At 49.2% G+C, this 125,582-nt stretch overlaps 1 protein-coding gene across 2 annotated transcripts; it reads right to left on the bottom strand.

The window, feature by feature from the left end:
* Nucleotides 1-33,643: 33,643 nt before the first annotated feature.
* Nucleotides 33,644-115,145, bottom strand: LOC134425606 (gamma-aminobutyric acid receptor subunit alpha-3-like). Of its 2 annotated transcripts, none has more exons than XM_063170352.1 (10): nucleotides 115,075-115,145; nucleotides 100,966-101,093; nucleotides 96,669-96,790; nucleotides 67,864-67,931; nucleotides 63,734-63,954; nucleotides 51,730-51,812; nucleotides 47,676-47,819; nucleotides 45,562-45,714; nucleotides 42,323-42,534; nucleotides 33,644-35,751 (listed from the first exon to the last, which is right to left on the bottom strand). In XM_063170352.1, the coding sequence occupies exons 2-10, from the start codon at nucleotides 101,052-101,054 to the stop codon at nucleotides 35,422-35,424; spliced, it is 1,422 nt and encodes a 473-aa protein (XP_063026422.1). In that variant the 5' UTR covers nucleotides 101,055-101,093; nucleotides 115,075-115,145; the 3' UTR covers nucleotides 33,644-35,421. The 2 variants fall into 2 exon arrangements, with proteins under 2 accessions (XP_063026422.1, XP_063026421.1); XM_063170351.1 differs by lacking the exon at nucleotides 115,075-115,145 and adding an exon at nucleotides 110,229-110,542.
* Between the last annotated feature and the right edge of the window lie 10,437 nt (nucleotides 115,146-125,582).

The raw sequence follows: 125,582 nt of genomic DNA, 5'->3' as shown, positions 1-125,582 counted from the left end.
CACTTCATGCCCACAGGAGTTCATGGGGGAATGCCAGCTCTGCACTGCTGGCACTGCCATTTGCACCCTTTCTCCCCATCCCTGGTGCTCCTCACTTCATGCCCACAGGAGTTCATGGGGAAATGCCAGCTCTGTGCACTGCTGGCACTGCCATTTGCACCCTTCCTCCCCATCCCTGGTGCTCCTCACTTCATGCCCACAGGAGTTCATGGGGAAATGCCAGCTCTGCTGTGCTCCTGAGCTCCAGGATCCCCTGTGAAACACTGACCCAGATCAGCCCTGTGCCGCACAGGGCTGTGCTGTGTGCCTGCTGGGCACAGCCAGCCTCACCCTGCTCCACGATTCTCCTTCCCAACCAAAAGCATGCAAACCCACACCCCGTCCACCAGCAGGCCGTGCTGCCGTGTCCAGTGTTATAAACAAAAAATCTGCCAATTTTTTTGTGGGAAAAATAGTTACAGAACCAGTCACACCTGTGTTGCTGCCACAGTGCCACCAGTTTGTTATGATAATCACAAGTGGTTGAAGTTAATAGTTCTTTTTGTATCAGTAAAGGCTAGGGCTAAGTTAATGGCTCTCCTCCCCAGACAGTGAGGGGAAAGGACCAGACGTGGGAAGGGGGGCATCAGAAGATGCAAAATAACTTCGAGACCAGCATGCCATGAGAAGTGTCAAATTTACCAAAAAAACCCCAAAAACAACGAGCCAATGCAGAATTAAGAAATTAGAGTGATGCCTAGACGTGAAGAACAGAATGCTGAGCCTGCAGAGATGCTGAAAACCTTTGTTGCCCCTCGCCCTGAGCAGAGAAATCATCTTAAACCAAGACCCAGAGATGGAAAAGAGTAGAAAGCAGAGATCAGGGTCATGCCTATAGCTTCCCTGAGGATGGGACCCCCAGCTGTACCCCTAGGGGACAAAGCTGAGCATTCCTCCTCCTCCAAGTTATCCTGAGAGAGATGATGGAGACTGCAGACCTGTCAGGCTTCCCAATCTTGAGCTGATCGCTTTTAATAAAGGCATAAAGAAAAGTCTCCTGCCCTGTTTATTTCATCCAGCACCACCTTCCCTCTCCCCTCTGCTCCCAGCTCCATGCCAGCCCCTGTGCTGGCAGCTGAAGCACAGAGGAGCTGACACCATGCACTGCCCTGCAGCCCCTGTGCTCCCAGAGCCAGCGGAGCAGAAATGCCTGCACATCCAGGAGAGGGATGCTGGCACCAGGATCTGCCCATTGCCAGCACGTCAGGGAAGGAGAGATCGTCTCCTAATGCTCTCTAAGCTCCAATCTTAATCTTGTTCATTGCTGCTAAGTCTCAGAGAAATCGGGCCGATGCCTTGAAAGGAGGCAAAATAAAAAAGATTCAAGAGGAGGCTGAAGGCTCTTCAGAAAACTGAAGAGAAATAATCTTCAAAGGTTCCCACGAGCCCGTGCTCCCCAGCCTGGAAAAGCAGAGCAGATATAAACACTGAGCCTTGCTGGAGTTGTTTTTCAGTCTGGTATTTTCTAGGAGGAGGCAGAAATGTAAAGGCTGGAATATCAGAGAGCACTTGTGGGATCTCAGCACTCAGGGTTTGACTCCTTCCCTGGCAGGCTCAGGTGCCCAAGGCAGAGCCTGGTTCCCATTTCCCCATGGGGGTGAGGGCCAGACAGAGCACAGGAGGGGCTCCAGGTGGGTCTGCAGCCCCTTTGCACTGCAAGGGGGATCCAATCAAGTGGGAACATCTGCATAGAAACTGCCTGTCCTGGGGAAATGAAAGGGGTTACCTGGGGCTGATGGGCTCTGCCAGGGTCCCACCACCAGGGCAAGGACCAGGACACAGCAGCCCCTTGTTCTGCCTCCCCCCTCTGCATCCCTCTGCTTTCAGCATCCCTGAGCCCCATGCCAGCACCCTCTCATCCCCAAACAAGGGACATCCATGGAGGGGCCTCTCCTGCCCTCATATCCTCCCCTAAGGCCTGGGAGGCTCCTCCATGGGAGCTGCTTTCACTCTCTGCACTTGTCACTGCGGGCTGAGCTGCTGCTGCTGCTGCTGCTGATCCCCTCCTCCAAACTCACTTTTAGCCTCCCTGGCAGCCCAAGGCAACACGTGCTGCCATTTAAAAGGGCCTTGCTGTGAAAGGTGCTGCCTCTTCACCTTGCAAAAACTGCTTGTGTTGGGAGGGGAGCAAGGATCATCCAGGCCATGCTCCAAATGCACCCCAGTGCAGAAAATGGGGTTTGTCCCTCTGTCCCACACACTGCAGAGGGACATGCCCAGCCTTGGGGGTTTGCCCTGCAGGGATGGGATGAGCTGAGCCAGAGCTGGCTATGCAAGCAGGGTGGGGTCCAAAGAAGGTGCTGCAGGCTGGGGGACAGTCTGTCTGTCTGTCTGTCTGTCTGTCTTCAGGCTCCTGGCCAGAGCCTGCTCTGACTCCCCAGGCAGCTCTGCCAGCTCCAGCCTTTGCAGCAAATTTTGCCTTTGTCATTGCCCATGTGCTTGGTGGACAGGGGACTCCTGTCTTCCAGGAGGATGTTAGAAAATGCCTTTCAACTGCAGTAAAATTCACCCTTCTCTCTCCACCTCCCCAAAAAAAAATAAAGAGTAAGCCATAATTACACCCACGCAGCTCTCCTCACTGCTTCACCCTCCTCTCAGAAAGGCACCGGCATCTACAGAGTGGATATGTTGATTAAAAGTCCCCCAAAATGAATAGATCAAGAAAAAATCTTCCATGCCCCTGCAGCAAGGGTGAAGTGCTTTTTAATTAAGGACAAAGACATGCAAATGTCCTGAATCATCACAAGCAAATAGCAAAATAGCACCTGTCAGAATATTAAAAAACAAGCACTCAGCATTCCCTTGTGATCAGCTTGAAGGAGGCCTTGAGTTAAAAAAAAAAAAAAAAAATCCCCTGAGAGTTGAAAAACGTAATAGACTGGGAGGGAGCAAAGAATATGGCACAAAAAATGCAAGTGGGGATGACTTGGTGGTGGTTTGGGCTGGAGAATGTGTTAGGGTGACCCACAGGGGGGTCTGCTCCATCCCTAGCCCCAGTCCAGTCTTGGGGGGCACAGGGCACTGCCCATCATCAGCCAAGCCCCTCTTCTCCCAGGTGCCACCACCCTGCCAAATCTGTAATTATGAGCACTGAAATAACCCCAGTCAGCTGGGCAAAACCACAACCTAATGCATTCTGAAGGGTTTGCTGGAGGAGCAGCCTCAGGGGCCGCTCCTGTGCCATCCCCTGCTCGCCCCTGTCAGACCTGCCCGTGCTGAAGGAGGGGAGTTCAGCCTCTGTGAGTAATGGAGGTGACAGGCTGCTGCCTCCCCGAGCCCTGGGGCACCACCCCACGCTCTCCCCGTGCGCATTTGTTTGTGTGGCAGCCCAGGAACGTGCGGGAAGAGCCCTGGATGTGCCCAGAAATCTTCGTTATTGGGATTGATTACAGGGCAGACTGGCTGGAATGGGTGCCAGGGCTGCTGGGCAGAGCAGGCAGGTGCTCCCAAGGCTGATCAGGGCAGAAATTGTTTCCCTAGAATAGGATTAAACAGCGAGGTTGGAGGAATTCTTTGGCCCAGAATCTTCATTATTAGGATTGATTACAGGGCAAACTGGCTGGAATGGGTACCTGAGTGCCAGGGCTGCTGGGCAGAGCAGGCAGGTGCTCCCAGGCTGATCAGGGCAGGGAATTGTGGAAATTTCTCTAGAATAAATTGTAGGAAATTTCCCTAGAATAGGGTGAAACAGGGAGGTTGGAGGAATTCTTTGGCCCAGAATCTTTATTATTGGGATTGATTACAGGGCAAACTGGCTGGAATGGGTACCTGAGTGCCAGGGCTGCTGGGCAGAGCAGGCAGGTGCTCTCAGGCTGATCAGGGCTAAAATTGTTTCCCTAGAATAGGGTTAAACAGGGAGGTTGGAGGAATTCTTTGGCATTTTTGGGTCATTTTTATTGCTCCCATTGCTGGCTTTTACCCATCCCTGTGTGTCTCAGGTTGAACACCCAGCTGGGGGAGGATATGATGCTGTGAGGGTCCCCCCAGGCAGCAGCTTCCCCTCTGTCCAGCTGCACCCCAGAGCACTGGCCTTGGTGACACAGCTGAGGACACCACTGTCCTCAAGGCTGGAGGAATTCTTTGCCATTTTGGGCGTTTTTATTGCTCCCATTGCTGGCTTTTTCCTGACCCTAGGTTGAACACCCAGCTGGGGGAGGATTTGCTGCCCTGGTGCACCCCAGAGCAGTGGCCTCGAGCACCCTGAGCTCGGTGACACAGCTGAGGCCACCGCTGTCCCCAGGGCTGTCCCAGAGCCAGCAGGGAGCAGGAGTGGGGAAGGCGATGAAAGGAAGGAGTGTTGGGAAGCACAGGCAGAGCCAGCAGCAGCCACAAAGGGCTGTGAAGGGGAGGCAGAGTGAAAGGGAAATGCCTGGAATAATAAGTGCCGGCCGGATGCCTTTGAAGGGGACTCGGATATCTCGGGTCTCCCGCCTGACCTACTTAAACCCGGCATCATCTGATGGAGGAGCAACCCCCAGCTCGGAATAGAAACTTGTTTCCTCTCGGTTTAAAACCCTTCCCTCTGCCACCCCGGGCTGGGGCTGTGCTCGGTGTGAATTCCAGAGGTCCCGGGCACCTTTTCTGGTGAGGAAAAACCAGAGGGATGGCACTGGCAGCGTGTGCTTCCCCAGTGTGAAAAACGCCAATCACTTGGTTTTAAAATTTTAAAAGTTTAATAGTAATAAAATGGTTATAAAAAATAGTAATACAATTAGAGTAATAATAATTTGGACAAAATGAATTAGGACAATATGAGACAATAGAGACAAAGAGTTACGGACAGTCTGGGTACCTCTTTCTGGGCAACGATCCTGAAAAAGGACCCACATTAACAGAGGATTAACCCTTAAAAGCAACAGCCTGTTGCATATTCATACACCTCATGCATGATGCATAAATTCCATTCAAACACAGGATTCTGGCTGGTCAGTGTCAACTTCTTCCTCTGAATCCTGACAGCACCTTCGAGGCGGGAAGAAGTTAATTTCTTCTGATAATGGAGCAATAAATTCTCTTTCTCTGAAAGATTCAGATGTCCTGTGGCTGCTGTATTGCTGCGAGTCCTTTCTTTAAAAAAAGGATCCTATATAGCATAGTTTCTGTTTTAACATTTTGTTATAACCTAAAACTATATTTAACACACTACTTAAGAGAATTAATACAGCATCACTTTCTAACACAACACATATAATATTCATTTTAATATTTGCTAAAAGCCAATCATAAAATACACGCATTTTTCGCACCCAGATTGTGAACAGCAGCAGCGCTGCCCGTGGGGATTGGCAGGAGGCACAGCCAAAAAAACCCCTTGCACATCAGGAGCCAGAAGTCAGGGGACCTTCATTAGCTCCTTGTGTACACATGATTTGTGAGCAAAGATTTTTCATTTCAAGTGAACCGCAAATCTGGTGCACAACACAGCCCCGGGGCATCAAATTAATTGGCAAATATAGGCAGAATTTGGCAATTAGTTTAAATGAGAAGAAAAGCAAATGAAACCACTGTCCAAGCAAAACCAGCTGCAATCAAAGCACTTTTTTCCTACCTGTTTTGAAATAAAATCTTTTGCTTAAGAATGCCAAAATGTTTCATTGATCCATGTTCTAAATTAAATGTGTCAAGTTTTTCCACTCCAGCACACCATTGTTCATTTAAAACTTGACTTTCTTGAAATAAAAGAACAGAAAAAGAACCACTGTTTTGGTTTGAACAACATACTGAAATGACAAGATGAATTTTTTTCATTTTTCCTCTTTCACTGGAATATTAAAAAAAAAAAAATTCTATATGAAGCAAATTTAATCCATTCCTCTGTTTGCTCCAGAGCAATTTTCCCACCTGCAATGTGCATTGCAGGACATCCCTGGGGCTCCAGGTCTTCCCATTGCCATGTGGGGAGCAAGGTGGCTTTGGTGGGAATTCCCAGCAGATCAGAGCAAGATTCAATCTCCTTTTATCAAGGGCTTTCTTCAAGCCCTCAAGGCTCCCTAAGCACATAAAATTTCCAGCTCATAGATTCTGGGACTGAATTAGCTGTTTATGAACCTTCATATGCTTTATTCAACTTCCTTGCTAAATGGCAAAAATGTATGTGGGATTAGGAAAGAAAAACAATTAAATTAAAAACAAAGTCATTACCGAAAGCCAGCGAGTCTCTCAGTACCCCCATCAGAAGGAGATGAGTTTTCTCTCTCTGTTAATTTTCTTGGCAGGATCTCCCATGTTAAAGCAACAAGGCAAATGTTTACTCTGACTTCTCAACAGCGTTTCTGAACCCTGGGGGGGCTAAAAATAAAGAGAGAGAGAGAGAGAAATTCTCTTAATCTGAAATGCTCTTACACGTTAATTTTTGCAAAGCTCAGATTTAGGGTCAAATTCAAACTGACAGAGTCTCCTTGAAGTAGGAGGAAGAGCAGGAGATAATATTGGGTGAAGAGAAGAGAAAGATGAGACCGGCAAAGTGGATTTTTCCTTTTTTTTTTTTTTTTTTTTAAGCTTGCAGGGAGATACTAAGCCCAATAATCAGACAAGAAAGGCAACGAGCAGCTATCAAAGCAGCAGCCGTTTTAGGAGCTGTGCTCATCTGAAAGCCACTCTGAGTTCTTGTGAAAAACCGCCGCCTTAACAGCTGTCCCAATTAGAGGCAGGCGGAAATTTCCCAATAAACCCACGGGTTTGTCAGAAAATAATTCGCTGAGTCTGAAATGCTCCGAGCTGGCTGAACTTTTGTTGAATGGGAGAAGCAGGGCTCCAACTGGGGGCCGGTGCTCAGCTGCCAGGTTTGTGCTCCCAGCAGCAGCGCTGATGGAAAAGTCAATTTTGCTGAGCAGCTGCAGGCACCAGGAAGAGCCTGGTTGCCATCATTTATGTTTGGGATTTGGTTGGAGATGGAAGAGGGAGGGGGTAAAAAGCCAAAGTATAAAAAGGCAAATGAGTTCCTTAAAAATTTGTGTCGTAGGAAGGGGACCAGGATACCAGCTGGTTCATCACAGGTCTGGTTTATTGAAGAAAGCATCAAACACTTATACAGCAAATAATAAGCTCATGAATATTCTGTAAGCCAAGCAATCTATTGGTTAAACTATACCATTAATTCTTCCTCATTCCTTAGGGGTTACATCTCTCTTTTCTCATGTCTCTTTCACTGTTTGTTATCCTACTACAGCTAGGCCCAAGGACACGCTATCTCACAGGTGCAGGACTTGGAATTAGCCACGGCTTTGTAATTTTCCAGTCTCTAGCAGCTAAATTCCCAACAATTTTGAGCTTGAACCAGCCAAGATGGCTTGTGCCATGATCCCATAGATGCCTGGTTAACATAATTTATGTTTGGGGTTTGGTAGGAGTTGGAAGAGGAGGGGTAAAAAACCAAAATAGTAAAAGGCAACTGAGTTCCTTATAAATTTGAGCTTGAACCAGCCAAGTTTGCTCATGCCATGATCCCATATACCTGGTTGCCATAATTTACGTTTGGGATTTGGTTGGAGTTCAAAGAGGGGGGTAAAAAAAAACCAAAAAAAGATTGAAAAGCAACAGAGTTCCTTATAAATTTGAGCTCAAACCAGCTGAGTTTGCTCATGACATGATTGTATAAATGCCTGGTTGCCATCATTTATGTTTGGGATTTGGTTGGAGTTGGAAGAGAGGGGGTAAAAAAACCAAAATAGTAAAAGGCAACTGAGTTCCTTATAAATCTCAGCTTGAACCAGCCAAGTTTGCTCATGCCATGATCCCATAGGTGCCTGGTTGCCATAATTCATGTTTGGGATTTGGTTGGAGTTGGAAGAGGAGGGGAGGAATAGAAAAAGGCAACTGAGTTCCTTATAAATTTGAGCTCAAACCAGCCAAGTTTGCTCATGACATGATTGTATAAATGCCTGGTTGCCATCATTTATGTTTGGGATTTGGTTAGAGTTGGAAGAGGAGGGGTAAAAAAAAAAAGATCAAAAAGCAACTGAGTTCCTCATAAATCTGGGCTCGAGCCAGCCGAGTTTGCTCATGCCATGATGCCATATGCCTGACCTGTTTTAGGATCTTGGTGGCTGGATCTGTGAGGGAAGGAATAAATCAAGCCCCGGGTGCTGTGGAGAGGCCAACGCTGGCGCGGCAGCGCTGCTGACATCCCTGTGCCAGGGGAGCAGCTCGTGGCTGTGCCCATGGCTCCCTGGCAATGAGGGTCTCTCCTGGGCTCTCTCCTTCCCCAGCAGACACAGCCTGATGCTCTTCCTTCTCTTGGTTTTACTTTTCAATTGTGGCAGAAGCTGTAGCTACAGTTACTTGGGTTTTTTTCAGCTATGCCTTTGAAAACTGATGTGTTGCCACTGGATGCATCATCAGAGTTTGGGTTTTTTTTTCAGCTGTTTCACTGCATCAGAAACTTATTAAAAGGAGAAAGTCAACAAGATTTGGTCTAGGAGAGTCTGTGCAACACTTCTCATGGAGAGAATTTAGCTGCCCATATTTAAATTGTGTTAAAAATGAAAAAGTTACCAGGCAGGACAACAACCCAGGCTCCTCTCAACCACCTTCCAAGGGGCTGTGAGGATGCAAGGCAGCTGCCAGGGGCAGAAGAATCCCTGAATCAAGCTGGAGCTGTGCTTGCAGGGGAAAAAAAAAAGCTGTTAATGCTCTGTGTGACTCCTGACCTGCAGAGAAAATCCTTTCGGTGAGTGGTGATGATTAATTACTAATGATAATTAACCTACAACAACAGTGGCACTCAGAAACCAGAGCAAAGGCACACATCCCATCATGTGCAGCTCTGAATGAAAACAGAGCCTCTGCCCCAAGGGATTTCTTTTTAAAAATGCCTAGAAATGATGAGTGACAGAACTGGAGCTTTTCTCTCCCCAGCACTCCCCAGGGCAGGCGCAGAGCCCTGTGCAGGTGCCACTCTCCTGCCCATGCTGCTGCTGCCCTGGCTCCTGGAGGGGCTCTGCTGCTTCACCAGGCACCTCCGAGGGCATCCTTGGGGTTCCCTGTGCCCCCAGCCTGCCCCAAACCAGGTGCTCCATCCCCAGTCCCATCTGGAGTCCATCCCATCGCCCTGCAGAAGCAACATCAACACTACTGGCAGGAAAATGAATCCACAAACACCAGAGGTTTATATCCTAAAAGGAGACAGAGGAGTCCTTTGACTTTATTTGAATAAAGGGAGAGGCCATGGGGCATTCCCAAGGGGTCTCTTAAAGTTTTGGAAGATGCAGCCTCCCTTTTTATCCCAATTTTCCTCTCTCTTTCCCCATTTCTGAGGTACTTGAGAGGTTCAGACTTCCCACAACACCTGATACCAAAGATTCCTCTCTAATGTATAACCCTCCCTTTTCATTTTTAATTCTTACAGAATATAGGGCTTTTTCTTCCCCATTGTTTCTTTCATCTTTCAATGTCTAATTTCATTTATCAGCAAACTTAAAGCTTATTTGTAAAAGCAAATATCTTTTTCCATTCATCAATCAGTGGAATCTTTCCCATTATTTCTTTTATCTCCAAGTGCTAGTTTTGTAAAGACAAATCCACTATTCCTCTCACTGCCCAGAGTGCTGCCACTTAGCTCAACAGAAAAGCAGGGGCATGGAGCTTGAAATCAGCCCCCTTTGGGTCCCTAAAGTGATGCTGAGGGCCCTCTGAAGCTAGGGGAGAGAAAAAAAAGAGAGAAAAAAGCATCTGCCACATTCTTGATTTGATGTCAGAAGCTGTGAGATCCCACCCCTGTCACTGCCTACCCCTGCTGACAGCCCTGCTTCCTACAGAGCAAATGGGCTTGGAGCTCCGTGATCAAAGTCATTTGCATTGACTCCCCTGGCCTGGTTTCCCTGCCTGGATTCCTGCTCTGCCCCTCTGGAGCAGGAGCTCTGGTTTGTTCCCTTTTGGGGTTTGCTGGGTCCCTGTTTCCTCCCCAGGGGAAGGGAGCCTGCTCTTGGTGCTGGGTGCCAGCTTCACCTGCAGGAAAAGCAGCGCCAGCGCTGGGAGCTCTGCTCTGTCCCAGTCTCTGGCACAGGTGGAGTCTCAGAATCTCTGCTGCTCACAGTGACCCCAGGATGTGTTAGAAAGTCTCTTTTCCCAGCCTGGCAGTCAAAGAAAAAGTCAGGATTCTTCTGTTCTTGTTCTCAAGGTTGTTTATTGTTTCTTAGCTATAAAATTCCTTCTCTGGCCTGCCGAGGTCTGTTCAGCAGGTCAGACAGAGGCACACTGACTACCTTGGGGAGGTGTTATGTCTTTATACGAAAAACTACCTGTACATTATTTACCATAACTTCCCAATAGCTATCACCTATGTTAGACAGTGAGCTTCTACCTTAAACCCATCCAAAAGTGCCACCATCACAGCAGAAGATGGAGGCCAAGAAGAAGAAGAAAGGCTGGACATTCCCAGATTCCTTCATCTCGCTTCCTGAGCCCCCATTCTAAAAACCCAAAAAATCTATTTTTCACATTCTAAAAACCCCCAAAAATCTATTTTTCACATTCTAAAAAAAAACCCAAAAATGTATTTTTCACATGCTAAAAATCCCCAAAATCTATTTCTCACCCTGTGACAAACTAATTATTATTCTACCTAAACTTTCGTTGCTTGCAGATCCTCATATAAGGTTGGCAGTTTTTTCCATGGGTCATAATCAAAGGCACAGGGGTCTTGGGCTCTGTGCCTGGGTCTCTGAGCCCCCTGGCAGGGGTTTGGGCAATCCAGGACAGCCAGAGGGATGTCCTGGATTCTGACAGTGTGGGTTTGCCCAATTTTCCAGCCAGTTCCTCCTCTCTGCTCCCTCCCAGGTGACACTGGCAGCTCACCCATGCCTGGCTGTGTCCCACCAGACAGGACTCACTCTGCTCTGCCCCCTTGGGACACCTCAGGCCAGGAGCTCAGCCCCCAGTGGGTGGCAGCTGCTGTCCCCAGCCCAGTCACTGCCCACAGGGCTGCCTGTGCTCCCTGTCCCGCTCACAGAAGGGCTGGAATAGGATCTTGCACTCTGGGAGAAAAGGAGGTCTCCATGGCAGCTAGTATGACAGGAAGACTGTGCAAGAAACTTGAGTTTTTTTTTTTTTTTTTTCCCCTTCCAGAAAATGCTTCTATTTTTGACAAAAGGCCTTTTTGAGGTATGAAACCTCTTATGAAACTTCTCCCACATCAGTGCTTTACATAAACTATTTTGCTGTAGTTGTGTTCTTCATTGCACACGTTTTACACCAGCATGAACCAGTTTTCCTCCAGAGAGTGGGGACGAGAGCCTGGCTGTGGGGCAGGGCACCCTGGAAGCCACATCCTCTGCAGGTCACCTCATCCGAGCCACGCCTGTCACAAACAGCACTTCTGCCTGCTGTGACTCCTCCAAACAGGGCAGACAGAGGGGAAAGGGGTCCCACAGCATGAACAACTCCAGTCATGTGTTAATGAGTGGGACAGAGTGTTCCTGGGCCAGGAGCATCCCACAGGTGCACCCCAGTCACAGCCAAGGTGAGTGCCACTGACATATCCCAAAGAGCTTGAGGCCTCATGAGGATTTGCAGGGGGAACAGCCCATGCACTGCACTGGACTCCCAAATAGTTATTTTATTTTCCTCTGAGCCTGAGATGTCAGGGCTGATAGCAGACAGTTTGTTTCACAACAAATGTGCAGTGATAGGTCAGGGGAACAAGTGAAAATGCCACCTTTGAGGGGAATCAGATCATTAAAATGTCACAGTAGTATCTTGGGAAGCCAACTGGAGATTCCAGCTACAATTTCTTGTTCCCTCTGCTAGGAAAAATAAATAACACCTGCCAAGTGAGAGCAGGCCTTGGTTTTATAGAGATTACTGTTTTTTGAGTCACCATTGTTTCACACCACTCTGCCAGCAAGAAAGTAATGATCTCATTTTACATTGACACCAAATCTGGTTTTGGGGAGATAAAAGCTTTTCTCCAAAGCTGGCCTAAAGAATAAACAGAGTGCTCTGGGAACAGTAGCACAGAAGGGAAACCTCTGGACCACTCAGCCTCCCAGCACATCTAATAAACATTAAATTAATGACAGTGACTCTATGGGTTTTTCTGTTCTCTGCCTCCACGCTGCTATTTCTTGCCATCCAGGTGCCCTAGAGATTTTCAGCCTCTCATCCCATCATGAGAAGCAGCATTTTCCATTGAGGAATATCCTGGTCTGGGGCTGTTTGCAGCTCTGAACTGCCTTGATTGGAGCCTGCGGGGGATTTCTCAGTGCTCTGCTCCCCAGCCGTGTAATGGAAGGAATAATCCTCATCTCCAGCATGTGCCCTCAGCACCAAGGAACTCTGCACTGCTCTCATCAGCCGTTGTCTTCCTCAGAAATCTCCTGCCCATGAAAATAAGGCAGGAGGTCTGCACAGTAACAGCACATTTTACACGGCAGGTGAAGCCAGGTTCTTGCTGTGCCTCTTTTCCCATCTTCCAGAGGAGATGCTGAGGAAAGGGGCAGGTGCCTGGACATTTGCTCCCTTTCCAGAACCCTCCATGTTTCAGTCAGCTCTCATGATTTACCCTTGTCTTCTCATTTATTTGCTTTCCAGGCTCTCACTCCCCCTCTCCCTTGTTCTCTCATTTATTTGCTTCCCAATGTAGCTCAGGATGGAGAAGGGGAATCAAAAAAACCTTTGCTGTCAGGTGTTATTGTCATATTTTTGGAAAAATTTCTTTGCCCAGGATTCTTCTCCTGGGAAGCTGGGAAACCTCAGAGAAAAAGGAAAACAATATTATCTCATTTGCTTCTCCTGCGCTTTGCTGCTTTGGAATGTGGCTGGAGATTGTTTATCCAACATGTGAATTGTTTTTACTTAATGACCAATCACAGCCAGCTGTGTCAGACTCTAAAGAAAGAGTTACAAGTTTTTCATTAGTATCTTGTTAAGCCTTCTGTAAGGATCCTTTCTCTATTCTTTAGTATAGCATTCTTTAATATAATATAGTAACATAAAATAATAAATTAACCTTCTGAGAACATGGAGTCAAATTCATCATTTCCTTCCTGCCACAGGAAACCCCAAAAATCCCACAGTCAGGTTCCCTTATGTGGGCAGCCAGTGACAGGACAGCTGATGGCAGCAGCCACCACCCCTGCTGCCTTTCTGCAGCTCTCTCCTCCCTCTCCTGAGGACCTGCTGCCTCAGAATCACAGAATATGAGGTTGGAAGAGACCTCTACGATCATTGAGTCCGATCTATGCCCTAACACCTTGTTCCAGATTGCAAGGCAAGATGTTTTCTATTACCATCTGTATGGCAGATTATCTTTGTCAAGTGGGCAGTTTGCCTTATCTCTCTCTTTGAGTGACCACAATCACACCTCCCTTGGGAGGGGACATTGCTGATAACAGCTATTGAATGTCCCTGCATGGCTGATAAGAACTGCAGCATCCCATTGGGAGATGTGAGCCCAGAGGGAGGAGCCAAGCATTCCTACCCAGATATAATCCAGAGGTTTTGAGACACCAGCACGGCTTCTCCACTGGATTCCCCAGAGGAACAGCAGCTGCCTCTCCTTCCACTGGATCTTCAGAGGAAGAATCCATCCTTCTCTACAGGATCCCTGCTCCAGCAGAACCACCCCTGACACTGCAGGAGGGCTGAGCCACAATTCCAATGGGACTGCTGCCAACACCCTGACCCACAGGGTGTCAGGTTGGGTTCTGACTCTGGCAGTGTTGTTCTAGTGTACTGCATTGTTTATTTTATCCTTTTATTTTTTCTTCCCTATTAAAGAACTGTTATTTCCTGCTCCCATATTTTTACCTGAGAGCCCCTAATTTAAACTTTATAGCAATTCAGAGGTGTGGGGAGGGTTTACATTCTCCATTTCAGGGGAGGCTCCTGCCTTCCTTAGCAGACTCCTGCCTTTCCAAACCAGGACTCACCTCAACTAGACTATAGCACCAAGTGCCATGTCCAGCCTTTTTTAAACACATCCAGAGATGGTGATTCCACCACCTCCCTGGGAAGAGCATTCCAGTACTTTATTATTCTTCTGGTGAAAAATTTCTTCCTAATATCAAAAAGCTCCCCAAAACCCAGAGCTCTTGAAGCAGAGACCCCTCAACTCTGTGCCTCAGTGCCTAATTATCCTAATGTTTTTCAAACCCTTAATTTATCTCCTGCCACCGTTCAGCTCTTTGTTCCACGGGAATAAAGCAGGGCAAGGACAGGGAGAGGAGCAGGCACCGAGGGGCAGCTGACAGCTCCCCCTGCCCTGCACACATGGAAAAATCAAAGCTACGTTTTGTTTGTCAACACCAGTCTGGTGCAGGAGAGATAATAACCACCAATGCACAGGGCTGGGTGCACAGGATGAGGAGGGAGCAGCTATTGTGGCTGCCTGAATGGTTTGACTGCTGGCGGAGCAAAGCCTTTTGTCTGTCCACCGATTTTCCTTTCCTTGCACATTTACTTTGCTGGTCATCTTTTGTGTTTTCTCCCCGCTCTCTCTCTAACATCAAATTAGTGTGTTTGGATATTTCCAGAACTTCAGGCAAGGCCAGGAAAGTGCAGTTCCAAGCAAGGGCTTTGCTGGTCTGAACCCCCACTGCTAAAGGGGAGGTCAACCCTGTTCTAGGGTCTCACTGTGCTGCTTGAATTCTCCCTGGCAATTTTTTTAGCTCTTTTTCTGATACTTTTGATGAGCCATTTTCAGCATGTCAGGGACAAATTAACCATAGGGTTCATCTGCCTCCAGAGTGATCTCTGTGCCACAGAGCGAGCCAGCCAAGCCCCAGCCAGACCTTTGCTGTCTTGGATGGGATGATGGGATGATTTTTTAATCAGCAGAATCACAGATGGCAAATAAATGAAAAGCTTCCAAAAAAACCCCACCAAATTAATATTTATTTATGCTAAAAAATCACTGTCCCTTTTGTTTACAGCATATTCATGCATCAGGAGGGTTGTGATTGTTTTGATTGTCCCTGACCAGCTCCAGCCTTGAGCACAGGAAATAAGCTGGGAAGGTTTGGAGTCAGGCCACAAAAGCAGGTTCGAGGCAGGGAGACACCTGAGAACCAGAATATATTCACAACTGGGGCTCTGATTCTCTAATCCTCCAGTGTTCACATGCAGGGCAGAGAGGGACTGTTTAACTTTGAAACTCCAAAATGGCCTTGGTGTCCATAAAGGTTTTACAGAGAGCTTGCAACGCAGCAGGAGCCAGGGATTAAGCTCTAAATCCACGTTTTGTCCCTGAAAAGCTGTGCTGATCACTAATAAAGTGAACTTTGCTCTCAAGAAATGTTTATCTCCATCTTCAGAACCCCCTGCACGGGAGCTGGGCATGACTGGCAGGAGCAGGACAATGGAAATCCTTCAGCTTGAGCTTGGGGAGCCCCAGCTGAGCAGAGCAAGGGCAAAGAGAGGGGGAAAAGAGGCAAAGAGAGGGGGGAAAAGAGGCAAAGAGAGGGGGGAAAGCCTCATCAGAGCTGTGACAGCAGCAGCAGAGCTGGGGAGGGGTCAGTTTTGGGTCTTCTGCTGCTCACAGTGACCCCCAGATGTGTCAGAGTCTCTTTTCCCAGCCTGGCACTCGAAGAAGGAGTCAGGATTCTTTCATTCTCATTCTCAAGGTTGTTTATTGTTTCTTATCTATAAAATTCTTTTCTCTGGCCTGCTGAGGTCTGTCCAGCAGGTCAGACAGAGGCACTGCCTGTCCCCAGGGAGGTGTTATCTTTTTATACTAAAACCTACGTGTACATTATTTACCACAACTTCCCAATACATATCACCTGTTAGACAGTGAGCTTCCTAATGTCCACTCTGAACTCCCCCTAGAACAGCTTTGAGCCCCTCCACCACATCCCATCCCTGGGCACCAGGGAGAAGAGCTCAGCTCCTGCTTCCCCTCCCCAGGAAGCAGCGAGGGCCCCCCAACAGAAGGGGAACAAGATTAAACACCAGGGTGGGCTCCTGCAGGCAGCACAGAGCTCTGGTGAGGATCTGAGAGATGCATGAGAGTGACACAGAGCCCAGGATCACAGGGAGCATCTGCTGCTTGAGGGCTGTCAGCAATCAGACACTCTTTAGATAAGGTTTGGGCTCTCCCAGTTTAGTGCCTGCAGACTGGGAGCCCAGCAAACACTGGCACAGGCATTGGGTTAATTTCAGGAATACCTGCCTTTTCTCCTTTGCATAGCAGGACAGTGTGTTTGCAGCAAATGACTTATTTCCTTTAAATAATTACAATATTCAGGCACCTGAAGTGGTGCAAAAATTCAGTTCAAATTCCCTGAATAGCTCCTGCCACCAAAAGAAGCAACAACTGCTCTGAAGGTTGGAGAAAATCACATGGAGAAGGGTTGGAGCCATTCAAACCCTCAGCAAACACTTGGATTGGGTTAATTTCAGGAATACCTGCCTTTTCTCCTTTGCATAGAAGGACACTGTGTTTTCAGCAAATTACTTATTTCCTTCAAGTAAATGCAATTTCTAGGCACCTAAAATGGTACAAAAAATCAGTTCAAATTCCCTGAATAGCTCCTGCCGCCAAAAGAAGCTCTGAAGGTTTGAGAAAAATCACATGGGGAAGGGTTGGAGCTATTCAAACATCCAGCAAATACCGGCACAGGCATTGGGTTAATTTCAGGAATACCTGCCTTTTCTCCTTTGCATAGCAGGACAGTGTGTTTTCAGCACACTGTCCCTATTTTCTCTCAAATAAATGCAATTTCTAGGCACCTAAAATGGTGCAAAAAAATCAGTTCAAATTCCCTGAATAGCTCCTGCCACCAAAAGAAGCTCTGAAGGTTGGAGAAAATCACATGGAGAAGGGTTGGAGCCATTCAAGCCCCCTCCTTTCCTGCTTTTCCCAAAGTGTTTCTATTTCAGGCCCTTGCTGTAGCCAGGGACAGGCTCCTGGTGAGCCCAGGAATCCCAGCCCCAGTTTGCTGCTCACAGCCCCAGCACACTCCGTCCTGCTGGGGAATCTCTGTCCTTCACCCAGGAAGGGCTTTGAGCATCCCTGGAGCTGGAGCAGGGTCCTGACCCAGCCCAGGACAATCCTCTCCCCACATCCCTGTGCTTGAGCATTCCCACTCAAATATTCCCACCTGGAGCCTCTGCCTCCTGCAGCAGCTGTGGGGCTCAACGAGCTGCACCTGGGCTGGGGATTTCTGCATTCCCACCTGGGTTTCATAAAGCCACAGGATCACAGGATGGGTTGGGCTGGAGAACCCTTTGGAGAGCAATGGTTCCATCAGGAGCACCTTCCACCACACCAGCTTGCTCCAAGCCCTGTACAAACTGACTTTGAACACTTAATTTCCTCTCATTATCCCCCTCCCTCCCCAAACCACCAGCTTAAACACCACCAGGTTTGGGGAGGGAGTTTATTTTGCCACCTGCCTTGAGGAAAACAACATTTTCTATGCAATGGTTTTAAATGCCAGGGGATTATTTGAGCTTTGGAGGGAAGTTCCCCCAGGTGGCCACCCTGTTCCAGGCAAAGAAAGAGACAGAGCACTTCAAGGGAATATATAAATTATGGAAGGACACTTCAGGGGAGACACTGAAAAGGGGAAGGGAGAGGAAGAGACACTTGAGGGGAATATATAAATTATGCTGAAGAGGGTTTGGATAAAGGCTGCAGCCCAGATCCTGGTAACAGCAATGCACCAGGCTCTCCTTTCCCAGCATGGTTGGGCAAAGAGCTGCACCCACAGACCCTGGATGTCCCTTGGAGAACATTTAGGGGGCTGCAGAACCAAAGGCTCCAGCACCAGAGCCCTGCTGGATGCAGATGCCAAATGCTGAGTGATGCCTTTGGGTCCAGGCTGGCTTTCACCTGGAGGGCTGTTGGGAGGGATGAGAGTTTGACAGGAAAGTTTCACAGCCATGTGTGCTTGGCAGAAAGGTCTCTGAGTGCAGAGCATGAGAGCAGAATAGAGATGGAAGCAGGTTTTGATATAGAAGAATAATACATGTGTAAAAAAAAAAAAAAAGAATTGAGGATTGCTCAGCCAGTCTTGCTGGACTACTAAGAAAGCAAAGATTATGTCGAGTTGGAAAGAGGTTTTATGATTTAGAGCAAAGGATAAGCTGGCCACAAACAAAACGATGTTTTTGCCAAGCAGAAAGATACCACGGGCAAACAAGACATGTTGATGTGGCAAGTAGAAAAAAAAAATCTAAGAATTTTCCACTGCAAGAAAACTGAAAAACAACTTTAAGCTTAAACTGTAACATAATAATTCATGTAATTGGATAGTGTTGACCATAATATGGTAATGATAGTAGTTGTGATAGGCTGTAGGTAATAGAAAAAGCATTTATTGGTTGTTATGTATTAAAATGAACAGCAAAGAAAAGTATAAAATGCATTGTAACCAAAATTAAGGGTCTTCAGGCTTGTGTGCAGCTGGAGCTGACAGCTGTAGGTGTGGCTCTGTCACCCTGGGCTGCTGTAACATCTCGGGTACAATAAACTGCATTTTGAAGAGCTGCCTGGAGTCCCACATCCCTCATTCAGGCTCTTACTGAGAGGAAATCAGCTCTGTACAGCTTTGGCTGATTTTACACAGCCTCTCCAAGCTGGGAACCTTTCCTCAGAAGCCCAGGGCCTCCTAGCTGGAAATATCCCCCTGCAGCCCAGCTCAGACTAACTCGTACCCAGAGGGGATCATCACTCCTGTTTGATTTCCAGGGAAGCCACAAGCACTCATAATCACAGCTCCAAACAAGCATGTTGATACCCAGCTCCGAATGAATATCTCAGCTCCCAGAGTATTTTGACTAATATAGTACACATTGACCCAAATTTTGGGAACAGAGAGGCTCATTGATTCAGACTAGGTAGAACAGAGCACACTTGTGGGGGATGCATTTGAAACTAATTAGAAATTGCTCCCATCAGAGCTGTTTCTATCCCTCTCATTACCTCCCTCAGCATTAAAGTTGCCTTGCTGGACCAGCCCTGAGAGCCACTGGACTTTGTCACCTCACAGGGAAAGGATCACTTCTCTCCAGGGCTGGGTTTGGGGAGCAGAGCAGCATTAGCACACTCTGCTTCTGTTGAACTCCCATTATTTTGTAGAGTGCTTCATGAAACCTTAATTTTTTTTTTTTCCTAAAAGTATTTTCTGCAATGAAATTCCCCTCCATTTTCTTCAGGCAATAAATGAATTTTGTTTACAAAGTGCTTCAACAAGGCTTGAAATTTCATTTATGGAAAATGGGCCTCAGACGTCCAAGGCATTTGAAACCATGCTGAAATATGGCAATTTCAAGCACTTACCTGTCTCCTTCCTGCAAGCCTCCAAATCAAAAGTTACCATGACAACAAAGCCCACTCTCAGTCCAGCATTATGAATTGCTTTGCCATGACGTCATTATTAGCCAGGACCCGAAAAAATTACGCAAATGAGGTGCCCAGACAGCAGGGCTGCAAAGAGCCCAAACAAGCAGCACAACAATTACTCTCTAAACTTAGCAAGGGAAGGGAAATGTCACCCAACTGCCCAGCAGTAATTCTGTAAAAGCCACCGAACGTGTTGAGCTCCTGTGTCCCTTGCAGGAGCTGCCCTGGGACAGCTGGGCTTGATTTCCACCCTGAATTTTCCATCCTGCTGAGGCCAGCAGGCAGGCCCTGGTGTTCCCAGGGGGATGCCGACCCCCAGGTTGGCACTACACTGCTTGCATGGCTGTGGGGGCACCAGTTGTGGGTTTCTCTGGGTCTGGATTGAGGCACTTGAGATGGCAGTTCACGTTGGGACTCAGGCGTTTATTATTTCTTATCAGTCTCACAACCATGAGTTTTGGCAGCTTTTCATTAGAAGGCGCAAAATTGTTGTCATTTTATTACAGGGGTTCCATACTGTTGTCTCATCACAAATGTTTCATACCTCCTTTCTTGTGGGCACCTCCTCAGAGCACTGATTCTTTCTTCTTCGCAAAGCACCAACCAACTCCAGTTCCCTTCTCAACACCACCCCACTCTTCTATAGCATCTTCTTCTCATTGCTTACAGCTGTGGCCTGGTAAAGTCAGGCCTGTCCCTAATCTTTGATAATTGGCCCAGCTGCAGCTCCTTAGGGGTAAGGTTACTTTCCACACTATCTCTATCCCCCTACACAAAATGGCCAACAATCTCTGTTACAAGGTCTTTTAAGACTAAACTCTCCAATTAAGAACTGACACCTAGATTATTTCCTCTTTTAACCCAATAACTGATCCCACAATGGGACTTTTCTGCCCAATTACAAAATGCCACCCAAACCCATGGAGAAGAAGGAATACGAAGCATGAAGAAGAAAACCAGGATGACACCCTGTGCCCTCCATCTTGATGTGCTTCCATCCACAAAACACTAAAAATCCCAAAACCTCAATTTCTCACCCAGTGACACACCTACACTACTCTCTATAATCTATTTCACACTTTTGTGGATTCCAGTCTATCTTGAACTCTAGGAAACTTTCTCCATGGATGAGGGTCAGAGTCAGTGCTGCCCTGGGGGTCAGGGCACCCCAGAGCAGACACAGAAATATTCCCTGTGTGCCCTGGGTTTGCACACATGGCCACCCAAAAGGGAGAGGAGTGGCTGCTGTGGGTGAAATGCAATTTCTGGCCACCCTGGGCTCCCCATGGGCAGCTCAATGTGCCCTGGAGCATCCTTACCCACACAGGGAGCTCTGCACATCTCTGCTCCTTACCTGGGACACCTGTGGTGACAGACCCCCACCTCAGGGCTTTTTCCCCTATAAATCAACCTCTACATCTCTGGGACAGGGAAAGTTGCTTAGAGATGCTTCCCTTTGTGTCACTGCCATCCTGGGAGTGTCCAGGGCCAGGCTGGATGGAGGTCTGAGCACCCTGCTCCAGTGGAAGGTGTTCCTGCCCATGGTGGAGGGTGGGATTGAGATGATCCTTAAGTTGTTGGCCAGGATGAAAGTTTGGCAAGAAAGTCTCACAGATATGTATGCTTGGCAGAAATATTTTTAAATGTGGAATCTGATGAAGGAATAGAGATAGAAGCAAGTTTTGATATAGGAGAAAAGAATTGCTGAGCCAGTCTCACTGGCTAACCAAGGGTGTGTTAGTTAGAAGGGGATTTTATGACTTAGAGCAAAGGATAAACCCACCCCAAACAGGAAGATGTTTTTACCAAGCAGGAAGAGAACACAGGCAAACAAGGCAGCAAAGTTGCAAGTAGAAAAAAGGTCTCAGAGTTTTCCACTGCAATAAAACTGAAAAACAACTTCTAGCTTAAACTGTAATGTACTAACTTTTAGTGATTGGAGACGAGTAATATGAATATGGTAATGATAGCAGTTATGATAGGTTATAGGTAAAAGTTAAGGTATAGATTGGTTCTACTGTATTAAGATGCTCAGCAAAGTATATAATGCATTGTGATCAAAAGAAAAGTATATAATTCATTTATAACCTAAACTAAGGGTCTCCAGGCCTGCCTGCAGCTGGAGCTGACAGCTGTAGGCACAGCTCTGTCACCCACAACCCTGGATGCTGTCACATCTCAGATACAATAAACTGCATTTTGGGGAGCTGCCTGGAGTCCCACATCCCCCATTTCGGCTCTTATATTAAGTGATCCTGATTCAGTGATCCTGTGGTAAGCACAGTGAGGTGATCCCAGCCCTCTGCCCACCCTGGGGATGTGAGTGAGGCTCCCCAGTCCCAGCTGATTGAGTGCTCACACTTGACAGGGACTGTGCTCTGCCAGCAGCTGCTCTCCAGAGGGAGGAGGGGGAGTCCCTCAGCAATGAGTGCTTATAGATGGTTATTCAAGCATAATAAATCCTCCTTATCAGTCCTGTCTCACCACCCCTCCTGATTTATGCTGGGTGTAATAAAGCAGTAAGCAGGCCCAGGCTAGTTTTACAGGCAAACTGGGGATTACAGGCAGCCATAGATATGAAAAATTCACTATGGCAAAGAGAAATCAGAAGAGGAGCCTGAACAGCTTCCTTTGGATGCTGGGAGAGGGGCTGGTGAGTTGTGGTCATTTCCAGCACAGCTCTGGGCTGCTGTATGGCTGGGCTGGGGTCAGACCATACACTGACTGCTCCCAGGCTTCTTGCAAGTGTACAGCCTGAATATGCTGAGAAAATGGTGTGTTGACTTCAGCAGAGTTTTCTATGTTATACTGATTTCTGTGTCTTTTCAAAAATCCAGATCACTGCCTGGTTTTGAGTTTTTGTTTTTGTTTTTTTTTTTTTTTTTTTTTCTGGATAAGCTCAGCAATACTATTTTGTCTCCTATTCTTCTCAAAATCCCAAGAAGCACCTTTCTCCTTTCTAGCAAGTTGCCACTCTGCTGGGAGCTTTGCCTTCTGACTGCCTCATGAACAGGCTTAGTCTAGACCTGTTCTCAGCTCTGAGCCTGGAGTTTCCAGCACCACATCCCAAGGAGAGTTTATAGACCGGAAAGCCTCAGTTTATAGACCAGAAAGCCTGGCTTCTTTTCCCCAGCTGTGCTAGCTGTGTAATAAACAAAATACTGCTTTTTCCTAGCAGCCTGTCCTCCCTGATGTCCTTGGACTATCCCTGCTGCAGTCCTGCTTCTCTCAAACCATTGGTGCCACTGCCTCCTCTGCTATTTATGGGGCATCCCAAAGAGCTTCCATAAAGTGCCTGATGCTCAGCCAGCCCCTGCCCCTCTCCCCTTCAGAAGAAAATCCCCCAGGGGCTCTTTTTCAGAGAGGTTTTCCCTCTGCCTGGCAGATGTGGTGGTGATGGGGGTGGCACAGCCCTGGTGGCACAGCCCTGGTGGCACTGCTGTCCCCAGGCTGGCTGAGTCCCCTGTCCCCTGTGGCTGTGGCAGCCAAATCCCCAGTGCAGGACCCTCTGTAGCCCTGGGGTGTGACATTTGCTGGGTGCCCAGGATGAAGGAGGAATTGAGAACCTGACTCCATGTTCTTAGAAGGATGATTTATTATTTTATGATATTATACTATATTAAAGAATGCTATACTAAAGCTATACTAAAGAATAGAGAAAGGATACAGACAGAAGGCTTAACAAGATACTAATTAAAACCTTGTCACTCCCTCCAGAGTCCCAGCACGGGCCGTGATTGGTCATAAAGTAAAAACAATTTACATGTTGGATAAACAATCTCCAGCCACATTTCAAAGCAGCAAACACAGGAGAAGCAAATGAGATAATATTGTTTTCATTTTTCTCTGAGGCTTCTTAGCTTCCCAGGAGAAGAAATCCTGGCAAAGGGATTTTTCAGAAAATATGACAGTGACACACAAGTTTTCACACTTTTATAAGTTTGGTCCATTGGCATATTGGGGGTTCATCTTCCAATTCCAGCTTCAGGTAATGAAGTCATTTACCCCCAGTTTGCCCCCCCAACTCACTTTTCTTTCCATTTCTTGGGGCCTGTGACAGTGAAGTGTCCTTGATTGCCAGGCCTGGAGAGGAATTGTTGTGTCTGCCCAAAATGGGAAAGCAGCAGCTCACACGGCGTGTGGAGTTTGGAGTTATACAATAAAGAACTGCAGGATGTAGCCATGATATTTTCTGAAAAATCCTTTCCTTAGGATTTTTCCTCCTGAGAAGCTGGAGGCCTCAGGAACAAAATGTAAACAATGGTTATCTGCTGCTGTGGAATGCAACAGGTGCATCTGGGATTGGTCTCATGTGGTTGTTTCTAATTAATGGCCAATCACAGTCAGCTGGCTCAGACTCTGTCTGTGCCACAAGCCTTTGTTTTTCATTCCTTCTTTTTCTGTTCTTAGCTAGCCTTCTGATGAAATCCTTTCCTCTATTCTTTTAGTATAGTTTTACTATAATATATATCATAAAATAATAAATCAGCCTTCTGAAATATGGAGTCAGATCCTCATCTCTTCCCTCATCCTTTGACCCCTGTGAACATGGTCACAGCAGGATTACAAATGTATGAAAATATAAAATCCTAAGGCATGAAGAATGTGTGAGGGCTGGCTTTGGGGACCTGGCCCCATCTTAGGAGCTGGTTTGCAGAAGTTGTTTCTGGAACAGCAACACTCTGAAGGCAGAAGGAAATCACTGTGCCCCAGAGGGGATCCTTTCCTCCATGTGGGGCTGAGCCATCCCCTCTGGCCTCTCTGGGGAGGAATTCTCTGCTCCCAGCTCCCGGCCCCTCAGCAGCCACACGTCAGCAGTCCTGCCCTCCCCTCACCCTGAGCACTTCTGTGTTATGAGCACCTAATAATAAACCCCAGCTCCTGCATTCCTGAGACACCTGTCAGGCTGAGCACTAAGTGCTGGGGTAATAAATACTTGTTCAGCTCTGCCTCTTCTCTGCCAATTCTCCCGGCTCTGTCTGTTTTCATTACTATTTCTTTTCTGTGGACACTGCAATTACACTCTGTTCCTCTTCAGGGTCCTTGTTCTAGGTTCAAATAGAGAAGTGATAATGCAAGGAAGCATTTCACATCGCTGTTTATTTTTGTCCTCTGAGTCAGGAAGATCTTTTCAGGCTGGGACCAGCCCTGTGCAGTCTTGATTAGGGAAGGACTCAGGCAGGGGGGCTGGAGGGGTGATGGGGAAAGGGGGGAAAACTTCAGATTGGAGTTTTTGTGCTCTCAGACAGTGATGGGCTGCTCTTGCTGAGGCCACCAGCCCTGCTCCTTCCTGAGGAAGCCATAAGTATGCAGGCTGTGCTGCTCAGCCCCATGATAACACTCCATCTGCCACAGCAGCTGTGAGCCCCAGCTCTCCCAAGCCTCCTCTGGCATCTGAATCTCGGAGGAAGAGGGAGGATTCAGCTGAATGCAGCAAATTCAAATGCCTAACTTTTTTTTATTTTTTTTTTTTTTTTTGTCCAAGGTTGCAATATGTTTGGAGATCTTGTCCCGCATTCAGATGGTGCTCAGGGAATCCAAGGAAGGTGGAGGGTGTTTCATTCCCTCTCCAGGCCTGGAAAACAACTGATGCTCTCACTGGAGTTATTTTCTTTTCCTGTTCCTTCCCAGTGTTACCTGGGGGAAGGGGGAAGTCCTCACTGAATGTGTTGGATTTGGATAAATCATCAATATTTTGACTAAAAATGCGTAAAAGGGTCAGTGGAAACACTGGAAGTTTCAAGCTTAATGCAATAGGATGGACTTCAGAATTTCTTGCAGGTGATTTGCCCTCTGCTTTTGCATTTGGAGAGATTGACTTAATTTCAGGTCTTTCTGCACGGGGAGGAAAATCCTTCTTTCCATTAGTTGCTAAATATAACATCTCATAAAGGCAGGGAAAGCCAGCTCATGGCTCCAAAGAGATGAAGAGGAGTGTCCAAATGAAGCCCCCACACCCTGAACTGCTCTTCCAGCACACCACACACAGAGCATGTCACACTGGCTGGGGGACATGGCATGTGCTGTCAAATACAGCATGGGTAAATCTAATATCCACAATCAAAACTCCTGCAGGAGACACAAGCCCTGTGAGGAATGTTTGAAGGGACTGTTTAGCCTGGAGAAGAGGAGGCTCAGAGGTGACCTTATTGCTCTCTACACCTTCCTGAAGGGAGGCTGCAGACAGGTGGGGTTGGTCTCTGACAGAACCAGAGGACACAGAGTCCAAGCTATGTCAGGGAAGGCACAGGTTGGATATTAGGAAAAAAATTTTCACTGAAAGAATAATAAAGAGCACTGGAATGCTCTTCCCAGGGAGGTGGTAGAATCACCATCTCTGGATGTGTTTAAAAAAGACTGGCCATGGCACTCGGTGCTATAGTCTGGTTGAGGTGTTAGGGCATAGGCTGGACTTGATGAGCTTAGAGGTCTCTGCCAACCTCATTATTCTGTCATTCTGTGAAACCTCATTATTCTGTGTGTCTGAACCATGGACAATCTGGGTTGAAAGGGACCTGAAAGCCCACCCAGTGCCACCCCCGCCATGGGCAGGGACATCTTCCACCATCCCAGGCTGCTCCAAGCCCTGCCCAGCCTGGCCTTGGGCACTGCCAGGGATGCAGGGGCAGCCACAGCTGCTCTGGGTAACCTGTGCCAGGCCCTCAGCATTCTTACAGAAAGAATTCCCTCCCAAATCCCATCTAACTCTGCCCTGTGGCAGTTCAGGTCCTGGCCAAGCCTCTTCTCCTTGCCCCTGGAGAAGCAGAAAGTTTGTGCCCAGAGAAATGCCCAAAAGCTCCCTGGAGCAGCAGTGCCTGGCCATGGGTCACCCACGGGGAGGGCAAAGCACCTCAGACCCCTCTCCCACCACCCACATCACCACCACCCTGCCTTCCAGCCAATCTGACTTGATTAACCTTGTGCCCTCCCCTGTCACTGGAAGGGAAAGCATGTTAAACATGACACAATGGGCACGGGGAATATTGTCAAGCTTTTATTTTCCCCCAGAATATTATTTTCTGATATTATTTTCTAATATTATTTTCTAATTGTTTGCTTGTCAGTGGGACAAACTCCCCAAACGGGCTGCTGGTCCAAAGCCCAGAGGGTTTGGCTTTGAGAACCAAACCTGGGGAAAATAACCATGATGACAAAAAACAGATATTTTTTTAAAATATGAATTTTTATTTGTTTTGATCGTAGTTCGAGAGAGTGGGTAGAGTGGAACAGCAGAGTGATTGAATTCAGTGAAGAGGTCTAGTCCCACCTTGTGTTCTACATCAGGAGGTTGGTAGGTGTCACAAGAGTCCTCCTCCTCCTCCACTCAGCTTGCTGATCTTACTCATGCTCTTCTTGTTTCTGATGTTTTCTAATCTCTCCTCAGAACTTCACTGTAATTTTTTGAGGCATTTTTCTGTTGCTTTGACTTACTGAAAAAGCTAAAAGCTGAAAAAAATGGCAGGACTAAAAATCCTGCCAATTAGAATGGGCCTTTTTTTTCTTTTTTCCAGCAAAGGTTGAAAAATACAATTCAAAAATACAAACAGGCATTGAACATTGCACCAAAAAGCATTTGAAACACAGAAAAAAATCTCAGAAAGAAAGAGAGAGAGAGAAATAGAGAGAATAAAGGTCACAGTTTCCATGAGAAATCCCTTAAGAAAGTGGCTACCAGCTACTCAGTAGTGAAAACAAAGTCAACAAAAAGTTTTAAAAATGCTTTTTTTTTTCCCCCTAGATGTTATTTATTTACAGCTGTAATAACAGGATTGTCATGCATTGAACTGCTGCCAGCTAGATCCTTTCTCATAGTGGAGTAAAGAAAGTCTGACAAGATGGAGAACAAAGCTGAGGATGGAGAACAATGCTGGGCACAGGCTGGGCCCAGGCAGTGACAATGGAGGTGCTCTCTGGGGTGCTGGGTGTGCTCTGTGCCAGGATGGGCTGCCCTGGCACGGTGTGGTGCCACCCTCTGTGCCTACAGGAGCAGCTGGTGTCCCCTTCAGGCAGGACATTGGCAACTGTCCCCAGGGCAGTGATAGTGACAACCTGGTGGGTGAGGGGATGCTCGAGGCCACCGGGCAGGACTGGGGGGCTGAGAAATCCCTGGTGACAGCAGGGAGGAACCCTTGCACTCTGAATGCAGCCTGGGAGAGGTTTCCCAGGTTTCCTCAGGTTTCCCAGCTCTGATTTTTGCTTTCTGTGCTTGCAAAAAATCAAATCATTTGACGCTTGGCTGCTGTGACATTTGCTGGGTGCCTTGCAGAAGGACAGGAGGCACAGACAGACTTCTCAGGGGAGCCAGGGTGCAGCTCACAGTGCAGCACCAGCCAATGGTCTCATCAAGCTGACAGGGCCTTCAAGCAGCACTGAGGAGAGCCAAGAGCCTTCAAAGGCTGTGGGAGCTGCCTGGCTTGTGCAGCAAACGTGAAACCAGGCTTCCCTCTCTCGGCAGAAGGGACTGGTAAAGTTTTAAAGTTGTTTTTTTACAGGAGAGATCTGCCCTGGTGGGGAGTGGGACAGGGAGGAGCAGAACAGGACAGAATAGCCAGAACCTGTTTGTTCTAGAGCTTCCCAAGCAAAACCAGCTTGGTGGTGGAGGATGACAGGCCCAGTGCTGGGACCAGCCCAAAGCCAGGGCTGTAAAGCAGCAGAGATTCCTGTGATGAGGCAGGCACACACCCAGGACAAGAATTGGTGACATCCTTCATTCTCCTGGCTGGGACACCTCAAAGCCCTCCCTGCTGGCTGCCACAGGCTCTCTCCAGCAGCAGAGGAGGGAACAGAGGAGCTCCAAGTGCACTTGCAGGTTCACTGAATGCTTCTCTGAGGCAGGGACAGGCAGGGGTGATGCTGGGTGTCTGTGAGGGGCTGTGAGCACAGCCCCACTGCTCACAGGCCACCCAGCACCTGTGTGTGGTCCTGCTGGGGCTGAGATCAGCACAGCAGCTCCCATTGACACCTCCCACCATGCTCACACCCTCAGGAATCCCTGCATCCCACCTGGAGCAGGATGAGCAGGGGCAGGTGCCAGCACTGCCCTGAGCTGGGCAGGAGGGGCCAAGGTGTTCCTCTGGCTAGGGAGGGCTGGATTGGATCCCAGCAGGTTCTGTGCTCCCTCCTGGAGCAGACTGAGGGTGGAGACTCCCCCTGCGCATCCCCTGGCTGTGCCATGGCCTGAGGAACAATTGATTTGTAGCACTCAGCTGTCAAAGGCATCTCAGGAACATCCCCATGGGCAGGGAAGGACAAGGGCTGGGCTGGAGCTCCTGGGACACTGGAGATTGTTTCGCTGAAAACTTAGGAAAAAAGGACTTAGGAAAAAAGGACTTGGGAAAAAAAGGACTTGGGGAAAAAAACCTTTCTTTTCTTATAAAGGAAAAGAAATCCCGTAGTCTCGAGGTTGACAGTGCCCACTCTGCACAACTGTGGGTTACATTTTCAGTGGTCATATACAGATGGATTTCTGTTGAGATCAGCTATAAAAATGGAACCCTGATATGCTCTCACAGCAAGTCCCTGCTCCATGCAGCAAACCTGCACTGAGCCCCCAGAGTGGGGGAGCCTCTCCTCCCCTGCTCCCTTTGCTCCCTGTGCCTCCCAAAGCCCAGTGCACAGGGTTCAGCTCACTCCACAAGATTCAGCAAAGAGAATGAATGAGAGGGAAGTAAAATAAATAAAAGTGGCCGTTCTGGCTTTCAAAGACAAAGAGGTTTGACTTTTAGATGTAAAAAGTTTGTGAGCATAAATATACACACACACGTGTGTGTGTGTATATATATATATTAATATATGAATATGTAAAACCTTTGGCTGATGGAACAATAACAAGGTCAAACAGTAAATATTTATACCTGGAAGCCATCAATCTCATCTGTACTGTGGCCTCTTGCCAAAACTACCTTCAGAAGTAGTTTAGCTTGATGTGGAGAGGATTGTTGAGTTGCTTGGGTGTTTTTTCTTCCTACTGAATATTAATAGAGCATTTATGCTTCCATCAAGTGTCCTTTGCCCTGATTGAGCCCTCCCCAACCTCAACAGGAGTCATGGAGATGTTTCTCTGCAGGCTGCAAAATCCATACAGGTGTCTGATCAGATGGGATGGATTTTATCCAGGGAGGGATAAAATTTGGGGAAGAGGGCTTGGAGTGGGGGCTGGCCTGTGTGCTGGGACAGCCCCATCCCAGGACCAAGAACATGGAAGGGGAGCACCAGCACATCCCTGCCAAGCCCTTCCCAAGGAAAACCTGCAGGGAGGGCACCCATTGTGCTGCAGAGCTCTCCTGGACCCCGTGGCAGGGGCAGCAGCCCTAGGATTCTGAAGATCTCAGAGAAATTATCAGCACAGCAGCAGGAGAAACCCTTCTGGAATGGATGGGATCCTCCCCAGGGATGGCTGAGAGGAATCCAAGACATAGACAGAAGAAATCAAGGAAGAGAAGTGGATGCCCTTTGGATGGGCCAGCAGGGACAGGCTGGGGACAATCTCGTGCCTGGGAGCAGCAAGCCTGGGGTGTGCTCACATAGGGATGTGCTGCAGCAAAGCAAGCAGGACCCTGCCAGTGGCACTGAGCCGCAGGGATCAGCACAGGGGGCTCTGCTGAGGCTGAGCTGGGGGCACAGAGGAGAGCAGGGAAGCCTTGAGTTGAGTGCTGGGTTGTGGGAACCCAGAACATCCCTCTGGCTGTCCTGAATGACCAGGACCCCTGCAAGGGGGCTCAGAGACCCTGGCACAGAGCCCAGAACACCTGTGGGTTTGATTATGACCCGTGGAGCAAATTACCAACCTTGGATGAAGATCAGCAAGCAACAACAGTTTAGGTAGAATAACAGTGAAGTTATCACGGGGTGGAAAAGTAGATTTTGGGGTTTTTGGTATGGGGGTTCAGGAGGCAAGATGGAGGGATCTGGGTGTCTCCTTCTTCTTCTTGGCCTCCATCTTCTGCTGTGATGTTGGCACTCACAGATTGGTTTAGAGTAGAAGCTCACTGTCCAACATAGGTGATGGGTATTGGGAAGTTACTGTAAACATTGTACAGGTAGTTTTTAGTATAAAGACATAACACTGCCCTGGGGCAGGCAGAGTGCCTGGAACTGTCCTGCTGGACAGACCTCGGCAGGGCAGGAGAAGGAATTTTATAGATAAGATACAATAAACAACCTTGAGACTGAGAAATGAAGAGCCCTGACTCCTTCTTCAAGCTGGGAAAAGAGACTTTCTAACTCTTCTTGGGGTCACTGTGACCAGCTAGAGATCCCAGCATTGGGTGATGTCTGAGAAGCTTTCAAGACCTTCTGTGAGGGTAAAACTCCATCAGACCCTGAGGAGAACAGTGGCACTGAGGGGCCACCTCTGCCCAGCCCTCTCCTGTCACCCCACAGGGATGTTCTCGAAGCTGACACCAAAGTGGAGCTCTCAGTGAGCACACCTGCTGTCCCTGCCTGCTGAGGGACCCCAGAGGGGCTGTCCCTGCTGTCCCAGGCTCAGTTCTGTGCCCATGGGCAGTTTCAGAAGAGGGATGGGGCGAGCTGCCAGTGCCAGAATGTCCCTCTGACATTTCCAGCAGGAATGAAGCTGCAGGCTGGGACTGCACTGTGTATTCTCCAGGTGGTGTGAGCTGCAAACCAAGAGCGCAGACCAACAGCTCATTTTTAGCACCCTAAAAGAATTCCAGTTCCTGCCTGGGAGAGTCTCTTCAAGTCAGGGAAGTTTGGGTCTTGCCAGAAGAAAAGAAATACAGAAAAGAAATACAGAAAAGAAATACAGGAGCCTTGAGGTTCACAGTGTCCACTCTCTGCACAACTGTGGGTTAGATTATCAGTGGTCATATACAGATCAGCTATAAAAATGGAACCCTTCTATGCTATCACAGCAAGCCCAAAACGGCAGTAATTGATGCTGGATTAGTTCTGGCCTGGCAAGCACTTAGAAGAAGCCCCCATCAACAGCCTCGTGTTAACTGGGAGGGAAAAGTCCTAATTTGAGTCACTGACAGTTTTATAAAAAAAGAACATTATCTTCTCTGTGATGTCTGCTGGCAGGGGATGCTAAACCACTTATTTATAACTATCTTCCCAAAATGCTTTCCTGCTTGGAAGCCAAACTAGAAATCCTCTTTGGTTTGTTGTCTTTAACCAAAGGATGCTGGTATTTCTGCTTCCAGCTGGCAAAGGGACTCAGAGCCCTTGCCAGCCTCTGGTTGGGAACAGACTTGGCTTTCCAGGCTGCTCACACAGGCACAGGAAGGCAGGCTGGGGAAGGGCCAGCAGGTGGGTGTGATGGGCAAGCCACATCAGTGTCTCTGTCCTGGGCAGGGACAGGTAGGAATTCATCTGTGGGCAGGGACAGCTATTCACCCTGACAGCTCAGAGAGAGGGGTTGGATCACTGCAGGAAGGAAGGATGGAGGAGGCTCAGGGGCTGCTTCAGCACTTCAGGGAGACCCAGCCCCTCTCCTGAGCATCACCCCACAGCACTGAGCCCTGGGCAGGCAGCAAAGGCAGCCCCAGGGTGCTTGGGGATGATGGGAAGAGCTGACACCTGAATGTGCCCAGCTCTGGCCCCTCAGGTTGGGAAGGACTTTGAGATTCCAGAATTTGTTCAGAGGAGGACACGAGGATGGAGAGGATAAAACCCTGAGAGGAGCCCCTGAGGGAGCTGGGGGTGCTCAGCCTGCAGAAAAGGAGACTCAGGGGTGCCCCCATGGCTCTGCACAGCTCCTGAAAGGTGCCTGTGCTCAGCTGGGGCTGGGCTCTGTCTGCAGGAACTGACACAGCCAGAGCACACAGCCTCGAGCTGCACCAGAGAAGTTTAGGTCAGATGTTAGAAAGAAAGTCTTCACAGAAAGAGTGATTTGGTGCTGGAATTGTCTGCCCAGAGAGGTGGTGAAGCCACCATCCCTGGACATTTAAGAAAAGCCTGGGCATGGCACTCAGTGCCATGGTTTAGTTGATAAGGAGGTGTTAGGTCACAGGTTGGACTAGATGATCCTAAAGGTCTTTTCCAACCGAATTAATTCTATGATTCTGTGACAATTTATGGAGAGCTCTACAAAGCAGGCGCTGACACACAGCAATGTGGCTCTTGGAGAAAAAGGATTTTGGGGCATTCCCAGGCTAGCAGAGGAAACCATGTGTGCAGCAGGGCCAGCTAAGTCAGCTAAGTCATTGGATGCAGCATTTAAACTTGCTGTAATTCCATTAGCAAACATAACATTCTCTTTGTGACCATTTTATTGTGTTGGCTTTGCTTGTTGTAGGGTTTCTGTTCCATTCACTTAGGCCTGAGTATTATAGTGACATGAATGCTTTATGAGACACTCTTCATCTGGCTTATTTAAGAAAATGTTTCCCAACCAGAGAGCTGCAGAGTCCAGGGAGCAGGAGGGTGGCAGGAAGGGAACTCACTGCTGGGGGAGTGTGGGGAGTGCCTGGATGTCACAGACATCTTTTATGCAAAACGCTTTCCTTAGGATTTTTCCTCCTGAGAAGCTGAAAGGCCTCAGGAACAAAATGTAAACAATGGTTATCTGCTGCTGTGGAATGCAACAGGTGCATCTGTGATTGGCCCATGTTGGATGTTTGTAATTAATGGCCAATCACAGTCAGCTGGCTTGGACACAGAGCCTGAGCCACAAACCTTTGTTATCATTCTTTCCTATTCTATTCTTAGCCAGCCTTCTGATGAAACCTTTTCTTTTATTCTCTTAGTATAGGTTTAATATAATATATATCATAAAATAATAAATCAGCCTTCTGAAACATGGAGTCAGATCCTCATCTCTTCCCTCAGCCAAAAACCCCTGTGAGCACTGTCACACCTGGGGGACACGTGGGGACACATGCAGGCAGGGGTGGGGCAGCTGGGGTGTCACAGTGGGGTGGCTGCAGCAGCAGCAGGAGGCCCAGCAGGCAGAACCAGGTGCCCAAGGAGCCAGGGTGTGCTCCCTGCCCAGCAGAGGGGCTGGGGATGCTGCACCCTCCCCTCTGCTCCTGATGCTGCAGACAGTGGGAGAGCTCCTGGGTCCTCCCAGCCAGCAGGGAGCCCCTAGGGATGAAAGGCACTGTAGAAATGACATGGTTTGGGGTGCAGGCGCTGTGGGAGAGGGTGTGGACAGAGCTGGTTTCCTTAGCAGCAGTCTGGGGTGGTTTCTGGTTCCTCCTCCCCAATGTTGCCAGCCACGTGGATGTGCTTGTGGACTCAACACCCTTGACTGGGCTAAACTTCTCCAAACTCCTCTGCAAATCTCAGCTGTGGGCAGGGGGAGTGACTGCACTGCTGCTGAGCCACGAGTTTGGTAAGGGACAGGCAGGACAGTGCCACCCCCGGCAGGACAGAGTGCCCCGGCCTTCCTCACTCCATCCTGGTGCTCCCATGGATATTCCAGGTGGGGAAAATCCTGTGCCTTGTGCTCAGCCCTGCTCCTGCAGGGGCAGGGGAAGCTAGGCCTGGCACAGGGGCTCAAATCAATGCTGAAGGCATCACCCTGGGGGTGCTGGGGCCTTGGCTTGGCTTGGCTGCATGAGCCCAAAACACACTGGGGGCAGCTCTGGGGGGCAGAGGGAGGCCCAAGGAAGAGGGGGTGCACCCCTCTGTGGCAGCAGGACTGTGCCACCCCAAGAAATCACCAGGCACAGGATGTCCCTCCTTGCAGGAGGACAGTGTGCCCAGGGACAGATGGCTTGGATGTCCCCACTTTGTGCTGCTGCTGCTGGGAAAGGGACAAACACTGTTTTGGGTGCACTGTGGTGGTCAGGAAGGGAGAAAAAGCCTCTCTCCAAGGCACTGGAGGGCTTTCCTTGCAGGAGTGTGCAGTGTTAGACTGGGCCTTGCCTCAGCTGCTCTGTGGGATGGCACCGGGCTCAGGTGGCTCTGTGGGACAGCAGTGTCACCCTGCTCTTCCAGAGAGCCCCTCCTGCTGTTTTCCTGTGGGGCTGGGGATGCCCCAGCTCGCCAGGGGCAGGGAGAGCCTTGGGGACCACCCATCCCCTGGCTCATCCCCATGGCAGGTCCCACAGGGAACATCCTGCACTGGAGCAGGGGTTTGCCATGGGCTGGGCTGCCCCAGCTGGGCTCCTCCTCATCAGACCTGCCTAAACCCAGGTGTGAGCACTGAGACACCAATGGGGGCTGCTGAGCAGCCACAGGAAGGTGAGGGGGAGGCTGGAAGAAGGTCTGGGACAGAGGATCTGCTAAGAAGGATGAATGGATGGGGCCATAAGGAAGTGCCAGACCATCCCCCTGAGCAGGGGCTCTGTAGTTGCCAGGCCTGATGCTGGGCGCATGCAGCCCCACAGCTGCCATCTCCTCCAAGGCTTTGTAAAGCTTCTGCCTGGACTTCCTGGCTGAGAAAAATGAATTCTCTGGTGGGAACCACACTTCCTGCTAATACAAACTGCCCCAGGAGTGCAGGATGCCAGCCAGACAGGGCCCTTCTGGTCTGGAGAGACAAAACCGGCTGGGTTTGGTGAAGACAGAGAGGAAGAAGACCTGAAATAACTACAAGATGCTGCCACCAAAGGCTCTGGGGACCACAGCAGGGGTAGGATTGCCCCAGCTGGCCCATGCCAGGCTGCTCCCCTGTCCCCACAGGTGACCAGCTCACCTGCACTAACAGCCCAGGTGCAGGAGCCAGGCTGAGTGAGTGGCACAGCCTGCAGCCAGGTGTCCAGGAGCATCCCCCATGCCAGCGCAGCCCATCCCACAGGAGAAGGAGCATGAAATGGCAGAGGCATGAAGACCATGGGGACCACAGGAGGTGGCAGAGGAGAGATGGCAGCACAGGGGGACTTGGTCAGATGGGTGACAGCAGACTTACGATGTTAGAGGCACAACTTGTTATGATCCCTTATTATTTTTTTTTTTTAGCTTTCATCATCAAAGTAAACCAAACCAAAGTATATATGGGATTAAATTAAAATCACAGTTTCGTTTACATTATAAAAGAGTGACATAATAATAATAATAATAATAATCATAATAACCATAATCATAATATCAAATGAACAATAATAATTAAACCAAACAAGAAAAGAAGAAAGCCCTGGAGAATTCCTGCTGGGATGATGCTGACAGATGGAAGGTTTGTGTGACCTGTTTTACTGTTTGGGGATCATTCCCTTGATAGCCGACTCCCGGTTCACATAGGTGGCCCAGTAGACCAGGTTGAAAATGGCAAAGAGCACTGGGAAGACGATGCGGGACATCTTGTCTACCTTGCTGACGCTGTTGTAGGTCTTCTTGCTCTCGGGGAGCTTCTCCTCCAGGCGGGGCAGCTTGGGGGGCACGCTGGTGGCAGTGGCAGTGGCAGCAGCACTCTTGGAGATGGTGGGCAGGCCAGGCTCCTTGGAGATGTTCAGGGCGTAGGTGGTGCCAACGATGTTGTAGGTGTTGTTGGTTTTCTTGGCCAGCGCCACCGGCTCTTTTTTCTAGGGGAGGTGGGAGGGGGGGAAAAAAGGAAAAAAAAAAAAAACAAACAACAAACAAACAGAGGTGAAGTGTCAGAGAAGGGCATGGAGAATGTTCTGTCCTGTGAGTTTACCTGCTTGTCCAGGTGAGGAGGTGGAGAAGGGTGTGAGGAGCAGGCCAAGAAAGGAATGCACCTTGTGAAAGGAGAATGCAAAGGAATGACACCCCGTGTGCTCATCCTTGGGGAAAAACTGCATTTTCTGCTTGGCTGGCTGCTTCCTGGGTCAGGTGAGAGGAGGACACAGCACACAGGATTACAGCTTGATTTCATTTTTTTGGTGGCAAAAAGCCACATTAAGAGTATGGGCAACAGCACTGCAGTATTTCTGCACTGTATTTCAATGCCCTGAGTTCCAAACAGGAACACCTTATGATTTAACACAATGATGTTCAAATAGTTTCTGGAACCCTTTAGAGCACCTCATGACCCACCCAGGTCAGGTACAGAACAGATGGAAGGCATCTGCACCAGCCAGGATTTGTGGAGTGCTCAGCACAGCACTACAGGGCAGAGGGAAGCCTTTCCTCCTGCCTTCCTACCCAAGGGATGCTGAAAATCATGGGAGTGAGGGAATCCCTCGACAGCATGTGGGCTGCAGTGAGGACAAACTGCAGAGAGAATGGCCCTTGTGTGTCAGATGGGATGCACTGAAGGATGAGGGTGAATGCTGGGACACACAGTTCAGTGTTCATGAGGATGGGAGGGCAGGAAGATGGACCTGGGGCTCATGACAGGTGTTGGCCCCTCTCTGGGATCTTCCTGCTGCTGCCAGGCACCTGAGACCAGCTGCACTGTGTTGTATAAAGCAACCCAAGGCTAAAGGGAGAATGAAATCTGTACTCAGGTACCCCACGGGTGCCCCCTGCTACACCAGGAGCCAGCACCAGACACAGCAGTGCCTCGTGGTGGGGCTCTGCTCTCTAAACTCAGAACAAGGTGTGCCTTTGGATGAATTTTTTCTGTTCCAAAGCAATTGGAACACAAGGTGAGGCTCACCAGGCATTTCCCAGTGTTGCTGGGCATGGTGATGCATGTTCCTATGAGGGAAGCACTTCAGGAGGAGAGAGGGCTTTGGCTTTCAGTGCTGTATTCTATTTCACACGTGTCTACAGTCACCATGGATATTCCTGGTTACCTTAGGAAATGAATTTTCCACAGGGATTTTCAGAGGGACACTACAAGCAGACTTGTGTGCAATCTTTAAACCCCTCTCCAATAACACCACAGCCAGGCAGCCTAGTAATAATGTCAGCAATTACAGAAATTAACTTTTTAGGAGGGGGTCTAGATGTCTTCAGGCTCCAGACCAGACTAAACCACTGTTTGGACCATATTCACAGTATTTGATGGTCTTTAACAATTAACTGGGTCTGATTCTGCACTCTTTAGAGCCATGTTAAGGTGTTCCCTCTGCACAGCAGATGAACTTTTTCTGCTAAAAAACTGACAAAAAGCAAGTAAAGGGCTAATGATCCTTCACCTATTAAAACACTTAAATATGCTTAAGTATGATTACTTATTAACACAGCTACAGGAGGCAATAAAATAATTAAAAATCAGTAATGAAATGAAAAACAGATTGTTGTTCACAGAACGTGACTGGCAGTGCACTGTGATTATCTTACTATTAATCAGCCACGTTATTCATTAGAGGAATAAGATGAATACCAGTGACATGACATTTTCTACCTGGACAGTTTTCCTGCCCCAGAGTTTGGAAAGTGGATCCATATGAAAACAGCTGAAATGGAGTAAAATCAGGCAATCCTGGGTGCTGTGGGTGGTGACAGCAAGCTGCTGCTCCCAATAGTGTGATCCAGAGACCCAAGCATTAATTTGGGCTCCCCTGGACCTCAGATCAGGATGTTCAGGCTTGGGAACCTTCATCCCAGCCTTTTCCTCACCCTGCTCAGGGCTGGGAGCACCCAGAACACCCACACTGCCTACCCAGAGGAGGCATTCATGTGCTCTCCATGTGTTCTGCCCCTGAGGTGTTACAGAAATGGTTCAGCCTGGCTGCTGGGCTTTATAAATGAGTTTTCCAGGCAAGGTTTTGACACTCAAACAAAGCAAAAGGTGCTTGTTGTTGTCAGCTGCAAAGCAGCTCCCAGCCTTCACTCTGCACCTGCATCTATGAGGAATTCCACATCGTCCTGAAACAAAAGGGGAGAGTGGATAAACAGGAGGAACCCCCACATTTGCTTGGAAAACTTGTTCTATTTAAAACCTCTATTTTGCAAAGCAATTCCTGCACTTGTGGCCCCACTGAGGCCCAGGGAGACTGAGTTGCTGCACAAAGATGTCCTTGTGCTGCTCTCCTGAGGGAAAAGCTGTAGAATGTGGTGCAGAAATAAATCTGTTCCCTAGATAGTGTAATCTGACAAGTTGTTCAACAACACACACACTGGAAAATAACAGTATTTTTTGCTAAATATTCTAGTTTTCAAGCCTCTCTGCTGAGGAACTAACAATAGAACACCTAAATTATGGGAACTACTGCTTCTGTCTATGATTTGCTTGAGATTTAGTTCTCTGTCCCTGCTCCTTGGCAGGAGAAAATTCGGATTGGAAGCACCATGACTCTGACAGGCAACTCTGAAAGCCACCAGTATCTGCAGAACTCGGGAAATCCAAGTGTTTGCCACTTGTCATTCTAGAGAAAAGTCACTTTAATGATCCCCAAGCAGCTCCAGTCTCTGGCATACCTGTACCCCATAAATCCAAGCCCAGCACCTGCAGCTGCTGTTGCAGCAAAGGTATCATTCCTTCCCCACACCAAGCCAAAATTCCTCCTGCAGCCTGCCAGAGACTTGATAATTCAGATTATATGAGACTGGTCCCAGTGATCTTACACTCCCTGGATCACCAGACAAAGAGGTCAGATGGATTAAATGATCAGCCCAACACACCACACAGTGATGAGAGAGAAGAGGGTGAAATGCTGCTTTGGAATGATTCATGGACTGTGCTGAAGGTGCCGAGGACATAAATCACTGGCAGTGTTATCACAGAATCCATTAGGTTGGAAAAGACCTCTGGGATCCTCATGGAAATCATGGAGACTGCAAGTGCCAAGAACAAAGGACACAAGGGCTGCAGAGCATGACCAGCAGGAAAAATCCCAGCAAAAACATTGACCATAGTGAGGCAGACAAAAAGGAGAAGGGTCTGAACCATCCTGAGCCCTAAAAACTTCAGCCTGGTTGAAAATGGTGGCCTGTCAAGGTTGGTTCTTGTTCCTCTAGGATTGGAACAAAGATGCCACAAATGGAAAGAAACAAAGGAAAAAGAAAAATGATTCCCAAGGGAGCTGGATCAAAGGCAAAGTGGAGAATTGAGTGGGTTGCACTAAAAGCCAGGCTTTACCCAGCCAGTAGAAAAGGCACCTCATGCATGTTTTTCTTAGTAAAAAGTACATTAAAAGTACATTAAAGGACCTAACCTCACCATGCACTGAAGAACTATTGTCTTATGACAAAAACAGAGATACAGGATTATTGCTCCATCCAAAGCATGTTCTGCTTTTATGTATCTGGCTGCAGATGCTTGTACTGGTTTTGTTGCTTCTTGACACCCAGAATTTCAGGGTAATGCCATTCAGACACAGACACAGAGCTACATCAGCTTTTATGTACAGACATGGCATTGCAGGCAGAAGTGGGTTTAAGTATCTTCCAAGAATCCAAAGCATCTTCCATCCTGAGAAACAGACAACACTTTTTGTGGTAAACTCACTGGTAAATGTCATCCTTGCAGTTTCCCAGCAGCAAAGTCACCGTTGCTTGCTCTCACCTTGGATCCTCACTGTCACAGCCACTCCAGAAATCGCCTTGAGGTGGCCATGCTTGTGGCTGGGATGGTGGATGGGTCTCTCTGTCCAGACAAAGCCCTTCTGTCCTGAAGTGGATTTTTTCACAAGGTATTTGGAGGATGATGGAGGTCGGGAGCTTTGCTGGCTACTGAGCCCACTCACCTTTCAATCTCTTTGGCCTCTCACTCACCTCAGACCTCTCTGCCATCTCACACCTTCCTCCTGGTGATGTTTTGTTTTTAAAAGTCACCTTTCCTTTCCTAACAAGCTTTCCTCTTTGGACCCAAATACCTCTCTTCCATTTGATCTGCAGCTCTAGGCTGGTTGCAGCCACTCTACCGTACAAAAAGAAAATAAACTTTTCATCTACAATTAGCAATTACTCATGAAAGGCTGGAAAGGCTTGGAAAAAATCTTTGGGTCCAAAAAACATAAGTAAAACCTTATCAGAGTGCAGGCTAAAGGGAGTTTTTAGTGACATCCATGATGATATCTGCTGCTTTTCATTGGAAAATTACAGAGATTGTGCAGAGTAACTCCCAGCTAGAACCAGGCTGTGGCTACAGCCAGAACACCATCATGATTTTATGATGCAGAGACCAGCAATGCACCAAGACCAGCCCAGCATTTTAGATTCTACCTGAAAAAAAGCCAGGTTTTCCCATCTACACCAATGGTTTGGCTGAGGGGGAGAAAAAAAAGAATAAACACACTGGGGGTGTCTGTCAGCAAGCAGCAGCTTTTCTATGGTACTGATTGTGTCCAAGTGGGATGGGAAGCATTGCTGCTGCCTACAGTGATTTTTTTTCATGCTCATGCAATGAAACCTGGAGTGAGGCTCCTTGCCATCACACCAATAAAGAACATTGCTTTTGGCCGGGGAGAAGGATCCCCAGAGACCAGGGCTCAGCCTGGGCTTCTCACTGGCAGTTTTACCCTTGATACAAACCCTTTAAAATGCCAGTAGTTATTCTTCTGCCTCTTCTTCCTTTTGTGGTTTCCACCACCTGGCTTGTCAGTTGTTTCAAGAAGAGCTAATTAGAGGCTGAAACTGAGCCAATGAGGCACCTCCATTGCGTGGCAAATTCACTGCTTGGAAATACTCATTGGAATAAAGATGAAAAGCAAACATGTTGACACATGGTATTCCTAAGCTCCCTGAAAGCCCATCACTCTTCAGGGAGCTCTCCTGAGCTGCAGAGACTGGGAGTGAGTTTGCTTCTTCAGTAAAGACCAGAGATAGCTTAAAAAAGCATCCTCAAATTTGGAGCCCTTCCTGATTCTCCAGGCTGATACCAATTGCAGCAAAGGCATGGAGAGCTCCCCCTCTGAAACATTCCTGGTCCTGCTTTGTTTTCCTTTTTGATTATCATGTGCAGGAACATTCTGCATGCTCTTAGCCTATTGTTTCAGCACTGTTAGTCTTGTGGTGCTGGGTCAGTGGATAAATTGAGGAACACGCTGCTTCTAAGATAAACTGCAGCTTTTGAGCCTTGACTGCTTTTTCCACCCAGTTCACATAATTGCCCAAGGCTGTGTGAATCCTGACTTGGTGCTGATTTGCCCATCCCTGAAAGGGACACCACGGCTTTGAGGACCTGTCCTGACTCTTCGCTCGTGCCAATCACTCAGGAAAGGCTTCTCTCATCTCTAGAGGCCAGGTTGGCATCAGTGCTCATGCTGGAAGTGGAAGGCCATCCCCTGACCCCCTCTGGACGCTTTCTGCCATGAGTCTGCAGCTCAGACCACAGCTGCAAAAGCAAACAGATAGACAGAGTCCAAGAAAGACAAGAGAGAGGCATCCAACACCCAGTGATGGCTCTGTTCACCTTCTTTGACCTCCACAGCAGAGAGATGACTGGCTGCTGTCTTCCCAAAAGTTGCTGCAGTTCTGTCAGGTGTTTAACATACAGCCCCACAACAACTTCCAACAGCACATTAAAATGCAAAGGAGAAAAATATAAAGGCTCCAGAACCGAGAACAAGGACAAAGCTGATTTTCAAATTGATTCAATAAATATAAACAAGGAGCAGCATGCTACAGTAAGCGATTTCTCTGCGCAGCCAAGATTAAATCAGTTCAGAGGGAGGGGGGCACGAGCAGGGGCAGCAGAGCCTGTCAGGATGAAGCTGCCAGAGAGGCTGATCCCCACTGAGGGGGGGAAACGTGGGTGATGCCAGGCATTAATGTGCTGCCAGTTAGCATTTGGGATTGCTGGCTTCCCACCCACCCTCTGTGCCCAGCTCACAGAGCAGCAGCTGCTGGCAGCTGTGGGCAATGGCACCAGTGTCAGAGCTGGCCAGGGGACAGGGCTCGGAGGGTGTCCTGCAGCATGTTGGGGTTTTTGGCATGCTAGCAACAAGGAATGGGGTTGGAGGGCTGGGTTGGGTTGGGGTTGGAAAGAAAAGGAAGGAAACACAAAACCACCAGCAGAGCAAACCCAAAGCACAGATGTTCCCCCTGGCAAACAGCCACACAGAGAACAGAGGGAAGAGCCAGCAGCCATGCCTGGGTGTTCCCCTGCAGCTCAGCCCCCTGAGCAGCCCCAGGCCATTCCTCCCAGCCCTCAAGAAGCGCTGCAGTCAGGAGCTGGGCTGGGCAGGCAGTGAGTACCATCCAGCCCCCGAGTGCTGCGGGGCTGCACGGTACCCACTGCTGTGCTGGCACAGCTCCCTCGGGCAGCGCTCCTTCCCCCCACCTCCCCCAGCCCTGGCTGACCTTCATCTCCTGGGCCTCCAGCACCTTCTTGCCATCCCAGGCCCAGCTGCGCTTGGTGAAGTAGTTGACGGTGGCGAACTCGATCAGCGCAGAAAACACGAAGGCGTAACAGACGGCTATGAACCAGTCCATGGCCGTCGCGTACGCCACCTTGGGCAAGGAGTTTCTGGCGCTGATGCTTAGTGTGGTCATGGTGAGCACCGTGGTGACACCTGCGGGGGCACAGGGATGAGATCACAGGGGTGACATGGTGCTCTTGCACCTGTTTCTCTCAAAACTGCTGCCACTCCCGTCATCAGAAACGAGGAGCCACCTCCTCCCTCCCGCTGTAGTTAGGGAGGATTACCCAGAACCAGTCCTTAGTGCAACTCAGAGAATAACTGAACTCAGGCTCATAGAGCCAAAAAATCACAGGATGGCCTGGTGTGGTATTCCAGGCCCTCTGAACAGAGAGAAGCAGAGAAGAAGGAAAACACAATTCTTATCTCGCTTGCAGTGCCTCTGTTGGGCTAAAGTAGAATGCAATATGGAGATTGTTTACCCAGAGTGAGGATGCTTCATTCCCTTGGCCTGTCAGGGCCAGGTGTGTGTGTGTGTGTGGGACTGTCACGGGACAGTCAGGAGAGAATCAGAGATGAGTGCAGTTCTGGGCAGTTGTGAGCAAGAGTGAGTGCATGGCAGATTCAGTTTAGATACAATGTACATAGTACAGTATAATAAAGTATTTCATTAGTAATTAATTAGCCTTCTGATGACGGAGTCAGATGCATCAGTCTCTACCCCCTTTGTCAGAGTTGCCTTTGATTTACAATAGCCTGGGCTGGAAAGGACCTTAGAGAGCACCTGGTCCCAATCCCTGCGACAAGCAGGGACACTTTTCTCTATCCCAGGTTGCTCAAAATTCCCTCCAGCCTGGCCCTGACCACTTCAGGGATGGGGCAGCCACAGCTGCTCTGGGCAGCAGTTTGTCCAACCCCTGCTCAAATTTCAGAGCCAATTTTAGGTGGTTCAGGGAATTATTCTGGTTCCGTTTTGAGTACAATCAACGGCAAGCATCTTCATTAGGATGAAGATAACCTTCATAACCTTCCCCAAACTCTGGTGACTAGACAGACCTCTGCTCTCCATAAGAGCCCTGGCTCACAGGCAGGCACTGCACTGCATTCCTCACCTGCTGGCAGGGTGAGGTGCAGGATGCTACACCCAGCTCATGTAGAATACGTCATGGAGAAGCCTCTAGTTGCTCATGCAACAAAATAAAAATAATAAAATAATAGTGAAAAGAACAGCTAGATGGTCGTGAACCTCAGGGAGGATCAGAAGCTGGTCACTCATCCAACACAGCTCTCCGGGTTTTAGAAATACTGTCTTGTGACCTGCGTGGATGAACACCTGGGATCCTGGGTCCTGCTGTCAGCGGCCCAAGCTGCCAGAATAAATGTCACGATGATTTATCTTAAACAAATGATCTGTTGCAAAATGTCTTTTAAAGCTTTTTTCATTAAAGCAAGCAACCATTACCATCCATTTTCCCCAATAATGTGCTTTTCAATTAAAAATGCATTAAAAACATTATAAAAATATTGACTAATTTTCAGTTCCCTTAAGCCATACTCCTGGTATTTTAAGAGTTTCAATTCAATATTGTTGACAATACTTTCTGAGGGGCAGGAAAAAAAAGGAATAAACAATTTGAGCTCTCATTATTTTCTTAATAGGAAAGCAAGGCAATTTGGGAGCAAAGACATTTGTCACACAGGTAGGTTTTAATTTTTCAGTCAGCTCTTGCCTGCTCTATCTGAGCTGCTGCTTGAGGAAACTTATTTCACTGCAATTCTCAGGGTAACACAGGAGGGAATCACATATGATACTACATATCCCCTCTCTGCTTGGGGACTTTTGTCCAATAACCTCTCTGTTAAATGGAATCTGCTGGGCAGTGTTACATCCAGGATATACAATCCTGCAGCATCACACCTGCTCTCGGAGCGTGCCTGTGTAGATCCTGAACTAAAGGTCTTGACAGGAAATCACAAAGCAATTCTGTTATTAAATGCTTGTAAAAGCTATTAATATATGTGCACTGCCAGCCTGGCACTTTGCTTGGGTGAGAGGATCTGAAAGCAGCTGAAGGAAATAATAACACTCTATTCACCATGCAGTTATGCTGCCTCAGCCCAGGAACTTGTTATGTGGAGCTGTGACCAGGGACACATTAGTAATTTCAAAGGTAGGGCTTTAAATGCCTCCCTGTGTCCCTATCCTCTGCTCTGCTCCAGAGCCAGCACAGATAAGCAGACACAGCCAAATGTATATAATTAGATGATCAATACCTTGATTACTGTTAATATTTATGGCTGGGCTTGTAACAGAGCCATGGCCAGGAGTATTTTTGCAGTGATTTGGGGGGAACAGGCTCACTGGGATGACACTGAAAACTGTGCTGGGGAATGGCCAGCAGCTTGGAAATGCTGGCCTGGGGAATGGCCAGCAGCTTGGAAATGCTGCTCAGGGCCTGGCACAGAGCAGCCCTGATGCTCAGTGTGTTTCCCTTCCTATTTCCCTTTGTCCCCATTGCAGGTGTGGCAGGGGTCAGGATGGACAGAGACAGAGATCTCTGGAGCCAGGGCTTGGAACTTGTGGTTTATTGCATTTATTGCCAAGGGCCTGGGTGCAGGGCCCTGCTGGGAGCTGCCAGCCACAGCTCAGAGCAGGCCCAAAGAGAGAGAGAGATAAAGAGAAAGAAGGCAAGAGAGTGGTAAAGAGGATGAGAGAAAGCAAAAGAGTAAAAGAGAGAGAAGTTCCCATTCCAATACCATAAGTCTTCTTCTGTGCTGAATATTCTGATTCTCACTAGCCAATCTAACACAAGATACAAATCCTACAGCATTTCCATACAGCCTATAAGAATCACTACATTACCATCCTGTGTTACATTTTAAACCCTAAAAACTCCTCTTTGGGCCCCTTCTGCCAAGCTGGCAGGGTCTGCTCTGACCCTTGGGCCTGCCTGCAAGCAGAGGGTGTTGTTTCATCAAAAGGGGATTACCTTCACTGGCACAGCACTGTTTTCCAGTTGTTCAGTAACTGAGGGATCTCACAGCTTGCTTTCATTTCAATCTCACTTATAGTTTCCATATTCTCCAAATCTTTTGCCAGGCAATCGTATTTATAAGGCTTTCCCGTTTCATCTTCCCCAACTCCCCATGCTGAGGGGAAGCCCTGTGCTCCAGACTCACCAAAAACTGTGCGGGCAGGGACAGACTCCCTGTTGAGCCAGAAGGAGACCTGGGACAGGATGACAGTCATGATGCAGGGCAGGTAGGTCTGGATCACAAAGTACCCAATCTTCCTCTTGAGGTGGAAGTGCGTGGTCATGACGACGTATTCCCCTGCAGAGACATCCAGGGAGGGATGCTGGGCCAGGGAGGGGTGCTGAGCCAGCCCAGGGCCAGCTGGCCACTCCAGAGATCCACCCTGGACAAAGTCCCATTTTTTCAGTGGGAAGGAGGCGTGCAAAATCACAGAATCACACAATAATGAGGTTGGAAGAGGCCTCTAAGATCGAGTTCAGCCTATGCCCTAACACCTCAACTATAGCACCAAGTGCCATGTCCAGTCTTTTTTAAACACATCCAGAGATGGTGATTCCACCACCTCCCTGGGAAGAGCATTCCAGTACTTTATTATTCTTTTGGTGAAAAATTTCTTCCTAATGTCCAACCTGTGCCTTCCCTGACATAGCTGGAGGCTGTGTCCTCTGGTTCTGTCAGAGACCAACCCCACCTGTCTGCAGCCTTCCTTCAGGAAGGTGTAGAGAGCAATAAGGTCACCTCTGAACCTCCTCTTCTCCAGGCTAAACAGCCCCAGCTCCTTCAAACATTCCTCACAGGGTTTGTGTTCCCAGCCCCTCATCAGCCTCGTTGCCTCCTCTGGAGGCTCAAGCATCTCAACATCCTTCCCAAACTGGGGGCCCAGAGCTGAACAGAGCACTCAAGATGTGGTCTCACCAGGTGCAGGGGTGCAGCAGGCACACACGTGCCAGGTGTGTGCCTCAGCACAGCCCAGGGGGCTCTCACATCACATCTGTGCTTTAAAAACACTTCTCTGAGTCTTTAATTAGCTACAAAATAGGTGTGGGACAAAGGCAAGCCAGTGTCAAGAAGTGGGCAATAAAATCTTTCACTGCTTTGCCCCAGGCACAAGGTGCCCCTGGGATCTCTCCTGACCCTGCTCGCATCCCAGGCAGCCACACTGTGGGTAAGATCCCTTAAGCCTGGAGACACCCTAACAGTGCTTTAACAGGATTGCAGGACACAGAATTTTATTTTCTCTGACAGTCCTGAAAATATCCCACCTTCCCTCACTGTAACCACCACAAAAATCCAGGCAAGTTCTGTTGTTAAAGGTCCCACCTGTGAACTGAAGAGGAAGCTGTCCCTATTTTCCCTCAACATCCTATCCCTGCCCCCAAGGCTTTGGGTATTTTCTTGGATTACTGTGCCTTTACTTTGTGAGCGTGGCTCTGCTAAATCATTACACACAGGAGCCTTTAGCAGCTTTCTCACCACTCCAGGTTATTCATCTGTACATTTTACTACAACTTAAGTAGAGAGATGGGCCAGATATTATGACATTTAGTTCCCTGGGCTCCCCACATTCCCCCAAGGGAGGTGAAATGAGTTGTTACAGACAGACACTATTAAAATCAAGTGCACCAGAGAGGAAATATCCTCAAATGAGAGAACTACTGGTGCATACAGAGGGAAAAAATAAAAGGGAAAAAAAGAAGAATTATGAGAGACACACATGAGGTAACAGAAGCTATCAGTACCTGGATTCAGAGGGGAAGGGAGGAGCAGCAGATGGGAGAGAAAGATGATTAATATCAGTCATTAATCAGAGGAAACATTTGTTTGGGATAATCTTCTATTAGTTATGATAATATTTGTGCAAGCAGATGCAGTGAAAAGCACACTGAACATTATGTTGCCTTCGCTTCCCCTGCCTGCAGTGCTTTCCTGAGGGGCTGGAAAGGAATCCAAGACAAATGAACCCTCAGCAGCACAAACCAGCTGGACAAGGTGGGGCAAATTTTCCACACAGCAGATCATTTTTAGATGCTTGAGATCAGTTGTCCTAAAGACTGTGGGCAACAAAACTCTTTCAATGGAAACCACTGAAACAACAACCTCTTCATGCATCTTGGTGACTGCTGAAGATGTCACCAGCTGTGCCCTCCTGCCTTAGGAAGTGCTGTGCTCCTGGACTGCCTCTATAATGATCCCAAATCGTGGATTCCAAGCCCATCTCATGGCAGGAGGAGCTGAGCCCATGGTGGTCCCACAAATACCTGTGCTGGATCGAACCATCTCCGTGCCAACCACGTGGCCCAGCAGGTCATACTGGTTCAGGCGGGATCCACCTTTGGCTACTTCCACAGATTTGTCCTTGCCCAGGGTCCAGGTGTAGATCACCTCTGTCTTCGTGTAGGCATCTGCAGAGGAGGGAGAACAAGGAGCTCTGTGCTTCTGCCTGACCTCAAATATGCCAAAATTAGCCTGTAGCCAAATGAATCTTTGCTGTGCATCTCTCAGAGCCACATGGCTGAGCACAGCCAAGCATGGCCAGGGACCAAGGCAGATCAACAACTGTTAAATCAAAGGAGCAGGAGAGAGCTGGGCTGTTTGCAAGGGAGCTGCAGAGGGGCAGAGCTCTGTCACTGACAGACAGGCTGACTCTGCAAGGGCTGCCTCCAACAGGGACAGCATCCAGGCCAGCAGGACAGCACAGCCCTGCCATGCCAGGCACAGGGAAAGTCCTGCTGGCAGCAGCTGGCAGCAAAGCCTGAATGCAAATGGGGCTAAATTTTAGGTTAAAAAGTTCAAAGTTTTTACCCTCACTCAAAGGCAGCCCTCTCCAAGAATCTGAGATTTGCACGTGGTGTTCTCTCACACCTAAACTGAGCAGCCAAGACTCTGTTTCTTCATGCAGGAAAAGCCCCTTCTTTATTCACACAACTCATTTTTATGTAGTCTTTACAGGCCTTGTATTTAACTCTAACTGGCTAGTAGTTCTCTTGCCACTCAGTTATTGGTTAATAACTGGCATTTTACCTTTCCATCAAATCTCTCTATTCTGGGATTGTTTACATATTTTCTTCACTGATTCTCATGGGACAGATTTATTGGTTATGCAGGTGCAAACTTATTTTTCTTACTAGAACAGCTTGTTGTGCTAACTGCCTTCATTCTTATGATTTGAACTAATGGGGACTTACAATCTACTGCTAGTTTAGCTAGAGTAGCAGGGCCTAAACCATATTTTATAAGGCCTTTCTTTTATAATATCTCATTTCTTTTATAATATCTCTGCAGCATTTTCCCTGTGTTTGTGACCAAGCCCCCCCTCTCAAGAGTGCTCTTGGCTTTTCCAGTCCTATGGTTATCAAAAAAATGAGTCTTTCCACATTGCTAGGAGCTATTTCTCCCCATAATGCCCCAAATTCCTGTCCATACCAAGTTTGCACCAGCTTTTTAAGCAAGAACAAAATTCACTAAACCAAGCCTTCAGTTCATTTTTACCCATCACCTTCTCCTGGTGAAGACCTGTAGGAATTCTTTGGCTGTGGTCAGGTCAAGCAATGTGTCAGGTCTTCTGGAGAAATGTCTCAGCTCCTGTTCTGTGGAACATTGTGTCCTGAGAAAAACCACATTTCTGTGATCTTTCTAAAACAACCACAGTTATTGCTGCACTCTGGGTTTTGGCAAACCTGCTCCATGTTAGCAGGGACTGTGCAAAGCCTTGGGAGAGCTTTTGGTGATCAGCCAAGGTTTCTCAGCAGGCCAGAGTGCTGCTGAAGCTCTTCTGGTGCAGGCTGGCACCTCTCACTCTGCTTTTCCAACCCTCCTTCCAGCCCTCCATGTGCTTCTGGAGCCCTCCATCCTCCTTAATTCAGTTATCTGTACATTACATACATACATATATATATACACATATACATATATATATACACATATACATATATATATATATATATATATATATACGTATATGTATATATACACATATATATGTATATACACAGTTCCTGTCCATACCAAGTCTATGTATGTATATATAGTTGGTATGAACAGGCATTTTGGTCATTCTGATGAAAACTAGCTCCTAGCAGTGTGGTTGTCTGGGACAGAAGGTTATCTGGTGTCACACAGGCATGGCATGGATGTTTGGAACACGTTTCATGCCAGGCAGCTGCTTTGGTTCAGCTCAATGCCTCGTTTGCAATGCAGAATCCAATCCAAACAGGGACAGCTCGTGGACATTTAGGGGAGCTGGTGAATTCAGCAGCATCTCCTGCTCCCCTGGTCTCAGAGAGCTGCTGTACAAGTGTCCTGTGATGGCTTAGGAACAGCTCTCTGCAGTGCACATTGATCTTTGATGGGCAGAGCCATTCCTGCACTGCACCTGCCCAAGGGATGCTGCAGGTGGGCAGCTGAAGCTCTCTGCAGTGCCTGATGCCCTTAAATCTCCTGCAAATTCCCTGCTTTACCCCCTCAGGGGCTGCCCTGGGACAGAAGGGCACTGCTGATCACTGGTGGGGATCAGCAGAAAATGGTCTGTGAGGCAAACTCAGCATCCTTTGGGCACTGTGGGTATGGCACTGGCATTGTCCTTCTAATTGCAAACCTGACCCACTTCAGGCTTCTTGAAAATGAGCAGCTTCCAGCTGTCAATGGCTTTTTAGTGAAAACACTGGTTTAATCCCACTCCAGCAGAGGAGAGGTGAGCTCTGATGCTCTGTGAGTGCTTTAGAAAAAGTCACATTAATGTTAACCAGGGGCAGCTTTCTGAGCTCCTTGTCTCAAAACTCTCATCATTCAGAGGTCAAATCAGTAAAAGAAATAAGCCCAAAGGGTGTTCCAGCAGAAACACACACATTAATCTCTTTTCCTCACCAAGAAACATTATAAGCAATTAGATGTGCAGTAATCTGCCTTCCTGCAAGTCATGTAACAATCCCAGAGTTTAGGCCTGAGGTATGAGATTTGATATCCTTCCTCACAAGGTCAATTAACATTAATAATTCATCCTTCTCTAAGGCCTTACTGATGTCTTGTGGCAATGGGTTCTACATTTAATTAGGTGCTGCCTAAGAAATAGCTTTATTTCAGGAGTTCTGAATAATCCACTTTCATGGCTGCAGTTTGGCATGAGGCAGAAGAGCAGATGCACATGATAAATATGATTTCCTCTCCTGCCAATCAAACTTTTCAACTTTGTCCTCAGTTAGCTCCCAAATGGCTACAGGAAGGAAGTGCCACTTTGGGGAGGTTGGGGTTTTTCTGGGGGGTCCCTGGTGTGGGCTCATTCTTTAGCTGGAAGTGGGAAACTCTCTCATCTGACACAAATACAGACTAAAAGTGGTGCTCAGTTCATTGGAGCTGGGAAAGAGCCCAGGCAGAGCCAGACCAGGATGTTTATTTCCACATCAGGGTGAGCCAGGGTCTTGGGACTCACTTTAGGAACAAAACCAAATAAAGTTCACTTGCATATGGAGAGATAAGGGAATTCTATGGGGAGCCCAAGCAGCTGAGCAGGCTGCAAGTCTGGGAGCAGCTTTTAACTCACCAGCAGCCTGCAAATCTTCCCTAAACCAGGACATTTTGCTGCTGGGGCTGAGATTCCCAGAGTTTCCAGGCCTTTCACCTGAGATCAGCCTGCCTGACAGACTAAACAGGGGCAGGGGGTTTGTCTCAAAATCCATGGAGCCAGAGGAACCAGGAGCTCAGGCTGGCAGGATGGGACACCACTGCTGTCCCAAATCTGTCTTCCCAGCATCCCCTTGTGATGAAGGAAAGGCACAACTCAGATTTATAATCATAGAATCATTAATGTTAGAAAAGGCCTCTCAGATTATCAAGTCCAACCATTAACCCAGCACTGCCAAGCCCATGTCCCCAGGTGCCCAAAATACTCATTTTTTGAACACTTTGAGGGATGGTGACTCCATCACCTCCCTGAGCTGCCTGTTCCAATGCTTGACTAGCCTTACACTGAAGAAATTTTTCCTAATATCCAATCTAAACGTCCCTTGGCACAACCTGAGGTCATTTCCTCTCATCCTGTCCCTTTTTACCTGGGAGGAGAGACTGATTCCCACCTACTTTCTAAATAAATTTACAGCAAAACCATGAGTGTCTAACCCATCCTGTAAGCCTGAACTGAGCACAGACTCGCTCAGTGATGAATTGCATGTATGAGACACCAGAAAAAAACAATTTGTTCACATTATCATCAGTAAAAATGAATATTATTGTTACAAAACCCCTGTGAGACATCAGCCACACCAAGGACTGCTCTCCAGGCCTATAGCCCCTCCTTGCAGAGGTGCTGGGGGTACTTACAGCTCCCAAATTTCAGGGGGCAGGCGTGCACGTCCATGGGGAAATCCTCCAGGTGCATGGGGCACTCGGCGTGGATGGTCAGCCTGTGGACAAAGCACAGGGGCTGCTCAGAACAGGCTGGCCCTTCTGCCACAGCCTCCTGCAGCCAGCAGCACTGCCAAAGGCTCCAGGTGCTCACCAGCCTCGGGGCAGGAAGCACCCAGATGTGGGGAGCACAGAAGGACACACATCTGGCAGCTTTGCCATGGTGTGAGCTCAACCCTATTGACCAAATTCACCTTCACCCACTGAGTGCAGTGGGGAAATGTGCCAGAGCCCAGGAGTCCTGGGTGCTTATGGGCTGTGAGCAGAGCTCCTGTACCACCACCACATTCTCTGAAAAATCCCTTCGCCCAGGATTCTTCTGCTGGGAAGCTGAGAAGCCTCAGAGAAAAAGGGAAACAATATTATCTCATTTGCTTCTCCTGTGTTTTGCTGCTTTGAAATGTGGTTTGGAGATTGTTTATCCAACAGGGGAATTGTTTCATTGGTTTCATGTGAATTGTTTTAACTTAATGACCAGTTGTTTTAACTTAATGACCATCAGCTGTGTCAGACTCTGAGCAGTCCGGAGTTTTTCATTAGCACCTTGTTAAACCTTCTGTAAGTATCCTTTCTCCATTCTTTAGTATAGTTTTAATGTAATGTAATGTAATGTAATATAATATAATATAATATAATATAATATAATATAATATAATATAATATAATATAATATAATATAATATAATATAATATAATCATAAAATAATAAATTAGCCTTCTAAAAACATGAAGTCAGAATCCTCCCCACAATGGGAGACCCTGAATACCCCACCTTCCTGGGGTTGGGGACACCTCATGGACCACGCTGGCAGGCAGAGGGGAAGGGCTCCAGGGGCTCCCAGGGAACAGGGCTGGTGCTCTGGAAAGAGCTGAGGGCTGACAGATGGTGCAAAGTCCAGATCCATGGAGCCACCAGGGCACAACACCCCCTGTCCATGTGGGACACCCCACCCACCTGCCCTGGCTCCTCCTTCCACTGTGGAGGATGCTGCAGGCAGGTGAGGAACCGGAACATCCTGGGGGTGTGCAGGACAACCTGTGCTTTCCAAATCCCCCAAATCCCTGTAGGATACCTGGGGGTGTGCAGGACAACCTGTGCTTTCCAAATCCCCCAAATCCCTGTAGGATGCCTCATCAGGAAGCAGCTTTGTGAGGGAAGAACAGCCATAAAAAAAGCATAAAAAGCTGCAAAATATGGGGCCAGGCATAAAAGGATCCATGATAAAGGGCTCTAAAAAAGGGAGCTGGTGTTCCTTCCTGGAGCACTGCAAAGAGTGCGGCCAGGGAGAGGGAGCCAGGAGAGATAGCTTCCCAGGAGATGTCTAAAACAATCTCCTCTGAAGGAACCATTTGTAGGGAAAAAAATAAAATAGGATTCCCTTCTGATGGCTCAGCAAAACAGCAAACAAACCATGGCAGGAGCAACGTGTGGATGGAAAGGGCAACTGCACAGACTGAAGGTGGCTTGTGCAAAACTCAGGTTGAGAAGTTTCTATTGAGATATTTTCCTTTGGCTAGAAAAATGTTCAGCTGAGTTATTCTTCAAAGAAAATACTGAGGCTTAGTCGAATGCAAAATAAATAAAGGCTTTGGGTTTTGTTTGCTAAAAGCAAAGAATAGTTTTTTTAAAGGAAATAAAATAAAAATAAAGGTTATTTCTTTTAGGCAAACAAACTTTAAATGCTTCTATTAAAAAAAAAATAAAAAGAGGACTTTTTTTAAAATTCAGTGGACAAAACTAAACCCTTCACAAATTGCTGTAAAAACCCCTGTGGAGGAAACAAAGCAGAGTGGCTGTGAGGTGGCAGAGGTGGCACAGCTGCAGTGGCAGTGGCTGCATGTGGCAGCTGCTGCTGTGAGAGGGGACAGCCACACACAGGGACAAGGCAGCAAACCCTGCCCAGCTGCTGCACTGGAACCTCCCCATTACTGGATTTGCAGGGTGCCCTGATGAAGGGAGGAATGATGCATCTGACTCCATGTTCTCAGAAGGCTAATTTATTACTTTATATACTGTATTATATTAAAAATAGTATAGTATACCATACTAAAGAATACAGAAAAGATACTTACTCAATGTTAAAAAGGTAATAATGAAAACTCGTGACTCTCTCCAGAGTCCCAGCTTGGCACTGATTGGCCAAAGAGTGAAAACAACTCCCAGCAGAATCCAGTGGAACAATCACCTGTGGGTAAACAATCTCCAAGCACATTCCCAATGAGCACAACACAGGAGAAGCAAATGAGATAAGAATTGTTTTCCTTTTCTCTGAGGCTTCGCAGCTTCCCAGGAGAAAAATCCTGGGTGAAGGGATTTTTTCAGAGAATGTGAATGCCACACCCTGTGAGTTCTGCTCTGCCAGGTGAGGGAAGGAGCCCTGGATTTCAGAGCCACATCCAGCCTCACCTGCAGCTCCCAGAGGGTTCAGGAAAGCTGGCAACCCCACGAGAGAGAGCAGAGGAGTTAAAGCAAGAAGCAGAGCAGGAGAGTTGCCATAACTTTGGTGGGGCAGAGCTGGGTGGCCCGAACTCCCTGGAGGCCCTGCAGCACTCAGAGCAGGGCATTAACCCCCACTTCCCCCAGTCCTTGGGAATATCTGGCAATTCAGACACCAAGGGCCTGGCCTGCAGTGGGTGTGCCAGCCCTGTCTGAACCTCTGCCCATGGAAACCCCATGTCCTGTGAGAACCTGGCAAAGAGGGCGTGGAGGGGATGCTGCCTGTCCCACTTGCCTCACAGCTGCCTCCAGCCTGGTTTCTCAGCCAAGCCAGGAACCACTGTGTGCCCAAAGCACCTTCTGCAGACAAATCACTCTGTCTGACTCAGTGATCTCTCCTTCACACTGCACTGAATGCACCTGTTTTACATGAAAGAGAAGAAGACCTGACCTTTAGACTTCAGTCAAGGCTCACTGAAGACTGACAGGGATTTTCATAAGCCTACAAGCACAGGGTTGTAATTATTTTCTCCTGGACACTCAAAGGCCACCATGAACAAATTGCTTGTTTGCTCTGATGCCTCTCTTTTCCAATATGGATTTCAAGAAGCACAGGTATAAAAACCTGGCACTTTGGTTTGGACTTGACTGCCTTGCTCTTCCTGTTCTGTTTCTTTTGTGATGTTCTCTTCAGCCAGCTCAAAATCCACTTGGGGAGCTCTTGGCTGGCAAGCTTGTCAAGCATATTCTCACAGATCTTAGTCCTCGATTCCTTCTGAATCTTTTCCAACTGCAATGGACTTTTTGCTTCTCATTTTGTCACTGTCACTTGTGTCAGGGAAATGTTGAGACATCTCCCCAGTCTCCCTCAGCAGCCCACACCAGAATTTTCCTTTTTACCTCCCTGTTTTTTCATCTGCTTCACTCCTTGCTTTATTATTTCAAAAGGCTCTTAGCTGGGAGTTCCCAAAGTTGGCTTTTCCAAAGGAGCCCATCTCTGACCAGTGCCCTGCTTCTGATGCATCCTGAACCCACCCCAAAAAACCCAGGGAAGTCTTTTCCTTCCACTGTACTGTCTGCAAGTGCTGGCTGTGATCATCAGCCACTCAGAATGATCCCAAGGACTGCAGATGGTGGGTCTGGTGGGTTTGTGCCATTTAGAGCAGCCAGGAAGAGCCTCAGAAAGGACCAGGACAGCAGCAGAGACTGGCCTTGACCAAATCCTGCCCTCTCTAGGCCATGGCCAACAAGAGCAAGTGCTGTCAAAGGCAGGAGACAATTTTATATGGATGCTGCATGACTCCCTCAATATATGGGAATGCAGCAGTTGCATTTTAAATCTAAAGCCTGTTTTATTAGCTGAGACAGCAAGCAATAAAACAAGAAATCCATCAACAAACCACTGGAAAAGCAACCTAATCTGCCACTTCTCTACCTACAATTGAAGGAGTTTTTAAGTGTCCTGAAATTTAATAAAAAAAGGAGAAGTTGCATCATTCTAGCAAGGTGAGTCTGGTTCAGCAGCTTCAGCCAGCCACAGGTCAGCAGGTTCACAGGTAACACAGAGATGTCAAACCACAAGGAATGTCTCTCCCTTCCCAGACAATTATCACAGCCTCTGCAGCATTTGGATCAAAGGGTTTATTGCAGAAATTCTCATCTCTGCCCCTTATCCTGTGCAGGGGAGCTGATGGCCAGAGAGCCACTGCGTTTTGCTTCATTGCTCTGATGGGCTATTCACATCCAGCAGCCCTGGAAAGTCCTTAGAAAGCTAAAGAGCACCTAAAAAATAGCCAAGCTGCCAGAAACCACATCAGCCAGCAGTCACAGCCTTTGGCTCATCAGTCCCAGGCACCTGCAGCAGCTTATGCAGAACTGTCTAATGCAAAGCCCCAAATTGCTCATGTTTTCTTCTCGGGACTTTAGCTGCTCACAGTGACCCCAATATGCATCAGAAAGTCTCTTTTCCCATCCTGGCAGTTGAAGAAGGAGTCAGAACTGTTCTGTTCTCAGTCCCAAGGTTGTTTATTGTTTCTTATCTATGAAATTCTTTCTCTGGCCTGCCAAGGTCTGTCCAGCAGGTCAGACAGAGGCACACTGGCCACCCTCAGGGTGGTGTTATCTTTTTATACTAAAAACTATGTGTACAATATTTACCATAACTTCCCAATACCTATCACCTGTGTTAGACACTGAGCTTCTACCTTAAACCAATCCAAAACTGCCACCATCACAGCAGAAGATGGAGGCCAAGAAGAAGAAGGAGAAAGGCTGGACACACCCAGATTCCTCCATCTTGCCCCCAAACTCCTGTTCTAAAAACCCCAAAAATCTATATTTCACCCTGTGACAAACTAACTTATTATTCTACTTAAAATTTCTTGACTTGTAATTCTTCATATAGAAGTTGGTAATTGTTTTTTTCCAAGAGCTAAATCAAAGGCACTGGGGTCTTGGTCTCTGTCATAGACATCTTTCATGAAAAATCCTTTCCTTAGGATTTTTCCTCCTGAGAAGCTGAAAGGCCTCAGGAAAAAAATGTAAGCAATGATTATCTGCTGCTGTGGAATGCAACAGGTGGAGCTTTGATTGGTCTCATAGAGTTGTTTCTAATTAATGGCCAACCACAGTCAGCTGGCTCAGACTCTCTGTCTGAGACAAAAGCTTTTGTTATCATTCTTTTTTCTATTCTTAGCCAGCCTTCTGATGAAATCCTTTCTTCTGTTCTTTTAGTATAGTTTAATATAATATATATCATAAAATAATAAATCAAGCCTTCTGAAACATGGAGTCAGATCCTCATCTCTTCCCTCATCCTCAGACCCCTGTGAACACCATCACAGGTCTCAGTGCCAGGGTCGCAGCCCCTTGGCAGGGTCTCGAGTCCTCCAGGGCAGCCAGAGGAATTTACTGGGTTCCAACATTTTCTCTTCACTTTGCTGGCACAATGGCACTGAAAGTGGAACATCCAGGACAGAACCTGTGGTTTTTTTTTTCCTCTTTTAAAGTCACGGGAAGTGCTTTGAACTGCGCCAACACAATGGCAAGAAGCGTGAATCAGGCTAAACATCCCTCTGCCAGGGCTGAGGGGATAACAAACCTCTTCAGCTGCGTTCTCATGGTTACCAGGAGCTTAGCAAAGCCTTTGATGTGTCATTAGAGCCCCTGTCGTTACCTGCGTGCAGCTGCAGCATGAGCCAGGATCTCAGCCCAATTTCTGGGACGCAAATGTAATAATCCCTCGGTGTGTGAGCGCTACAAAAACATGACAGCACCCTGCATGGCAGGGCTGGCTTTGTTTATGCCAGGGATACTGCCGGAGTTTTGTCCTGATTTCTTCTCCAGGAGGTTCATTAATAACCACAGTCAGGCCGTGCAGTGTTTATGGTTTAGGCTGTGGGAGAATCTAGGTTAGGTTTAATTGAGGGGTTTGAGCTTGAAAGCCAAATTGCTCCTAGGATCCTTGTGCTGGATCTGGAAGAACTGATTTCACTTTCCATCCTCCCCCAGCCCCTGGAGATTTCAGCCCATGATGGCAGAAATGCAGTGAGATAAGGTGTTCTCTGAAGATTTCTCCCTCCTGGGACAGCTTCCTTAAAAAAGCCTGTCTGCACAAAGCCAAGCCTGGAAAACAGATCATTTTTATCTTTGGATCTGCTCTGGCAGGGAAAAGTTGGAACAAATCTCATCTTGTTGCCTGCTTGTGTTTATATCAGCCAGCCAAGCTCTGCTCTTCTTGGACCTGTCTGTGATGTTTTCTGGGATCAGCCCTGGTGTGGGACAGACAAACAGCTGCCAGCCCAGGAGAGATGGGGCTGGGCTGTCCCAGCTGTCCTAGCTGTCCCCACCTCCATCATGGGGAGGGTGCTGCAAAACCAAGTGTCACAGACATCTTTTATGAAAAATCCTTTCCTTAGGATTTTTTCCTCCTGAGAAGCTGAGACGCCTCAGGAACAAAATGTGAACAATGGTTATCTGCTGCTGTGGAATGCAACAGGTGCATCTGGGATTGGCCCATCTTGGATTTCATAATTAATGGCCAATCACAGTGAGCTGGCTTGGACAGAGAGGCTGAGACAGCTGTCTTTGTTATCATTCTTTCTGATTCTATTCTTAGTTTAGCTAGCCTTCTGAGATGAAACCTTTTCTTCTATTTTTTTAGTATAGTTTTAATGTAATATATATAATAAAATAACAAATCAAGCCTTCTGAAACATGGAGTCAGATCCCCATCTCTTCCCTCAACATAAGGCCCCTGTGAATGCCGTCACAGCCTGGAGCCAGCACAGCCTGCTTGAGGCTAAAAACCCCAGGCAGTAAAGACACCCCAAAAAGCTTTTGCTGAGGGAGAGACACTGCAGAGCTCTGTGATTTCAAAAGGCAGCATGGGAAGCCCAAACCTCTGAGTGTGGCACACCAGGCAGAGAAGCTGCTCTGGGATTCCACAGCCCCTGTAGGTCTGCACGTGTGCTGGGCTCAGCTTTCCCTCCTGCTCTGCCTCACCTGAGGGATCCCAGAGCCTCTTTCCAAGGACTGCACGCTGTCTTCAGCAGCACAGGCTCTTGAGGCAGAGCCTTTGGGCATGCAGGGAATGTGTCAGCCTGACAGGTAAAGAAAACATCCTCCAAGTGCATAACTTGAGCACAAATTGTCTGGGAACCACTCTGACAATAACCACAAAGACTCAACACGCCATTCTGACAGGCCCTGTTAAGAGCAGAAGAGCTTTTTAAAGCCTTGATTCACAAAGCTGAATCCCATCAGCACAGCATTAAACTTTCACTGGTTTTCTGTGCTTCAAGGCTGGGGAGAACCAGAGCATTATCTGTGTGCCCCACACAGTCTGAGCCAGAGTACACCCAGAGATGCCTGTTATGGCTGCTTTTGCCTCTTCCGTTCATAAATCCATGCACAATTCCCAGATTGCTGTGCTCAGGTCTGACACCAGAGTTTAGAGACCAGAGCTGGGCTTTTGTGAACTATTTGGATTGCTCAGGAGCTCTGCAAGAAGAGACTGCAGAGGCAGGGCTGCATAATAAAACTGCATCCCCGTGCCCTCTGAGGCAGCTGGGGGAGAGGGAGGATGCAGAGGGATCAGTAATCCTGGGGAGCAGAGAAATGCAGCTCAGTGCAGTGTCACAAAGGTTGTTTTATGTCACAGACATATTTTCTGAAACATCCTTTTGCTAGGATTTTTCTCCTGAGAAGCTGAGAAGCCTCAGAAATGAAATGTAAACAATGATTATCTGCTGCTGTGGAATGTGGCAGGTGCATCTTTGATTGGTCTCATGTGGTTGTTTTTACGTGATGACCAACCCCAGTCCAGCTGTGTCAGACTCTCTGGCCAGTCACAAGATTTTATTATTCATTCCTTTATTTTCTAGCCTTCTGATGAAATCCTTTGTCTTTCTTTAGTGTAGTTTTAGTATATAATTTTCTTTTAATATAATATATATCATAAAATAGTAAATCAGCCTTCTGAAACATGGAGTCAAGATTCTCATCTCTTCCCTTGTCCTGGGGACCCTGCAAACACCACCAGTTTTGTGGCCCGGGTGCCAAGGCCTGTCAGAGGTCAGGGCTGTGCCCTGTGACATTGCACTGATCCACAAGCAGAATGTGCCACGACTGAAGGAAATCTCTGGATGCTTGGCTACAGCTGCTGTGCAGCTCCTGGGAGCTCTGGTCAGTGATAAAGAGGCTCTCTCCAGGAGCTATAAATATTGTCACACAGGTGTAATTTTGCTGGATGCATGTGTCAGACTTGCTGTTCCACCAGAGCAAGTTCATCTATAACTGTAAGCCTTGACTAAGAGAAGTTGGCTCTCCCAGCAGGATAAATAGCAGCAGACGTGCCTCTAATTGCACATCAGCAGAGCTGATCCCTCAAGGATATTGCCTGGTACAAGGGAAAGGAGCAGGACATGCTCAGGAGCCAAACTGCATGGCCAGGCTGATCCATGCCAGGGATCACCTGGGCAGTGCTGCCAGGCATTGGAAATCTGGGGGAAGCTCAAAGTCTCTCCCCAGTGAGAAGGGCACCCCTTTGGTACTTGCATTTTGCTGTGTGAGTTTGGTTTCAAGGTCCTGCTCCTTCCTTTAAGGACACCCATGCACATCCCTGCATGGGGGAGAACAGGAGAGGCATCAGCTGGACAGAAAACAAGAGACTCCCTCCAGCCCTTCCCTGGGAGAGGTTTCAAAGCAGTTAACAAGGGAGGGTGATGCCACCTTCATTGTTTGGCAGGGGAATTGAGGTGGGAGTGCCTTGGAGTGGCAAAGCCAGGCAGATTTTGGTGGCTGAGCCTGAGGCTTGGTCCTGGCCCTGCAGTCTGTGCCCTTGCATCTTCCTCTCTGACACCCCTCTCAAAAGAGACCCTGGTGGTGCTGAGCAGCACCAAGAGGAAGAAAGGGAATCATCAGATGCTCCATCCCATCCTGGATGTGTTTATCTGCAATCCCAGAGCAGTCCTGCACGCTGTGGCCATCTGGGCAGCTCTAACCACATGGACAGCTCCAGGATGTGCTGCCCACAGCCTCCCCTGGGCTTCACCCACTGGGCAAAGAAAAGATCTCTGTGCACAAGAGCTCCTGGCTCTGTGCAATTCAAAACATGACAAAAGGTCTCTCATCCAGCTTTCAGCCTCTGGGTGGGCTCCTCACCCCTGACAAAGCCTTAGGGAGGTGTTCAAGGGGAACAGGAGCACCTCTAAGAGGAGCTCCTTCATTCCCCAATTCTGCAGCAGACAGCTAAACTGAAGGATGGCTTGACTTTATTTTAAAAAATCCCAAGGCTCTCTTTTCTTCCAGAAGCTCATTCCCAAGAGTCTCATGATGCTGCTGCCATCCTGGCACCTGCCCAGCCCTGAATGGAAGAATAAATCCAATACTTTTTTAGTCACACAAAACTTGCTGAAGCTAATGGCTGTTTGCTGAATAAAGAAGTAGTGAAATGATTTAAAAGCTCTGAAATTGAGTCTTTTTTTTTTTTTTTTTGGCTGTCTTACGCCAGCAGCTCCTGTAATACTTTACAGTCAGACAATGATCCAAAGTGTGGGGAGTGTGAGTTGTCTACTTGCAGGTCAGAGAGCTGGGAGCAGAACAGAGCCCTTAAGTCAAGCTGGGCTTTTCCCTTCATTTACCCCATCTGTCTTAATGTGAGATCACTGATGTGTGGAGACCTAAACCCCCAGGGCACTGGCAGGATTAGCTCATATTTGAGAACTGCTGCACAAAAGCAAGGCATTGTTTATCAATGTGGGCTGTAAAACTTGCTGACACCGTGTAGATCCACAGCCAGTTTAACTATGAAGAGATGAAATTCTGCCTGGTCCTCATAAACAGAGGTGAAAGTGCAGCATCTCAGCACACAGAATCCACAATGAAGAATGTTATTAGTAAGGATTGGCTTGGAGATGGAGACAGAGAAAATAATTTTTTAAAACAAAGATTTACACCTTGCCAAAACCAACTCAATACCTTTCTAGTACATTTATCAGCAGCTTGTTGTTTCATTTACAACCTATGACTCCTGCAACCCTGGCTTCTCCAAATCACAGTTTTTAATTAGCTGTTTGTTGGGTTTTTTCCCTAATGATGTGCATCGATCACATAGATTTGGATTTTTTTAATTCCACGAAGTGGGAAAAAACAACCCCATTGTTGTCACAAGCAAGCTTGGTCTCATTAGATGTGTGAAATCGTTCTGCTCTAACATGCTGAACAAATTTAGATCTCTTCTCAAACTGCTGGAGAAAAGCAAATTCTCTCAGCCTAATGTTCCCATACCAACATTGGATTCATATCCCATCACAGGTCAGTAAGAAAATTAAGCCAGGTGGCACATCAACCTCACAAACTATAGATCCCAACACATCTACCTCAGCACATAAAAGCGAAAAAAAGTCAATGTGAATGATGAGGGAAAAATCTACCTGTAAAAATGTCCAAGCTGAGGATCAGTGACCATCCATAGGTAGGAAACAAGGAGAGCATGGAAAGCAGCAGGGCTAGGTGTGCAATCCCAGGGCACAGGGAATATTTCTCTGTCTGCTCTGGGGTGCCCTGACCCCCAAGGGAGCTCTGACTTTGACCCTCATTCATGGAGAAAGTTTCCAAGACTTCAAGATAGAATGGAATCCACAAAAGTGTGGAATAGATTATAGAGGAGTATAGGTGCATCAATTGGTGAGAAATTGAGTTTTGGGATTTTTAGTGTGCTGTGGATGAAAGCAAGATGGAGGGCACAGGGTGTCATCCTGGGTTTCTTCTTCATGCTTCTTCTTCCTCCTTCTCCATGGGTTTGGGTGGCATTTTGTAATTGGGCAGAAAAGTCCCATTGCGGGCTCTGTGGGATCAGTTATTGGGTTAAAAGGGAAAATAATCCAGGTGTCCTTTCTTAATTGGATAGTTTAGTCTTAAAAGACCTTGTAACAAGAGATTGTTGGCCATTTTGTGCCTTGCTGCTGAACTCACAGTAGTGAGACTGTGTTATTGATAAGAAACAATAAACACCTGAGTCCCAACAAGAACTACTATCTCAAGTGCCTTCAATCCAGACCTAGAGAAACCCACAACTGGGATCCCCACAGGTAGGACGCAAATCTACTAACAAGAGTTAGTGCAAGCCTGCATACACCCTGCTGTGAGGGCCCCTGAGGTCCCTGAATGAGCAGAAGGACCTGGATTCCATGGAAGCAGAGGCAGACTCACCTCATGGTATACAGGAGGGTGGCACTGTCCATGGAGAGCCAGACTCACCTCATGGTGTACACGAGGGTGCCATCATGGAGAGGCACTCACTTCATGGTGTACAGGAGGTGCCATTGTCCATGGAGAGGCAGACTCACCTCATGGTGTACAGCAGGGTGCTGTTGTCCATGCCAGACTCACCTCATGGTGTACAGGAGGGTGCCATCATGGAGAGGCAGACTCACCTCATGGTGTACAGCAGGGTGCCGTTGTCCATGGAGAGGCAGACTCACCTCATGGTGTACAGGAGGTTGTCCATGGAGAGGCACACTCACCTCATGGTGCAGAGCAGGGTTCCATTGTCCATGGAGAGGCAGACTCACCTCATGGTGTACAGCAGGGTGCCATCATGGAGAGGCACACTCACCTCATGGTGTACAGGAGGCTGCCATTGTCCATAGAGAGGCAGACTCACCTCATGGTGTACAGGAGGTTGTCCATGGAGAACCAGACTCACCTCATGGTGTACAGCAGGGTGCCGTTGTCCATGGAGAACCAGACTCACCTCATGGTGTACAGCAGGGTGCCATTGTCCATGGAGAACCAGACTCACCTCATGGTGTACAACAGGGTGCCATCATGGAGAGGCACACTCACCTCATGGTGTACAGGAGGGTGCCGTTGTCCATGGAGAGGCAGACTCACATGGTGTAGAGCAGGGTGCCACTGTCCATGGAGAGGCAGACTCACCTCATGGTGTACAGGAGGTTGTCCATGGAGAACCAGACTCACCTCATGGTGTACAGCAGGGTGCCGTTGTCCACCAGGCGCAGCAGCTTGTTGGGGGTGGTCATGTTGTGGGCAACAGATTTCTTCCCGTTGTGGAAGAACGTGTCAGGAGTCCAGATCTTGCTGGCCAGCAGGTTGTTCAGGGGAAGGATTTTCATGGGACCATCAAACTTCAGCCTTTCATCTCTCCAGGACTGCCGGAAAAAGACGTCAATGGTGTATTCCTTTGGGGAGAGAGGAGAGGAAAATAAGTTGTGTTTTACTCAGCTCAAGAGGCGGCGGAAAACTGGGGTTTGGCACACCTTGGGTGGCACAAAGCACGGTGCAACAAGCAGAAGGGGCTAACAGCAGTGCAGGGTAGATGGGATTCAGCACATTTTGGGTAATGACTTACCAATGATGTCAAAATGTGCATGTCAGTGTTTCTGAGCACTGCAGAGGAGCTGCAGCACAGCCCCTACAGTGGCCAGAGCTGGGGTAGCCCTGCTGCACATCACCTCTGTGCAGAAGTTTCAGGGGAGAAAGGCCATTTTGTGCAGCTACACAGGTATTTTAGAAGGCAAAAATAGAGATCCTGGAGATGGAATCTGGCCAGGATGCTGGTAATTATATCTCTGCTCATAAAAAAAAAAAAAAAAAAAAAAAAAAAAAGAAAAGAACTTGCATGACATTGTCTTAATGTTATTTTGTTCCCTAGGCCACCTTTAGAAAATCATTGAATTGAAGAATTTACTGGCATTACAAGATCCTGTGACTTTCTTTTGTCTTCTTTTTCTTGTTTTATTTCCATTTTCTTTTTTTTCTTTTGCCAATGTAGAGACCCATTTCCCATGCCAAATTCCAGCTGGGGCACTTAGAAGTCACCTCTCTGAAACCCTGCAGCCAAATCAGCTCCTCACTCAGTGAATGCAGATTCAGAAACCACTTTTAGAGGCAGAGGGGTCTTTGGAAAACCTCCCTGTCCCAACTGTTCTTCCTCCCCCCGCTGCTGCAGACTCGTAATCTTTATTTACACATTCCTGGAGGCTGCAGGACCAACCAAACTTATCATTGTGAGTGATTTCTTTCCTGCAGCACTTCTCAGCAGCGCTGAAAAACTGCTGTGCATCACTTTCCTATAGGACAGAGAAATTCCTACAGGTTTTGCAGCAGATGGCAGCTGAATGGAGGCATCTCTGTAAATAAATCCATCCCTGCTCCCTGGCCATGGAGACACCCCTGCTCAAATATGAACCTTCTGGATCTTGGCTGGGGAAGGAAAGAGAAATTCTGCATTCTCAAGGGCTCTGCCCTGTACCAGGTATTTTGCCCCTTCATGGAAGTGATCTCTAATTCACTATTTCTTGGGATAAACCCAAAGAAATGAGCCTGTGTGCAGTCCCAGGAGGTTTGGGAAAAGGCCTTATCAGGAGAAGGGCTCTCTCATTCCCTGTTTCTATTTAAAAAGTGCCAGACAAAGAAGCAAAACATTTTTAATGACTTTCAAGGCCCTGCTTATCTTCTTTAATGCTTAGGAATCATTCCTGAAGAAAAGAGAAATCATGTTCAGAATGTTCCTCTCTTTTTTATACTCCTTTCCATAAAAGCATTATTCCCAACTCACCCCTTCCAAGGAGCACACTTAGTTCTGTGTGATGCTCTTCTCTGCCTACAGAAGTGGCTGAAAACATCCACACTGACTCTGTCCTCAGAGTCCATCCACAAAACAAAAAAATCCCCTTCAATTTTTGCTTTCCTTTGAATAATTTCCCTGGGACTGAGGCAAAGCTGCAAGAGCTCAGTCCTGAGGACTGGGGCGTGCCTTGGTGTCACAATAGGACACGAAATAAAACGACGTGGACACTGGAACTCCAAGGGAAAAAGGGAAGTTTATTTTCTCACTCTAACATTTATAGACTCTCAAAAGTGACAGTGGATTGGAGGATGACAGTGCCACTTCTCCAATGACATTGGACAAGCCAACAGTTTGTCTATCAAATTTCTCCTCCTCCAGAGAGGAATGTAAAAACAATAATTATTTACATAAAAGTGCGTGAGAAACTCCCTTACAAGAATGCAAACATCAGAAGGCTTAGAAGAACTTAGAAGAACAGGGTGACACCTCAGGTGTGACCAGGCTCTGCTCTCCAAACCAAAAGAGAGGTTGGGAGTCCCTTGGAGCACCTCGGTGGAAAGGTCTCCACGTCCTCCTCTGTAGGAATGTGCCCCCTGTTGATGGAGTGACAAAACTATCCTTTGTCTCCTTAAAAAGGAAAAATTGAGAAAAGGAACTTCCTCAATTAGGTAAAAAGACACCTCATAGGACCTGGGGGACTTCACCTCAAACTTAAGGAGAGCTAATTGGACAGAAGCCAAAAAGTCCCACCTGAGCAAGTTATTAGAAAAAGAAGAGAACAAAGAAACTAATTGCTTTTGTGAGGTGTTTTACCAGGAGCAAGAACCTTTTGCACCTAGCTCAATTTTTCTCTGTAAAGAGTTTTGCTATTTTGCCTTTTATTAAAACTTTTTGTTTCCAACACTACCACAGAAGCCGTCCTGCTGATTTTGTGCCTTCTACGGTAGCAGAGCTATCTTGGGTGTGAAATAAATCTCCAAAAGCTTATGAAACCTGGCTGAAGGAGACCTCTATTTCACTCCTCCTCCTCCTCGAGGCTCTGTCAGCAGCTGCTCTCCCTCTTCCCAGGGCAGCTTTACCTGCCTCTCCTCCATCACTGCAATTCCACAATTCCACAATTCCAATTCCGCAATTCCAGCTCCCGATCACCGGAGCTGTGGGAGGGGGAGCAGCACCACATGCCAGCGAGAAGAAGGGATTTCCCCACTCCTGAGATGAAAGGAAGCCCCAGAGCAGGCTCTCCCCCTTTCCTGAGGAGATGGGGTTTCTCTCCCTCACTTTTAGCAGCAGAGCTAAAACACATTCGCCATGCATTTGTAAAATACACGGAACGAAAGCATGCGGAGGGGAAATAATTTATTATTCCTTAACTGTCTTCCTAATTTTATATTCATTTTGTCAAATCACATTGCAGAGAATACCTTCCTCTTTTCAATACCTCATATTTTTTTCTTCACAGTTCATTATACACACTCCCTTAATCAAATATGCTCCACCTTGGAAGTAATTATCAGATACTCCCCACGGGCTACGATTGCTGAATATATTATGGGTCTCTGCTGTGGTAGGAAAGCAGGAGAGAGAGAGGGAGAACTCAGATGAGGTTCATAATCTTGATTACACTGACATCAACTTAACTTCTTACCCTGGAGGGAGTGGTCTTCCCAAAGCAACACGGGTTAGAGTGATGGAGTGAGCAACTCCATGAAACACAGAGATTTTCTGCTCCTCTGCTTGGCAGCACAGGATTGCTGTGGGACAGCTGCAGAGATGTTCAGGCCATGCCAGCCCAGGAAATTCAACCCTTGCAGCTCTGGAGGGGATGTGAGAGCCACAGGACACTGCTCCAGGCTGGCCTAGCCAGTGACAACCTGCTCCCTGCCCAAATGGGCTCCCTCCATGGCATGGGCTGCCCACCATGGCCTGGGCTATGCCAGCACCAGGGCACCCCAGGGGCTGGGCATGCAGGAGGGGCTCAGTCCCGAATCCTCACGTGCCATCCTGGAGCTCCTGAGCAGCCACCCACAGCCAGCCCTGCTCTGGGTGCGTGCGGAACACGAGCTGCTGTTGAGAAACCTCGCTATTAATTATGCTCCACAGTCCTGTTTTAATTAGAAGACAAACTGTTGTGGGAATACAAGCCTAAATTCAGACCTCGGGCCTTTTCATTAATAATTTTCCCTGAACATGTCAAAATAGTACAGTCAGTCCATGTCTTTTCTGTTTTCTCTTTTGCCTCCCTCCAGTTCAGGCACTAAGGATGGTTTGATGGTGGATCATTGTCTCTGATACCAAACCAGATCAGCTTCTGGCATCCTCCCCACTTCCCAAGGAGCACCTTCATTCCTGCAGTTATCAACTGATTTCCAAAAGCCCAAGCACACCTGGGAAACAACTCCTGGAATTGATATACCACCAGCTCTTGTCACTTCGGAAAATCCCACTTTTACCCATGTTTCCCTGGGAGGAGGAGGGGGGACACAGGAGGAGAAGCCACCCCTCCCTGTGAGGCACCTACCATGTCTGTGTCCGAGACAGGGCCGAAACTCGTCACGTAAATGTCTGTCTTGACTTCAGTTACACTGTCTGGGACAAAAAGAGAAAAAAAAAGGGAAAAAAAGAGCAATTAGAGAGTTGAATTTCCTTGCGCAGGCAAGGCTTTGAGGTTTGTTATGTAGTGTTTATTCCTGCTCTGCTGAACCCTCAGCACTGTGCTCTGTGCCCCAAACAAGGGCTGATTTTATCACTGGTAATTGGGCACATTCATCTCCAGTGCAGCTCTGCTGCTTCCCACGCTTACACTGAGGACAAATCTGTCCCACACGGCAGACAATGCGTATTTACAGAATCTGTGCGCCTGCATCATCCACACCCTGCTACAGATCCACGTTTTCAATCCAGAGGTAAGCCCTGATGCTTTGAAACTCCTTTTAAATCTGAAATCCCTTTGTGTCTCCCTGCCAGATAAACAGCCTAGCGATGTTCCAGCAGTTTTAGGGAAGCCTGGGTTTGTTACAGCTCCAGGCTTATCTGTATGTAAAAGGAATCAATATTCTGATTGCCTTTTACTGCCATCGTGCTCGCTGCTCTCCTCAGTGCCTCAGTCTCACAGAGCTGCTGCTCACTCGTCACGTGCTGCCCCTGCATCCCGGGCTGAGATTCCCTCATGGATGCTGAGCAGCAGCTTCAAAGCCACAGGGCCCCACTGCCTGCCCAGCTGCTAAAACCAGGGGCAATTTCAGCCACATGCCTTCAGATAACCTGGAGTGTGACCGTGTTCACAGGGGTTTTCAGATGAGGGAAGAGATGAGGATGTTGACTCCATATTTCAGAAGGCTTGATTTATTATTTTATGATATATATATATTGCATTAAAACTACACTAAAAGAATAGAAGAAAAAGTTCTCATCAAAAGGCTGGCTAAGAATAGAAAAGAAAGAATAACAAAGGTTTGTGGCTCGGACAGAGAGAGAGCCAGCTGTGCTGTGATTGGCCATTAATTAGAAACAACCACATGGGCCAATCCCAGATGCACCTGTTGCATTCCACAGCAGCAGATAACCATTGTTTGCATTTTGTCCCTGAGGCCTCACAGCTTCTCAGGAAGAAAAGATCCTAAGGGAAGGATTTTACATGAAAAGATGTCTGTGACACTGGAGTGCTGAACAGAGCCTGCAGCACGTGCACACACAGCTCTCCTTCCTGGCTTCCTCAGATTTTGGCTTGTTTCCTAATTGACACCTCTGCTGCCACCCTGCTTTGCAGGGAAATCAAGGCACAGTGATTTCCCAGATTTACAGTCCTGTGCTCTGCCCACTGGGTTGTGCTCAAAACATGATGGATGAGCTGCCTTGAGTTCAGCACTCAGTTCCCATAAATCCTCCCCACTTTAGGGATAGATCACGCTGTTGTGTGGCACTAGCTGGCTCAGAGCTGCTCTCCTAATGAAAGAACCAATTTAAAGCTGCAGAGCAGAGTTCATGTTTTATGCACAGGACCCAATTTTGGCCATCCCAGCAGCCTTGCAAGTAGCCTGGATGGCCCATTGTTTAATTTAGTTATGGAAATCCTTCTGTCCCCTGAGAGTCATTCTGCAGTACTATGAAGCTTAGGTTTGTGCTTCAAAGTTTTACATCCCAAAATAAGCTAATGCATTTTGGCAGGGTTTTCTCCTTAATGGCTAAAATATACGTATACATGTCTTTAGTTATTATGGCTGAGAAGCTTTTGATGCAGCCCATGGCTGATATTATTGTGCTATAGAAGTAACCCTTGATCTCATCCTGATGAAATAAAAAGAAGGTTAAAGAGAAATATGTATGTGGTACACTTTGTGAAACACCCAGAAATCTAAACAGAATGAGCCCCTTCTGTGAGGCTGAAACACTCTGGGTATTCTCAGCCTCCCTCCAAGCAGGTTCCCAGATGAGGCACACAGCAGAGAACATTGAGTGGTGTGAGGCTCCTTCTGCTACCACGTGTGGTGAGAGAAAACTCATTTTGTGGTGGAGAAAACACAAAATTCTCCCTCCCTCCCCTCCCTGGGATCCATTCTGCAGCCATGGACAGCAGATCAGGAGCTGAGGGAAGGCAGTCCCTGGGAGGTGCAGGATGAGCTGTGCCCTGCTCAGAGGGACAGGGAGCTGCAGCCTCACATTTTTCTTCACAGAGAAAAGCAAGGCACAATTCTTCCCAAGAATATTTCTGGGATTCACATTCTCTGAACCCAGAGAAAGAAAACACAATTCTTATCATTTGCTGTGCCTGTGTTTGTGCCAAAGCAGAATGCAACATGGAGATTGTTTACCCAGAGTGATGGTGCTTTGTTTCCTTGGCCTGTCAGGGCCAGGTGTGTGTGTGTGTGTCAGGACTGTTGGGGGACAGTCATGAGATTCTGTGCAGGGCTGGGTGCTTGGCAGATCCAGTTTTAGATGTACGGAATAATATAGTATAGTAAAGTAATTAATTGTCCTTCTGATAAGATGGAGTCAGATGCATCATTCTCTCCCCTCATTGGGGTTGCAGCAAATTCTGTAGGAGGTCACAGAAGGCTCTGTGCTTTCCAATGTGCTCTGCAGGGTCCAAGCACAGGGGAAGGGATTCAGGAAGTCAGGAGAAGACAAAAAGGATTCGTTTTGGACACCTTTTGTTATGATCCTGCAACCCTTAAATGAGCTTTTATGTCCTCATCATGCTGTAACCTGGCTGACACAGAGCTCCAGAAACCCCTTCATGACCCCTCAATCTACTGGTAAATCCAATCAAAGATAATGGCATTAGGAAACTCCAATAATCTATTAATAACTTATTAATATTAATAACTAATTACAACCCATGTCTGAAGAGAATCCCCCATTTCCAGGCTGCAGATTTACCCCCTGGCAAGGCCATGCAGCACCCAGAGAAGGGACAAGCTGGGGCTCCACCACTGGCTCGGTGATGTCCCTCAGCTCTGAGAAAAATGAGCTCCCTGCACCTCTCATGGCAAAAGGCAGCCTGAACCCTCCCTGTTAATAAGTGCTCCTAAGGGCAGGATTTGTCTGGGATCCGGAGGGATTTCTGAAATTAAATCATTGCTACGCAGGCAGGGATTTCAGCAGAGCTGGGAAATCCAGAGATAAGTAAAACACCAGCAGAACAGAGCGAGCTCCAGCCTCAGAGATTCACTTCCCCTGTGATCCCAGAGCCCAAGAGCCCCTGCACTGCTCCCAGCTCTGTGGCTGTGACACCTCCACCTGCAGAGAAAGCAGCAGCTGCCCCAGCAGCCTCCCCTCTCCTCACCCTCACACTGACCCACACAAAGCCTGAATGAGATGAAACTGCATCTGCTTTTTCAGCAAGGGAAAGCTGAGGGAAAAGCATCTCCTGCCTCTGCTTAGAGACATTGCAGAGAAATTCTTATTTTCTGCTCAAGCCATAGATGTGCTCACGCCGTAGCTTGGCTGTCTTGGCAGTTCTCACCGAAGATTTAACAATTAAGGACATTATAGGGGGGTAGGCACTTTCCTTAGAACTGCTGCAGAACACAAAATGGCATTTTTCATTCCCTAGCAGCATCCTTCCCTGTAATTCAATTTTTTTTACAGGCACGAGTCGAGCTTTCAAGGCTGCTGGGGTGGCAGGTGGATGCTGCCAGTCCTGTTTATAACCAGGGACACAAAAATGCAAGGGCTGGGTGCAGGTAGGAAGCTGGAGCAGAGCAAGGAGCAGAGCCCAGGTCTGGCTGCCCTAAGGATTGGCACAACCCTGCCCAACAGAGCCCTTGGTGGGCTGCCCAAGCCCCTTCCAGCCACCCTGCCGAGCTGCTGCACCAGGAAAGCAAAAACAGACCCCAGAGCCAACATGAAACTGGAAAAGCAGGAGATTTCAGGTTCAGTATTCAAACTGAATTTACAGATCCAAGTGGAATGCCATGTTCCCAAGTCATTTGTTTGAGGATGATTCCCTTCTCTGGAGGCTTTGCCCATCTATAGGCTCAGCTTATTCCTAAGCTGCAGCACAACCATGTTCCCAGGAACAATGTGGAGCAAGTGTGAGAGCAGAACAAGCCAGGGCTGCAGGCCAGCCAGGGCTGCCCCTTCCCCCTGGGGTACAGAGCCTGCTCCTGCCTTGCTCCCAGCTGCTCCCAGCTGCAGCAATCCCCCACAGCTGGGCAGATCTGCAATGCAAATGGCAAACCACACCACCCTTCCCACGGTGTTACCATGGCACTTACTGCACCTGCCTGCTTTTAGAGAGCTACCCCTCTCCTCCAGGAACCTGTTCCCCCACATCTGGCTGCTTGTGTACCCCACAATCCCTTCCAGCCCTGAGGGGAGGGACAGCTCCAGCCCCCACAGCTCCACTCCAGCACGTCTGACACCTCCCTGGGTGTGTGCACAGCGTGTAAACCAGCAGCAGCTGTAGCTGAGGTGTTTCAGGCTTCCCATTTCCATTTCTGTGCCCCCATCCCAGCCCTGTTCCAAGGCAGACACCGCCCTTCCCCGGCAATCCCCCTCTGCCCCTGTTCCAAGGCAGACACCCCCTTTTCCCTGCAATCCCCCTGTTCCAAGGCAGACACCCCCTTTTCCCTGCAATCCCCCTGTTCCAATGCAGACACCCCCTTTTCCCTGCAATCCCCCTGTTCCAATGCAGACACCCCCTTTTCCCTGCAATCCCCCCTGTTCCAAGGCAGACACCCCCTTCCCCTGCAATCCCCCTGTTCCAATGCAGACACCCCCTTTTCCCTGCAATCCCCCTGTTCCAATGCAGACACCCCCTTTTCCCTGCAATCCCCCCTGTTCCAAGGCAGACACCCCCTTCCCCTGCAATCCCCCTGTTCCAATGCAGACACCCCCTTCCCCTGCAATTCCCCCTTTAGGCGCTCGTGTCTCCCCGGCCCGGGAGGAGACGGATAGCTATTATTTACAAAATGACGGAGTGCTATTTTTACTCGCTCCTCGGAAGCACGGGGAGCAGCGGCAGGGCTGGAACAGGAATCACCCCGCCTCGCTGCCTCTGCCCTCCCCGGCTGAGGAGCTGAGTGAGCCTGGGAGGGGGCACAGTGGGGGCTGAGCGGGCTCGTGTTAAACCTTCCCCTGCACTCATCCAGCGCTGGTTATTCGGGAATCACCCCTGATAGTCCGGCTCGGCCGGCTGGGTGTCAGCTAAGGAGGTTTGGTGCTGGCTGGGCAGGCGGGGGGCCCCAGGGGCTGTGCAGGCACCGGGATGGTGTGCAGGCAGCAGGGTGCTGTGCCTGCAGTGGGATGCTGTGCCTGCACCAGGGTGCTGTGCCCATAACTGGGATGCTGTGCCTGCACGGGGATGCTGTGCCTGCACGGGGATGATGTGCCCACAGCTGGGATGCTGTGCCTGCACTGGGATGCTGTGCCCACACCCAGTGTGCTGTGCCTGCACCCGGGGTGCTGTGACTGCATGGAAATGCTGTGCCTGCAGCCAGGATGATGTGCCGGCATCTGGATGATGTGCAGGCAGACGGGGTGCTGTGCCTGCAGCTGGGCCACTGTGCCCACAGCCAGGATTCTGTGCCCACACCCGGGGTGCTGTGCCTGCACTCGGGGTGCTGTGCCTGCAGCCGGGTGCTGTGCCCACACCCGGGGTGCTGTGCCTGCAGCTGGATGCTGTGCCTGCAGCCGTGCCCACACGCGGGATGCTGTGCCCACAGCCGGGGTGCTGTGCCCGCAGCCGTGCCCACAGCCGGGGTGCTGTGCCTGCAGCTGGATGCTGTGCCCACACGCGAGATGCTGTTCCCACAGCCGGGGTGCTGTGCCTGCAGCTGGATGCTGTGCCCGCAGCCGGGGTGCTGTGCCCACAGCTGGGGTGCTGTGCCCGCAGCCGGGGTGCTGTGCCCGCAGCCGTGCCCACAGCCGGGGTGCTGTGCCCGCAGCCGGGATGCTATGCCCGCAGCCGGGGTGCTGTGCCCGCAGCCGTGCCCACAGCCGGGGTGCTGTGCCCGCAGCCGGGATGCTATGCCCGCAGCCGGGGTGCTGTGCCCGCAGCCGTGCCCACAGCCGGACGCTGTGCCTGCAGGCGTGCAGGCGGGCGCTGGGGGCTCCCGAGTGATGCGCGCTGTGACAAACAGGGGCGAAGGCGCTGCGGCTCCGTGCAGGGGATTCCTGGATGCTGCGCTGACGTCAGGGAGGCTGATCGCAGCCGGGGGATGGGAGCTCCAGCTCCAGGCAGCTCCAGGGCTGTGCGGGGACCTGAGGGAGCTGCGAGGTGACAAACCCGTCTGCACTGGTGTTTCTCTGTAGGGTGATGTGGCTGAGAATAGAAAGGTTCAGGATTTTCTGCAGCCAGGGGTACAAACCATCAACCCACTCCAAGTCAGCTCCTGGAGGGAGATGTTTCTGCTCTGGGCTCCAGTGTCCCATCTCCAGCTTTGGTCACAACCTAAGAAGGGCAGTAACGAGCCGATAATGCCTCTTAACTCCCTCCTAGACAACCCCATTTCTGAGGTCCCCTTATTCAGTGTCGCCTGATTCCGTGTCCCCTAAAAACCACACAAAACCCTTGGGGAAGGATTCCCACCAGCCTCTGCTGAGAGCAGTGGCACCATGAAGAGAGGGGATGCAGCCTTGCTGTCTTCCACATCACACAACACAAAGGGACACCAGGGTGACACCCAGAACCAGCAGGGTGGTGTTTCCCAGCTAACTCAGCATCTCTGGGAAGGGAAATACAAGAAGTCAGCTGGTACTACCCACTTCCACCTCACAGCTTCCTCCAACTCCTTGCCATAGTAATTAACAAGCAGCAGAAGGTAATTTTTGCAGCTGCACACAGAAGCTCTTTGTGTGTTTCATTCTTCGCCTTCACAGCCTCCCACTGGGGGAATTTAATTTTCCTTCCACTTTTAGCCTCTGGAACAGAAGAGATTGCCATGACCTTTGCTACAAGCTCCACGAGCCCACTGGAGCTGAGCTGAACCACAGCCCTGGGCAGCCCTTACCTTCAGAGGTGTCACTACAGCCCCAGTCAGAAACTCCATGCTCAGGTCCCTCCTCTCCCTTTGACCCCCATCACACCAGGGCTGCCTTTCCCAGGTGCTTTTCAGGTGGTTTTTAGCCTCTGGTGCTGCCTTGTTTTGGGAAGTGGGAGCTGAATGGTGTCTCCTTGCAGGATGAAAGGCCCTGAAGAAGGGAGGGACATCTCTGGCTGGTGTGGCACATGGCACCTTCTGTGTCACCTGGCACTTGGGAATGCCAGGCCAGTGCTGGGAGAGGACAAGGAGGCACAAGCAGAGGGGTAGGTGCCCAAGAGGAGAGGGTGACCTCTCTGCACTACCTAAAGCTGCACAAATGGAGACATCTACATCACCAAGCCCACAGCAGGAAGCCCTGATGTGGCCTTCACTGCTGCTCTCCTGCTGTGGGGGCAGCAACACTCCCCCATACACATCAGAGCTGCTTTTCTTGCATTTTTTTTTTCCAGAGGGAACTCAGAAATAGCAGCAGAGAAGGAAATATTGCAGTGAACATCACTGCAGTGCTGGTGATGCCTCCTGGGCTTGTCCAGCCCAGCCAGGGGATAAAGCTGACTCCAAGGACACTGGCAGAGCTCCTGCCACACAAAAGGCCACACAGCAGTGTGAGCTACTGCTAATGTCACCACCATAAACATCCCTACTGAGCCTGGAGTGCTGCCACACCAGGTATCCTGGGAGCAGAGGCTCTGCTGGGGTCAGGAGGGAAAGGCTGGGGAACAGAGGGGCCAAAAAGCCACGAGAATCTCCTGGAATTCCCTGCAGCCTCTGGGAAAGGGAGCGCAGAGCTGGAGAGCAGAAATGCAGGCAGGTCTCAGCACAAGCCCTTCTCTCTCCTTGATGACTTGAGGCATCTCAGACAACACAGACAGAGGTTATGAGCAACCTATTCAAACTCCCAGTCCCAAAGTAAAAACACATATTTTCAGACACTGCTTGGCTGTTGCAGCACCCCAGCAACCTTGAATATGAAATTGCTTGCTCAGAAGTGAAAGCCAAGTCTCCTATCACAGACATTCACCCCTGTCTGGCAGCTCAGCCTGGGCTCTTTCCCAAAAGTGGACAGCAGTGTGTACATGTTCTTCTTCTGAGAAGAAGCATCAAGAACACACACAGAACGTCTCGGTGCTGTCAGTGCCAAGTGGCAGCCAGCAGGGCCTGGAGTGTCACCAGGGGGCTGGCAGGTGGCCCAGCCCTGCAGAGGCCAGACAGAGCTAACAGCAACATTAAATTCCCTGAGCTACCTGAAACACCCACACCTCCAGGAAATCACTTGGGCAGAAGCATCACGACACAGCTGAGACCCTGCTGGCCCCACAAGTAACCCCACAGGTAGTTCTGCCCTCACCACCTCTGATGGCAGCTTCCTCTCTCTAGGGAGCACAGAGATGAGGATGAGCAGGGTCCATGGATGAAGGCTGATGACCTGGGACAGAGTGGATAAAGATGACAGGGTGCTCATCTACTGCAAAGTGGGGGCAGCCAAGGACAGAGCACTGGGAAATCTCTACTCTGCAGAATAAACCACATAGTAAGGCAAGAAACAATATAAATGTCTGAAACAAATGTCTTATCTCAGCAAAAGCAGGGGTGAGTAAGAGCCTGCAGGGGATTGCCAACAAGACCTTTGGGTTGGATCCTTATCTAGCTCTGCCATGTCACAGACGATTTGTCTCATGCAGCTTTGCCCAGCTATTTGCTTGATTCCAGAGTAACTGGGTCTGTGTAACAGCTCTGACACCCTCAGTTATGCTTCCAGTGACTTCTGCAGGGTTATGATCAAAAGGACATCACATTTAGATGGGGAACAAGGCTATCTGCTGCTTGCAGGAAAGCATCAAGCCTGTTTCCCCAGTCCTTGGGTGCCCAGGCTTTTTTTTCCCCACTGCTGCTGCTCCAGTCCCCTGGCACTGCCAGCATTTGCTGTACAGCCAGTTCCCAAGTTGCTGCTCTGTGAGCCATGGTGATTAATTACTACCTTCTCTCTGGTGTGATGGCACATCAGTGTCTACAATTGCGTGTCCTCTAGCCAGACTGGAGAGAAATCATCCAATCTGTAAACACAGCAACCCATGTGGTGCCACTTCCAGCTGTGCTTCTCTCCTCTCTCCCCTCAACCTGGATATTTCAGGGAGAACGAGGAATTCAAAAGAATTCCAGGGGCTGTCTCAAGAGACAGCCAACAACAAAGCCACTCACACGTGATGAGAGGGATCAGCATGGTCTGCAATTACATGTGCTCAGTTCCTCAGCCCAGATGAAGTGAGATGATGCCTGTCAAAGCCTCAGAAAGACAGCCTGCCCTGGCTCCCTCTCTTAGCAGGGCCACAGGGAGCTGAGGCAGGGAATAGATTGATTCCCTGTCTCACACCACATGCTGCAGATGCAGAGTTCTCACATGGCTGCTACCAATGTCCCTCTGCAGGAAGGAGCTGCAGGCCCATGAAGTGACCCAGTTACCACTTGAGTGTGGCTTGTCTGGGATTTATGGCACATTCTCAGGCAGAGATGGATGTTTAATTGCTGGCCACAAACTGCTTGGGTTGTGTAGGGAAGATCAGCTTGGCTTTTGGAAGAGAAATCCCTCAGGAGTCTGCAAATGGTCTGTACATGTGCCTGTGGCTCTGACCCAGGGCTGAGCTCTCTCCACACCTACACAACTCCATCACCAACAGAGCTGGGATCGAGGCACAGCTATTGCCTAAAGCAGAGCTCTCAGACACACTGGGCTGCTCAGCACAGTGCTGAGAGGCACAGGGGGCACCTGCTGGTCCTGCTGGGTGAGCACTGCACTCCCTCCCCAGCCCTTCTGTGGGGTAACAGCACAGGTGCCCAGCTTTCTGCTCTGACCTCACTGCACTGCCCTTTTGTCTGAGCACGCACTGCTGAGGGGACTCCAGGCATACCTGGCACACCCAGGTGTTGCTGCAGAAGGTGCTACAGGGATTTCACACCCTCCCATGCCGGTGAAAGGCATTTTCTCACACTTGTCAAAGAGTGTGGGGTGCAGGTTACAGCTCTATCCTGCACAGCAGCCTAGGAGAGATGCTGCCTTACCAGCAGAGGAGCCAGCAAACCCTGCTTCCCTCAGATCAGCTTTTCCTCCCTGATTTTCTGATGCCTAACACCAGTTGATCCCACCTAGTTACCTCTCTCGGCTTTGGGTCTTTTTCCACTCAGCTTCATAATTCCACAAATCTTGGAGGGACTCCAAATCTCAGAGTTATCCACCTTTTCTGTCAGGCTTTGCTCAGATCAGCCACAGGCTCTAAAGCTTATGGAAGACAAAAGGCAGCAAAGATGGGTGTGATAAGCCTTACACCATTAGAAGCCCTGCCTAAAAACCCACCACAAGGCTCCACAGAATGTGACTTAATTTAGCTTGCCCCCCTTTTATCCACATGCACATATTTTTATCACCACATTAAGATACAGACCCAGGGGTTAGACTCAGGATGTGGTGCAAATTATTGATAAACAACCACTCCAGCAGGGACAGAAGAAAGAGTCAGAAGCAGTGACTGCTGGAGGGTGTGCAGCCATGGAGGCTTTATACACACCCCTCATTCTCACACATACAGACTACAAACAGAGCCTACAAATTAGCTGTGCTATTTTTGCCACAGACAGAACTAAGACAGAATGAACAAAGCTCCTGTCGTTACTATTTTAAGGACTCAGGACACCCTCAGATGCCAGGAAGACAGAGGAGGAATATGTATGTATGAGCATGCTTTTAGAGGTTCTGCAGTGCTCCCAGACCCTGTGCTAATGGAAGGGAGATGCCACATAAACATGTTTGTTATATATTATAAATACAATGGGAAAATGTGTGAATATAAATTAGCATGCATAATTGAACATACTCAGTATTAAAGGCTGGCCTTGATGGCTAAGCCAGAGGCACTTGGGAAAGGGAATCCCTGCAGGTCCCTGTGGACAGGGGAAGAACAGCCAGGCAAGGCCATAGAGCTAGCTGGTACATCCAGCTGTGCCCTGAGGAAACCAAAGCCAGGAGAATTCTGCTGCAGAGCAGTAACTTGAGGTCAGAAATGCCAGGCTGCTACCTCAGCATTGGGCAAACCCCCTCCGTGTTACCTGCAAAGCACCTGTGCGGTAACCTGAGGGCAAAAATGCCAGGCTGTTACCTCAGCACTGGGCAAGCCCCCTCCATGTTACCTGCAAAGCACCTGTGCGGTAACCTGAGGGCAAAAATGCCAGGCTGTTACCTCAGCATTGGGCAAACCCCCTCCATGTTACCTGCAAAGCACCTGTGCTCTGCTTTGGGCCTGCCCTGGTGGCCTTGTTCAGGTAATTCTCCCCCTCAGGGATCAGTGACAGGGCTCTTGCTGGCCACACCAAAGGATCCTGGTGAACAGAACCCTCAGGGTTCTGCAGCAGGTTCAGCACCTCAGTGCTGTGCCTGAGGCTGCAAACACAGGAGAGATGAGGCACCAAACAAAGCATTGCTGTATCCATCCACACATTAACAGCCCAGCTGGGAAAACCACTTATTAGACCAGGCTTATCCATGACCTACATGAACCCATGTGCCTCTGAAGCTTCTTCCTCAGGCAGACTGACCTGGCTAATTTGTTTACTCCCTTTCCTAAAAACACGGAGCCTTTAGGTAACTCATTCTCAACAAATCTTTCTTCCACAGAAATCACCACCCCCCAACAGGCCACAGTTGCTTTGAGAGGAGTTCCAAAATCTTCAGATCAGTGCCAGTAACATCCTTGGAGTTTGTAAAGCAATTACTGAGCTCTGCAATTCATCAGGCAGATCCCCAGGAAAAAGATAAGCACGAAGGTGCAACACAAAACTGCTGCTGCCAACCTGATAATCATTGATAGACAACAGAGAAAACAGATTGGAAAGCAAGGAAGCAAACAGGGGAATGCAAGAAAAAACAGGGAATCATTAAGGTTGGAAAAGACCTCTAAGATCAAATCCAACCCTCAACCCAGCACCACGACCATGTCCACCACTAAGCCATGTCCTCAAGTGCCACATCTGTGTGTGCTTTGAATATTTCCAGGAATGGTGATTCCACCACTCCACTGAGCAGCCTGTTCCAGGCTTTACAACCCTTTAAGTAAAGAACTTTTCCCTGATATCCAGCCCTGAACCCACCTTGACTCAAGTTGAGGCCATTTCCTCTCACCCTGTCACTGGTTGCCTATGAGAAGAGACTGATCCCCACCTGTCTGCCCCCTCCTGTCAGGGAGCTGTAGAGAGCAATAAAATCACCCCCGAACCTCCTTTTCTCCAGGCTGAGCCCCCACAGCCCCTCCTGGTGCTCCAGAACCCTTCCCCAGCTCCATTCCCTTCCCTGGACATGCTCCAGCCCCTCTTGTCAGGAGGGCCCCCAGACCAAACAGTTTCAGTCAAACCAAATCTGCATTAAATGTGTCACAGCAGAGGCAGAAGTAAGAAAAGAGACGTCTCAGTGAAGTGCATGAGGTTTGCAGGCTGAGCTCTGGGCTCCAGCCCCACCAGTGCTGCTCTGCACCGTGGCTCTGAGCATGCACTGAAGGCAGCTCTGCTGTGCCTCAGTTTCCCCATGTGCCTTCCAGCCCTGGTGCTGCCTGCCTGTGCCTCTGGCTGTATCTCATTGCAGGCTGAGCACTGCCAGAACACGTGATGGGCTGTAGAGGGCAAAAAATGGAAATAAAAAATAGAAGAAAGCGACTCCTGGGGGTTGCTGTACAGCTCAGAGGAAGGGCCCATTTAATTTTCAAGCCTGTCCCCCGAGGCCAACACCAGGTACTGAGACAAGATACAAGAGTACCAGGGCAGGGAGCAAAGCTGTAATTTGCACTCTGGTTCCTTATCCATTAGCTCCTGGCTGGCATTTCCTTCAGCAGAGAACTCAATCAGCTCCTCAGACAGTGTGCCTCTGGTGATGCTTCTGGCATCCTTCACCTCTGCTCCCAGGGCACTGCAGACAAACATTTTCCCTTTTTCATGCACCTCAGCGTGGTCTGTGTGGCAGAGCCCAGCTCTGCACAGAGCTGTCTGTCCCCTGTCATGCACAGGTCACTGAGCTGCATGGCCAGTGCTTATTTATTTCAGCACCGTGCAAATAAACTTATTTAATTCACACTGCCCTGCACTGGTCAATTTAGCATTTCCCCTGGGCTCACCCTGTGCCACCTCTGCCACACACCGAAAAAGGCACTGGGAAAGAAGAAAAAAGGAAAGAAAAAATTACATTTTAATTTGCCAGGTGCAAATAACTCCTCCTGGCTTTGCTGCCCCAGACTTGCAGGGGAAAACAGTCTCCAAAGCACAAGATAAACCCCCAAACACTCACTGTGCTCCCCCAGGACATCCCCAGGAAAGTCCCTGGCTGCCCAGTGGGGCCAGCAAGCTCTGGCAGCAGTGGATTCATGCCCACATGGCAAGATGGGCTTAGTTGTGCATTCAGGCTGCTGTTTTATCCCCAGGTGAGCAAAACAATTTCAGAGGGAGTTCCATTTTGGCTCTAAATCTTCCCCTGCCCAGCACTTTCAGACACCAGCATTGCCTGTCCCAAGGACAGGAAGGCTTTTTTATCACAGTTACTCACAAAAATTCAACAACTGATAGGGAATTGTCAGTCCTGCCCACTACATGAATTATGATCTGCTGCATGGTACTCTGATACTCCCATCAGAGACAGGCAGAGGGCAGATGCCTCCAGATGTATGTAATTTTTAATTTCCTTTGCTGGGGAAAATATTTTCTTGTTTTAGTGATGTATGTTCAAAGCGTTCCAGTTCCCATGGCAACTCTCTGCTTCCACTGGAGATGTCATTTTTCATGCCATCCCTTCAGAATTCGACATCTCCTCGCAGAAGTTTTGAAGAAATGTCTCTCTTAAATATATATTTATTAGAGACAGTGCCCGAGAGTGTGTTTTATTGACACGTTTCTTAGGTGACTCAGCCTACAGAGGAGAAAGCTGTCTCCAGAAATATGCTGCCTGCCAATCTGCCTTTCCTCAGCTTCTGTTTTCAACCACAACTCTCCCTCTCTTTTTCTGCCATGCAGTTATTTGCCAGCACCTACTCCCTTTTATTTTTTTTTTTTTTAATTCCTTTCTGTTCCCATCACTCTTGTCCATGCCCAGCATCTGCTCCCTCCTTTTTTTCCCTTTAATTCCTTTCTGTTCCCATCACTCTTGTCCATGCCCAGCTCCCCAGCAAAGCAAGCACAGCAGGGGAGTGCCCAACTGTGTCAGGAGTGTCTGTGCCTATTCCCTGCTGCCACATTTGCATGTGGAGAAAACCCCAAAGTGCTGCAGAACACAGACTGCATGAGTCTCTTTGTGCTGGAGGTGCAGCAGCAGGAGCATCTGCAGCTCCGTGCCCCTGGGTGCTCTCCCTGTGCCATCTGGCTGGAGCCCTTTGGGTGCCATGCGCCCCTTGGGAAGGGCTGAGGGCATCGAGGTGCAGGGCATGGGGCTGCCATCCTGGCTGGGCAAGGATCTGTGCTCCAGGTTTATCTGGTGCCACCTGGGTAGCAGCTTCAGTGGCTCACGGTGTTGTGGTGCCTCTCTCTGCCCCACAGGCTGAGGGGTGCTGAGATGGAGCCACCTCCCTGCCCAGCCTTCCCTGCCCCACAAGGCACCTGCCTGCCCCTAATTATCACCCCAAAACCCTGCACCCCTGGCTCTGCAAGCCCTGCAGAGAACAGGAGCTGTCTCATCCCTCCCAGAGCAGCTCCCAGATGTTTTTCACCAGACCCCAGCAGAGAGTTTCCATTCCAGGCAGCAAGGAGCCCCCAGCTCTGCTGCCCTCTGGGACAGGGGAGCCCCCAAGGCCCTGCAGGGCTGCTCAGGTGCCCTGAGTGAGCAGGATCCCATCCCAGGAACCCTCACTTGGCCCATGATCAGCATCTCCCTGCAGCTCCTCGGAAAGAGGCGGCAGCAGCGCCGCGAGGATCCCGGCGGGACACCGCGCTGGAGAGCCTTAATAGAGCTGTAACCTTACAGCTCCAAATTGCCTTCCTGCAGGAGACAAATCCGAGCCAGGAAATTGGTAGGAGCTGAGCAGATCTGGAGGCTGATGGAGCTAATCCCAGGCATGTTTAAATGCAAAGGCCCAGGGAGCTTCGCTCAAAGCCAGCACGAGCGCCGGAGCTCGCGGCTGGGTTTAATTCTCAGGTGCAGCCTGCTCCGAGGGGTGGGAAAAGCAGGGAAAATCTGGGAAAATCAGAACACTGGGAGCAAACATCACATGCCAGCTTCAAGGTCAGGACCTCAGCAAAACCATGCATGGCTCCTGTTCACCCCATTTTAGAAACCACACGGATAAACGTTGCTGTGGTCCCTTGCAGCAGTTTAGAAACCTTTTCTTAGCCCAGCCTGGAGCAGGGACACACAGGCTCAGGGGACACTTCTTGCTGACTCCAGACTTCACATTAATTGTCCCGTCCCACCAGCCATTAATCAAACGTCTTCCACTTGCATTTTTATTGAAAATCAATTTAATAAAGTAGGTGGGAGTCCGCACGCTTCCATAACATCAGATAAATATTCATGGGCGCTTACACTGCTTTAGCTAAATGAGTTTTTTAAATTTAACTGGTGCAATTTCCTTGTTCCTTAATATATGGCTTGGCTTGCCCTTGCTCAGGAACAGAGATGAGGTGGGACTGGCTCACTCACAGGCACACCAAGGAAAACTCCTCTGCTCTGGAGCCAGCACCTTTGGGCAAGGATTGTGTCATCAGTAATTGGAAATACCAGTGCTGGGGTCAGCATCACCCAGAGCAAACCCCCAGAGTGAGGTGGAATTCCAAAGGGCCACTTGGAGTTGAAAACTCATTTTCCACCACTGAGAGCATGGCCCCCATTTTTTAATCAGCAGGTGTGCCCTTCGATTTCCACTTCTCCCTCCCTGTTTAAGCAGCCATTGTGCTCCAGCAGCTAAAGCTAATGAAAATCCTTGGAAAATGCACCCCCCTGATGCTTACTGAAGGAGGTTAAAAGGCTTCCAGCTACCAAAACACACCACGCACCAGGGAGAGAAAAGAAACACACCCACTCAGGATTGGAGAGTCCTTGGAGAAGGGATGAGCACCACGATCAGCATCACTGAGACAATCTCCACCTGCAGCCCTGGGGAGGGCAGGTCAACCCGAGCAAGGCTCCTTGCTGCAGCCCTCCTTCCCCAAGGCAGTTGTCAGAGCCAGATGGAGAAAAGAAAAAGCCTGACACATTGATCAAATTTAGGAGACAGGCAGGACTCAGACACTCCCTATCAGTGAGAGATTTTACAGCATCCAGCAGCTCTTTGTTAACTGGAGCAGTGAGGAGCTGCAGCTCCCAAAAAGCAGCAATGCAGGGCAATTCATCCCCTGCCAGGATTCTTGTCGTGTTATCCCAGTGATACCCTTCTCTTGAAAGGCAGTGCTTCAGAAATCCAGCACACCATCACTTTGCCTTTGTTATTCATGCAAACTGACTTGTTTTCATCCTCCCAGCCCCGACCTAATTCCCCGTGCACACGCTCCCTACAGAGCCCCGGACAGGATTTGCTTTCTCGGTGCTTTGGTGACATGAAGGTTGTGACTGGCCCTGAGCCCTGGCACAGGGCACACAGAGCCCTCCCAGAGTCACATTTCCTGTGCTCCAGCTCTGGGGTGTGGGTGGTGTGAGCACCAACGGGATCCATCCAGTGCCACCATCACGCTTTTCCCTTTATCCCCTGCAGCAGAGGTGGGCAATCTTCACTTTGTGATGTCACCAGAGGCTCGTGGCTGAGATCCTCCCTAAACACAGCAGGGCCAGCTCTCCTGCAAGCCTCCCAGAGCTCTGATTTCCCTGCTATTAAGACAGCAGCCCTGCCCTGGAGAGATCAGCCTCGCTGGAGACAAACTGCCTGTCAGCAAACAGCACTAAATACAGGGTATCATACTCCACAGATGGTGGCATGCTTTTAGTGTTTTCTCTCTTGGATGCAGGTCACACCACTAATGTCATCTCCAAACACCGAAATCCTACATGTGAAAAGGTAAAGCTTAATTGCCTTGAACAGCAACTCTTGTATTGACTCCAACATAAGGCCCATAAATATTAATACAGCTATATTTAGCCCCTTTCAATTATACATACAAAATTGAACATCTTTCTGGGAACAAATCAGTCCAGATAGGGCTTGGATTTTTTTCCTTTTCCCTTTTTAATGCGTTCTGCATCAAAATAATAATAATTCCAATTGAGCCGAAGCTTTAAAAAACCCAAAACAACAAAACCAGTGGATGGAGGCAAAGTCTTAAAGATATTTTTCTGGCTCAACCAACTCACTGGGCAGGTGTTCAGGGGCACTTGCATACTCCTGACCTCAGCCTTGCCCCACCTGGTTCCCAATTATTTGTAGACTCAGTCCTTTTGCTGGAGAGCAGCAAATGGGCCCCACTGAAGGTGTGTCACTCAGGGGAGCTGCTGGGACAGGGATGCTCCAGGGAGGTCCCATCCAAGCATGGCCATGCCCACACAAAGCCTCCTGCAGTTAAAGACCTTCTGCTTTGTATAAAAATCACATCCTCCTTGCTGATTTGCAGATTAATTATACATTGCTTCCCTTGCCAAAGTGGCCTTAATGGTATTGACATGACGTGACAAAGAGGAGCTATCAGAAAGCTTCTCTCATAACCATGGCCAGATTGATCAGGGAAGGAGAAAGGAGGTTTCATGCTTTTGTTTTTTAACCCTTCCTCATGAAAGCAGACAAGGCTCTTTTCTAGGAAAAGGTGTTTTCAAACTCGGGCAAGACCAGGTGCATCTCTCCAAAGGAAAGAGCTCTCACCTTTCATGCACAAGAGCCTGGAATTCAATTCCCACATGTGCACTTAAGACCCTTAAGATAAAACACAACTTGGGGGGGGACAAAACCCCACAGAGTTGGCATTTTTTGCAGGACAGTGGCCACAGCTGGCTAAAGTGACATCCACATGATAAGAAATCAGATGAGTAAGAATGAATGCAGGAGAGCAAAAAAACCCTGATCTGGCCTGTATGGACACAAAACTTCCTCAACAAGAGCTCTGAAGGATGCACCAAGGCCTGTGCAGAGCCTCTGGCTGTGCTTTGGGGGGGTTTGTTATGCTCCTCAGACCCTTTCCTCAGCAAAGTTTCTCCTATCACAACTGATCTTTCCAAACCAGAGCTGTCTGAAGTGGCTTTTGCAATGTCCAAACAGCATCCTGGCTTTTCAGACACAATTTATTTCGCTCCAGTCACGAGTTGTTCCATCCACTGACTCAGCCTGAACTTTGTCATCAATAGGATTTTCCAGCAGGTTGGGAGAGGGGGAAAAAAATAAAAAATCATATGCTTCTTCTATGCCTGTTGTTCTCAGCACTTTGGTTGGAATTATATCCTTCCAGAAGGTAAAGAGAACGGGGTGTCCTTTCCTCACAATGCAAATTGCAGATTAAAATCCCTCTCTAGGCTATACTCTGTGCCTATAATTGTCAGTACTCCACAAGCACTCTTTTTTTCTTTTTAATAAACATTAGCTGCACATCCTTCAGAGGCACATTTTTAAAGTTCAGCTACAAGTTAGCTACAAAGAAATATTACAGGAAATTCCTGCCCCACCAGGTGATGGTTTTGCCACTTACTGCAACAGGGTATTTCCCTCTGACTTTTAATAGTCTTTGCTTAAGGGACCCTGCACAGTTTAGCCTCATAGCCTCACTCCCCATAGCCCCATGCATCCTCCACCCTCACCAACACTCCAGTATTTTTATTTCATCAAACAATAACCTTTAAATAAATGGAACAGCATTAAGAAGCTAACAGGTCTGAAGCAGCAGCATTAATCCCCCCTCCACAGGGGGCTCAGATAGATGTGATTTGATTGCCTCTTGCAGGTGGATCAGGGCTGAAATTCACCACCAACACAATCAATGACTTTGCCTCATCAGACATAAACAATACCTCTATATTACCACATGAACTGCTGCAAACATTTTATCCTCCAGCTCAACAAATAAAATAGCTGCTATTTCCTCAGTATTTGACCAGTTGTTTCACCACCAGCTTCCCAGAACAAACCAATTAAAGTTGTTTTTAAACTCCATAACATCCAATAAAACAATCTTATTTCTCAATCCATATCAAAGCCCTATTATAAATCCTTTACATGGGCCTGAACGAATGGAAATTCTAATAAAGGAGAAGCTGCCATAGTCCAACAGATCAATAAAGACATCCTCACAAGCAGTTTACAGCCATCTATAACATCATCTACTAATGTTCTTAAACCCATCTAACACATGTTCAACATGCTGAAACATCAGCTATCGCCTTCCAGAGCCATTATAAACAAACACCATCATCCCATCTCTGACACATGCACAGCTCCCCCTCGGGCAGGGAGCAGCTGCCCGACACTCACACTGCTTCACTGCAGGTGGCTGAGCCAGCACTGCAGCTCTGAGACACTCCAGTGCATATTACTGGGGCAAAAAACCCCCTCCAGCTGCCTTTCCTTTCCTAGAAATATCTCTTGCTCCTTGGGGAAAATCTTCTTGCCTACATGTGTGGGTGCAGGGCAGGGTGAGAGCTCCTAGCTGGAAACACACAGCCAGGGAAGGCACCAGCTAAAAACGGCACCCACAGGAGCAGGAGAAACACTTCTCCCAAATCACAGCCCAGGGGCTTGGCTGGGGTAAAAAAGGCACCCACAGGAGCAGGAAAAGCACTTATTTTCACAAATCACAGCCCCACTGCCCAGGAGAGAGACCAGCTAAAAAAGGCACCCACAGGAGAAGGAGGAACATTTCTCCTTCTCACAAATCACAGCCCCACAGCCCAGGGGCTTGGCTGGGCTAAAATAGGCACCCACAAATCACAGCCCCACAGCCTAAATGCTAGGCTGGGCTAAAAAAGGCACTCACAGGAGCAGGAGGAACACTTCTCAATCCCACAAATCACAGTCCCACAGCCCAGGGACTTGACTGGGCTAAAAAGGCACCCACAGGTCTTCTCCTTCTCACAAATCACAGCCTCACAGCCTAAATGCTTGGCTGGGCTAAAAACGGCACCCACAGGAGCAGGAGAAACACTTCTCACAAATCACAGCCCAGGGGCTTGGCTGGGGTAAAAGAGGCACCCACAGGAGCAGGAGGAACATTTCTCCTTCTCACAAATCACAGCCCCACAGCCCAGGGGCTTGGCTGGGCTGCTCTGGAGAGCCCAGGAGCGTGCACACAATGCTGGTGATGGATTTTGGCCACAGGAGGGTGGCAGGCACAGACCTGGCGTGGTGACCCCCTCACAGCTCTGCCAGCTGCCCCCAAAGCACCAGTGTGACCCAAAGCCAGGTGTTTCACACCAAAAGCAATCAATCTCCTTTCACAGTGCATTCCTGAGCCCTCCCTGGTTCTTGTGACACCCCTGAAGCTTTGATAGAGGCTTGTGTTGCCCTCAGCACATTCATAACTTATTTAAGAGAAGACTTCCACCCTTAGGCACAGCTGTCAGGGCCGTGCTCCTCGGCTGCCTTCTGATGTGTGCAAGGCTTTTCACACACAGCTGTGCACCAGGGGTGTAAACAGCAGCACCACCAGGGATTCTGGGCCACAGAGGAGAGCACCAGGGCTCTGCAAATCCACAGCAAAGCTGCCTTTGGAGAGCTGCCCTCGAGGGGAACACAACCTTTCTTTAATTTGTTCACAGACAGATCTTGACTTCAGAAGTTTGACGAGCAGAGCAGGGTCCCTGATGCCCAGAAAGGTAAACAGAAGGAAATGCTGTTCAGGCAATGCCTCAGCTTCAAATTAAAACTCATCAAGGAAGCTCAGACAGAGACAAAAATCTGAGATAAGACATGGATTTTGGTTTTTTTCTAAGAAAGGATCAAATTCCTCCCTGGAGTAATCAATACAAAGCATGAAGTCAGATCAGAGAGAAGAGATGAGAAGTTGGGAGAACTGGAACATTAAGACAGAAAAACAGATTAAACACAGACTCAAAACCCTAGAAATTGTAATAAACAACAGAGGACAACTCTGTTTGTCATCTCATGTTTCTATCACACAAACACTAGAGCTAGATATTGTTTCTGAGACAGCTTTATCACACATACCTGAAAAACCTATCCTCAAGTGAAAAGGTCAATTTCAACATTTCATCCAGATTTTAGGAAATAAAAGTTCCATAAACTTCAATCTGAACAATTTAACATTTTTTACCACTGTTATAGGTTAATGTCACTGCAAACAGATTTCTTCTTGGTTCCTGCCAGGCAGATAAGGTCTTGCTGTTTCATTTTGGACAGTACTGTACTTTCAAGAGAAGGCAGTTCTGTAATTTAATTATTCTATTTCAGCCCCTGTGCCTTAGTGCTCCCACAGTAACAGACATTCCCTCACCTTTAGGAGGGCAGGCCAAAATGACAGATGCACTGAGGTGCAGCACACCAAGCATCTCCTGGGAATGTCCCAACCTAAAGGGAGCTGCTCTGAACCCAAATCCAAACCCTGCTGGCCATCAGCACTGGAATTAGTGAAATGCAGGTGGCCAGGCAGGGACACAGATGTTCCTCAGGAGCCATCCTGCCAAACCATACCATCATTAAAGGAGCAGGAAGAGACATTGCACTGCAGAAAAAGGAAACAGGAGAAACCCCAACTGAGGTGCACTTTGCTGACAAAATAATCACGGAAATACAACAGCAGGATAAATATTAACAGATCAAAACCATTGGCATGACAGAGCTGACACAGTAAGGACACAGAAAAGGCACCACAGGCCAGGTGGGCACCCCTGATGGGAGCAGCAGGCCCTGACTGCCCCAAGTCCTGAGGTGCTGACATCAAAGAGCAGCACAGTGGAGAGAGGAGCCGGGGCTGCTTTCACCCTCTGGATAGACCCAGTTGGGAGGGTAAAACCTGGGCCTCCCCTCTGCCTGGATGGGACCACCCCAGGGACAAGGAATGGGTGCCACACCTGTCCCCAAAGGAGAAGGAACCCAAGGGGTGAGGGGCCTTGCTCTGCCCAAGGAATTATGCTGCTTTAATCCAGGTGTCAGTGTTTGCTGGTCCTGCTAAACCCCAAGGACACTTCAGGAGGCTCCCAAACCTCAGAAGCCCCTGGTGCAGATGCTGAGCAGCCACCACCCCTCAGCAGGGCTGAGCTGCTCAGGGACTCCAGAGAGGCTTCAGGGAAACACCAGGAGTTCCCTTGCCAGCCATGCTGCATCCAGGAGGGATAACACCCATCGATCCCAGCCTGGCTGCTTAACGTGCTACAAATTGCTTGTTAATTGCAATTGGAGAAACTGGCTTACCTAGGATGTTTACAACTCATCTTTCAGAAAATTCAGCAGCCTCCACTCTTCTCCTCTTCCTTGGGGCAAAAATCCTTCCCTCCTGGGATGCCCTGGGAAAGCCCAGCAGTTTTCTGGAATTCTTCCCAACCACTCAACACAGAGACTTTGTCCAAATGCCCTCTGGGCTCCTCAGCCTCACCCCAAATGTACCTCAGGCACAGCCCTGGCCCTGTGGAGCAGCCAGTGGCCAGGCAGGGATACAGATGTTCCTCAGGAGCCATCCTGCCAAACCACACCATCCTTACAAGAGCAGGAAGAGACATTGCAACACAGAAAGAGATTCCAACCAAGGTGCACTGTGCTGACAAAGTAATCATGGAAATACAACACAGGATAAATATTAACAGATAGAAACCATTGGCAAGACAGAGCTGACAGCTTAAGGATGGAGAAAAGGCACCACAGGCCGGAGCTGGAAATTCCCCTTTTGCTTTGCAGGCAGCTGTGGGAAGGTCCCACATGCCTCCTCCTCCAGCAGTAATAGCCCTACACTGCCAAAGCACATTTAAAGCAGGCTGTAAGGAAGGGAAACCCTGGAAATGTCCCCTCCTGGCCCTGCCCAGGCATTCCTAGCATGGCTCTGTTCCATTTGCCAAATGCCATCAATTAGGAATAAACTGGAGGGGGTTCAGCTGTCCAGGGAGCACCACTGACCCTGGAACCCCCAACCTCTGTGTCCTCCCTCATGGTCACTGTGCTGGACACAGTGGCCCTGTAAGGACTGCAAGGACACACAGATTGTTTTAGGACATCTGTCATTCACTAAGAATCTCTTGTGGTCCCTTCATCTGCATCCCACTTCAGCATCTCTTCTTTTGGGACACAGGACATCTCAGCCTTGCTCAGGCAGTTCCACCTCCTTCTCCTGGCCACATCTCCCCTCTCCTGCTCTTGGGAGCTCCAGGGAAGCTCCAGGTGCATAAAGGAGGCTCTGCAGGGAGCCCCAGCAAGGAGAACCTGAGAGATGGAGACAGACACTTCTCAGTAAAGCCCTGCAGGCTGGGCAGAGCATCTGTGTGACTTCACAGCTCCACACCAGGAGCAGAGGCCTGTGCTGCCCGTAGAAGCTCTCTCAGGACATTTTGTGATCCTGCAAGGTTGGTCATGACAGCAGATGTCTCCATTCCCTCAGGGTCCATCACTGTTCTCTCCTGAGTTAATAACCAATCTGTCCCCTGCTCTCCCAGGGAAAAAGAGCCTTTGTGCTGACAGCTCCTTCCTCTCCTGCCCCACTCTGAGCCCTAGGAGATGTTCTGGTTATGCAGCTCCTCCTTCCCCGAGCACAGACTGTCTTTCCATGGTCATCAGGCCACAGAAGAGACTCAGCTCTGTTCCTAAGAGGAATCCAGTGGGCAGAAGCAGGGAGAAACCTCCTGCCAGACACTGTGACACAAATGGTCCTGTCCCCAGTGCTGCAGGGGCTCACTGCAGGAGAAGGGCTCTGACAGCCACCTTCCTCTGAAGAACTGTGCTGCCAAATCGGCACCTTGCCTCAGGACAGCAGGGACTCCTGGCTGGCCTGGCTGTGCCCTGTTTGGGGCAGGGGCAGCAGGCAGGGCCATGCTCACCTGGAGCCTGTTTGGGGACAAGGCCATGCTCACCTGGAGCCTGTTGGGGACAGGCCCAGACTCACCTGGAGCCTGTTTGGGCACAGGGCCACGCTCACCTGGAGCCTGTTTGGGGACAAGGCCATGCTCACCTGGAGCCTGTCTGGGGACAGGGGCATGCTCACCTGGAGCCTGTTGGGGACAGGCTCAGACTCACCTGGAGCCTGTTGGGGACAGGCTCAGACTCACCTGGAGCCTGTTGGGGACAGGGCCACGCTCACCTGGAGCCCTTTAGGGACAGGCCCACGCTCACCTGGAGCCTGTTTGGGGACAAGGCCATGCTCACCTGGAGCCTGTTTGGGGACAGGGCCATGCTCACCTGGAGCCTGTTGGGGACAGGCCCATGCTCACCTGGAGCCTGTTGGGGACAGGGCCATGCTCACCTGGAGCCTGTTGGGGACAGGCTCAGACTCACCTGGAGCCTGTTTGGGGACAAGGCCATGCTCACCTGGAGCCTGTTGGGGACAGGGCCATGCTCACCTGGAGCCTGTCTGGGGACAGGGCCATGCTCACCTGGAGCCTGTTGGGGACAGGGCCACACTCACCTGGAGCCTGTTTGGGGACAGGGCCATGCTCACCTGGAGCCTGTTTGGGGACAGGGCCATGCTCACCTGGAGCCTGTCTGGGGACAGGCCCACGCTCACCTGGAGCCTGTTTGGGGACAGGGCCATGCTCACCTGGAGCCTGTTTGGGGACAGGGCCATGCTCACCTGGAGCCTGGCTCTGCAGCAGCAGAGGCACTCCAGAGCAGCCTCAGCACTTGCTTCAGCTCATGCCTGCAGCATCCTGGCAGCAAGAGGAGCTCTGGCATGGCAGCTATTAGAGTGGGTGGCAGCAGATGGTGAAAGCAGAGGGGATAAGAAAATAAATACAAAGAGGCTATCTTGAGGGGAGAAGTCACCACATTAACACTCTGTTGCTTACACAGTGTCTTCTCCCAAAGTCTAAACAAACACTGCTCAGCTCCTGGTGCACAGGGAGCTGAGGGAGGGGACAGGGCTGAGCACACACAGCACTGCAGAGCCCTGAGAGGTGCTGCAGCCCCAAACCCTGCTCAGCCCTCCACGGCCCAAATGTCTGCAGGGCCATCTCAGCCAGAGCAGGAAAAGCAGCCAGGCAAAGAGCCTGAATGTCCTGCTTCACACAGGTTTACACCAAATTTAGGGAACTCCATCGTTCCAGCAGCCTGTGTGGACACGAGAGCACCACATCTGCCCTTTCCATTATAGGGTATGGATGTTCTTCCCTGACATCTTCAGAAAACCAATGGAAAACATTCCCAAGGGAAATGGGGACACTACAGGGACTGCCCAGTGCTGTCTTACAGGAAAACCAGTTCCTTGTCCATGGGCCAGTCCCACTGCAGCACAGCTGCTCATGGGGAGCAAGGCAATCCCTTTCCCAGCCCTCACACGGCCTTGGACAAAAAACTACAGGAAAAGGAATATTATTTAAGGAGTTCAAAGCTTAATCCTGCTGCATGCCATCTGCTCAGACTGGTTACCCCTGACACTGCTGGTGCACCTGTAAATACATTGACAAGTGTCAGTAAGGTGGCAAATACCAGAGCTGGCTTGGAGCTCTCTATTAAAGCGTTCACCCAACAGAAAACCCAGATTCTGTAAGATAAGAAAACCCACACCAGGCTCTTCCATTAACCCCAAACTCTGGAGACTGCAGCAGGACCATTTCTGCTTCTCTGGCCACCAGCAGCAGTGGGAGAGGTCTTTCCTCCAATTCTCCTCCTGAGAGACCTTCAAGGCTTCAGCCTTGGGAAAAACAACCAAAACTGGAGAGAGCCTGGCTCACCAGGCTGCTCCACACACAGAGGACAACTCACTGCTAGTCAAGAGCCCCCAAAACCTGCAGCCCTCATCACCACCTCCCACCTGGGTCTGCTAGAGTGCCTCAAGGCTCTGTCATTCACAAAGAATCTCTTGTGGTCCCTTCATCTGCATCCCACCACTTCAGCATCTCTTCTTTTTGGGCACAGGACATCTCAGCCTTGCTCAGGCAGTTCCACCTCCTTCTCCTGGCCACATCTCCCCTCTCCTGCTCTAGGGAGCTCCAGGGAAGCTCCAGGTGCATAAAGGAGGCTCTGCAGGGAGCCCCAGCAAGGAGGTGAGAGCAGTCAAACAGGCAAGGCTGGCTCGGGCAAAGGCAATTTATTATGTTAAACACCTTATTAAAGAATCTAAAGCAACAGAGCAAAGATGTTGCAAGAAAGGTTTGAACTTCCTCAGCAAGGGGCTCTTGGGACTCCTCTTGTTAATACTGAGCAGCCTTGTCTGCAGCTGAGCCTGCAGTGAGCAGAAATGCCCCTCAGCCCTCGTGCAGAGCTCGTTTCACTTAAATCAATACAGCCATCGGGGAGACTCGAGGAAGCAAAGCTATTAGTGGGACCACAGTTAATTCTGGGGGAAAGAAACAAGCAACAAAAGCAATAAAACTGACTGATTGCTTATGCAGACACTGTAACCCTTTCCTGCCCGGGTCCTGCAGCACAGCAGAGGGGAGGAGGCTCGCTGGGAAAGACCTTCCTGCTTGGCATGGTCCCAAAGGGCAGCTGCAGGGCACAGGGCTGTGGCACAGAGCTGGGCATGGGGCTGGGAGAGGCAGGGCTGCTCTGGGGAAGGAGAGGGACATTCCAGGAGATCCCATCAGCATGCAAGAGCTCAGCAAAGCAGCTTTTGGCAGCAGGACTGCAGAAAATGGGACAGCACATGGTGACTCCAGCTCTGGGTGGGAATCACCAGCAGCAGCAGCAGAGCTTTGGTGAGGAGAGCCCAGAGCAGTGCAGGGACATCCCCTCCCAGCCCCAGCTGTCAGCACCTGAGAGGGGCCACCTCTGCCACAGCAACAACACACCAGGAAACCACCCAGGCCCACATCTCCCTCATCTCACACCTCTCTTCCCCACACATCTCCCTGTTTCTTCTGCCCCCTTAGATGATGCTGACTGTAGCTGTAGGCATTAGGTGGGAAGGTTTTTCCTTGTTTTTCCCTCTGAGGCACCTCAGACAAGTGCAGGAGCTTGCAGAGAGGCTCTGCAGCAGCAGCAATGTTGGCAGCAGTGCTGAAGGCAGCTCAGGGCCTGGGTGAGTGCCCGGTGCCCAGAGCAGCACAAGGGGGGAGAGCTTGCCAGGTGACAGCTGCATAGGAAATCACTGAGAAGATGTGGAGATAGAGCAAAGCAAACTGACTAAAATCAACACCAACATGAGCTGAAGGTTCTGCAAGCTGGTGGTACAGAGCCACAGAATGGTTCAGGTTGGGAAAGGTCACCAAGTCCAACTGTACAGCCAGCAGCATCACCATGTTCAGCACTGACCCATGTCCTCAGGTGCCACACCAACACTTCCAGGGATGCTGGCTCTACCATCTCCCAGAGAGCCCTTTCCAGTGCTTTACAACCCTTTCTGTGAAAAGTTTTTCCTTACATGTAATCTAAACCTCCCTTGGGGCAACCTGAGGCCATCTCCTCTTGTCCTGTCATTAGTTTCCTTGGAGAACAGACTGACCCACACCCGGCTCCAACCTCCTTTCAGGGAGATGCAGAAAGTGAGAATGTCTCCCCTTTTCTCCAGGCTGGTCTCCCCCAGCTGCTCTTCGTCAGAATTGTGTCCAGACCTTTTCTCTGGACACGCTCTGCCCCTCAATGAAGGTATCAGCATTTCTGAAAGGGATTTTTTTTTCCCCCTGTCTCTAAAATAGCAGGAATAGGTTCACCCACAGCTGCTCCATCTGCAGGCCTGTCCTTGCACTGTCACAGGCCACCACAGCACCCTGGGACTCAGCCCATGAGATACACAACAGCCAAACTGTAGCCCCACATTTCTCCTCACAGAGAAAAGCAAGGCACAATTCTTCCCAAGAATATTTTTGGAATTCACATTCTTTGAACCCAGAGAAAGAAAACACAATTCTTATCATTTGCTGTGCCTGTGTTTGTGCCAAAGCAGAATGCAACATGGAGATTGTTTACCCAGAGTGATGGTGTTTTGTTTCCTTGGCCTGTCAGGGCCAGGTGTGTCTGTGTGTCGGGACTGTTGGGGGACAGTCACGAGATTCTGGGCAGTGTGTGCAGAGTTGAGTGCTTGGCAGATTCAGTTTAGATGCAATATAGTGTAATACAGTATAGAATAATATAGTATAATAAAATAATTAATTAGCCTTTTGATAGTAACCATCTGAAATGAAACAAATGTGTTCAGTACAGGTGTCACTGGAAAATTAAATATCAAAAGCCAAACAGAGGTAGAAATAACTTTGAGAATACATCATGGGAAAATAAAGGCTCAAAAAGACACAATTTAAAGGCAAAAAAATTTTGCTATAGCCTTCACTAGTATCAAAATTCTACCCTGTCACAGACATCTTTTCATGAAAAATCCTTTCCTTAGGATTTTTCCTCCTGAGAAGCTGAGACACCTCAGGAACAAAATGTAAACAATGATTATCTGCTGCTGTGGAATGCAACAGGTGCATCTGTGATTGGCTCATGTGGTTGTTTTTAATTAATGGCCAATCACAGTCAGCAGGCTCGGGCTCTCTGTCCAAGACAGAAGCTTTGTTATCATTCTTTCTGATTCTATTCTTAGCCAGCCTTCTGATGAAACCTTTTCTTCTATTCTTTTAGTATAGTTTTAATGTAATATATATAATAAAATAATAAATCAGCCTTCTGAAACATGGAGTCAACATTCTCATCTCTTCCCTCATCCAAGAACCCCTGTGAACACCGTCACACCCCTCGTTGGGGTTGCCTGCAAATTTGACACCAAACGCCCTCAAAACAGCCCCAAAGCGAGCCTGGCAGTGAACAGCCCACGCTCCTGGCAGTGCCAGAGCCATCAGAGCTGCCTGTCCCTGCTGAGGGCTGCAGGGAGCACCACTGACCTCCGAGGCCGGGCCGCAGGCGGTTGTCGTAGCCGTCCAGGAGCCGGTCCAGGATGCGTGTGAAAATGGTGATGTTGTCCTTGCTGTCATCCACCACGTCTGAGACATGCTTCTGAGAGAGCCTGGCACGGGGAGAGGGGGGAAAAACCAGGAGAGAGGGTTAGAGGGGAAATCTACACTGTGTGTGCTCCCAGAGCTACAGGGAGGGAAGGGCCTGAAGGGCAGGATGGACTCAGGTTTGGTAAATTTGTGTGTTTGCAGGACTCACCACAGGGCATGGGCCTGAAGGGCAGGATGGCATTCAGGTTTTGGTGAATTTGTGTGTGGTGTGTTTGCAGGATTCACCACAGGGATTTCTGATCAGCTCCTCTCTGTCCTCACAGAGCTCCCCACTGTCCCCATCCCACCTTTCCCAGAGCTACAGGGAGGGAAGGGCCTGAAGGGCAGGAAGGCATTCAGATTTTGGTAAATTTGTGTTTGCACACACCACAGGGATTTCTGATCAACATCAGCTCCCTTCTGTCCTCACAGAGCTCCCCACCTTTCCCTGCCCAGATCCACCATGTGTGACCCACCACTGCACCACAGGGAGTGGTTTTAACAGGAATGCCCCAGCATCCCTTGCCTGCCCCTAAAAATGGGCATTTTCTGAGCAGAGGCTGTGGGAAGCTGAGTTATTGAAGTGCCACTGTCTCCTTACAGGCAGCAAGGAAGAAGTGACACCAGGTATTTGGCAGATTGAGCCATTTCAAAGATCTCTGCCCCAGGGAAGAGGTGAGACAGAAAAATAGGAATTCAGTAAACAGGCTTAAAGCCTCATCATTAAAACACTTAGTGAACCATCCCTGCAGTTTGCTGAACTTTTCCCTGCTTATAAAAACAAATGAGCTTCCACATTCCCATCTCTGCTCAACACAAGAAGCCTGGAAGCCCCCAAACAAGATGATTTCCTCAGAACACATTCTGCCCCAGGTGGAATAAAACAAGGAGTAAATTCCTCTAAAAAAAGCACATCTCACCGAACAAAATCTTCAATGCAGTTTTGGAAACACAAGGGGCTCAAGTAATACATTTGCATTTTGTGTCTCCCTTTCAATCAACAGAAAAGGAGATTGTGAGTCCTTCTGGAACCACCTGCCTCTAAAAGAGATTTCAGATGGCACAGAGCAGCAGTGCTGTGGCTTCAAGCACAGCTTTCCCCAGCAAAAATAGCTGTTAGGACCAAAACAAATGGAAAGGCAGAAGATTAAGTAACAGAAAACAAAAAGAAAAATCTATAGAGATGAAGAGTTTTCAAGGAAGATGGAAGAGGAAATAACAGAGAGACAAATGAGGCAAAAAGAAAGATTAAGAGGCACAAACAGGCAGTGAGGTGGCTGAGAGAGCCCAGCCAGGCAGGGGAAAAAAGGCAGGGGAAAAAAAGCAGCTGAAGCAGAGGGATGCTCAGCAGCAGCTACAGGAGCCCTCTGGGAGCAGGGAAGCTCTGACTGGTAAATTGGCACTAAATGGAGAGGTGAATAACTGGGGAGCACTGGCCAGAGGAACGCCATGAATGCCACAGACAGAGCTGGTGGATATGCAAACCATGGTTCCAATTACCAAGGACAGCACCTGTGGCCATCAGAAATGTAATGCTGGGGGAAGAAAAGCCCCTAAATTGTCACTTTCTAACACTTCTGCCCCTTTCCTTCCTACCCCAGCCTTATGTCCTTTGATGTGTGGCAACCACTGGTTTCAGCATGCATCATGAAATAACTGGGGGAAAAATAATAAAACTGACAAAAAACTACAGAAAAATGGATATTATTTAAGGAGTTCAAAGCTTAATCTTGCTGCATCCCTTCTGGTCAGACTGGTTACCCCTGACACTGCTGATGCACCTGTAAATACACTGTCAAGTGTCAGTAAGGCGACAAGTGCCAGAGCTCTCTATAAAAGTGTTCACCCAACAGAAAACCCAGATTCTGTAAGATAAAAGAAGTGCAGAGAGTATTTCCTAGCAAAAGAGGAAAAATTGAGAGCAGGGTATGGGTACTTCTAGAGTCAGGTTGAATCAATACTATTTAGAATGCTGCAGTTAATTGAAATATTCCCTTTTGGGCAATTCTGACATTAATTTTCATTGGTTTCATTGACCAAACACTCTGGGAAATTTCCTTTCAAGTGCCTGAGGTCTGCTTCTCCAAGGGCACATCCCACCTCTCCCAGCACCACCTGGCCTCTGTTTTTCAGCAAAGCAACACCTGGAGGAGTGGTCAAGCCAGGAAGTTGAGCCTCCAGGAGGGTAACCCAGTGCTGAAATTCTAGTTTACATAGGGTGAGGCATTGTTGGGATAACACCCGACCCAGCCCTAATGCAACCTGCCAGATCCAAACATCAAAACATGTCTGGCATTACAAACTGCATCACAGCCTCCAAGATTTCCAGCTGAATCCAAATGCTGGTTTTGGCTTTTCATCTGGACTTGAACTCCCTGCAGGTAAGAAGAGTTTTGAGAAATTTAACAAGTGCCTGCAGTAATTAGTGGGGTTTCAATTGTACCAGCTTTCAATAGATGTCATGGTTAAAAGCAATCTGTCCCAGTGTCTGCTGATGAGTATATAACCATCTATAACTTATGAATAGCTAGCATGCTCATGAAAAGCTCATTCATTAATGTTTTATAAGCTATCTTTAAAAATTACCCATAATATAAAGAGCTAGAGGACGGATTTTTGTGAAGGAACTCCTGGCGGAGGCTCAGCGGTGATGGGAAAAATGAGTTTACAAATTTCAAAGCTGTTTTACTTAGCCTGACATTTGAGGGTTTGACTTCAATGTGAGCAGTGTGGGATCCACTTGGGAGGTGCTGGGGGAAGAGCAGCGTAGGCAGGACAAGGGAAGGTGCAGGCAAGGGAGAGGCAGCAGCACCCGTGCTTGGCACCTGATTTGGGCTAATAATTCCTTTGCCAGGAGAGCTCTGGGCTGCCTCACCTCACCTCAACATAAAGCTGAAGCTGCCCTTTAGCAAGGCATAAAGGGACTGCAAAGAGATGTGCGGGATCAAGGTTTTAAAATAATTAAAATCCTCTAGGCAGGAAGGACGGAGGTTTACAGCAAATTTAATTAGGATAGGCTTGAGGAAAAGTCATTACCTTGTCACCTGTGCACAGGCTCTCTGGGGAGCTGTGCCACATCAGCACAGGGGTGCCCTCACACACAATTTGGGAAGCAAATCCTCCTGGGGATCAGTACTGTGAGCAATCCCTGGGGGGCAGGGGAACAGCAGCACCCTGAATACAGGGTGGGGAGGAAAAGGCAGCAGGGAGGAGGGCAGAGCTGCAGGCACAGGGCATGGGGAGCCCCCAGAGCCATTGTGGGGATGGGGTGAGAGGCCAGGGCTCACTGTGCCCGTGCAGGGTCAGCACTCACAGGGCAGGGCAAGCTTCAAAGTCAAATCCAAACAGATAAAGCAGAGCAGGGCAGGAGGGGCAGCACCAACATATTTTCATGCACGAAGATCTTTGATCCCTTCTGGACTTGTAACTCAGCAGACAACATTTCAGTGTCCATAACTGGCACTCTAAAGGCTTTTCTAAATGTTTTATAGAAGTCATGTATTATTTGCATTATTTCTCTCTCTCTGTGCAGAGCTCCTCCCTCCCCACATCTGCATCGAAGCGCTCCCCAAGCTCACCCAGCAAAGGCTCTGGTGGGATGCAGTCATGGACTGACAGGCTTTCATCCCCTCCAGACAGCTCCCAGAGGCTGGGAAGGCGAGGCTGGCAGCAGCACTCTCCTTGCCAGGACAGCCAGAGCACACCCAGGCACAGGAGAGCAGCCAGGGTGGCAGAGAACCCCGGTGCTGCAGCAGGTCAGGTGTGCTGCCCGTGGGTCATTACACCACTAACATACAAACAAATGAGGCAGATTGATTTTCTGCTCTTGAAAATAGTATTAAAATATTAAATGGGGTGGGGGGAATCTCTCTTCCAGGTTAAAACTCGGGCAAGCAGAGTCCTTGCCCAGAATGAATTGTGAAGAGGCCAAATCTGAAAATAGGTTTTGTTGCAAAAAAATTGCTGACAACTGATCTCAGTGACAGCACCTCAAATAATGCCAGTGTGAGCCATGTTAGGGACTGAACAGCCTCTGGGGAGAAGGCATGGGGATGGGGACATGGGGAGGAGGGTAAACACAGCAGAGACCCTTTAGTGCTTTGCCCTGGACTGCCTCATACACGTCCTGACCCTGGGACATTTAAGTTCAGTAAGAGGACAGCAGCCTTGGCCAACAGCTCAGCACTCACCACCTTACCCAGCATCAGCAGGGAGAGCCAGGAGCAGGAGCAGGACCCCAAGGCTGAGGAGGGAGAAGGGCCCCATTCCCAGGAGTCTCGGTGCCATGGTGGCAGCGTGCAGCCACTGCAAAACGAGCCTCCAAACCTGCCAGGGAGGGACAGAGGGCAATGACAGGAGAGAAAACAGATTTCAGTTACTAGGGAAAAGCAAACAGTTCAGTTTTTCATGCTGGACAGCTGCCAGTATTTCTGGGGTCCTGCATTTGAGATCTCAGGAAACCCTCAGGAACCAAAGGCAGCATCGTGGGCTGGAGCACTGCTGGCCCTGGGCAAGGTGCATCATGGCAGGGCCAAGCAGGTACAGACATTAAACCCTCATCCCATCCTCCCAGCAGACCCTGCAGCTCCCCAGTGCTTCAGCAGTAAGTGCTAATCCCACTCTCCAAAATAACCACACTGGCTCTTCCTCCACCTCACCCTGCAGGCTCAGCCACAAGCTGCCCTTGCAGCAGTCCCAGCTCACCTGCTACCTCTGCCACCTTGGTGACATCCACACAGAAGAAGCACTTGGGAAGTCTCAAGACCCATTTTTTCCTCACAACATCTTTTTCTAGACAGTTAAACCCTCATTTAATTCTGGTAATGACACTGCCAGGAATTATTATTAAGTTTGACCACCGAGGCCCAAGGTGGTGGGAGCGCTCGGCGATACTACACTCAGTGTGCTCAGAGTTTTCATTAATGCTCAGTTTTACTTTTATTGTGATGTTATTGCACATTTAACTGCCTTCTCCTTTTATGTATCTCATTATGTTGATGCACCTTGGAGCAGCACTGCCAAGCAACAGCCTGGATAAATAGAGCTTGTCGTGACATCTCCCCCTCACAACGCTCCTGTCTGGCACCCAGGGGGTTCAGCCAGCCCCACTCTGAGCCCCCAGAGCCAGCAGGGAAGGCTCCAGTCAATCTCAGCAGGCAGAAACCAGGGCAAGGTGCTGGTGCCAGCCAAATGTGACCTCTGGGTTTCTCCACTCCACGCTGCAGAGCCTCAGTCAGCTCCCTCCAGCACTGAAGGAGGTGCTGGCTGCACTGCCAAAGCCCAGCAGCTGGATGGCAATTCTGGCCCAGGACGAAGGGACAGGGGAACACTGTGGGTGCTGCCAAGGAGCAGGGGATTCTGCACAGGGATGTGGGAGAGGAGAGCTCCCAGCAGAAATCCCTCTTGTGCAGAGGGATCAGCCGAGCAGCATGGAAACACCTGGAGCACACACAGAAGAGGGGAAGAGGCACAAAGCCAGGCTGGCTGGTGTGTGTGATCACATTTCTGCATTTAGCTGGTCTCCCCACAGCACTGGGGCCCTGCAGTCTCCCTGGAGGCTGTGCCTGATCCTTGTTTTTAGCTCCAGGAGCACAGGAGCTGCCAGGCAGGCAGAAGGTAAGAGCCAGACACCACCAGTCCTTACCACCCACCTCAGCTTTGTTCTGGCAAGACACTCACTAACAGCAGACACAAGGGGAAAAAAACCCAACCAACCAACCCAGCATTTGGCCCTAGTTACCTTTACCTTCCTCCCCATCAGCCACATAAAATCCTTGCAGAAATGAATGTATGGATTAATTTAGGCACAGTGTGCTCAGGCCTTGTTCATCAGGATTCCACCTGAATGCCCCCTAGGGAAGCTCATCCTCTGGCAGGGGCACACCCATGGCTCTGGCGAGAAAAGCTCTGATTTGGGAGGCCTCCTCTGGCTCTCTCCACTTTCCAGCTAAGAAGGGACACACACAGTCTCGGAAATTCAAGTATTTGATGATGAAGCACAAATTAACTGGCTGAACATCTGTTCTGTGGGAAATTCCAATGTTTCTGGGAGACTTCGTTCCAAATCACAACAAGGACAGATAAAATGTTGATTTTTCTTACAAGGCAAATTCAGAACTTCTTCAATAAGCAGCTTCTCAACAGATTTCCTTTCAACTTTTCCCTTTCATTTCATTTCAACTTGCATATTATACAATAGTATTTAATTTTATTTTTTTTTAATCCTAAGGGAATTTCAAATACTAGCCAAAAGCAAAAAAAAAAAAATAAAAAAATAAAAGAACCGTTGCTGTCTATCCTCTCCCATCTCCAAAACACCACTGAAAATTTTCACTGAAATCAACATTTTCCTATTCAACTGCTGATTTTGAAAAATGCTTTGTTTGGGCAGAATTTGCACAGCCAGCAGACTCTGACCAGGGATCCCCACACAAATGAGGACACTGGATTTGCAGCAGGTGCCTCCTGGCTCAGCAGAAACTGTTGTGACTCCTTTCAGAATATTTGGGACCATCTTTATCAGATTCGGTGAAACCATGGGTGGAGCAGATAATGCACCAAAAGTGGAAAAGTGAAGCTAAAAAAAAAAAAAAAAAGTACCAGAAAATGGAGGAACAAGATAATTTGGAGGGTCAGGAATAGTGACAAAATCCAGGACACCTTCCATGTGGATGTGTCCTGTCTGTGCCAAGAAGTTTTTAACAACTGCATTTTCACCCAATCTTGTTCCTAGAGTTTTCCTTCAATATTATGCAGAGATGAAGATTAATTTTATACTCTGGATAGTTCTGATGAGGAAGATGCTAGCCAAGGACAACAGAGGCGCTCGAATTAAGTCAAATTTGTGCTTAAGTGTCATTTGAAGCATCAGAATCAGCTCTACACACCTGCACTGGAGCAAAATCTGTTTTCGCTACTTGCCCAAGCAGACATTTTGCCAGTCACATCTCAGTTTGATCTCACTGAGAATGTCCCCAAAATGGGTCTTTGCTGTGGCTGCACTCAGGGAGGACAGCCCAGCATGGAGAACAGCCTGGCACTGTTTCCTACCACTTCCCTTTGGTCAATGCTCTGTGTTTTCCTTGGGAAGCTGGACAGAAGAGCCTGCAGAGTGTTCTCCTCGTTCTGTGGCTACTTCACACTTGGAGATGGATTGAGAAGCAGAGCCAGCCCTGCTCATCACCCTGCTGCCAAGCAGGAAAGTGTAAGGGAATACAAAGAGGATTTGCAGAGGAGGAGATTTCAGCAATCAGAGTTCAGGGATCACCCAAAACCCCCCACAGCCAGGCCCTAGTGTGGTTCCCATGGCACAGCAGCTCTCAGCATCACTTCTCCCCTTTCCTGGGGCTCCTGCAAGCCCAGCCACAGGCACACACAAGAACCCAGTTGGTGCAAGTGCTTTAGGAGCCCAACAGCTTCTACTGGCCACACAGCCTCCCTAATAAAATCAGTTTGTAAAACAACTCCCGAGGTTTCAACAGCCCAGTAACTGAGCTCCTCAGGTTTTAGCACACAAGAGTAGTTTTAGGAGAGGGTGCTGATGGCAGAGCAGGCACAGGGGTCCCTCTGTGCCCAGGGAAGGGATGGGAACGCCCACGAGAGTGCCTCAGGAAAAGCAGCCCTGGAGCTCCTCCAGCCGTGCTGGGGCAGTCCCCGCGCTATGCTGGGCTATTCAGCTGTCACTTCCCACTCAGGAAAGCTCTGAATCAGCCAACGCCTTGATCTGAATACCTGCAGGGATCCCTGATCCTCGGGAAGGGGAGGGAGGATGCAGGCAACGTGCATTTAACTGCACGGAACCCAGCGAGGGTTTGGGAATGTTAATTGGCTGTTAACAGCCTCAAAGAAGGAAAAAAAAACCCGAATCTCTTACTAGGACTTGCTGAAGGGAAAACTGCAGTGCCCATGAGGAAAAAAGTGCAGAATGCCAACATTTTTAAGGTCAGAGAAGAGTGATACAACTCTTTAGACTGATCTCCTCTTCCATATGAGTAAAGAACATCTTCCCCAGAGCTCCTGGCTCTCCTCAGTGTCTGTGCAAGATGGAGTCTGGAGGGATGGTGTGTGTTCAGAGCAGCTCTGCACTTCTTCCTCCCTCCATCTGTCCACTGCTCACTCCTTAATGGCACAGTTAGCAAATGCACTCAGCACTAATTGTGCAGTTGCTGGTAACCTCCACAGCTGAATCCAATGCAGATTTCCTAAGAGCTCTGCTGACACCCTGCAGCTGGAATCCAGCAATACTTGAAGTTCACAACACAGGGAATTTGGCAGGTGTCTTTGTGAGCACACACCTAAGGGCTTCACAAACATTCCCACTCTTCTCCAAGACAATCTGTCCAATCTCCAGAGCATCATAGCACAACAGCACTCCAGGGAAACGCAGTCTTCCTGTTGGATGTGCTGTGAACAAGGAGTTGGAAAAGCTCCCTTCCTTCCTTCCCTCATGACAGCAACATGCTCCAGCCCCTGCTCCCACTGAAGTGGATTTGGGAACCAAAATAAGTGCTGGAAGCTTCCAAAGCAGAAAGGTATCCTAGTAGCTGTGCCAACATTTGGGTATCTCCTGACTTGGCACACCGAGCCTGATCTTCCCAGAAATCCTTATTCTAGAAACCATTAAATATTCTGAAGTGCCTTCCTAGGAAAGAGTGATTAGCACAGGCTTACTGCTGACAAGGGAGAGACACAGAACTCTGGAGGTGGAGACTGAACAATAAAATTGCAAAAAAACCTGAGAGAATGGCCAGAGAGGAGGATACTGCAAGCACCAGAAAAGCAATGCAGGCAGAAGAGGCCCATAAACCCACCTGGGCACGTCTGTGAGAGTCACATGGGCATCTCACCCAAATTACTGCCTCCTGGGAAGATGCACAGCCAGGGAACCATCTGATTCACTCGGCAATAGTCTCACCATGCAGACAGCGTTCAGAAACCAGCCCGAAGGACAAATTTGCCCCAGCACTGCACCCAGAGATGCTGTCCACCTGTGGTGTCATTGGATCAGCACCCCCACGTGCCATGCATGGACACCAGTGGCATCAGCTGGAGGGGCGAGAGCACTGACAGCTCCCACTCAGCCCCCAGGACCTGCAGCAGCCACACATCTTTTGTCAAAACAGGTATCTCAGGGAGGGCTGTGCACTGAGGAGCTGCTGCTGGGAGCCAGCTGGAAATCACACTGGGAAGAAGAGGCTGCTTCAGCCCAAAAGCTCAGATCAAAGCACTTCTGTGCAGGAAGAAGAGGGTGATCCACACCCCAGTGGTGTCAAGCACCATCTGCCCACCTGCATGGCAGCACAGCCAAGCACAGCGCTCTAGGTGACCTCACAACACCTGCATATTTACCCCCCAAATTTAGGAGCACTTGCACAGCACAAGAAGCTCATTAAAGCCCTTCCTCATGGCACTGGAGACTCTCCAAAACAGGTCCTGGGCAGCAGGAGAGGTTCTTCAACACCCCTTAAGGATTGCAGAATCATCCAGCCTGCACGGGCTGGGCTCTGTCCAGCTGTCCCTGACCCTCTGTGAGCACACCAGGCTTCTGGTGGCCACTGCTGTGCCTCTTGAATGCCTCTTTGAGCAAAGCTCCAAGCTCTCTGCAGAGACAGCAGCCAGCAAGTGCTCAGTGCAGCAGCAATAAACACAGGCGAGGCACACACTGCCCTGTGTGGGGAGGGCTTCCTTCAGTTCTCAATCACTCCAGCTGAAAAGGAGGGTCCCTTGGAACAAAAACATCTTTTCATTCAAGGGCAGGAGCAGCAATGAGCAGCCACAGTTCATCTGGAAGCCTGGGAATGGCTGAGTAAGGCACTGTGGTGTTTTACAAGACCCCTGTCTCACATCCCAGGTTGTTTGCATCCCTTTGTTCTGAAATGAGCTGGCTGGGACGCCCGTGTGTGCTGCACAGCACAGGCACAGACACCCCGTTCAGCAGCCCAGCCCTGCCAGCTCCACCTGCAGCAGCCAGCACAGGGCCAGGCTGCCTTTGAGAGCCTGGATCCAGCCCAGCGCTCTGCTCCCATCACCTGAGGTCGCCTGGATGTCTCCAGCTTGCCTCCAGTTCAGCGCTGTCTGGTGCTGTGCAGATGCTGCTGAAGGCCAGGAGCTGCTACAGCGTTTTAGAGAAATCAGAGACCAAGAAACAGGCAGCAGCACCTCCATCCACCTGAATCCAACTTGCTGTTTGCCACCTGCATAGAGGAACAGCCCTGGCTCGCAGCGAGGGGTGCGTGGCAGAGGAACCACACAGCCCTCGACTCCTGAGCATGGAAATGTTTGTGCTCACCTACCCAAGAGGCACACACTGGCTCGTCCCTGCAAGCACACAGGCACTGGAGGAGCCATAAACAACCTTCCTGTGAATCTGTCACACACAGAAGGTACGAGGCACATGTGATGGTTATCAAATGTGTTGTCTGCAGCTCTGCAAGGCATGCCAGCAGAAGAAGACACTTGGAAGCAGAGGCATCAGGCAAAGAAATTAAAGGTTTAGATCAACATGTAAACCTTGGGAGCAAGCCTTAAAGTGGATTTCTTCTGTAAGTTGTTCTGCTGGTAACGAAGGAATAAGGTCTGTGCCCAACTCCCAACCCAGCTTTAATTTTCCAAAATGAGAAGCCGCTTGACAGTTTTTCCTCATCAAAACAAAATTAATCCAAGTATTGCATCTCTCTACTCAAAAACACATCCAGAGGGACTGTAGAGTGATTCACACCCACAACTGCTATGGGAAACCGTTTGCACTCATAGTGTAACAAGCCAACACTGATTCACCCACATAATTACAGGCAGACACTGATTCACAGCTACTGCAACTGCAGACAGACTGACTCACAATCAAAGCAACTGCAGACAGACCCGGGCTCACAATCACAACTGGAAATACAACCGTGCTGACAGAATTCACAGCTCTGTGTATCTGCAATTCCATGTACACACCAACCTCTAGAAAACTGGCCAGCAGTGCAAACACTGCTCACCAAGCCCTGCTGTTTTTCACTGGCACTTTTGACCTTCACCCCAGAGCCATCTTCCCCTGGCTGGGGGAACAATCCCCACACCTCAGCAGCCTCCCTGCCCTGGCAGGAGCCCAGCAGGACTGTCAGAGCCAGGAGCAGCCAGAGACACACAGGGAGTGTGTATGGTGCAAGGCATCCCTGTACATCCACTCCGCGCCACACACGGCTGCGCTGCCTCCGTGCTTCCAGAATGGGAGTGAATGCAAGCCAAGTACAATACATTTAGCCCATGGGCAGAGGAGATGGCAAAAGACTCACCACTGGGCAAAAGCCTGAAAAGCTGGATTATTTACTACACTCTCTGGCTGGGTATGTAATTATGTCAGTGTTCAGCCTGGGTATTGTGCTACTTTTTGTAAACAGTTGGCAGGAATACTCGGACTGAGATGAGGGGCTGGGCTCTGTCTCCAGTGTGGAGAGAAGCAGGCTGAAGAGGACATGGTCTACTTAGACAAAAAAAAAAACAACTGAGGTGAAAGAACACATTAAGCAGGAAAAGGCAAAGGAGAAGCTGAGAGTGAAGTGGGACAGGTGGCAGTCTACTGACAAAGGGAGAAGAAAGGAGAAAGAACAGAAGGGGAAAAGCTCCGTGATGCAGACTTGTGATAAGGAGCTCCAAAGCGAGGAGAAGCAGCAGTCCCCCTATGCCGAGGGTGTCTCGCAGCAGTGCAGACAATGCATCTGTGCCTCCCCACACACCGGGCTGGCTGAGGCTGAAAACAAGGAGCAGATTCCAGGGGAAGGACACAGCAGCCTCCAGGGCAGTGTGTGCCGAGGGCCCAGGTGCAGCTGCAATCCCTCCAGCTGCTCTCTCAGAAAGGAGCAGCAGGGTCAGGCTCCAGCACTCCTGCCTCTGTGCACTGCGGGGCACCACGGGCACAGGCTGAAGGGCAGCCTGGCAAACTCCACCGAAACAGCATCACCCCAAAACCCCCCAAAATCCCGCATCCTCCAGGGCAAGGAAAAAGTTAAGAGGCAGGCTACAGAAAGGACAAGACTTGCCTGAACCACAAGTAACATCTTCTAGTTGTGGGCTGGTCCTGCCTCAGCACCTGCTGTTTTCGTCTCTGCGCTCCCCAGAAGGGCACTAAGGGGAGGGAGAGGTGAGGGAGCAAACCTGCTCTGCTGTTGCCATCAGAACAACTCGGGTGAGCAGCCACTGGGAGCTGCTCTTGCCAGCCCACAGCAGCAGGAATCTCACCAGAGGGTCCTGCTTCTCTGTTTCTGTCTGGGGACGCTGCTGCATTTGCAGCCACTCAGCAGCACATTCGAGGGAGACACTAGAGATGCAATTGGCCAGGGAAATGAACTATTTGTTCAATTGTACTTCTCTTGTCCAGGCGAGAACCATTCTGGCAGAAGGCAGAGTGAGGAACAATGGCTAAGTATTGCAGTGGGGACTGTCTGCCACTTAATTGCATTAGGCTATACCTTTTTAATGATCCATATCTCAGTCCTAGTAACTCTGGGAGAAGGAGAAAAGACCTAGAGCTCTTTTCCCCTCTCCCCACAAACTGCAGCCCCCAAAACTCCTTTCCCTCCCCAGCCCAACACAGCATCTGTGCCCATTAGGCCTGGCTGCAGGATTCAGGGGGAAATTTGACTTTGCTTTACTACACCTCTCTCCCTTCCCCTGCATCCCCCGTCCGGCTCCAGCCGGGGGGGCTCAGCACCGTCCTCCTCCCGGCTTTTCTCCTCGCAGCCGCTCTCCCCGTTCTGGATGCCCGGCGAGGAGCACCGGGCACGGCTCCGCTCCGGACCGACAGGCGCGGGACCTGCCGCGGGAGCGGGGATGCTCCGAGCCGCCCGCCGAGCCCCCCCTTCCCTCCTCGCTCCGCCTATTGTCCGCGACCCCCAGACAATACCGGGGGCCAGCACAGCCAACGCTAATTCACCCACATAATTACAGGCAGCCCCATCCCATCCCATCCCCGCGCTGCCCCCCGCCCCGGGAACGCTCGGGGAGCCCCGGGGGAGCGGGGACGCGCCCGCCCGCCCGCACTCACCGGCGCCGGCTGCCCCGGCGGGGGGCTCGGGGGGCGGCCGGAGCCCGCCCGGCTCCGCAGCGCTGCGCAGGGCTCCGCGCCCAGCCCGCCGTGCCGCCCGGCCGGGGCTGCCCGTGCCGCCTGCGCGCTGCTCCGGCCGCGGCCAGCCAGGCAGACAGCGAGGGAGGGAGAGAGGGAGGGGAGCAGCATCCCCCCGCCTTCCTCCTCCTCCTCCTCCTCCCCGAGCCCCGGAGGAGGGTTTACCCACCCGCTTTGTGCCGAGCCGCCCGCCCCGCAGCGCAGGCAGCGGGGATGGGTCGCTGGCTCTTGCCCCGCTTCGGGGCCACCTCGCCGAGCGATGGATGCTCCGGGCTCCTCCGCCCAGCCCCGGCCTCAGAGCACCGCCATCCTTTCGGCGCGGGAGGATGAGCAGAGCAGGGCTGGCTGCTCCCTACCTGTTGAAGGGGGCAGCTCCTCGAGGCGCTGGTGCTCCTGCCGGGAGGCGGGCAGCACCCCGAGCTGCCGGGCCTGGCCGGGTCTCCCGCCGGGGCAGGGAAGTTTGGCCCACAAGTTGGGATCGCCGAGGTTATATCGCAATAAAACAATAGGCAGAGGGGGAAAACGCGGGGAAGGGGAGAGGAGGTAAAATGCAGCGAGGAGCAGGCAGCGAAGGCAAGGGCAGAAGCGGTGTGGAAATGCAGGGAGCCCGGAGGAAGGGCTGGCCACGGCCGGCTGGGCTCCGGGAGGTTTTGCAGAGGCACACGGCAGCGAAGCTGGGAAGGCGAAAGCTGACAGTGAGGCACTCTCAAAATATATTGTCCCTGCAGAGCTCTCCCTGCTCTGCACGCACCGCAAGGCTCAGCTGCAGCTGACTCGAGGTACAGAACCTGCCCTCCCAGCACCGGGCTGTGGGGCGGCCACGGAGCAGCACTGCTGACCACCCCAGAGCTCCTCTGGAAAATACTCTTGGTTCTGAACACTTAAAATAACACGGAAACATACTTCAGGACAAGGGCCCTCAAGGCATGGGTGATTAAATCCAATTTAACTGTCAGTTCTCTGCATCGAGGTATTAGAAAATGACCCAGTTCTTGCTTCCAGGAGAAAGGGGCAATCACGGTTCTACCTCATCCCTGCAGAACACAGCCATCCTGACTTTGGTGAGACACGAGTATTTATCATGACATTCCTGGACAGTAGGAAGAGAACCTCATCTCTCTTTCAAAGACAAATTTCATCTCCCTGTGGTCTGAGGACGGTGTTTACTAATCCATGTATCCAGATGTATCTGTAGGCAGCAGGTTAAATGCCAGTAGAGTTCTGCTTTCCTCTGCTGGGCAGGGTCCACAGGCAAGACCTGAGGAGCTCACAAGATCTGAAGACCAACATGTAGAACAAAAACTGTTCACTGCCCTCACAATCAAATCTGCCATGTTTTAGACCAGAGCATCTTTAGTGTTACTGCAACGCTTGGCTCACTTACAGGAACTCTGAACCACCACAAACCCTAATCAAGATAAGTTTCTCCAGCCCTCAACATCACATCCAACCCCAGACAATGGAGATTAAATACTCACAGGACAATTTTGCAGTAGCAGCAAGACCTTCAAGTTGTTATTTTCTGTCTTCTGAAAAATATTTTGCCTGAGCAGCAGAGACCTAAGTTGAGAGATCTCATGTGGACAGCCAACATTTTAATTGTCCTCAGGCTGTTCACACATGAATGACAGCACCCAGTACACGGTGCAGGGCTGTTGCCATTTAAAAAAAAAAGTCTGTTTCTGCATTGAACTCCTCCTGCCATAACATAAAGCATCACTCAAGAAGACAGCTGTGTGTGCATGTTGGCAGAGGAGCTTTTTGCTGGTCTCCAAAACTAGGACAAATCGTAGGATCATAGGAAAACTTGAACTGGAAGAGATTTCAGGACACCAGCAGCGAATCCAGTGTCCTACTCAGGGCATGGCCAGCTAAGGAAGAGCCCTGGGAGCAACACAATTTGGCCATAGCTTTTCCCACGGAATTCCTGCTTGCATCCACGTTTCCTCCAAGCCACGTCTTCTGTTCCTCATTTATGTGCTTGTGAACAAAAGAGTGTTGGCAAGGGAACGGGGAAGAGCCCAGAGGGAGTCCCAAGGCACAGCCATTCCCTTAGCGAAGAGCCCCAAGGGTCTGGCCCACCATCTTCCCCCTGAGAGAGGTTGCTCCAATGGAAAATACACCAGGATGGCCATGCCCAGACAGGGGACATGGCCTGCTCAAGGACATTGACAACCCTGAGGCTGAGAGCAGAAATCGTCCTCACACTTGTTCTTCCTCTTTTCCAAACTGATTCAGCTGCTGGCATGAGCTGCCTTGGATTTGAGAAGAGGCATGAAACAGAATCAGTGAGACAGGCATATCCGGAGACAGAAGTGACTCAGGATTTTAAATGGCTCGTATTGAAGAACATTCCAAGATTTACACATTTAAGTACTGCTAACAAGAGTCAGAAGCAATGAAAACCATGCTTCTCCTGAGGCCTCTTCTTCCACAAGCAACAGTCACACCCAGTTCCCCAGGAGCAACATCTCTTGCTCTGCCCTGAGATGCCTTCACCAAACTCTGCCTCCCCACTCAGAGGTCTCTGACACTGCCAGCTGCCTGAGTGAGTCTTGGGTGTATGGCCCTTCACTGGAAGATCTTTTCCAAGAACCTAAAAATCCAGTTGAATCCCTCCCCTTGTAGCCATAGCACAGGTTCTTACAAAGGTGGGGAAGAGACTAACTGGAGTCAGACAGAAAAGGGAGCACCACATGAACACTGAGCTGCTGAGAGCAGAGCAGGAGGTGCAGCACCTAAGAAAGGAACACCTCCCAAATTAGGAGGTCTTGAATGTACATTCTGTAACCCTTTCTGCCCCTCCAGATGTGCTGATCCACACCATAATCAGCTCATACAAGTCCTTGGCAGAGCAGGCACCTGTGCACCACAGCAAGGTCTGCTTCCAGCTGCCAAGCCATTAATCAAAATATCCACCAGTCAAAGCCCTCCTGGAGTACAGAGGTGGTGCCACAGATCCCAAAAATCTTCATGCCCCTCCTGATTTGCTCACCCCACCTGTTAGTCCTGCAGAGACATCAAGGGAGGCTTGGAATTCTTCCTTTATCCCAGCCAGCGCTGAAAACCAACTGACCCATAAGAGAAGAGAGTGCTCCCACCATCTGGACAGTGCATGATGATGGAATTAAAGACATAAGGGCTATCCAGCAGTAGCACAGGAGGGGTTTGGACAACAGGGGATGCTGTCAAGATGGAAGAAAGAGGCTTTGGCCAGGGAAGCAGGCATTAGGTAGCTTAAGAAGTCCAATTTTAGACAACCTTTTCTCTGGGGGGTATGGGTAGTGTTATCAATATCTAGTTGTAATTGCTTTGATCTCTGCTCTATTCAGAAGTAAAGGTAACCCTCCATTAAGAGTATCAGTCTCTGTGGATACATTCATCAATTTAAGAGATGTAAAAACATCTTGTGAAACCTGTAAGCAATTATCTTTTAATGCATCTCTCCATCATAAGGCTTTTAATTTCTTTTTTAAACTATCTAACCTCCCTGTCTCTGCCTTTACCTGCTGGAACACCTCCCTGAACTCTGGCACAGTCCAGGGGCTCATGGCTTTGAGGCAAAACCTTTCTTACGGTGATCAAGGTTAAAATGTGGCTGTCACCACATTATTGAAGAGTAATCTCTCAAAATGGAAGTACAGCAGCCTGGGAATACCTTGCTAATAATTAACAAAGACTTTCCCTCCCATCAACCTGCTCAACAAGCCAGAATAAAAGTCTGCTTGCTTTTAGGTCGGTGCTGCAATGCCCTTGAACAGAATGGAATTGCAGATTTGAGCCCTTCAGCAGCCAAGCAGGAGGGTCCATCCTGCAGGTGCAGGCTGGAGCAGGAGATTAGGGATGTGCAGCAAACCTCCAGGGCACACAGCTCTTGGGGACAAATCCAGGCCATCCCCATTCCTCCCACCCTCCACCCAAATCAGCATCCAGGGAAGGGCTGAGCCAGGGCACAGCTGACCCTGTCCGGGATGAAAGGCAGGAGGGCAGCGTGCTGGGAAGGACAAATCCCAGTAACACCTCCCCCAGGGCCACTGGGAGGCACAGAGCCCCCCAAGGACCAAAGATGCTCGGCACAGGGAGGGCAGCGCAGTTACAAATGTCCTGTTCTCCCTGGCCATTGGAGAAAACAAGACCCAGTGCTGGGCATAGCAGAGTCCTTCGTGCCAATCCTGTGTGAGGGGGTCCCTGCAAGCTGCCATCCACTTTGGAGCCCTCTCCTGCTGCAGGCACAGCAGCCAGCACAGAACAAAGACACTCTGCCTTTCCGTGGAAGCTGCTGGTCCCTCACTGCCGAGGAGTACCATGATGATGTCCTGCTTCCCAAAGAGAAGGGAAGCAGGGAGAGGAAGGCTCTTTTCTCCCTTCTACCCTTAAAGCACCCAGGGACAGCTCTGCAGCCTTACAGACCAAACTCCTGTCCCACTCTCCTGGTGTCACCTTTTCTCTCTCCATCCCCACGTGGCAGCTGCCCCTTCTCCCCGCCCGCCCGCTCTTTGCAGCCGGAGCAGCGTCAGAGCCGGCAGCCGCGGTGCTTTATTAGCCCATCTCCATGGCAACTCGCCTCCGGCTCCACTCGGAGAGACCCCCGGCTCCTGCTGCCATAAATCAGCCGCCCTCCCTCCTCCCCGGGCAGCCGCGGGGTCACGGGCTGTGCCAGCCCCCCGGCTGGGGCTGCTCTCTGCCATCTGTGGCACCACCGCGGTCTCACCCCTCAAGCCAAGCCGAACATCCATCCAAAGAGGCAGCGTCCAAAAGCTGGTGGTTTGGAGCCACCCGCACCAACCAGCACGGAGCTGGAGCTCTCCTTTGGGCAGGAGCAGAGTCCCCCACCATGGCACCGTGTCCTTCCCCTTGGGAAGGCAGTGCTGCCCCTCCATGGCCATGGTGAAGCCCTCAAAGCCTGCCCTGAGGGGACAAAAGCCACCTAAAATGCTGTGCTGTCCCAAGAGCTGTTTTACCCAGCACAGCTCAAACCAGGTGAATACAATCTGCTGGTCCCCACAAGAACAGACTTTTCCCACACACGTTTTCCTCGTGGCAAGGGGGTACAGGACATGCTCCTTTCACCCTCTCAAACACACAGCAAAACCTCTTCTTGCTGCTGTAACTCCCCCTCTAAACCTCAGAAAATGGAGAGAGCTTTTGCTTTGCATCCCACGTGTTATGCAGATTGTCACTTCATCCATAAATTCCACTCACCTGATAATGCTGGGACTAAATCCTGACAAGACAAATACGAAGGTGGCTCCTGCCACCAGAAGTTCAGGTAGCTGAAGAAGCAGCCTGGCAAAGTAAAAGAGAAAAATGATCATTTTCAGAAGCAGTTGGGGCACTGCAGGCTGTACTGGTGGGAAGGTGATGGGCTTAAGGCACAGCCAGCCAGTGGCTCACCTAAAATCACTCACAATCCACAACCAAACATGCACTAGTGGAAAAGATATTTTTTTCCCTCACCTTTGCACATTCCCTGAGAGGAACTGATCAATGTATCCACTGATATATAATCAATCCCAAGGGATGCCTGCAGTGTTTCTACACAAGACCACAATCTTTGTTGCCTTAGCTGAGGATTCCAGTGTATCTGAGGGTTTACCAATAGCTTAGACAAGCCCAAGGAAACCCAGCAATGACCATCAGGATGGCTGTAAATCTTCATTTCACACAGACGGTCAACATGCATACCAGACAACACCTCACAGAGCTAAAAATCCCTCCCTGCGAGGCACTGCAGAGCTCAAGGGCTGTGTCTAGGCAGATCCTGGTAAAGCAGAGAGCTGGAGTCTTGTTTCTATGACAAAACGTGCCATCCAAATCTCCAGAAGCCAGGTCCAACTCCATGCAGAAGTACCAGAGCTCTTTTAGCAGGGGGAGCTGTCTCGAAATTCAAAAGCTATGTGCTGGCATTGGAACAAATTCATAAAAGCTAATGAGCCTGAAAGAGACTGTATTTGTCCTGCAGTCCCTTGGCAAGAGCAAAAATAAACCTGGAGAGAAAGACCTGTTCACATGCTCCCTGTTTTCTGTTCTGCAGCTACAACAGCAGCGTCAGTTCAAAGATCCCCCTGTGGAGTCATAAGGTTTTCGATGCCTCAGCATTTCTATTTCTAACGTTGCACATGCTTGTCAACTCCAAATATTCTGAAACAATTTAGATACCTAACACCTAAATCAAGTGCTTACGAAGGCTGCCTTTGAGAGTCCCTGTTTGTGCTTGTGTTTTTCTAATCCAGGGTCCTTCTGAGTTTTTCTCTGCACCCACAAAGCTGTGAACTCAATTTTTATTCAGAAGGAATCGAGTGGCAGGGAGCCAAAACCTAGAACTTGAAACAAGGCCAGATATCAGGAGGTTCACACTAAAAATTGCTGGGGTTGACAACGGCAGCTGAAGCGTTTGGAAAATGCCCTCTGTTCATGTTTCATGCAATATGTGATAGCAGGTCTTTGTTCCAAACACTCTCCTCAGCAACTCAGAGGAGACCCTGGTCTCATCACAGCTTGATAAACTGAGCTCAGTTTACATCAGCAGCCTTCTGGCACCAAGATGCTGCTGAGCTTCGGGTGCAAAGGCCTTTAGGAGAATAAATCCCCAAAACCCCCAGGGAAGAATGAACTCTGGTGCACTCAGGACCTACCACATCTGGACTCTGAGTGTATTTCTCTCAAAACAGCCATCTCAGGCTCCTCTCCATCAAGCAGGAGAATCACCCATGCAGTGTGGTTGTGGACAGAGCCTGTCAGCAGCAGAGCAGAAGGTGCCCAAAGACCTCAGCTGACCCTGCTCCTGTAACAAGCGCTCTAAATGTCACCACGCTGCCTGTGCCACGGTCTCTGGAAGGATTCAGATGTTGTCATGTTTGGTGAAGTTTACAGGGATCACAGGAAGGCTGAGGCAAAGCCTAACAGTGAATTAGCTGAAGAAAACCAGCAGAGACCCAGGTAAGAAGTGCTCTTAATGATGTTAAGGTGCCTGCAAGGGCCAGGCCATGCCAAGCCCTGGCTGCTGGAGCCACCCTCATGGAAGCTGAGGTTGACCCAGCAGCTCAGTGATTAATGAAAGGAGGAATTTGGTGTCCGGAATGGCTACCTAGAGCAAAGGGCAGAGAGAGTTAAAATAAAAAGGTGGGTATTTATTAAAGGCCTTTAACAGGCACACCTTGGGCAGTGCAGGAGCCTGGCAGAGGCTACACCCAAGATGGACAATGGTCACGAGTTCTTTGGGCTGATATAAGTTTGGTCTATTTGCATATCAGAGGTTCATTCCTCAATTACAGCTTCAGGTAATTCACATTCACATTCCCTCAGTTTGCTTCCCCCTAATTAAAAAAAGAGAATTGTTTATACTTTTTGGGGCTGTGATGGTGTCCTTGGCTCTCAGGCCCGGAAGGATTGTTCTGTCTGACCAAACTGAAGAGAGCTTCCCAACACTCTGTATGGAGTTCAGAGCTTCACACTAATGCAGTGCAGGACGTGAAAAATAAAAAAGCTAAAGCTTAAGGCATCATTCTCAGAAATGGTTAGTGTGTTAGCCTTCTCCTGGCAGAAAGGCACAACAAAAGGAGCAGGTCAGAGCCCCAGGACTCTGCTGTTACACACACAGCTCCTCATGCTGCACAGCTGGTGCTGGGAGACTTATGTAGCCATCAGTGCAGCTCCTGGCCTTCCCTCACTTCCCCACGGCTGATGGAGACCCCCAGTCCCTGGAGCACACTCAGTCACGTGCATTACACACCCCAGCAGCAGTTTGCTGCCAGAACTGGGCCAGCACTGAGGCGGGCACCAGGCTGTGGTGCCAGGGTGGGCAGTGGGAGCTCCTCCCTGGCACAGCGCTTTGGAGGCTCCAGCTGGAGCTGCGACTGCACGTGTACAGCTGATCCTCTGCCTCTGCCAGGGCCTGCCAGCTTCAGGAGGGGCTGCTTGGTGTAAACAGGTCACAGACAAACAGCCAGGGGAGTTGTGCTTTTGATGACAGGAAGGAGGAGCAGAACAGCTCTGCACGGGAGGAAGCGCCGCAGGGCACGGGCACAGGCAGATGTTCTGCTGCTCCCAGTGCCTGGCACTGGGACATGGAGCCTCTGGAAATGCAGCCTGCCTCAGCCAAGCAGGGAAACACAGACCCAGGGACACTCAGAATGAGAAAAGAGATGCTGTAACTTCCCCCAAACCAGCAATACTCACAGCAGGCCAAGCTGTGTGATCCAGAACAGCCCTACACTGCAGGAAGCCCTGAAGCTGCTTGGGCTGTGTGGTTTCCACTCCACATCCCAAAACCCACCAGCATTCAGTACGGGGAAACTTAAAACAGCAACTTCTCCTCTGTCTTCTCCCTCCCACAGCAGCTGAGAGCACTTTGGATGGGACAACATATCCAAATACTCAGGTTAGCTGTTTCCCTCCTGTGGGGTGCTGAGCTGTTCTGGTGAATATTCCACAGCAGCAGGCAGAGTGAGTGGGGGTCCTGGCTCTGAGTGAGCCCCAGTGCTGACAGAACCCACCTGCATTCAAGCAGCAATCAACAAAGAGTGCGTTAAAGCTCCACACTACAAAAATATAAGAACTTTATGACTTCCTCCCCATTGACAGACTAACCTATATTTAAATAGGAGAATTAATGCTAGAATGAGTAACCAGGGTCCTCCCTCTACGACAAGCTTACATCTGTACATTATTAACAAATCACTAATATATAACAAATCAAACAAGCAGAGTATTAAATATCTTGTTAACCTGACAGAGGAGCATCCATTAAGAAAGATTATGCAGAATTCACCTGCATTCACCTGCTGGACTTGGGCCCAGCAATGTAGAGAGCACCAGGCTGCAGCATCTGAGCTCCAAACTTTGCAGGATTCACTCAGAGGTTCTGAGCTTTACTTTGTTCCAGCTGATAGAAGAGGAGAGGATAATAATGGCCAGGATCCTTTCTGCTTCCCCCAGTCCAGCCAGCCCCACCATTAGGGAGGAGAGCTCCTCCTGTCTGGGAGCCAATGCACACACCACCCTCTTGATTTGTAATTAGTGGAATAAGAATGCTCAGTCAGCTGGGAAATCTGCCTGAGTAAATGACATCCTCAAGTGCTTTCTAATCCAAGGAAGGCAGCCTCTCACTTCACTGAGCTAATGGGCTGCAGTGGGGGGCACCAGAATTTCTCCCATGGACCCACATGCACCCAGGAACGTTTCTGTAGCTAATTCTCCAAGCCAGCAGCCCCAGCTGGGCACCTGGGAGTAGCTGCAAGGTCCTGCCAAGAGTTTGTGTCAGTAATTAATCTGCCTCAGCCTCACAGCACTTGCTCCCTCCTCAAGGCACAAACTGTTTAAGGAAAGGGACTCGTGGGTCAGGGGATTTGGGAGCTCCAGAAAGCCCAGAGGCAGGTTCAAGGGCAGCTGCAGAGCTATTTCTGTGGGACAGGACTTGAGGAGTGAGAGAACAGAGGTTATGAGTCAAGGCAGGAGCTGCACAGCACCTGGCAAGCCGCACACTGGAATATTAACTAAAATAACCCTCTGCCTCATCTCTTTTAAATTCAGGTACACAGGGGAATCCATCAAGGTAATTTATGGTGTGTAGCTCCTGAAATGCCAATCAAAGGAAGCCCAGAGTAACAAGTGTGTTAAAAGGGACCTCATTGATCACTATCTCCACAAACACAGCCTTAATTCCTTCAATCCTGGTTAATCAGGCTACTTTGTTACTTTTCTTACACAAAGGATCAGTGGGAAGCATTAGGCATTAGCTATGCAACCCCCAGAAAGCTTCCCAGGTGATGGAGGTGGTGTTTGGTGGTGTGGAACATCTCCAAGGTCCTCAAAGGGCCCCTGACAGAGCTTGTCAGTAGGACAGGGGTTTTTCTCCCTCTTCCATAAGTGGAAATTTCTCCACGCACAAACCGCCAAGATTTGATGCAAACCTGACAATTAGCAGATGCAGAGATGATAATTAGGAAGGCAGAGAGAAAAGAAAGAGCTCTGCTGAATTCCAGGAGCCCACAGCCCCGTTGCACAGGGGGAGCAGGCTCACGTGTTCTGCCAGCAGCAGCAGCAGGGACCTTGGATCTGCAAATCTGGATCCATCCAATGTGTCAGGAGCTGGGGCAGGGAAAGAACCACCCCAGCCCCTTCTCCTTCCACTTCCTCTTTAACAACACAAGCTGGCTTTCCCTAGGTCTTTCATGAGGTATTTTTGCTCTTTATTTGCCAAGGAAGCCCCTCTGACCTTTTTGCATGGGCTGGTGTGCTGCTGCATTGCTGGAACATGCTGAAAAGGGTTGGGATAGCAGGAGGTAATGCACAGATCAGGGCTAGATCTGCTCTTATTAAATATAATAATTACCGATCTGGAAGAGGGAATAAGCAGCACATTAATTAAGTTTGAAGAGGATCTGAAACAGAGGAGCTGCCAACAACAAAATTGAAAAAAATTATATAAAGAGGAGGGGAAAAAAAAAATCAAGTGGGAAGAAAGCAGAACCTATGAGAAGAAAAGACACTGAAGAGAAGCTGTGGGGGAAGGAGGAGGTTTGGCTCTACTTTACCCCAACAGCCCCAGAAGTCTTTACTTATTTCTGCTTTTTTCCACAAAACCAAAGCAACCCTCAGGCAGAAAAGGCCTTAGCAGACCATTGCAGGAAGAGAAGCCCAACCATGTTTTTTACTTCAACACTCTTAGGAAGGAATGGTGGAAGCTTTGTCCCCATATGAGGAAGCTTTTACCAGAGGGCCATTTTGTCAACCTGCAAAGATTCATCCAAATTCAAGCTTTTTTTCTGCAGGGCATGGCAATAAAGTTCAGCAAGGCAGCCCTGCATTCAGCCCAACACAATGTGAACACAAAATTTCACCCCTTCCTGGTTTTTGGAGGGTGTAGGGGTTTAGTAAAGCAGTCTCAGGATGCCAAAGAAGGCAGGGAGGGTCATCCTACAGTGTGACCGTGTTCACAGGGGTCCCAGGTTGAGGGAAGAGATGAGGATCTGACTCCATGTTTCAGAAGGTTTGATTTATTATTTTATGATATATATTACATTAAAACTATACTAAAAGAACAGAAGAAAGGATTTCATCAGAAGGCTTGCTAAGAATAGAATAGCAAAGAATGATAACAAAGGTTTGTGGCTTGGACTCTCTGAGCTAGTTGGGCTGTGATTGGCCATTAATTGCAAACAACTAACATGGGCTAATCAAAGATCCACCTGTTGCATTCCACAGCAGCAGATAATCATTGTTTACATTTTGTTCCTGAGGCCTTTCAGCTTCTCAGGAGGAAAAAATCCTAAAGCAAACATTTTTCATAAAAGATGTCTGTGACACTACAGGAAAGCTTCTACTGAGCAGAAGGGTAGCCTGGTGAAACTACAACTTCCCCAGGACTCAGAAAGTCCAAATGATTACCCTCAGAGAGGCACAGGCTCACACTCCTCAATCAAACTGCAAAACAAAAGGGCAAAATCTCCCTTTCCCCACCCTGCCAGAGGCAGCATTTCCAGCTTCCCTGTGGCTGCCTTAAAGCAGTTCCACATTATGCACTCCAGTGCAGAACACTTTGTTGAGGATTAAATCTACATCCAAAGGTGATGTTTCAGCCGGCCTGCCCTGGGATTGCCAGTAGAATGACATCACCACTAATTAATCAGCCTCTGTACAGACATTTCTCAAATCCCCTGGATTCAAAGCACAGCAATTAGTCACATATTCCAGCAGGAATTGCCACCTTCCTTTCCACTTGCACTGCTCTCCCAGCCCTCGCTGACATCCCGGCTCTGGGGCTGTGCTGCCGAGCCAACCCAGCACTGATCCATAAAGAGAAAGATCACATGGCACTGCCTGGAGTCCATGTCATTATCCCTGACGGAGTGTTGGCCAACGCCACCATTCACAGGAGCAGAAACGCCAGGCACAAAGGAACATACATTTTCCCTGCTGCTGCAGGGAGCAGGGCTGCACTCAGCCCCGGAGCAACCCTTTAAAAAGCACACACTGAACACCCACAGTGGGAATAAACCTGAATACACTCAGTGTCCAGGGAGGGCCTGAGTGCAGAGCTCCCTCTTCCTTTAGGATTCATCCTCCAGTGTTGTCTTATATATCAAGAGTTCTATTGTCACTATAGTGCAAGGATTCCATACTGCCAGAGCTCCATACCTCCTCAGTGTTTCTCGTAGGCATCTCCTCTAAGCACTGACTCCTCTTGGTCCTTGTAGTAGCTATCATCTCCAGTTGGCAGAGGGTTATTTTAGTTAATATTCCAGTGTGTGGCCAATCCACTCTTTTATACCACTTATTCTTATTGGCTACAGGTGTGGCCTTTTAACACTAGGCCTGTTCCTAATCTTTAGTAATTGGTCCAGCTGCAGCTCATTGGGGATAAGATTACATTCTACACCACCTTCATTCACCCATACTGTGTCCCCCTACACTCCAGCACCTTTGTGCCAGGAGGCTACTGCTGTTTGGGGGCAGCTGTAGCTGAGCTCAGCTTTGCCAGCTGTGGTGAGAGCAGGGTCTCCTTGGAGTTGGCACAGAAAGCTGAGGAAGGAATTTGGAGTGGTGGGAAGACATGGAATAATTGAAAGGGACAGGAAGGAGTTCAGTGGCTGACAGCTCTACCTGTGAGCACAGGGATTTTGGGATTGGTGGGGGAGGCAGGAGCAGCTCAGAAAAGGGCCACACTGGTCAAATGCTGGGCTGAAAACACGGGATTTTGGGTCAGAAAGAGCAGCCAGGGCACGGGGGGAGGGGACCAGAGCCCATAAACACTGTGATGGCCACAAGTGTCTGCTGCCAGCAGCCTGTGAAGCCTCTCCAGAAGCAATATCCACGAGGTCAGGGAGTCAAGCACTGCAATCAGGAGTGCCAGCGTTCAGAGCAGCCCCCTGTGCCCTCACACACAGACAGAAGAGCAGCAAATTACCAGAGTGTTTAATTACAGAACCCCCTTACCCCCCTCCCAGCACCTCCAGCTCCTGCAGCCAGCCAGATGTGTGTCCCAGATGGAATTAGCACAATGCAGGAGCAGCAGTTCCTGTTTACAGGAGCTGCTATTTGTAGCTGATAAGCAGGGACAGACAGCCATGAAGATGCAGGAAAACTGGGGATGCTCCTTTGGGAGGGCACAGTGTGGCAGCAGGTGCTGCCTCTGGCTCTTACAGAAGGATTTGATCCCAAGTTTCCATAGGGAGCCACTTGCTTTGGTTCCCAGAGGTGTAAGAGACATCCTGGGTCTGACCTACAGCTGTGCCAGGCTCCCCTTACTCTTCCTCAGGGGCAGCTGCCCTGCAGAGAACCCTCTGCTGTCACTGGCACATTTTCTGAAAAATCCTCTTTGCCCAGGATTTTGTCCTGGGAAGCTGAGAAGCCTCAGAGAAAAAGGAAAACAACATTATCTCATTTGCTTCTCCTGTGTTTGCTGCTCTGGAATGTGGTTGGAGATTGTTTATCCAACATGTGAATTGTTTTAACTTAATGGCCAATCACCATCAATTGTGTCAGGACTCTGAGAAGTCACAAGTTTTTATTATTCATTCCTATTAAGCCTTTCTCTTTCTTTAGTATAGTTTTAGTATAGCATAATATCATATCAATCATATCATGCCATCATATCATAATATATCATAATATATTATATTAATATTATTCATTCTTGTTAAGCCTTTCTTTTTCTTTAGTATAGTTTTAGCATAATATAATATAATATAATATAATATAATATAATATAATATAATATAATATAATATAATATAATATAATATAATATAATATAATATAATATAATATAATATAATATAATATAATATAATATAATATAATATGCATTTGTTCTTGTTAAGCCTTTCTCTTTCTTTAGTATAGGAATAGAATAGAATAGAATAGAATAGAATAGAATAGAATAGAATAGAATAGAATAGAATAGAATAGAATAGAAATCAGCCTTCTGAGAACATGGAGTCAGATTCTCTCACCTCGTCCTGGGGACCCTCACAAACTCAGCACTCTGGGGTTAAATATTCCAAAATCCCGACACCAGAGATCTCCAGCTTGACAGCCAAAAGCATCCAGTGCTCCCCTGCTTGAAGCTCTGCATGTCAGTTTTCACAAATTTAAAGAGAGGCTAAAAATAACCTGTCTTCCAGTAGTGGTGGTGTGAAATTAAATTCATTACCATGTGTGAAGCACTCTAATACAATGGTGATGAGTACTACCCGGAGCAGATTGTACAATAGGGAAGAGAAAAAACCCTGAAAGCCACAATGAATGTGAGTGCTCAGGGAGGCAGAGGTGCTGGGGAGAGGAGCAGTGGGGGTCACATAATTGGGCTGTATTGATGCATATGCACAGCCAGGGGTGGGGTAAGGTAAGAGAGGCAGATTCAATTTTCATCTCCCTGAACTTCAGGCTTCACTGCTAAAACGTTTCAGTAATATCAGGATGCACAGCAGAGAAAAGACTTGGCAAAGAGCAGAAGGTTAAAAATTAAGGTAGGAAAAAATACCCCCAACCAAATAAAAAAAGCACAAACAACAGAAACACCACAGAAAAACAGCAGCAAAATACCAAAGAAGAGCCCCAGCACCACAAAAGAAAAATTTTAGGCCAAAAAGACTAATAGAGAATACCAGGTTTGAAAAAAAGCTCAGCTGCTGACAAGGAAGCACAACTTCTTGAAAAGGCTGATCAAAGAGCCAGTACTTCATTTGCTCTGAACCCCTGGCTGTAAAATAAAAGATATCCAGAGTGTCGAGGTCAGGGGAGAGGAACAGTGGGCACAGGTATGAAAGAAGGGCTGACATCCATAAAGTCCTGTGAAAGCAGACTGCAGACATCCTCAAAACCATGAAAAGCACCCCCAGGAAGCTCTGCTAAGCCCCCCTACAGCTGCCACACCAAAGAGGACACACCACGGGCTCTGGGGAGGATTTTCAGCCATCTGATGCCTTTGCCTGGCTCGGGATTCGCAGCTGCGGCTGGAGCCTGGCAGAGCAGCAGCCAGCTGTCCTTGGCCTCCAGCCCACAGCAAACACATCTGGAACAGCTGGGGATGGCCAACTGCTGCTGGCCAGGAGAGGATTCCTCATGTGGATTTAATGTCCTGCATTCCATGTGATGGTTTTGATGGGGAGTGTGGAGCAGCCACACGTGTGGTCACGGAGCAGCATTTGGGTGGCCTCTGCTCTGGACATGCCATTTTGTGCCCATGGAGCACAGCAGAGGCTCCCTGGGCCACCTGTAATTCTTGGTTTCCTCAGGGAATTCAGCCCTTCCCACCTGAGGCTCCTGCAGGCAGAGATTTCTTTCCATCCCAACCACCCTCAGATAGTTTGGTTTGATTTTTTATGCCCCATCTTCAGGGCACCTTGCCCCAGACACCTCTGTGTTCCAGTAGTTTGTCTCCTGTTCCACTGAATTTTTTTACCTTTCCTCTAAAAAAAGAAAAAACCCAACCATTTTTACTTTAAAAATGTAAAATGAAACTTTTGAAAAATCCACTTTTTTTTCTGTAAGGTTTTATGTATCCACTTAAGGCTCTCTACAAGCCAGACCAGCAATAAAAAAGATGAATTTTTCAGAGGAAACAGAACAATCTCTTTCAGCTCTTTTCTCCTTTTTATCCTTCTATTTTCACCTGAGTGACAAAGAAGTCAGAATATTTGAGCAAGTAGTTACTGCCTTAGTCCCTTTCTTCACTCCCATTTTACCGGCCTGAAAAGCAATGAGAG

This window comes from Melospiza melodia, chromosome 16 (genome assembly GCF_035770615.1).
Source record: "Melospiza melodia melodia isolate bMelMel2 chromosome 16, bMelMel2.pri, whole genome shotgun sequence".
NCBI classification, from domain to species: Eukaryota; Metazoa; Chordata; class Aves; order Passeriformes; family Passerellidae; genus Melospiza; species Melospiza melodia.
Note: the sequence above shows the minus strand (reverse complement) of the source record. Positions and strands in the feature narration are given on the sequence as shown.

What these genes read in the sequence shown, in the direction of transcription:
- LOC134425606 (XM_063170352.1), bottom strand. Translation starts at nt 101,054, where the DNA reads ATGGCACCGAGACTCCTGGGAATGGGGCCCTTCTCCCTCCTCAGCCTT. An exon ending in GCTCTCCCTGCTGATGCTGG is followed by an intron (nt 96,791 to 100,965) that starts GTAAGGTGGTGA and finishes TCCCCGTGCCAG; the next exon opens with GCTCTCTCAGAAGCATGTCT. An exon ending in TGGAGGCCCAGGAGATGAAG is followed by an intron (nt 35,752 to 42,322) that starts GTCAGCCAGGGC and finishes CACCTCCCCTAG; the next exon opens with AAAAAAGAGCCGGTGGCGCT.